This window comes from Cyprinodon tularosa, unplaced genomic scaffold (genome assembly GCF_016077235.1).
Source record: "Cyprinodon tularosa strain WSP-4 unplaced genomic scaffold, ASM1607723v1 ctg633, whole genome shotgun sequence".
NCBI lineage: Eukaryota > Metazoa > Chordata > Actinopteri > Cyprinodontiformes > Cyprinodontidae > Cyprinodon > Cyprinodon tularosa.
The window spans coordinates 619,096-725,000 of NW_024039378.1; the positions used below are offsets into that span (position 1 = coordinate 619,096).

General features: G+C 37.6%; 3 protein-coding genes across 3 annotated transcripts; 2 read left to right on the top strand and 1 right to left on the bottom strand.

Annotated features, from left to right (window-relative positions):
- Positions 1-11,953: 11,953 nt before the first annotated feature.
- LOC119798705 (endophilin-A1-like) lies at positions 11,954-67,159 on the top strand. The gene is made up of 9 exons (XM_038308271.1): positions 11,954-12,210; positions 58,403-58,471; positions 60,769-60,841; positions 60,924-61,067; positions 61,533-61,666; positions 61,771-61,929; positions 63,025-63,128; positions 63,206-63,336; positions 65,812-67,159. The coding sequence occupies exons 1-9, from the start codon at positions 12,166-12,168 to the stop codon at positions 66,006-66,008; spliced, it is 1,056 nt and encodes a 351-aa protein (XP_038164199.1). The 5' UTR covers positions 11,954-12,165; the 3' UTR covers positions 66,009-67,159.
- An 11,016-nt stretch (positions 67,160-78,175) lies between these two features.
- LOC119798704 (acidic leucine-rich nuclear phosphoprotein 32 family member B-like) lies at positions 78,176-90,041 on the top strand. Its single transcript, XM_038308270.1, has 7 exons — positions 78,176-78,332; positions 82,326-82,475; positions 82,746-82,868; positions 86,514-86,700; positions 86,778-86,872; positions 86,946-87,012; positions 88,932-90,041. Exons 1-7 carry the CDS (start codon positions 78,279-78,281, stop codon positions 89,003-89,005), a joined length of 750 nt encoding a protein of 249 aa, XP_038164198.1. The 5' UTR covers positions 78,176-78,278; the 3' UTR covers positions 89,006-90,041.
- Positions 90,042-90,445: 404 nt separating this feature from the next.
- LOC119798702 (coronin-2B-like) lies at positions 90,446-102,441 on the bottom strand. Its single transcript, XM_038308269.1, has 14 exons — positions 102,396-102,441; positions 99,418-99,618; positions 99,097-99,213; positions 98,631-98,780; positions 97,022-97,222; positions 96,348-96,464; positions 96,111-96,215; positions 95,708-95,804; positions 93,216-93,331; positions 93,040-93,130; positions 92,789-92,949; positions 91,941-92,117; positions 91,797-91,865; positions 90,446-90,675 (listed from the first exon to the last, which is right to left on the bottom strand). The coding sequence occupies exons 1-14, from the start codon at positions 102,396-102,398 to the stop codon at positions 90,613-90,615; spliced, it is 1,668 nt and encodes a 555-aa protein (XP_038164197.1). The 5' UTR covers positions 102,399-102,441; the 3' UTR covers positions 90,446-90,612.
- Positions 102,442-105,905: the final 3,464 nt, after the last annotated feature.

The window sequence follows — 105,905 nt, forward strand, 5'->3', positions numbered from 1 at the left end:
TGAATACACTGGATAAGGTGGTGATATGTCACAAATGTGAAATACTTAAGAAATTTGGTCTGGAAGAGGAAGCTTGAAGGAAACAGAAGCTTCCACCAACTCCTATGGTTATGAAATCTGGACCATGACCAAAAGAACAAGATCTCAGTTCACTTCAATTCAGTTTATTTCTATAGTGCCAAATAACAACACGGCATCTCAATGCACTTTACAGTTCACCAGATCCTTAATCTCATTTTTCTAAGTTCGCCAGTGCCGCTCCAGCATTACACCTGGAAGGTTCTTCAGTTTCTAATTGTTCGCAGTGATTCATGTCAACTCCTCTCTCTTTGTTACGTCGATACATTAAACTGTGGTGCAACTGACCCTGGAGGTTATCAGGAGGAGGAATGGTGATGATTAAGAAACCTTTAAATATGTACAGACTTTCATTTTGAAGTTAAACTTGTAGGGAAGTCATATTTAAATGTCAAATCATTCTGGGTTAAACATGTATATAAATGTACTCTTTATCAGCCCATATCGTCTCAAAATTTAGAAAAATATTCTATAAAAAAAAAAAATCTTGTCTTAAAATCCCTGGTGGGGGGTTCGTTATCTTATGCAGGCCAGTTAGTTATACGTCAGCTTGAACACCTAAATTCAGCCAATCATATATCAAGGGTCATCTGTCAATCAAATTGTTTCAGTCATAGCATCTTGATTCATATGTCGCAGCTAATATACGCAACGGTTGAAATGGGTAATAAGAATCCTTTCCTTTCCCATTGAGTTCCGTCCCAGTGTTCACGGGGATGGACGTCTGTGTCTTCAGCAGGCGTAGAGCTAACAGAACTGGCAGCGTTGCGAGGCAAGGGCTCAAACATGTACGGCTGGAAGCCTTCTACACCAAACCAAGCTTCTGCCGCCCTGGCGTCCTCTTCCACAACATCTTCGTCCCCGCTTTCCTCCTCTAAATAAAAAATATATGAAGGAGGAGACTCATCCACGACCTCCGACACTAAACTCTCCTCCTCTTGCATGTTTCCTCTGTCCATAGCGTTCCTTGACAGTGTCGTTTCTAAGTGTTTCTTGGTCCCAATGTCATTTCCCATTGGGAACCTACTAGTACCAAGTTGCTAACTGGTTAGCAAAATGCTTGTGCCATAACAATCCCGCTCCCTTGATAATGGACCAATAACATTCACTTTATTCACTGGTGTAAAGTCGTGCACCACTCGGGAGAATTCAGAAATGCAACGTTTGGAACAGCCGTTTCCCTACGACTTTGACAGAAGTGTTTTGTTGTTTTTTGACAGAACAACATAGATCACACTGCAGTTTCAGATCTAGTTAAAATCTATTCCCAGCTAAAGTTTCATATGAAGTAAAATTAAATGTCCGAAAAAGATAATCGGCTTCAGTTCTGCCTGTTTCCCATCACTTTAACACATGCTTCCCCTACAGAGGTGTCAAACTAGGCCTAAGGGGGCCGCACAGTTTCACATCAAGGTTCTTTTTATAAATGCGACCCTTTCAGAGGAAGTGGGCGCACGCAGGCTTTATTTACGAGACCTCTGATCTGCTGTAGAGCGCATCAATCCATTTTCCTCACTAATCTTTGCAGTGAAATGAGATCCAAGGCCAACAAAGAAACAAAAACCCTCATTTATAGTTAGTTACATCATGATCCAGGAAGTTTTGATGAATCCTTTTGATGATGAAACACATTTCTCGTTACACTTATTTCCACATACTGTAGTAGCCATTCAAAACGGCCCTTCCTAGTCAAACACCAGCCAAGTGTCAGCCCACTTCCCTGCAACTCCCAGTTAAAATCCCCTCCATGAACCTAACATATCTTTTTCCTCTGACTCCACCCTTACACTGAATTACAGGGTCTGACCAGGAGATAGCGCTTCTCTTTAGATCTTAATGTCCACAAATCATAACAGAATATTTTAGTACAAATATTGATGTTTAAAAAGGAATTGTAGAGGACCAGCTAAGGAAAGGCCCACCAAGGAAAGTGGGGAAATTTTGAATGGCTACTACTGTACCATTAATAACACTATTGTCTCCTTTTATTTTAAGCTTCTGTTCAGTTTTTAACAGATGAATCCATATGAAGCTGGAGTACCCAGAGAGATACCCATGCATGCTAAGGGAGAACATGAAATTCCACGCAGAAATACCCAAAACCAGGAATCAAACAGAACCGTCTTGCTGCAAGGCAGCCGTGCTACCCACTGCTCCACCATGCAGCCTGTTATAACTTGTTTTATGACATTGTTTCTGCCTGTCCTGATAATACTCCTCGTCCTGCTACGCTAACGGCTAAGCTACATGTCATCTAAAGTGGCGAGAATTTCTTTAAAAGTCTCTGGTGTTTATTTCCAATCGTTTGTTCTCTTTCAGGTTATTCGTCTTGCGGATCTCGGCAGGAAGAACCAGACTTTCAGAGCAATGCAAGAAGAGAAGAGAAACCTTCAGTTTAACTTTCCAATCCGAACAAGAAGCAAAACTGCACCTAAAGTATTATTATTATATTTTTTATTATTATTATGAACCCAAGTTGCCTCCTGAGGCCTAATTGAGCATCCTCAGTTCACCTCTAATGTAGCACTGTATCCTTGAACGGCTCAGATCATATTTGGACTGTTATATGAAGAAGTTTGATGTTTTCTCTCTTTATCTCTAATACCAGCAGATGTTTCCAGATGTTTACCAACTTTAGTTTAGATTCAACTTATTCTTCTTTATATGAATGGATCTTTGCAGAAGCAGCTTTTTGAATCACTGTGATCAGCTTCAAGTCTCTTTGTTCTAGTTGGACATGTTTACATATTTCATTGATTTTTGCACAGACGCTCTTAAATAAAGCAAAGCATTATTGGTAGGATTCCTTTAAAATTTCACTAATTTGCATTTACGCTTTTTGTTTTTTGGATTGTGGAAGTAAGTTAACTTTATTTGAAGGACTTGGCAGAATTAATCTAAATATTAGGAAAGGTTTATAAAACCTTTCCTAATATTAACACGTTATTGATTTTATTTATTTTTTATTTCTTTATTATTTTCTTTTTTTCTGCCATGTAACCAAAGCCTGATGCTCAGCCTGTGTAACAACTGTTTATCAGTCGGCAGCTGCTGTGTCAGAGGATCCACAAATGTTGATCTATCTCCCTGTAATTGAGGCTGTGGTCAGAAACGCCCTAAAGAACGTTAAACAAAATGTAATGTCGGCACGCCTTCAATGTTCCTTTATATTGCTGTCTTTCTGTTACCCTAGAACTGCTGCACTTTTATTGTTTTAAAGTTTTTCTGCTGAAAGTTGACTGCAAATATTTCTAAGATAAAACAGAAAATTCTTAAACATTATTTTTTATTAAATTGTTTTTGCAGCAGATTAAGTTTCGATAAAAAAAAAGGTTGAAATCCAATGCATTCTGAGCTTTTTTATTCGCCTGATGCAGGTTTCTCACAGCGGCGATCCTTTCTGATGTTTTAGCTCCATAGCAGCAATAATTATCACCAAAAATATTCCAGTGAAGGTTGTTCTCTTGTGTGGATGGATTCCCCCAGGGAGCAGTGGGATGCCTGAGAGCAGCAGCAGCCACAAAGTATTCTGGGGCCGAATGTTATCCTCAGTAACCCAGAGAAGCATGCAGGGAGTGCGAATTATATAGCACCACTCCAACAGATGAATCCCAAACCGCTCCCTAACCTCAACTATGAAGTGTCACTCACAGTGAAGTCACACTCAGCTGTGGAAGGCGCCTGAGTTGTACTTGAGGGGTTTAAATAAGAATAGGACGGGCTCTTCCCTGCAGGAAAGGGAAAACAGTTGTTCCTACAGCAACACAGTGATGCCACATGGCACAGGTTAACATATTATGAAACATTTGCTTTTTTCTTTAAAAAAAATTATCCATTCATTACTATTCTAATTTATGGATCATATTTTTATTTTATTTTTTCCTTGTTATTTTCTGTCAACGTTATGAAGATGTAGCAAACCAGTGGAGCTTCCATTTGAATGTAGGTGTTTCCTCCTCTCCTAGTTCACCGTTACACCCACAGTAAAATCCCTGTAAGCCTGCACTGATGCAAACTCGCTATGTAAGATCTGAATGGTCCGCTCACCCTATGGCCATACCCACTACGGGGTTTGGTTTGTCATTTAATGTGGCGGACCCTCTGCAGGACGGCGTCCAGTTTGGGATTCAGTCGTCCTGTGGATTAATCTGTTTTAGATCCACTGGGACCTCAGCTGACCTCAGTCTGGTGGAGATGTAGACGTGAATATAAATATACCCTGCAGTGACCGCTGTTGCCTATTGGCGATGTGCAGACATGGTGCAGCCATCTTGGGGCGGTCGCTGCTCTACTTGATGTAATGAAGAATCAGCAGATTAAATAAATTTTAACTCCCTGAATACCAGATATTTCAGATATTTTTGCTTCTATATTATAAATACGGCTATTATAACATAGTTCAGTTCATTTCAATTGAAGATGGCCAATACTGATAACTTTGGTATCAATCTGATACTAAGAAACTTCAAGGCCCACATCAGACCGGGAATCAAACAGAACCGTCTTGCTCACCGATGATCGGTGATACTGATACTAATATTTTTCTATATTTAAGCTGGATATATCATGAAAGTCCACCTTTTGGTGCTTTTGTGATTTTTTACTTTATTAGAATTAATACAATAGAATAGCAACAACACAACGATTCAAAAATAAAAAACCTTTAGACAATAAAGCAAAAATCTCACACCTTATACATAGCTGTATTTAATTTTTTGCAGATTTAAATAAAGTAAAAAAAAAAGAATAAAATAAACATTTTGCATTGCTATCATTAACTGGCTTTCAGTCGGTGGATATGAGTAAAGTGATGTTCTCACAAAATACAATCACATGTCTATTAGTCATAAAGTTATGCCCTGACCTCAATAGTCATCGATTACAACACTAATATGCAGGAGGAGCAGGAATTGTTACGTCTATGGGAGTAGGTTGACCAATCCAAGATGGCGGCCATATTTTATAAAGTGATCTCTATTTATTCACTGGATAGCTGATGGAGGGAAGCCACTGGCCGCCATATTGGTACTCCCTAGTTAGACGTAATGTCGCAATGTAAACAATATGTGCTTTTCAGGGAGGTTTAAGACTTTTAAAATAAAGATAAATTCCTCACTTTGACACACTCGCTGTTCAATATCATTAGTAGATTACTTTAATGTATGATTTTAAGAAAAGGAATAGGCACATCATATTGCATGTTCAGTATGAAGTCTATAAATCATGTAATATAATATATTATAAAATTCCATCACAACAAAGTTAATGTGTTAATGGAGCATAATAATATAAATGTATTGATGACATTATTACATATTGCATATAAATTCAGTATTTCACATTAAGAATTACAAGTACATGTCTGTTAATGCTATAGTAATTTTCTATTTGTAGGTTGTGCATGCATGATGCCATATACTTCTATGCAGTGTCTGTGCATTAGCTTTAAAAAATGCTTGAGTTGCTTTTTTTTCTTCATCAATAGAACATGCAATATATTTCTATATCTTGTTTTTGCAGCCAAATACTAGACATATGGGCATTTTTATGTCCCGGCTCCATGGGAGTGGGGAGTACCAATATGGCGGCAGGTGGCTTCAATTTTTTCAGGCCATAAATAAAGAGAGATCAGTGATTTTGTAATATTATACTCCATAACAGAACCTGCAGAAATCTATCCATCTTGCCTGCTTGCATGGCTCCCTCTAGTGATGGGGATATCAATTAAATTCCAAAATACTTCATTAATCTCAAAGTAAAAATACATGTTGCAGGAAATCAGAGGTTGTTTTTCTTTTAGCAGGTGCTGTTGGTGTTAATAGCTGTAGGGCGGAAGGATCTTCCAGAGGGGTTGGTCTGGAACCTGGTCTGGAGAGTTTTTAGACCCTGTTGTTGTTTAACAATCTTCTGAGGGAGGGTGCTCACTGCTCTCCATGATGTTCTTTAGTTTATGAAGAATTCTTCTTTGTGAAAAAGTCTTCAGAGTTCCTAGAACAGAGCTGACCTTCTTTATCAGCTTGTTGAGCTTCTTTAAGTGATTAGCTCTAATACTGTTACCCCTGCAGAGGATGGAAGAAGAGATCACGCTCTCCTTACCAGACTTATAGAAGAGATGTAGCATCTTGCTTTAAACACTTTAGGGCCTAAACTTCCTTAGAAATTACAATCTGCTCTGTCCTTTCTTGTAGACGGCTTCACAATTGTGTCTCCAGTCGTGTTTTTTGTCCAGGTGGTATTTAACCAAGGTTTTAAATCTCCTCCACCACCTCCACTTCTTCTCCCTTGATATTAATAGGTTTCAACTTGTTCTCGTATTTTCTGAAACCTACAACCATCACTTGTTTTGTTGACATTCAGGATCAGATGATTGTTTCCCCACCATGCAACAAAGCAGTTCACCAGCTCTCTGTACTCAGCTTATTGTCCATCTCTGATGCACCCAGTGACTGCAGAGACAGAGTATTGCAGATGACAGAACTGAAAGAAAAAAATACAGAAATGTAAAATATTGTACTGATTTATTAAAAAATAAAGAAAACATTAAATATCATGATAATCCTTGAGATGGTTCTACCCCCTGTGGCAAAGCAAAGCAATTTCTGCATCACTCAAGGTTCCTAAGAACCCAGAGGTCTTCATGATCCTTCAATGAAAGAAGCTTGTGATGAACAGAACTTTTCATAGACCGTCGATGAGAAAAGATCCCTAAAATCCCTGTGGCTGAGTTTCAGAGATGCAGCAGGGAGATGGGAGAAAGTTCCATAAAGAGTTTCCCAAAAACGTCCCTTCGACTTCAGGATCACGAGTTTCCTAAAAATACCCATGGAGCATGACTGAGAGATAGGACGATCTGTTCTGATGAGACCAAGACTGAACCTTTTTTTGGAGCTAAATCTAAGCAGTATGTGAGGAGAAACCCAGCCAACACTCATCATCTGCCCAATACAATCACAGTAGTGAAACATGGTGGCGGCAGCATCATGCAATGGGGATTTTTGAGCTGATAGGACAGGGTAGCTGGTTGCAGCTGAAGGAAAGAGTAAAAAAACCTCTGGTGGAAAACCTGTTCCAGATGTTCAGGACCTTAGATTTGGCCAAAGGTTCACCTTCCAACCAGACGGCGCCAAGCACACAGCTCACATAACAAAGGAGTGGCTAATAAAACAACTCTGAGTCCCGTCCTGACCAGGCCAGCCAGAACCCTGACCTAAACCCAGCTGAGCACCTCTGGAAGACCTGAAAACAGCTGCTAACCAACGTTCACCATCCAACCTGACAGAACTGGAGACAGTCTGGAAGAATAGCAGAGGATTCCTAAATCCAGGTTTGGAAAACTTGTTGCATCATTCCTATGAAGACTTGTTGCTATTCTAGTGCAAATGGGAGGATCTTCTCAATACTGAGAGAAGAGTCTGAATACTAATAACCACGTGGTATTTAGTTCTTCTTTAATAAATTTGCAAAACTTCTACATTATTTTTTTCTTTCTGTCGAGATGGGATGCTGAGTGTACATTAATGATAAGATCAGCTTTTGATTTTAGCAATTGGCCGCAATGAAACAGAGTGAAAAATGTAAAGGGGAGTCTGAATATTTTCTGTACATAAACAATATAAGTCAGGCTGAACTGTGTTAAATGCACCGTAGAAATCAAAGAATGTGATCCTCACAGTGCTGTCTGTCTAAATGACAGTGGGTTTGTCGAAGCAGGTGAATGATGACATCATCAACTCCAACGCCACGGCATTAGCTGCTTGTTTGCTGCCTGAGACGAACCAACAGAAGTCTCTCTAGGATCTTCATCAGTGGCGGCTGGTGAAAAATATTTTTGGTGGGGCTGATATAGCCTAGTGTATGTCTCCAACTAGTCCAGAATAAGAATTCAAATAAACAATTGGACAATAAATACAATTTAACAGAAATTATTTAATTTACTATATAATAACAGTAACAGTGATGATTTTGGTCACATTAACCATGACATAAAATTTTCCTACCCTACAACAGGGATGTTCTTCTGGCAAACGGGTAGATAAATAAGGATCTCACCGAGCTGCACCTCGTTCGTTACGTTCGCCATCGTCCCTCTAATTGTCTGCACCTGTGCATTGGGTGCAGAAGCCTGTTAAAGCGCAGTATTTTCAGAGCCCCAAGACCATAAAATTCTGAGACGCTGATTGGCCATTAAATTATTAAATTCACCTAGCAATAGTACATGATTGGCAGATTCTCTGCACATGTGGGGCAGTCTGATCACAGCCCCAAGACAGAGACGGTAGGAGTCTGTCTGTGGAAATCCACAAATGAATGACAGTAGATAGGGAAATGTAGTTTATATAATTTGTTTTGCTTATAGGTACACACTCTAGAGAGTAAAACTGACATTTATGAGTTAAATTGTAAAAATATATTTTACGTTTATCTCTTCTTATCAGGGAGGGCGGTGCCCCAGCGCCCCCTATGGGCCGGCCGCCACTGATCTTCATGATGTGGGATGTCAGAGCAGCAGAGTTCTTTGGTACCAGAACAAGGCAGGAGGTCTTCCACATCACCGGATCTGTTATTTGGGTCAGCCTAATGTTGAGGAGGTTTTTGCTGCAGATAAAGAAGCAGCAGACTCCATTGCAGAAATGGAAGATGGAACATTTGAGGTGTGAAGTTTGGAGTCAAAGGAGGAGAGGATGCCCATTTACTGCGGACAAGAGAGCAGGATGCTGAGCTTGTTCCTGAACTATATCTGACGAATGTATTCAGTTCCATAAGATCATCTTTCTGCCTTCTGTGATCTTCTTCATCCCTGACCACACATCTCTGATATTGCTGGATTTTGCTTTCCAGTCTCTTCCTCTATGTCTCCTTACTTCTCTTATATTGGCTTTAAGTTGCTTCTGTATACATCTAATTAATTCCCTGTCTTCCTTCCTAAAAGATCCTTGTTTCTTGTTAAGCAGCTGTAGCCTCAAAACAAACTTACAGGGCTTTTTCAGCTTCCTATGACCATCTTTTTACAGTTCTTTTTAATGCAGATTGTCTTTTAAAAAGTGGATTATACTCTGAGAAGAAAAAAACACGATTATGATCTGATTTCCCAAGAAAAAGTTTTACTTTACATTTTTAAATAATGTTTCACTTGATTAAAACCAGTGCTTAGCAATGTCTTGCATAAAATCCGGCATAGATCATAACTAAATTGAAATAAAATTAGGAGTTAATTGCAAGTTCTGCAGAGATTTTTCGAAATTTCTCCTGATATAGCTGTAAAAATAATCAAAATTTACATTTGTAAATAGACTAAATGACAATAAACATTTAATAATTTCTTCTGAAAGAATGCTGTCAATTCTGTCTAAATAAATATCCTAAAATAATTATAATTTGAACAAATCAAAGCAGCAAATCATATATAAATTCCTTCCTCCTTACTGCTGAGTCCATTGCAGACAGGGCTTTATACAAACAATAAATAATGATGTCCATGACTTTTTTCCCTTTAATATTTAACCACATTTTATATAATTGTATTTGTATTGCATGTTGAATAAAAAAAAATGAAGTTTTGATCTCTAACCTAATTGGTTTGTGGTTTGTTTTCTTTATCTTAATATGCTTAACACTAAGAATCGTGCCCACACTTTCACTGATGTAAAATCTGTTGTGATATTGGAATGCACCACAAGAGGGCAGCAAAGACCCACAGTCTGCTTTCAGGTCGGATTCTTCTTGAGAAAAATAAATTCAGATTCTGCTCCCTAAAAGGCTTTTTTTTTGCATTGACAAAAACGGAAAACGCAACGCAATAGAATATTTTTTTAAAACACAGAAAGTATAAAATGGTTGCATGATTGTAATTAGTGTTAGAAATTGTTCTGTCAGTGCGAGTTTGACTGTTATCTTGTAAACAATCTTTATTTATTCTTATAGACTCTCTAATTTCCCGGGGGTAAGTAAATGCGCCACGAGACCTCCTGTTGAGCTATCCATGGTGCTGAAACACCGAACCCCACTAACCTCAGCTCTTATTCTTCTTCTCTCCGTCTTTTAACCCTTTTAACCCAGTTTAAAGACGACACCTTTGATCATTAAAATGACGCCACGATTTCAAACTTCTAAAAGCCGCTAATCTAAGGAAACATCTCGTGCTCTGCAGGGCGGCGCGTGGATGCTGGAGGGCGGCGTGTTCACGTGACAGAAAAAACGGTACAGCTTGCTCTCTGCCAAAGATCGTCTATTTATGCACGATGGACCCTTCAGAGGATAAGGGAGGAGAAATTTCAAGTTGTTAAAAAAAAAAAGATGACTTCATGATTTAGATTTGGTTTATAAAGAAAACCCCAAAACTCTTTAATTTAAGCAACCAAGTAGCATTAAAAACAGTTTTAAAATGAACTTTTAAAATGAATCGGAGACCTCAATGACAATTCTATAGTTTGTCCACCTTCATAAATAAAACAAACTGATCAGAGATGGAGCAAAACTATAAAAAACATTTATACTAATGATTGTTTTCAATCCATCCATTCATCCGTTTTCTAGGGGTCATGAGGGGTGCTGGTTCCTATCTCCAGCTGTCTACGGGCGAGAGGCGGGGTCCACCCTGGACAGGTCGCCAGTCCATCGCAGGGCAACACAGAGACAAACATGACAAACAACCAATCACACACTCACACCTAAGGAGAATTTAGAGAAGCCAATCAACCTAACAGCCATGTTTTTGGACTGTGGGAGGAAGCCAGAGTACCCAGAGAGAACCCACGCATGCTCAGGGAGAACATGCAAACTCCATGCAGAAAGACCTCGGGTTGGGAATCAAACCCAGAACCTTCTTGCAACATTAAGGTTTTTCTTTTCTATCTTTATCAGTACACCACTGTGTGGGCCAGAGTTTCTACACAATAGGACTCGAGCTTTAAAAATATGACCTTATATTAATTACTAGTGGACGATACTGTTTTGCTTTCTTATACAGCTGGATCTGGTGCTTGCAGAACAGAAATTTTGTTCAGCTCAGAGCTTTAAGAGGAATATTTTTGAGCAAACTGTAACTGGTTCAATCTACACATAACCACTGTTATCTGCTGAACACACGTGAATGCTAAACTTTATTACTGAATCCAAAACTGGATGATAAAATATAAAAATGTTTGAAAAGTTGACCAACTAATACACACAAATGGTTTCTGGGACTATTTGATAGAGCCTGTTTTAAAGGCTTGTTAATAAAAGCTGTTCTTTCACCAGATGCGAGATAGAGGGGTATCTTCAGCCTAAATGTGATTAGATCCTGAGCTCCACCGTAAAATATAATGTAAATCCCTTTGTTGACCCATAATGGCGAAATTGGCTCTCTGTATTTTAACCCTCCCCCTTAGGGAGCAGTGGGCTGCCATTGTAATCTGAATATACTTTAAATAACGTTAAGCAATTTATTGCCCTAAAATGATGATGAGACAAACTGTAATCAACACATCATGCCTGAACTTTAAACCTACAAAAATCTGTCTGATTCTATTATAATCAAATAAAAAATGTTTAAGTAAGAGATATTAAACAAATGATTCAAGAGATTTAACAGGTTTATAGAATTTGCTATAAAAGATTCATTTAGTAAGAAAAACAGTATTATTGGAAAACTGAAACAATTCTGAAAGGAGGCATGGATTTAAGGAAACATTCTTTCATGGTTATTTTTTTTTTGTCTTAAAATTTACATCCCAAAGAAGTCATAACAAGCATTAGAATGAATACATATATAATTTAAATCCAGGTCTGATCTAATCAGAGTTGACTGATTAGATCTAAATGATGCCAAAGATTGCCACAGGTTTCCAGGTCGGGTGGCTCATCTGTTCATTAGACGATCTCCGTCAGCCTGAAAATAGATCCAGCTGGGTTTGGTCTAACCATCATCATCCTCGTTGGCTCCTCTTTCCTCCAGTTTTCTCGGATAAAACGGACCGAATTCGCGGCTCTTTAAGGATTTATCGATCATTTCTCCTTTAAACGTGATTTAAATTCTCCAATTAGCGGAAAAAAATTCTCTCAGATCCAGTTTCTGCTCTTTATTCCTGCCTGTGAACCCGAACAGAGATGTCCGTCGCGGGGTTGAAAAAGCAATTCCATAAAGCCACCCAGGTAAGAGAAATACCCCCAATTTATTTTTATATTTTATTTATTTTAAATGCTTTGGATTATTCTCCTACAATAATTGTTTTAATTTTAATAGAAGTGAGCATCTTTACTTAAATCAGTCCTCTTTGCCTTATTAACATTAAAATCAAATCCTCCCCAAATATTGTTTTTAATATCTTTTATTTTAACCTTTTAAAGCTCTAATGTGTTATTTTCTAAACCTTTCTCTTGACATGTGTGTTTATAAATATTTATTTGGTCTTTTTGTTTTTGTTTTTCATTCCAATGAAATTATTGAATGCATAGTTTTTTTTTTGACATTTTAATTGTTCTCGCGATATCTGATTTTTTTCCCTTTTTTTCCCTGTTAAAATGAGGGTGAACCCCTTCTGTAACATTATGTAACAGTTTCTGTGCTGGAAGTCTACAGAGCTGATTGGCTGTTGCTTCAAGCAACAGGGAATTCCCTCCATCCTCCTCCACATTCTTCCATCGTCATCCCTCCATCTTCCCTTTCACGTTTTACACACATCTTTTCCTTTATTACTTTATTTATCTGCTGTTCTGAAGCTTTTCTTTTAATCCTGTCTATCTTTAAAACTCCAATATACTGTATTTCCTATTCATTTGGCTTTTGCATCCCTTCATCGCACATATTTTCCTCTTTTTTTCCCCTTCTAATTTAACTTAAACCCATACACCCTTCCTTCCATCATTCCTAGATTTTTAATTTTTTATTTATTTGTATTAAACATTTAGCTACATGTAGTTTAGCAAATGTTTCTAACAGTGTTGCACCGATGCCATTTTTTGGCCCCGATACCTGGCTGTGCAGTATCGTCCGGTATCGGTGCAACACTAGTTTCTAAGGAAGGGGCCTAATCAGCCAATCAGATGAGGATTTTATCAAATATCTGATCACATCAAGTCAAATGGAGCAGATTGTTTTATATGTTCATTTTTTCCTTTTCCGCTGGTCACAGTTACTTCCTTTAATGTAGCTGAAACCATTTGTCTTGTGGCATTTGGATCAAATCAGTCTGAGGAAGGAAAATATCAGATCCTTTAGCAAAGATAACATTGGTCACCAGATAAAAGCCAGCATTGTTGTCAGATAAGTCATTTTCAGAGGGTTGTTAGCAGGAGAAGGATTGGTTTCTATGGCAGTTGTTTATTTACTTTTCTGTTAAGGTGTTATTTTCAGATGTGGCTCATGTTTTAGCGATGGTCTGTTCTTCTTTTGTCCTCCACCTGTTAGATTTCAGCTTTTAAACAGATGGAGAGGTCAGATGTTACCTGAAAAGTAGGGAAAGATTTGCCAAAGTCCTAATAAAATGAATGAAAGCCTCTATAACTGTCAGGCTGTTTTCATTTTCTGTCATCATCGCCTTCGTGTTCCTGTTGAGCATCATTAGATCCAAAGTGGATTCATTCCAGTTGTTATCGTCATCCTCTTATTTAACAATCCTGTCTCTCCTGTGAGGTTCTTATTTTGTGCCAACCTGCGTCCTTTTTCCCACTGTTATCTCCTATCCTGATCATCCTGTTTTCAGGCTGTTTGATGCTCCTCTTCTCCACATATTTCCATGTTTGTTTGCAGAATTTTAAAAAGCCTGATTCTTATTTGTATCAATCCACCGGCCTTTAATCATCTGGCCCTTTTCTGCCTGTTTTTTTCCCTTTCTTTATGAGGAAGACTTGTTATTATTCTAAACATGACCCTTTAAGATGAATCTTTCTCCGGATACGTGCCTCCACTGTCTTCTCTCTAAAGCCTCCATCCTTTCCATCTGTTCTCTAATGTTTCCTGTGTTAAAGCTCCTCATTCATTAATGCATCCTTCTGTATTTCCATCTTTCCCTTTTTTTTCCGTCTTCTTTCATTTTCCTTTTTTTGCCCTGAGCATCCTTTCATCGTCGTTTCATCTAAGATGCAGCTGTTTGTGTCGCGTCGATCAGGCATAAGCCAGATGTTTACTTTGTGTGTTCTGGGCTTGGAGCCGAGCGAGTCGACATAGGAACGGTTACCTCAGACCCGTTGGGCTGCTTGTTGGTTCTGTTTTGAATCGGATGTCGTTTCCACTCAGCCTCTCTGTCTCATCAGTCCTCCTGTTTCTTCCTCTTCGTGTCACTGCTGTTGTTTCTGGAAACCTGTCAGAGGAATGTCCTCCTTCTGACTCGGATGCTTACGCAGAAGTCGGCCTCCATAAACTCCAGCTTTCCTCATGAATATTCCAGTTATTGATCTGCGTGTGCACCACAGACCGGTCACTTTAAAGCTGTTGCTCTGACCTTCTGAGCTCTGCAAACATTTCATTGAGGAAGTCATGGCTAATGGCCTTTAGTTAGAAGCTGCTGGTGTTTGGAGTTTGATGCAAAGCTTCTTATAGGAAGAATGAATGTAAAATTATATATAAAGTAACAAAAATGGTACGGAAATAATTATTTCAGTCTAGGAGCAAACATTTCTGCAGAAGGGCTCATCAGCTCTAAATCAGCATCACAATTTGAACTGATCAGGTTAAAAGACAAAACATTCAGTCATTTATATTCGTCAAGGTAAAGAAAAAAGGAGCATCAGATGCGATTGCTTCAAATTCATTTGTTAAAACAAGCAGCATAAAGCTTTGCTGCAGTTTGCAGCTTCAGAGTCAGAAATGCTTTATTTCCAAGTGTTCGACGCGTCTAAATATTGTTTAGCAGTTCTACACATAGACAAGTAAACACGGTGTAGTGGAGGTTGTTCTTTTTCTGGGTGGATCATCTGAATAAGTGGTCCTCCAAATTGTCAATCTTTCTGGTGATATGTTTACGTAAGGCTGTCTTACGTGCTCGACCCATTTGAAAAAAAGTCATTAAAATTATAATTTTTTAAAGGTACACTATGCAACCGGTGTTGATTTTCCAGCGAGGCTCCCCCCAGAGGACGAAAGTAAAAGTGCACTGTCGTAAATATGCACAGCTGTTCTCCTGGTTTCTCCGTCAAGTCAGGCGCAGTTGTTTTGAGCTTAGCAGACAGGCGAACGCAATGAATGACTAATGCTGCGTTCACACCGCAGCTGGCGCGACAGAAGCAGCGAGTTTACATGCAAAGTCAATGGTTGACGCGCGTCAAGGCGCAGCAAAAGGTCCCGCAGCGCGTTTTGAGCAGCAGGCGCAGCGCGTCTGAGCAGCTGAAGCAGCGCGTCGGGCGCATTTAAGCATCTGACGCAGGGAGAGAGACACAGCGCTGATGATCACTCCTCTTAAACAGTTTATTGACGCCTGTATTAACTTAAAATGCAGAAATATGCCGGCAGAATATGCAGTTTGGATTATTTAGATGAAAAACACCTACCAGCTGCCGCGGTGAACCGCGAGGAGGCGACCCGGCCAGAGGCTGCTGTTGAAGGGATTCCTACTGTCGGCGCACCGCTGGTATGTGGGGGTCTGAGCGGCTCCGACAGAAAAAATATTGTAAGGCAGGATAATAATCTGAATGAACTGACGGCACTGATTACGTTTTCAGGTGTATTTTCTCACTTAAACACATATTAAAACTACTTTATTCCCACTGATCACAGCAAATATAGCTGCAAGGCAGAGAAAGGATAGTGAAGCTCCGCCCAACGCGCGTCAGACACACTTTTGCACCGCGCAGCCAGAGCAGCAAAGCTGCTTCAGCCGCGCGTCAGAACTAACTGGTACAAGCAGTAAAAATGAAGCAGCACACGCGATTTTGCTGCTTTTGCTGCGTGAACGTAGCATAACTGCACAAAGATCGCCACTGTGCTAGCAACGAGAATGCTTTTAACTGGGGGCATGTAGCAGTTTAGGAAAGAAGGGTACCTTGTTTGTTGTTTTTCTCTCCAATGTTTTTAAACATTGTTTTATTTTTTTTATTTTTTTTTTCTCTTGCATGTTCGAAATAAAAAATAAATAAAAATAATTAAACCCACGAGTTATTAGAAAAATTACATCTAATAACTCAGGATGCAAGAAAATTACACCGGTAAATTGTTTACCAATATAGACATGTACGACATCATTGGAAAGCTTAGATTCTCCACAATTCAACCACCAAGATCATTTTATGATCACAGTGAGCACCAAAACACAATTCACACAGATATAGCAGCATGTCAAAATGTAAACATGACAAAGCAGCCACTCAAACAAGCATGTTAAAAAATATATATTTATTATTTTCGAGGATAAAGAAACAACTTTGAGTCATGTTTGAACTGATGCAGCTTGGGCCGTGTTCTACTCACCCAATTTTAGAAACTAGAAGGTATTAGCTTTAAAATAATGAATCACACGTGTAATTTGGGGTTACAGTTACTAAGTTATTTTCTTTTTCATTTGGGTATGAAAAATGGCCGAGAATTTCCCAAAATGTGGATGTTAAGAGGTTAATTGGCATTAAAATTCATTAAAAGTGATTTTATTATGTGGCATTTAAAATGCTTTATTTAAAAAAAATAAGTTTATAAAAACAATTTGATATTTTTGCATGGAAGTGCTTCCGATTGATCGTAAAGCCGTATGTTTGGAAAAGAAACTTGAGGCGGAGTAAAGTGAAAAATGCAAGTTGGAACAAAAGTGGCTGCAGCCTGTCGACGGTAAAGATGATGAAGGATTTTTCTGTGTTTTCTGAGTCATTGGTACCTGTTGATGGCATTAAAATGATTTCTTATAGCATTAAATGAGTTACTCATTCCTGTATCAACCCTGAGATGCAGCCTGATAAAAAAAGGCCTGTAGCATCATAGATGGAGTTCTTGGGTTTTTATCATCTCTCTGAGCGCTTCTAGTGAGATCAACCATCTTAAATGGTTTCCACTTCAAAATAACATTTTTACTTTACAATCATGGGCTTTAAAAGCTTTTATATCAGTTCCAGACTGATGGGCAGCAATGATTGCTTCTCTAAGGTCAGCACTGATGCTTTCCCACCTTGACTTTATGTTAAAATACGGCTTTATGTTTTAGACATAAACAAAAAATATCCATCTGATGCAGGAGCTGCTTTATTAAATGTTATAAATAGTCTATATCAAAACAAATGTCATCTGTTAGAGATCTTTGTGCGGTGAGCTGAGACGGAGGCCTTCGCAGCATCAGTGAAAACTTTCAATGTTTCCTGATCGACATACAAGCCTGAGACGAAACGCCAACAAGGAGGAAAATAGAAAGAATCCACCACCTTCTCCGTCTGTTTTCTGTCATCTTGACAAATTCCTGCACAGCTTTGTTTGTTTGTCAGGCGGCATTGGGCCGATAAAGAGAGGAGATGATGTTTATTGATTCGTGGGGGCAAAAACTGGGTCACTGCAGCAGAGCAGGAAGTATAAAATAAAAATAAAAAGCGCAGCAGCAGCAGGCTGAGACTGACTCAGAGGACAGCGTGGATTGTCCTCCACTGCTTCCTCTGAAGGAGAACAACTTTTTTTCTTCCAGTGTTTCGTTCAATTATTCATACCTGTTGAACTTGTCTTACTTTGTTACCTTCACACCACAACCAGTGTCTCTTATTGGGATTTATTCCAGTTTTAAATATAAAAATCTAAAAAAGTTTTGAGATCCTTTTATGTAGAAAGTACCTGTGTTATAAATAAGAGCAAAATCCAACTCTCCAGTCCGTGTGGGATAGAAAGTATCACTGCAGATCAGGCTGATGATACCATCCACTCAGTGAAGCATGGTGGCGGCAGCATCATGCTGTGGGGATTTTTTAGAGGCAGGTTTATTAAAGATGGAGGGAGCTTTAAAAAAGCAACAGATTGGAGATTTAAGCCGAGGTTCACCTTCTGCCAGGACACTGACCGACAGCTGGGAGGAGGAACCAATGCTGGGGGCCGAGAGCCTCTTCTAAAGGGGGTACAACCATGATGGCTTTCTGTTTTGTAAAGGAAAGCTCTGTGTTTACATCTTTAAGCTGTCCTGAGAAGAGAACACTTCACAATGTATATGTACTAATAACCACACTGCAAAAAAAGTTAATCTCAATAAGTATTTTTTTCTTAAAATAAGTGCATTTTTTCTTGAATTAAGGAGGTAAGTGAGACACTTTGCCAATGGAACAAGAAAATGTGTTTTATGAGTAAAAATACTCATTCTATTGGCAAATCGTCTTATTTACCTACTCAAATTAAGGGTAAATACACATAATTTAAGACATTTTTTACTCATTTTAAGATTGCTTTTGCAGTGCATGAGACAGGACAACAGATTTTGACAGAAATTGTAATCTTACTCAGATCAGGGAATTTGCTTTGAATTACGGAAGGCAGCTGCTTACCAACCGGGCGCACATCTCTTTCAATTCGGCCCCTAATCCCAATTAAAAAAGCATTTTATACAACTGCAGTAGGCCACATCTTCACATCATTACATCATAAATGTTTGTAGATGAGGAGACATCCATAGCTCCAGCCTTTTAAAAATATTACAATATGTTCTTAGCTGAAGGACACCGCTCTCATTCCATTCCCAAATCTTTGCTACAGATATAATGAAGATGATAACTGTATATCTGGACAGAGGAACTGTTCTAATTCAATAAACTACTGGGGAAAACATTAGTTCTGACATGTAACAGGGATTAGTAGGGTTTAACACCTTTGTTTATAGATGTTAGAGATTGGCCTGTTTTTCAGTGTAGTCCTGTTTCTCTGAATGTGACTGACTGGATGTGCTCTCTTCATCCTCTGCCTGGCTGTGTGTTTAGTGGACTGGCCGCCTTTTACAGTTGTCTGCTTCTGTCTCCTTGAACCCCAGTCAGCCTCAGCAAATGGCCGCTCACACTGAGCCTGGTTCTGCTGGAGGTTTCTTCCTGTTAAAAGGGAGTTTTTCCTCTCCACTGTCACTACAAGCATGCTTAGTGTGAGAGTCAATGAGTCGATGCAATCAACTGGTTTTCCTTAGATAGAAAACTTTGAATCGATTTGACTGAATGATCTGGTTGAACTGTAAAGTGCCTTGAGATGATGTGTTGTGAATTGGCGCTATAGAAATAAACTGAATTGAATTGAACACATCATCAATGATAATAATCCCAACATTTTCTCCTGAAAAAGTGACATGTTTGCCGTCACCTTTAAACAAACGCTGGGATGAGTATGTCTGAAAACCCATCCATGTCTGTTCATGAGCAGGATATTAAAATAAAGGGAAAGTCTTTTCCCTCAACATCAGAGAACAACAGTCCCCCTGATGATGTAACATTAAGCAGGGATCAAAAGTCTCACTGGTGAGTCAAACCAGGGGTCTTCATCGTTTTCCAGACCAAGGACCCCCAAACTGATGGAGAGATGCAGCGGGGACACCCTAATTATATATATATATATATTAAGTGAACTAGTGTTCTATCAAGCTGCTCCTATAGTGAGTCTATTAGAGATAAAGTAATGTAAGGAAAGTAATTTCTCCCTGGGATTATGAAAGTATTTCTGATTCTGATTCCTGGTTGATGGGACAGGTGTTGTGAATGAAACGGTGCCCAGCTTGAAAAAGCTCCTGTGTGTCACTAAATGTGTGCATTGATGACTGAAAGACATCTTCTGCCTCCATTTATCTGTTTACTACAGTGTGTTGAATTCATGTTAATGTGGATTTAAAGACATTTCAATTAGTGGAAAAAAAAATGCAGACGGGAATACAAAAAAAAGCTTTTATGACCCCCATGCAGCACCTCCATGGAACCTCTAGGGGTCGCGGACCCCTGTTGAAGACCTCCGAGTTATACCATCATTCTCACTTTCATTTATAGAGATTTAAAAATGAGAATATTCTGAAAGGAATGTTAGAAATATGTTAATTATGCATAAAGTTTATGTGAATGCAGATTCTTCCTGTTAATTGATTGATTGATTGACTTTATTGATCTCACATTGGAGAAATTTACTTGTTACATAAACTCAAATAGTCGAAGAAGAAGAAGAAAGTGCCAAAGGAAGAAAAAGGTGAATTGAATATATACAGTATACACACTGAGTCCACATATGACAGATTTTTTTTTTTAAAAGTAGGATCACTATACAGGGTTATTGCACAGGGTGTTTACATGGGTATTTGTATAGATGGATATTTATATATATAATTAATGCACTGGGTGTCAAATATAGAGAAACAGGTTATTGCACAGAGTGTCGAATAGTAATTCCACGTTATACATTGCACAAGTTATTGCTGTTGTAGTGTCGCATTGTAGATGTTAATAGGTCAGTATTGGTAGCTCTTCCTATGACTCAGTACTCATGAACTCAGAAATATTGTTGACCTCTGACCTACTGCATGCAGCAGGTTTAGGAAACAGAACATCGTAAACAGCTTTGAAACAAGCTGAGTTACAACAGTTAATTTCCCTTTGAGATTAATAATTATTGAACTGAACTGAACTGAACTGGATGAAGGTTATATTCATGTAGAAGGGTGGCCCAGTCAAAGTCCAGAGACGCATCTGCTTCAAGGTTTAAAAATCTTTAATGTTTCCAGATGCTTCCCCCAGTTTAAGTTAAAGCTGTTTGGCAAAGATTGTTCAGATCTAAAACCTCTGGATGTTTTAAGACCTTTCTTTGAAATGTGGTACTATAGATCAATGCCTCGTTGAGGCGTCTGATTCAGATTTTTAGTTAGAAATGTTCAAATCATTGCCTTTCTTCACCCTTATTTCCATCTGGATATCAAAGGACGGAGTGATAATAAACATCTCTTATGATTTTACTAGTGTGGGACACTAAAGCCTTTATATTCCTGTCTGTGATAAAAATTATAATGTTTGGTTGTAGGAAATGAAAGTAAAATGGAACCAAAAGCTGAAACAAATTATATTTGAAAGAAAAACCATTTAACTTTGAATCCTGATGGAAGAACTTTTAACATTTGACTCATTTATTCCTCTGATCAGTGCATGAATCAGGGATCCGCTGCTTTTTGATTTCCCTCGGAGACGTTTGAATCGCACACTAAAAAAGAAAAAACAGCACGAGTCAGATGTTTGAAGTGAGGTGAGATGTCGACAGAGTGAGGGCGAGCGGGAGGGGGAGCGACACCCGAAATAGATCTGTGAATCCACAGCAGACGTTATCGGGAGGAGCGTGGGCGGCTGGTGGCACGAGATGTCACAGACTGGTGACTCTGGAAGCCCAGTTCTAGTCTCTCTCTTTGTCTGCGGCTCATTCGCCGGCTCCCTCTCTCTTTCTACTCATCCCTGCAGACGCCGGCCGCTGCGATCTGATTCGACGATGCTTCGCTGGTGTTTGTCCAAACGGTGGCCTGCAGCAAGCGAAGGGAGCAGCAGGGTGGATATTGAGTTTCAGGGGACCTGATAATTATCCGACATTAAACACAGCACCGCCACATTACCATTTCAACCTTTTATAAAGTAATTACAGGTTAAAAAATCCACTTATTCGCATTCAAAGCACCGTTCTAAAGTAAAAGAGCCAGAGCTGCAGGATGTCTGAATATGAAGGGTTTGATTATGAGTGTCTGACTCACCTTAGTGATGCCAGCAGCGTTTGTTGGACAGAACCTTGCGTTTCTTTCTCTGTAGTTGGCTGGTTTTAATCGACTCGTTGGCTTTTAGGTACCTCAGTGATAATAAAGATAGTTTTCACTATCGCGGAAATGAGGCTTAAAAAACACTTTACCTGAAATTGATGAAATGTAATTAAAAGAAGAACAGAGTTGGTCAACAAAGCTGAAACCTTTTGAATGGAAAACAGCAGTAAAAACATGACTGATGTCTCAGATTTTATTCATTTAACAGCTTTGAAAACCTTTTACTGTCGACTCATTAATTACTCCTAAATGTCTTCTTATTAATGCTTTTCTAACATAAAGCGTGTTCAGATCTGCATGTACTGACATGCTGATATACAGAGCAAAGACTCTGAACATGAATTAGTTTATAAAGAGAGAGCGCGTTACAATCAGGTGCACTAAATATGATTAACTACTAGGGAACTAATCAGAACCTAATGGGTTGTTAATCAGTACTTAATAGGGAACAATCAGCCCAGCCTTATTATGGGATGAATGCTTAGTTACCGGGGGAACGCAGACTAACTAATCAGGGACTGATGGGTAGTTACCGAGGAAACCAAAGAGGAACTGATAAGGAACTAAAGAGTTCAGCATGTTTTAATGGACCACCACAGAATTAGAGTAGAGATTCTCCATGTTGCTTCTGAATAAATGGTAAAGCTGTGAGGTCACAGGTCACTAAAACCTGTTTCCTGTCGATAACTGACAGTTTGTCATTGATTCTCTCTTAGTTGTAAACTTATTGATAACTGATTGATTTAGTTTATTGATCTAACAGTGGAGAAATGTCAGGTTTATTCAATGATGATTATAAAGTTAATGTATGTGCAAATGGAACTTTGAAGAAATGAGATGCTTAACTCTGTTTACGGCAAACTGTCATGCAACGGTGGTAGAAAATTGCTGATGTTTGTGCAAGGATAATCCCAGTTATCAGGAGACCACTCTATTCTGTGATTCAGTCAGGAGGAGCATTTTGTCCTATGACCTGATCCATTGCCTTGTCAGAAGAACACTGTTCTGTAACCCACCCCATGTGTTATGATCTGCTAATAAAAAGGCTTCTGCTGAGGAAACCCACCAGAGAGTAGATGTAGCTGAACGTGGCTCTCTTCTCCTGCAGAAGCCAAAAATCCCTATTCTGTGCGGACTCAGTTTCTCTTTTATGAACCTACATTTTTGAACGTAACAAGAAACCTTATCCATCTTATGTGTTTGACCTGCTCTCATCTAAATGATGTCTGTCACGTCCTGAGTCCCAAATTAGTGCCAAGCTCTTATTTTATTGACTTATTGGATTCAACCATCATATGAAGTATTACTAAGGACCTGATCATTACCCAGACATGATCTGACCTTCAGCTAATGATTTTATGTACCCCCAACTAAAGGGAAACTACCCATTAGTATCGATTGGTTACTGTTTTGCCGGTAACTCGGCAGCCATCCTATAATAAGGCTTCGTTTGGTGTTCCTCATTATGTGCTGGTTAACGTCCCATCAGGTTCTAAATAGTTTTCTACATGTTATCTATGTAGTAGTGAGTTAGATTTTCTGTAAATTAATGTAGAGTGTTACACATAAAGGTTCACTTATCCCAATATGCATTTAATGCTCAGACATGAGGTTTGTTTTCTTTCTCTAAAATAACAAAATCTCTAAAATTATAATAGTTTTTTTAACAGCCTGGCATCTAGTTTATTGTAGATATTTATTAAAGCTGGTAAATCTAAGAAAACGTGTTGTTTTTCTAAATATTGGACTTAAAAATCAGACTTAACTTTTAATGCCTGTGGTTGTTTAGGATTACCCAAATTAGTTTATTTTGCTATATGCAAGAATAATAAGAGAGAGAAAACATTTTGGGGAAAAGTAATCCTGACATCTTTTGTCCTGATTGAGAAATATTAGCTTTCTAAATCTTTTAATCGATTAAAAAAAGGAGCCCTGCACGCATCAGCAAATATATCAGGAAGGGAACTATTGACCTCCAGAAGTCTAGCTCATCCTTGGGTCTAACTTTTCAGATATTTCAAGGTGCATCATTCATCTCTCTAACTGGTTATATATAAATATAAACAGATGGGAAATGGTGAGAGCCATCGCACCGTTCAGGAAAGAGATTCCTCTGCCTCTTAGAGGATCATAAACATTAAGGTACGGAGGTGGCAGTGTCATGCTGGGCACTGTGTCCCTGCAGGAAGGACCGATGCACTTGATCATTGATTATGCACTGATGCCATAATCAGTAAAGAACAACATGTGGAATAATGGAGGCACATATACAGCATGACCTTACGCATATTACCAGATGGTCTAGTCATCGCCACAGCACAATTAAGTCAACTGCTGGAGCTGCCATTACAGTCCTGATCCCTTAAACTTGTTGCAGGAGTCGAAAAGGTGTGTGTGTGAAGTGGTGACCCAGTTACACCAGTTCTGTCAGGAGGATTGGGCCAAAACTGCAACAAAGTGCCGTATGACGCCTGCGGCAGAAAACAAAGCATGTTCAACACATGTGATTCAATTTTAAATAGTTAGTTTATCAAATATCAGAGTAAAAAGGTTGAGTATCTTTCTTTTAACATGTTTTTTTATCTGTTCACGATATGCAAACTGAGATTTGCTTCCTTTTCCTTCTATCTGCACTATAGTTTACGATTAATCACAGAGCTTTTATAAAGTTAATCAAACTGTAAAAATGTATGTTTTAGAGAATTTTAACTGTATCAGAGATAATTACAGGTTTTCTGTGTAGAATCAAAGCATTTCAATCATATCTTCAATTAAAAATAAAACTCTTAGCCTCCTTGGTTTTGTCATTAATGGACGTGTTTTTGCTGGCAGTCGAACACACTGCAGGAATCTGAAAAAGTAAAAGTTGCTGAGATGGAAATCTAGGCCATGTCCCAGCAGGAAGGTGATTTCTCATTCAGTGGAGATGATAGTTAGAGCGGCGGCAGCATGAAACCGACGGCCTGACGGCGGCGTCAGCGACTGAGACGGAAACCAGACACCAGCGATCTGAATGAAACCTGAGAAAACCAGAGGGTGAGACCAGATCAATGTCCAGGTGTGGAAACGGAGAAGAAAAGAGTAAAGAGGAAAGAAATGAGGTCAAGTTTAGAAATTTGATTTGATCAAAGTCAACAAACAAGCCTTTATATCCCAGCTTTATTTTGATGTCTGATGATATTATAGCAAGAGATCATCTCATTTATTCTCTTTCTGATTTGTTTAGGGCAAATATATACATTTAGTTTGTTTACTTTGGATCTTTATAATGCAGTGCTTACCAAAAAGTCTGTGTGATTGCAAGGGGGCATAATGGAAGTAAACTGAATTATTTTTTTTTTAGTTTGAAAGTGAAAAACACATGGAAAACACTTGCAGAAAGAAAAAAACAATTTTTTGTTACAATGCAACCTTCAGAACAGTAATACGGATCTAGAAACTTAACATTTTTACTTTTTAAATTGGCTCATTATCAGCTGTTTTTTACTAAGCTTAAGTTTTTGACTTTTTTAATTACATTTTTACAGTAGGTAACATTTGATTACTGGTAGTACTCTGTGAAGCAGTTACACTCAGCCATAAGTCAGAGGTGGACCCTGCAGACCTCATGATTTTACCTCGTTTGCTGCCAAAAATGCTAACTTGGACGTTTAAGGGTTCACCTGTACGTTCGCTTTTCATGTTTTTTTTGTTTTTGTTTTTTACAAAAAGGAAACTCTGAGCTTAACACCTGTTGATAAAAACACAGGTGGAAACATTTGGTCTGTTCATAGGTCGGATTTGTCCGACACGGGAGAACAAAATCCAAATCCAGGAAGTATTTGGTTCCGTATTCTGAGCTCATAGATGAAAAATGATTTAATCATATTTTTTTGAGAAGAAATGACCCGAGAAATTTACCAAATACCTTTAAGGAGACATTTGAAGCTTGCATGGGGGTTTATGCTTTCAGAAAAAGACACATCCCAGAATGCAGAGCAACCTTTACCATGAGAAGCTGCTGGATCCAAGCTTGCAGTGAAAACCTGGTAGCTGTGTGTATGTAGAGAGTGAGAGCAGTGTTGCATCTATGCCATTTCTTGGCCCCAATACCGATACCTGGCTGTGCAGTATTGGCTGATACCATATCAATACCATCTGTTTGAAATTGATGTGTGTGTATATATGAAGAACTGCATAATACTTGGATGTAAAATAATTGCCATCATGGATTTATCAAGCGGCTGCCTACCTTTGTGAAGCAGGAAAAAGACTAATACAAAGAGAATCCAGTAGAACTTTTTATTGCCTACCTGGAATGGGTGACAATAGTTGAATAAACTTTTGGCTCTCAAAATGGTATCGGTGCCCTATTTGTTGGTACTCACCGATACCGATAATTCAATTTCAATTTAATTGTTTATTTCTATAGCGCCAATTCCCAACACATGTCATCTCAAGGCACTTTACAGTTCACCAGATCATCCAGTCAAATTGATTCAAAGTTTTCTATACAAAGAAAACCAGTTGATTGCATCGACTCATTGACTCAAATGCAATCCCTCACACTAAGCATGCTTGTAGCGACAGAGGAGAGGAAAAACTCCCTTTTAACAGGAAGAAACCTCCAGCAGAACCAGGCTCAGTGTGAGCGGCCATCTGCTGAGGCCCACTGGGGTTCAAGGAGACAGAAGCAGAAATACAAAAAGCAGCTGGAAACACATAGCCAGGCAGACGAGCTCCGAGCCAAATCCCATGTCAGAGGATGCAGAGAGCACATCCAGCCAGTAACAGTCAGAGAAACAGGACCACACTGGAAAACAGGCAGATCTCCTACATCTATAAACAAGGGTGTTGATGGAAGCAGGACAGCTGATATTTCTCTCCAGAATGGAGTCACAGCCAAACAGGAACAGACAAGGCAAAGCTACTAATACCACCATTTTAGTGCTGGAACGGGGCCCCGTCTGATACTGGTATCGGTGCAACACTGTGAGATCGCCTCCTAAACCAACAGTTGCTGCTCTGTTCACATCACAGGCAGGTAGTAACTAGTTACATTCACTTGATTAATATATTTAAAAAACAACTTTCAGGAGCAATTTTACAGCATTGTACTTTTTACTCGTACTTGAGTAAAATGTCTGTGTACTCTTTCTATTGTGAGTAATGTCACTGAATGAAAACAAGCTTGCTTTAAACAAATATGCTTGATTGAGAAACACTTTTTAGTTTTATTCACTGGAGGCTCATTGGTTGAATATTATTTTCCATCTGCCATCATTACGGTGGGTTGAATACAGTAAGCAGTATACTAATTTACCCTTATTCAAACACACTGTAACTGTTTTATAACTCAAATTATTTTCAAGAGTGCTCATTCCACCTTACGTTTTGTCGTGTAAATACTGCACATTATATGCTTAGTTTTTATCTTCTCTATAAAACACTAGAATGTGCATATCGCTTTATATTTTGTTCAATTTTACATAATTAAAAAAAAATATTGAATCATTTCTAATCATGGGTGGTAAGAAGATTCTTTCGTATTTTTTGCCAACTTCTTTTTATGTCTTACGTCCGTCATTTTTTGAGAGGCTTTCTTATTATTTTTACTTCAGTAAAAATATGATAATGTAATGATACTTTTACTAAAGTACAATATTTAGGTACTCCACCCACTCTGGCTCACATCTGCACAAACAAAAAGCCCATAGGCAAGTCATAGGTTGGTTTTAAAGGCTGATTAATAGATGAATTTTCTGTGGTTTTAAAATCTTAATCTAAAAACATTTGATAGGAAAACACACATAAAATGTTAGAAATGTGGATAAAGACTTTAGATGGTAAATTCAGCTGATATGTTTTGATTCTGGGAGCAATTTTGATAATCATTAAATGCTTATTCCTTCACCAATTATGTCAGATTTCAAGTCTACTTACTTTTTGTTTCATCATAATTTAGTCACATCCTTGTCCATAGTTTTCATGTTTGTTTATAAGCCTGATTGGATGTTGTTATTCAGAGGTTGGTTTTTCACAGTGGAGGATGTGAATGTGAAGCTTTTCTTTTAGAAAAATGGAGACGTGTAGATGGGCCAGAATCAGAGGAGAGGAGGACAATTTAATACAGATAAGAATCATAAATTAGAAACTCTGTGATCTTTAGAGTGAAAAATAGTCGTCCAGTAATCAGGATTAAATGTGATGTTTGGGATTAAAAACACAGAATTAAACAGAGTCTAATTTTCCTATGATTTCCCCAACAAATGCGACCCTGCCGGTTTGAGAGACGGTGTTGTCGTAGCAACAGAAAGCAGGCGTGACGCCAGAACACACACACAGCGTAGACTGTTCTGGCTCGTTCTGTAACTCAATAATTAATCATCCTGCAGGGCATCGCACGTGGCCGAGAGGCAGAGGAGGATCGCCTGCTTGTTCCTGACTCCTATTTCAGCTGAACGGAGACCTTTGACCTCCACTCTGTTAATCTGATGAAAGAAATTCAGATTATACGTGATACAAACCTAAGTTTTAGATGAAATGTCACTCAGCTCATAAGGCTCATTTCTCTTAATTTGTTGAATCGATAAATTAATCTGTTTTTAACAGTTAAGACGCTTCACAGCTTGAAGGCTTCTGCTACAGACAGTCTTCCTGTGGTTTTCCACTGAAATGCTCAGATATACTCTGCAGTGTACTCTGTGTTTTTAAAGCATTACTCACAAACACTAACTGTTGGACATAGAGGAGTAACATGAATTTCCGGCCATGAGACGAGGCTGGGTTTAAAATAACATTGGGAGATTTTTAGCCTCTATTTTAGGGGGTTTGTAAAGAAATTGCTTTGAAAAAATGCAGCAGTTCTTGATCATGATGCATGTTTGAACCAAGGCAGCTATACCATAACAAATACAGCATGGACCCGAACATGATTTATTATAACACATTAGTCTATGCAGATGCTTCACTGCTAAAACTGTTAGCATCACCTGCTCTGTCTGATTAATTCTCCTGATTTCCTTTTCCAGGTTTTTAGGGCTGAAACAATTAATTAGATTAATCGATTATTGAAATAATCGTCACCTAATTCAGTAATCGGTTAATCGTTAAATGGAGTGTTAAGACTCTAAAATATGCCTTTATCTGAGAGAGAAGCCAACGTATAGCAGGAATTATATCAAAATTGTACAAAAATACAAAAACCTTTGGCATGTAAGATTTAAAAAGAAATGGTTTGTTTGTCAATATGCTCTATCCAGAACTACTCAAGTGGAAACATTTTAATTTCACCTGGTTTAATTTAAAAAAAAATCTTCCCCAAGGAACCTTTTGCTATCCCATTATTAATTTAAAAAATACTCAACAGATTCATTAATTTGCAAAATAATCGTTAGTTGCAGCCCTACAGGTTTTACAGATTTGGTCTTGGCAAAAATATTTGTTTCTATTGAATTATTCTCTTAATTTTACACCTTTAATAGTTTCACGGAAATAAAAAAACTTGAGTTCAGGACAAGGTTCTGTGCTGCAACGTTGTCTGCCCAGGTTCTATGTTGGTCTGATTTATTTTTATACTTCTTAAAGCCTAAAACCTTACTTACTTTGTATACTCTTTATCAAGGATTATTATTTTTTTTTTTATTGTTAATGTTCCTGATCGTTCAAACTCTAAATGGACGCGAAAATCTATTAAACTACTAGCTGGTAAAGTGAGGCTAAATAAATAATCATGTCACCATTTAGGGGAAGCTATTATAGAACTAAAATTTAATTTGCAAATGGTCAGCTTTCTCTAATATGAAAAAAAAGGACCTTAAGTTGTAGGGAAGTCATATTTATATTTCAAATCATTCTGGCTTAAACATGTATATAAATGTACTCTTTATCAGATTATATTGTCTCAAAAGTTAGAAAATTTCTATTTATAAAAAATCCTGTCTTAAAATCTGTGTTGTTGTTTTTTTTTGTTGTTTTATGGAGGCCAGTTAGTTATACATCAGCTTTTACACCTAAATTCGGCCAATCATATATCAATGGTCATCTATCAATCAAGTTTTTTGAGTCATAGCATCTTGATAATTGCTAATATACACAACGGTTGAAATAAGAAATCAGAATCCTTTCCTTTCCCATTGAGTTCCGTCCCAGTGTTCACAGGGATGGACGTCAGTGTCTTCAGCAGGCGTAAAGCTAACAGAACTGGCAGCGTTGCGAGGCAAGGGCTCAAACATGTACGGCTGGAAGCCTTCTACACCAAACCAACCTCTAAATAGAAAATGTATGAAGGAGGAGACTCATCCACGACCTCCGACACTAAACTCTCCTCCTCTTGCATGTTTCCTCTGTCCATAGCGTTCCTTGACAGTGTCGTTTCTAAGTCACCAATTTAGTGCCGCTTGGTCCCAATGGAATTTCCCATTGGGAACCTACTAACACTAAGATGCTAACTGGTTAGCAAGATGCTTTCAAGAAAACGGCCACAATCAAACATGCTTGCAGATCTTCCGACACAACAATCCCACCCCCTTTATAAACGACCAATCACATTCACTTTATTCACTAGTGTAAAGTCGGGCACCACTCAGGAGAATTCGTAACTGCAACGGTTGAAACAGCTGCTTCCCTACGACTTTAATGAGCAGAAGGTATCATTAAACAGAACAATATTCAGTCAGAATGCAGCAGAGTACTGCAGTCCACACCACTGGTCCCAGTATACATGCACTATTCAGAATGGGAGGACATTAAAAGGGACATAGATGTGACAGGATTTAGGGTTAAAGCAACTTCTTCAGGAAGTTACGTAAAGAAGTACAATTTCTGTCAGTCAATGCATCTAATCAACTTTATTAATATTTACTCATACAGTCATGGAACAAACTGAATACAATGGTAATAACACTGATATAATGAACTAATTCAACCTTAATTCTGTGGATTTTGTTGAGCCGCTAAACTAGCATGTTGGTCCAACGCTGCCGACTGGCTTCTGAACCCTCAGCCTGGAGTTTATGCTGAAGTGTGGCTCCTAATAGACCATTATTCATCATCTAGGATACGATCATTGATCCACTCCTGAGGAGTTAAAGCCTCTCTGATTTATCGTTCTCCTACCTCTGATAAGCACTTATGATGCTCTCAGAGCAAGTGTTTTACGAGCAGATAAGTTTATCAGCTTCCTTTAGCTTTGACAACAGACATTGTAGATTGTAGACATTAAAAGATTTTCCTTTAAAAAGCGCTGATATAGCTCATGTTTCTGTGCTTCTGCTGAGAGCGATAACATGTCAGAGCAGACACTGATCAGTTGGTCCATTTTTACATCCTGTTCAGCTTTACTGACTAATGGTGTAGATTTGACATTTGATGCGTCTTTATCAGGTTTTAAAGCTGCTATTATGAATAAAGTAACGACTTAAAGCTTTCAAATCTTTTTTCTAAAGATTTGAAAGACCTTAGATCAAATTTACTCAAACAGAAAAATAACAGTCCCTCCGTTACTCTGATTGGACTTTAGGGTTGAGTTTTGTTTCGTATCTGATCGTTCAGGTCATGATTCATCCTCTACATCTTCTCTTCTTTTTTATTTTTTTTTTATATTAAAACCCGGTCCAGATTCCCCGTCTGTATGACGTCTGATTCCAGGCTGATTGCCGAATCAATCCCCTCCAAACTGCTGCGCTGCCAAGGAGAGCTCTTTAAACTCAGACAGAAATCTGGTTACAGCAATCTGCTGAATGGATCGCTGTTCCTGTCCTGGAGACACAGAAATCATCCCTGAACTTTACCTCGACTCTAAGATTTGAGTTGGTCCCAGGAGAAAATACATGAATCAAATATGATGTTAAAAGTGGGAAAACAAGGAATTAAAAATATCAATATAAACTGAGTTTCTGCTAGAATTTTGTAAAACTTTTTCATCCTCTTAGCTTTAACTTTTTTATATTTAGCTTCCAGGGACATTTCTACATCATGCATTAAAAAAAAAAGGGATTAGTAGAATAATATAAAAGAAAAATAATGAAAAATCTGTTTTTATTTTTCTTTGTTTGATTTTTTTTCCTTATTTTAACAGAAAAGATGAAGTTAAACTATTTTCTCTCTTTTTTTTTCAGTTCCATATCATTAAATTGTGACGATTTGTCTTTTTTTCTGCTAAAGTATAATCCAAGGTTATTCAAACTTGGCATCCAAGTTGATTCAGTTCATTTTTTTTTTCTTTATGCAGAAGTTGCTCTGCTTGTGTTTGACAGAAAAACAATATATATATCCTTTTATTCTATTCCAACACTGGTTATAAATTCAGTTTTCATGCATGTAAACAATGATGGATTTCATAGACCTGTTTAAACCATATAAATCTCTCTTTTATGAGGAAATAAGAAAATAAATCCTTTATTAAATACAATTTAAAAAATGATCAAATAGAGGCAGGATATGGAAGATCCCAAAAGGGTAAAAAAAACAATAGAAAACAAGTTGAAAATGATTCATCTTAGTCTGAAAATGAATCGTCAGCGAAGCTGCTCTGCATATTTTTGTGTTCTCTTCTAAACAATCAAGCATCTTTCCTCCCATCTCCGTCCTGGGACACTGAGCAATCTTCATATCAGAGGCCTCCTCCTCTGTTTCTGTCATTAGAGGTAAACGGCTTCATTAACTCTCCTCTCTAACCAGCTATCTTCTCTCTCCAAAAAGCAAACATTTTGCTCCCCAAGCGTGTCTCTTGTCAGAATGATTTAGAGCCGTTTGGATAAGAGATCCATAAATTAATTATTCCTATTCTTTATAATAAAAACATTATTCTTTCATAAATATATGTAGTTTTAGAGGATTTTTAACTGATACAGACACCTGTAAGTATCTTCAGAAAAAAAAAAAAATTATGCTTCACAATATAATAAGTAGGGCTGTCAAACGATTAAAATGTTTAATCTAATTAATCACAAGGTTTCTTGAATTAATTTTGATTAATCACTAGCCTAAATACTATTGAAAAATACACACTTTCTGTGGCAACTTAGCCATTGCTTTTCTTTTTTTTTAGCAAATACAGGATGGTTTAATGGAACGTTTTTCGTTTAAAACGAACAAGTTGACTTTTAAACAATTACATGAGGTCATTTTACCTATTATTTATTCATCTTTTAGCCAGTTGTTAAAGCAAACTAACTGGTTGACATTTTTTGAAGGTAAAGTGGACCGTTACTTAATGCCCTGCGTTCGGTGAGGGTGGTTCTGACGCATAACACCTGAAGTTGAAGCCCCAACAAAGGAATGCTTGGCATTAAGATGATATTTAAGGTGCTTCGGTGAAACGAAAAGTCCTTCTTGCAGTGTGAGCAAACCACAACATGTTTATTTATTGTCCCGTCTTTGTTTTTTTTATTCACGAACTGTCCATCCAGCCAGCCAACAGGTTCTTCTAATTCCTCCATCTTGCTCATGTCGGACAATTTAATTGTGGGTAAAACAGGGCGGTACTGCGTTAATGCGTTTAAAAAAATATCGTGTTAATTCCAGAAATTAATCATCTTGCGTTAACGCGTTAATTTTGACAGCCCTAATAATAAGTAAAAATAATAGCATTTTATTTTTCAAATATAAACTTGGTTCCATTGGTTTATCAGAGCTTTAGTGATTTTTGTGCTCTTATTTGTTTTGTAGTTTAGTTTTTTTGTCGTGCAGCATCTCCTGGAGGTCACCATGATTCCTCCACTTGGTCCTTAGCCTCCAGGCGTCGGTTCCTACTTCTCTTGCATCGGATGTGATTTTCATTTTTACCACCTGTGAGTCGTGACTCCAGCATCCGGATGGGGAGAAGTAGCTGCAATGTGCTTCATGTAGGACTTCATGATGGGAATACAAATGAAGAGAGGAACAGATCCACAGAGGATAGAGCAGACCTGTTGGAGTTTGATTCTTTTCTCATCTTTTCCACCTAAACGTCTCTGTTGACTGCTCTCATTTCCTTATTTTTTCTTTTATGCTAATTAAGCTGGTAACAGGGTATCAGCTGCTGATAGCCAGTAGACTTCTTAATAGTAAGTAAGTAGTAATGTAGTAAGTAGTAATGTTTTTTTTTATATAGCACCTTTCAGACATAGATTTTCTGACTTTGCCCCTCCTGGCCACCTTTGCTCTTGGGATCCCTTTGGGTGTCTGGGGTTTTGGGTCCCCCAGTCTTGCCTCAGTGCTCTGGTGGGGGCGGGTCTTTGGCTCTTCACAACCACTATTGAGCATTTTTCCTTTGGATAAACTTTACATGCACAAGTGCCTCTCACAAACAACTACAGGTGCTTGGTTCCAGGTACTCAAGTGATCAATTTCCATACAGAAAGCACATATTCTTATCTTCAGCTACATCAGTAAACCTGTCAGATTAAATAATACTACTTATACTTCAGCAATAGTACCAAGGTGCTACTTTTTTGTATCTTTTATACTATATCTGTTGGTTGTGCTGTTCTTTTTACATCTCTTTCCAGTTGATGAAGGAGACTGAAGACATTTTATCGTTGTCTTCCTTTTATCTCCTCTTTCTTTCATCTTTTCTCCTTTTTTCTTTCCTGTTCTACTTACATTGCAGTGTCCATATAATCTGTAAAACTCCCAGCATGAATTATAATAAAGCTATTTATATAAATCAAGCCGAACAGTATGGCGATAGCTGTACTGCTCAACTCGTGATAGAAAAAGGTCCATTTTTGGCATCAAGACATTTATTCTTATTGAAACACTGCCAGACAGGACACTGTAAAAAAGGAAAAAAATGCTTTCTTAAACAAATAGGTTTTCAATTCATTCTTAAAAAGAATGAAGGACCACCTGAAAGGAGCGATCTCCCCAGGTCCTGTAATGAGTACGAGGGACCATATGCAAGTTCTGGTCCTGAGGCCTCAGCCTCGGAGAGGGGCTATAAGGACACGACAAGTCTCTAATGTAGGAGGGAGCCTGACCGTGGAACGCTTTAAAGGTCAGCACCAAGATTTTACACTGGAACCGAAACGAGACTGAGTGTCAGAATCAGCGTAATATGAGCCCTGCTGCTTGTACGAGTCAGTAACCCTGCCGCAGAGTTCTGAACCTGCTAAAGACAAGAGAGCTCCTTTGGTTTAGACAAGAGAATAGACTGTTACAATGTGGTTAAAATTTAATTTGGGCGTGCACAGCCCATGTATGGAGGCCTTAGTCCTGGACGCGGATGACCCGGGTTCAAATCTGACCTGTGCACTGGAAAAACAATCTAGAAATAAGTAAAAATTTCTTAAATTGAGGGTATTTACCCTTAATTTGAGTAGGTAAACGAGATAGTTTGCCAATGAAATTTGTATTTTTACTCTTACAATAAGATGATTAGATAATATGCACTGGAAATAAGACAATGCAATTGTGTTTTCTTATTCTCAGTGTATATTTTCTTGTTCCATTGGCAAAATGTCTCCTTTACTTACTTCCTCAATCCAAGAACAAATGCACTTATTTTAAGAGAAAATTACTTATATAGATTGCAATTTTTTTCTAGTGTGGTCCTTTGCCGCATGTCTCTCCCCCCTCTCATACCCCCTTTTCTGTACCCACTTCCTGTAGCCTACTGCCACTAATGCCGTAGAAAAAAAAAAGAAATTATCAATGTATTTCAAATAATTTTACATTAAATTCCTGAAGGTGTAAACTGATAATTTTTTTTACAAAGAATAACAATCCTCCTGCTCAGCTTGTCACTGCTAAATTCTCCTTAATATTAACTTAGAAAAGACATAATGTTTGTAGATGGATTGCCTGAAGTGAAAACGCAGCCTCTGTTTGGATCCTCAAAGTATGAACCATCGTCTATTTTTACATAAGTGTTTAAAAAGAAATGACCCGGGTAATGCTGGTTCTGCTGCAGACATAGACAGCTTTGTCTGAGCTCCCTGTGGGGCAGATGAAGGCAGAGTTCCACCGTCACGGTGCAGAGAGGGATAGGATGCCTTTTAGCTCCTAAATCACTGCAGTTTTCCAGGTAATTTACTGAGCTGATGGTCTGACTGCTTTCTAAACCAACAGCAACTTATTATGTTTTATGTATTTGTTAGAGATTATTATAATATTCTAACCACGGTATTATTTTTATTATACTGTTATATTTTGTGTTTTTCATGGGGCTTTAAAGGGAGCAGAGCATCACTGCTGAGCTGAAACAAATGATCCAGGAAGCATCATTTGCTCAAATGAGCTCATTCAGCTGAATGCGTCATAACTATGAACACCAGAAATGACCTTCTTGACATACTCTCTGTTTTACTTAGGTCTGGACTTTGACTAGGCCATTCTAAAGGCAGCTTTATGCTTGATGAGTTAACTTTCCATGCTGGAATGAGACATAAGAAACTTTACTAGTAGACTCTACCAATCTGCTGCCCATCTACTAACCATTAACTATGAAGTCACACTCGGAGCTGTGGAAGGTGCTTTGATTGAAGACGGGAGGGTATAAATGAGAATGGGCCTGACAAGTAAGGCTGTCGTTGCTATGGCAACACTAGACGCCTCATCTGCATGGCTGTAGCAGTTTGCAAGGAGCAAAGATCGCTGTAGCAACTCTCACCAAAAATTACAGACTAACTAATTTCCGCCTTCTACAGCTTTGTGGTGTGTAGGGGACAGGTTAGGGTTTATTTACTATATTTAATATAAATCTTGTTATTCTAATAAAATAAGAAACTGATAGACATGTAAAAATTGTTTCTACTGTTCCCACTCTTCTCTATCTGAAATGGAATGTTTGAGTGATTCCACAAATAATTTAGCTCCATTATTTTCCAAACAAACACATGATAAAGCTGTTTAGTGGGCCGACATGAAATCAAAAATTTCTTGAAGATACTTTTATACGTTCAGATAGAACTTTTTAAAATAACAACAGCCAAAAAAAATCCCTCAGATTTTAAGAGAGGATTTTCTTTTTTTTTTAAATAGAAACTTTCTAACTTTGGGGACAATATCGTCTGATAAAGAGTACATTTATACACATGTGTAAGCCAGAATGATTTGACATGTAAATGTGACTTCCCTACGACTTTGTTCTACCCACTATGTGGTTTGGGACGGCCCTTAATAAGGCGGCCCCTCCATAGGAATGGGCACACTGCAAAAAACATCTAGAAAAAAATAAAAAATGTCTTAAATTAAGTGTATTTACCCTTAATTTGAGCAGGTAAATAAGATGATCTGCCAATGGAATGAGTATTTTTACTCTTAAAATAAGATAATTAGATAATATACACTTGAAATAAGACAAAGCAATTGTTTTTTTCTTATTTTAAATGTAAATTGTCTTGTTCCATTGGCAGAGTGTCTCACTTACCTCCTCAATTCAAGGAAAAAATGCACTTAATTTGAGCAAAAACGACTTATTTAGATTTCCATTTTTTGCAGTGCAAACGGAGGGTTAGTGCTTAGGGGAGGTGTTTAGGGGCCGGTTTGGGATTGGGTCTGCTTCCAACATTATCAATGCCTTTGGAAGTTTTAAAGCACAGCGAAGCAGCACAAACATAATGCAGTCAGTATAAACAAAACAGTTAACATGCATTTAAAAACACCTCATAAAAACAAATAGATAAGGACCCACCCTGCTGTTTAATGGTGGACAGAAGTTGGTTTCTAGCAGGCATTCTAGTCTGGTCTGACCGGCACATATATTGTGTGATTGTTGTTCTGTGGGCAGATTGTCGGACCTGAGCTGTGGATCATTGTAGCTCCTCTAGAGACTCATTGATCTTCTTTTTGCCCTCCTTATTGATGCTTTCCTTGTCCAGCCAGTCGGTTGAAGTGGACGTCCACATCCTGGTGGGTCTGCAGGTGGTTTAGATTATGGATTGAGCAGATCTTTAAAACTTAAAACACTTCAAAAACTTTAAAAAACTTTAAAACACTTTTCACTGGAAAAAATCGCAATCTATATAAGTAATTTTCTCTTAAAATAAGTGCATCTGGCCAATGGAACAAGAAAATATACACTGAGAATAAGAAAATACAATTGGATTGTCTTATTTCCAGTGCATATTATCTAATCATTTTATTGTAAGAGTAAAAATACTCATTCCATTGGCAAACTATCTCGTTTATCTACTCAAATTAAGGGTAAATACCCTCAATTTAAGACATTTTTACTTATTTAGACCTCCTCCCTGACTTTTCTGCTGGCTGTCTTGATGTTTGTTCTAAAATGTTATCTAAAAAAAATCCTCTGGGGCCAAATACAGAACAGCTGGATTTAAAAAGAGATTAAATCCCAAACAACACGACTCAATTTACAATTAGGTGGCTACTGCAGAAAGTTGGTTCAACTGAACTTTATTTTGGTAAAGCAGGCTGTATACACAGCAGTTACGACCCCTTGGGTTCTCAAACTGCCCCATTCTTAGTCGACAATAGTACCATAAATGATTATTGTTGCACCGGTGAAACATCATGATTCCCAGCAGCCATCTTTAGTCCTTTTATTGAGTCACTCTGGGCTAAAAATGTTCATTATCTCAGTTTATTCTGCAGGACTTTCTGCTACCGGAGACTCCTCTAACTTCATTTGTTCCTTTGACTTCAAGCTTATTAACTTAGGTTGACTGAAATGTAATTAATGCCTTGCTCTAATGTCTTCACCACAGCAATAAAACCTGCAACCTTCCTGGTATTAATGAGACCTGTTATCGATTAAAAGATAAAAAACAGAAATGCCGCTGAACGATTGCTGCAAAGGTCTTCTTCACACGTGTCGTATTTTATCAGTCAGCTGACAAAGAATCTATTGTAGATCATTGCACGCTGAGCTTTAGTGGCTTATTTCATGGCGTATTCAGAAAGTTTTTTAATCACAAAAACATTTGTGTTCTGTAAATTATCAGATGTTTGTTTAGTGAATCTGTTCAGTTTGTTTGAAGACAGAACAGGAGGCTTTATGGATCTGCTTGAGCAGCTATTGATCACATATTAAGGTGCATTTCCTTCACTCCCAGAGGAGCGTCTCAGCGAGGGTAGAGGAATGAAAAGCTCTCTAAGGTTATTGCTGTAAATCTGACAGGTTATGTTTTTTATTTTAACTGTAGAGATTTATTGTTTTCAAGGTAAGGATCCTATTTATTGTAAAAAAGAGCAGAGCTGAAGCCAAGGTTTTTTTTATCTGCCTGTTGAAATGAATTTACTGATGTTTGGTTTCTACAGTGGGTTGAGAAAAATCAGGGTCAGAGGTTTATTTTTTTATGTGTTTATATTTGTGCGCTTTTCAGCCGCATCTGGTCCATTTGGGACTAAAAACATGTTCAAGTGGTTTCTTGGTATTTACTTCTTCGGAAAACAAAACATCTGAATGACTTTTCGTTCCCTTAAAGGCACTTTCTTCATTTTTTCCCCCATGATTTTTATTTAATGCTGAAGCAGAGTTAGCCTGTAGTGATGGTAAATGACTAATGTGCAGGTTAAAGTTTTTTTGTTGTTTTCTTTTTACAGGAAAAGACACTTTAAAATGTTATGTTTAATCACTTGATTTCAGCACTTGGATTGGCTGGATGACTAGAATAGAATAGAAACATCCTGTATTGTTTTAAGGGAAAGAACTCCGGATGAACCAGCAGACAATTTGAAGCATGCAGATTCACATAAAGGTTAAAAACATTAAAAAAAGAAAAAAACAACAAGTGATTGTACAATAGGGGCGAATCTTAGAGCATAAGAAAAAAATAATAAATGCCTGTGCAAATTCTCTGTCATCTTGTTCATGTCTACAGTTGTGCGAAGGTCTGGTTGCCTCTAATTTAAAACTGTTTGTGGAGAAAATGCTACCATTTCTGGAATATATAACTATAAAAAAAATATAACTATATAAAAACTATTAAAAATGGATTTTAAAAACAACACAAAAGGTACATGCATAGTTTTGCATAAAAACGACAGACTGAATAATAATATAAAACTGCAAAAGCAGCAGAGATGTAGACAGTTATTGCTCTTTTCAGGAGCAGTGATGGTCGAACAGCTGCTGTGAGGAAGGATCTAAGATAGCAATCCTCTGTGCAACTGAGATTCATGCATCGTTATACATGTTATAGTGCTTATCTAAAAAAATAAAAAAGATATTATAAGTACTCCATCCATCAATGCATCCATGCATTTATCCAGAAATCACTGATAAGTAATTTGAAAGGATCCTTCCATCTTTCCTTCCTTAAATTTTGCAGCAAATGAAATCTTTAGAGTAATGCTTTAAAACTTCAGGGTTCTGCACTGAACTGTACTGAAAGTAGCAGATGAAAAACAAAAACATACCTTCACTGTCAAAGTTAAACTTTGACAACATATTAAGAACATTTATGCTATTTTGATTTACAAAATCTTCAATAGGTAAGCAGCCTCTTACGGAGCCCCTAAAGGGACATGGAGGGGAAAAAAAGAACTTTTGCGAGATCCCGCAAAAGTTTATTTTTTTTTTAGATCTCTCAATACTTTTGCAAGTTCTCGCAATAATTTTGCAAGATCCCGCAATAGTTTTACAACATCTCGCAAAAGTTTATTATTTGCAAGATCTCGCAAACGTTTTGCGGACTCTCGCAAAAGTATTGCGGGATCTCGCAAAAGTTTATTTTTTCGAGATCTTGCAATACTTTTGCAAGTTCTCGCAATACTTTTGCAAGATCCCGCAATAGTTTTGCAAGATCTCGCAATACTTTTGCAAGATCCCGCAATAGTTTTGCGACATCTCGCAAAAGTTTATTTTTTGCAAGATCTCGCAAAAGTTTTGCGGACTCTCGCAAAAGTATTCCGGGATCTAGCAAAAGTTTATTTTTTGCAAGATCCCGCAATAGTTTAGTGAGATCCCGCAATAGCTTAGCGAGATCTCGCAATAGTTTAGCGAGATCTCGCAATAGTTTAGCGAGATCTCGCAATAGTTTAGCGAGATCCCGCAATAGTTTAGCGAGATCCCGCAATAGTTTAGCGAGATCCCGCAATAGTTTAGCGAGATCTCGAAAAAGTATTGAAGGATCTCGCAATACTTTGGCAAGTTCTCGCAATACTTTTGCAAGATCCTGCAAGTTTATTTTTTGCAAGATCTCGCAAAAGTTTTGCGGGATCTCGCAAAAAGTTTATTTTTTGCAAGATCCCGCAATAGTTTAGCGAGATCCCACAATACTTTTGCGAGATCTCGCAAACGTTTTGCGGACTCTCGCAAAAGTATTGCGGGATCTCGCAAAAGTTTATGTTTTGCAAGATCTCGCAAAAGTTTTGCAAGATCCCGCAATAGTTTAGCGAGATCCCGCAAGAGTTTTGCGAGATCTCGAAAAAGTGTTGTAGGATCTCGCAAAAGTTTATTTTTTCCCTCCATGTCCCTTTAGGGGCTCCGTACCCTCTCTATTACAAGGATTTGATAAAATAAAAATCTCAAATATATCAAGAAGAGCTCTGTCCAGAGGTGACTGTAAAGTTCCTTTTAGGAAAAGTGTCTTTGGTTAAGCATCTTTCTCTTTTGCATTCAAGATTAAAAATAAAAAAAGCAGTTTCTCCTGTTAATATGCTCTATCCTTGAGTAGAAAAACCATAGTTTCACCTAGAGATGTCCCGATCCAGGTTTTTGCACTTCCGATCCGATACCGATATTGTTTTTGGACTTCCGATCCGATACCGATACTGGCCGATACCAGCCTATCCGAGCATGTATTTAAGTTTAAGTTAAAGTATTTAGCCTTAGTTGTAAGACTCATGTTGAAAAGGGTTTTAGTACTCTTGATAACATCTAGCCAGCTAAATTAGGTGAGATTGAATAAAACACAATGCTTGGTAACAACAAACTTATCTGTTTATTAAGAGATAAACACAAACTGGACAAAATTATGAATAGCAATCTGAAATTGCACAGTGAGCAGTAAAACCGTTAACAGTTAAAGGTGCAAGTATTACTGTAAGTTTTAATAAAAATGCAAAACAGGGGAACACTGGTGCAAAATAGATGAATGGATCGTTTCAATCGGCGAAACTGGAAAATACGGACCGGATTTTTTTTTAAAAACTGGATCGGCAGTCTGGATCGGCATTTTACATGCTTTGCCGATACACATTTTTTTGCCAATATCGGCGTCCCGATCCGATACGTGGATCGGATCGGGACAAGCCTAGTTTCACCTGCTTTAATTTAGTAAAACTTCTTCTTGAAGGAACTTTTTGCTAATCAATTATTAATCAATTAATCATACAATAATCAACAGATTAATCGCGTTTCAAAATAATCATTAGCTGCAGACCTAATCTAAGTATATATGGTTCCCTGACACCCTGTATCTGTTATGATCCTCTATGTTTTTTTATTGTTATGCTTTTACTTTTATTTTTTGACCCTTTATGTTTCTATGAGATTAAACCATCTGTTTCTACTGTGATAGTTTACTGTTTTTATTGTTTTACTGATCTTATTACTTAACCTTCTAAAGGAACTAAAGCTGGAAATTAGCCATGGGCTATTATAATCTGGCATATTTATATGTAATTTATGTAAGAGCTGTTTGAAATACCAGAGTAATGCAACAGTAAAGAGTAGAATCTGTCAAACATCCCTCTAGTCGCTGTTTGCTGTGGGTTTTAGTCTAAACACCCTCCTGTAATAAAAGCTGTAATCTGTGATGTACACTGATGCGCTGTAGTTGTTCCTCTGCTGTGTTGATAATCCAGCTGATTTAGAGAGGTGTTGGAGATGTTCTCAGGCTGCTGCTGCACTGCAGCTGGTCAGAATCCTTCTGCAGGAATCCCACTGTGGTCTCTGGGGGAGTAAATACGTAGCTGCAGAGCAGCGAAGCTTGCAGGAAAACTGTGATGCAACAGATGAGGCTGTTTACAAACAGCAGGTTTCACCATTCCTGTCGTCTCTATATCTTTCTGTCTCCTGCTTTGATTCTCACCCATCCCTCATTTTCTCCCCTTATCTTTCTTGCCTTTCTTCTCCAGCTTTTGCTTGTTCTCTTAAACCTTTTCTTGCAGCTTCTAATCCAATCTTTTCCTGTCATGTCTGGATTAAAGCCGCTTCCAGATCAATCCCTCCTGTCTGATTGATGCAGACATCCACTGCTCAGGTTCTGATTGCAGTTGGAGGTTTTAGGATGAGGTTAGTTGCAGATAACAAAAGCACAGAATCAATAGGAGGCAACTCTGCAAACCTAAAACGTTCCCACAGTATCATCTCAAATCTTTCAGTGAGAGGGTGGTTTTTCAGTCCTGCCTCACGCCTCCTCTCTGTAAAACAGCAGCTGGACGATCAGTTTAAGTGCTTGTATATTAATACACAGGCTGCAGAAGATTAAATGTACTGGAGAGAAATAATCCTCCGCATCGAAACCTCTCACACAGATCATATGTATTTGCATTTAATCTTGTTTAGGTTACTCCAGTATGCACATATAATCCAAACCATGAGGATTATTGCAAGATAATCTGACTGGAAAAGGTCTTGACTTTGACTTTCAGATCAAATATATCAAGCTGTCAACGTTAAACATCTTTTCTACTTTAATCAATATTCATAGTCTTCCATTAGCTCATGATTTTCTTGTTTGTTTTTTTTTTATAACCGCTGCCTTTTTGCTACTATCCCTGGTGAAGAACCTATATATCTATAAGAACAGCTGATATGGGCTTTAACTTGTATCACCTTATTTGCTTTGTTGTGGGTTTTTTTGTGATTTTGAGAGAAAAGTATTTAAAATCCATCTGTTTTCCTGCATGGAGTGCACATGTTCTCTGTTTGCATGGGTAGTTTTCCTCCATTCACACTCTGTGTTGTAAATATTCAGCTCATTGCTCTGTCCTGTAGGGATGAGTCGCTACATCGTCAACAGTCCATCATAGAAACACAAGGAACAGACACCCAGTGACACTCCAGTCAGACACCACCTCCTACCAGCTAAGCAAACACTGCAAAATGATCTTAAAATGAGTAAAATGAGTTTATTTATCCTTAATTTTAGCAGGTAAATAAGAAAAGATGCCAAATGGAATTAGTATGTTTAAGCTTAAAATAAGATAATATGCACTTAAAATGAGACGGTGCAATTTTTTTTATTATTTCAAATGTAATTGTCTTGTCCCTTTGGCAAAGTGTTTCACTTACCTCAGCAATTCTAGAAAAATGCACTTATTTTAAGGAAAAAATAACTTAGTTAGATTACATTTTTTGCAGTGTATCTAAAGACCAGCAGTGGTTAGTTACTAGTTACATTTAATCAGTTAGCTTTAACCTTGAGTAACTTAAATATTACTTCAGCAAACGATGTACTTTTTACTAAAGTAATATATTTGTGAAAGGATTGCTACTCTTACTTAGAGATCAGCAAACCTGACTTTCGTGACATATAATCATTACCAAATGTAAAGATTTACAAGTTTATGTTGAAAAAATCCCCTCCAAAAAATTAAAAACAATCCACTGGACTTTGTTTCCAAGTTTGAAGATGTTTCGCTTTGTTAAAGTGAGAAGGATTTGTCCCCTTCAAAGTAAAGGCTGTAACGCCCCGGGGCCTCCTCACACGGTTCTTTTCCTGGGAGCAAGTTATTTACTACTCTTAACTCAAACTCATTAAAACCATATAAAAAAGGACTATAAAAACAGGAGTAAAAAAGTAACAGAGTTTATTCTAGATCAGGTCGTTACAGGACAGAGAAAAATGCTTCGAGCTATGCACAGCTGTGGTCTCAAAAATCACGTCCGCAAGCGTCCGGCAAAGTTTGAGCCCCGAACAACGTCATCACCTGCTTCTTATACCTTCTGAGTCTGTGTCACATCATGTGGATGCTTAGCTGTCCGTATCAGAAACTGACACGCCATCCATGTCTTGAACTCCATGCAGGTTGCCTCTCTGTCTCAGGGTTACAGATACAGCAGCTCTCCTATCAGACCGGCTCCAAGATGTGCCCATATCCTTTGTGCTCTTAGAGACACAAAGGCTGTCTTGATTAGATGACCTCCGTACACACCGTGATATCCACAATGTGAAGGAAGGCCTTCTGCTCTGTCTAATCTGACAAATTAACAGTGCACATGATGTATAAATAATAAACCCTAACAGCTTCCCATCCAAGTCTTTTGTTTAAACAAGGCCTTGTTGGGCTACTGTAATAAACCTCTAAATCAACTCTATTCCTGATATTTTTAATTGAAAAAGCTTCCTGGATGGGAAGAAAAACTTTTTTTTGAATGACTATGACCTGGATGACAAAGAATCTTAATCAGTTATGTTGGAAAACAGTCTTACATTTGTTACACTGAAAAAAATAATGCAACCGCTTTTGGCATTTACTTAATCATTAGGGATGTACGATATAATCGGCCCCCTTTCGGTATCGGCCTTAAAACTGAATATCGGACATCGGCCACCCCACTGATATTTAACCCGATATTTGATCAGCTTCTGAGTTTCTAAAGTCTAAAAAAAATAAAAATAAAAAAAATACTACTTGTTTTTCTTTCTCAAAAACTTTTTTTAACAGACTTAAAAACTTCTAAAGACGAGGGAAAAAATATTGATCCATTAAAATATCACAATATCTTCATATGCTGATATATTGCCATTTAAAAACACCATATCAATCTCTTTTACTAATGCAATATTGCTATATGTCATCGTTATGCTATGAAATCCCCCGAAAATTCACGAAATTTTGCCATATTTTTATATGTTGATATATTGACGCGGTATCGATCTATTTTACTAACAAAATCTCACAAGAATTTGCAAAATATCACGAGAGTTTGTAACAGAACGATGAAATTTCACGAGATTTTGAAAGTAAAGTAGCTCGATACTGCGTTTTTATCGTTCGCGTTTGATATCAGCATATGAAAATATATTTGAGTATATTATTTTTCATAGTGTCAGAAATGGATAACAAAACTGCTATTTTCAATGACTACTTATTTTTGTCCAGCTTTAACATCGTTATCGATATCGGTTATCGGCTACATGAGTTTTAAAATATCGACATATCGGATATCGGCCAAAATCCAAATATCGTGCTTCCCTACTTATTTTTAGGAAAAAAATACTTACTTACTAGTTACATTTAATCAGTTACCTTTAACTTGAGTAACTTAAATATTACTTCAGCAAACTATGTACTTTTTACTAAAGTAAGGTATTTATGAAATGATTGCTACTCTTACTTAGAGATCAGGTGGAAATACAGCAAACAGGTGATATTATAGCTGGAAGTCTTTTCCTGACATACAAAATGTAATGATTCACAAGTTTATGTTGGGAAATTCCAAAAAAAAAAAAATTAAAAACAATCTACTGGACTTTGTTTCCAAGTTTGAAGACGTTTCGCTTCCCATCCAAGTTTTTTGTTTAAAAAAGGCCTTTTTGGGCTACTGCAAAACCTTGAACTCAACTCTATTCCTGATATTTTGAGTTGAAAAAGCTTCCTGGATGGGAAGAAAAACGTCTTTAAAGTTGGAAACAAAGTCCAGTAGATTGTTTTTAATTTTCTTTTTTTTTTTTTTATGACTATGACCTGGATGACTACGAATTTTAACCAGCGTATGTAGGAAAACTGTCTAAAATTTGTTATTTTAGAATCATGTTTATATATTCAGATTCATTTATTTTGTTTTTGACTTTAACATGAATAATTTTTACTTCATCGTACCCCTTTTCAGACAATTTACATTAATCAATGTTAGTTTTCTGGCTGTCTTTACCAACAGGTTTATCAGGTGGAGGGTTTGTTTCTGTTTATGTTCAGGTGAATTTAGTAAGTTTGGAAATAAGTGTTTGGTTGATGTTAACTAGTCTTTTTGTGTGTATTTGGTTAATTTATTGTTGTTTGCCAAATGGTCTGTCTGAAATTGTCCAAAATAAATTCCTATTCATTCATTCAACATACCAGAATGTGCACATCACTCTATGTCTGATTACATCAGAAATCTACCAGTCAACAATTTTAAGGTCCCCGAAAAGCTATTTTATGCAGTATGTTTTTCCTCTTGAGTAATTTCTCAGATTACTACTTCCTACTTTTACTTTGGTAAAACAAGATGTAAGCTAGTGCTACTGTCAGGGTTTGGTTGCGGTTTTGAGGACCCAGAGGCAGGGAGGCAGAGGTGAGTTCTTGTAGTTTTAATGGAGTTCTTACAGGAAATCCAAAAATCCAACATAAAAATGCTAAACAAACCAGAACCATGGAGACATCAGGGAAAACATGCAAAGAACTGCAGAGGGAGAGTATTTATGGGAGACTGAACAAAGACAGGACTAATGAGCTGATTGGGAGCACGTGTGAACAGAGGCATCTAGAAGGAGCTAGGGAAAAGGAGACCAACACCAGAGGGGAACACCTAAGAACTCAAATATATATATATATATATATAAAACAAATAAAGCTAGAAAACAAAGAAAACCAAGGATCAACATGAAACTGAAAACACAGACAACTTAACAGAACCAAGACCACGACAGCTACTCGTACTTGAGTAAATATTTCAGATACTCTACCCATCTAAGCTAGAGGCTGAGATCTGACTGGGCTTTTCTAAGGGATGAACTAGGGATGCACGATATTGGGATTTTGGCCGATATCCGATATGCCGATATTTTAAAACTCATGTAGCCGATAACCGATATTGATACTGATGTTAAAGCTGGACAAAAATAAGTAGTCATTGAAAATAGCAGTTTTGTTCTCCATTTCTGACACTTTGAAAAATAATATACTCAAATATATTTTCATACGCTGATATCAAATAGATTTTTAAAAACACGGTATCGATCTATTTTACTATCAAAATCTCGTGAAATTTCATCGTTCTGTTACAAACTCTCGTGATATTTTGCAAATTCTTGTGAGATTTTGTTAGTAAAATAGATTGATACCGCGTCAATATATCAACATATAAAAATATGGCAAAATCTCGTGAATTTTCGGGGAATTTCGTAGCATAACGATGACATATAGCAATATTTCATTAGTAAAAGAGATTGATATGGTGTTTTTAAAAGGCAATATATCAGCATATGAAGATATTGGGATATTTTAATGTATCAATATTTTTTCCCTCGTCTTTAGAAGTTTTTAAGTCTGTAAAAAATAAGTTTTTGAGGAAGAAGAAGAAGTAGTATTTTATTTATTTTTTTTAGACTTTAGAAACTCAGAAGCTGATCAAATATCAGGTTAAATATCAGTGGGGTGGCCGATGTCCGATATTCAGTTTTAAGGCCGATACAGGCCGATACCGATGGGGGGACGATTATATCGTGCATCCCTAGGATGAATAAATACTTTGATAGTAAATCTCATCCGAACCTGTGATTTCAAGTTGCGACTTTTTGTCTACCCTGTTGAAGAACATAACCCCACAGCATGATGCTGTCATCACCATGTTTCATAGTAAGGAGGGTGTTTTTTCAGGACCATGTCCAGAGCTGTGTGAAACTTAAGCACCATGTCTTGTGTCAAAATCTAGCTAATATTTTTGGTATTTTTTTCTCAAATATATATTTTACAGAACATCTTTTTCACATTTTCTCCCTGTAAAACCTGCAGGACGTCACTTTCTTCCAGCAATCTCCACCTACTACCTTTAAAAATAAAATGCTAACCATTAATCATGACAGCTTATAATCATCCAGAATGTGACACATTCCTGTCAGTTTCAGGCTCTGCCTATGAAAATGCTGGTTGAACAACGTAAAAAGGTTCATATATTTATTTCCCTCTCTGTCTCTTGAGTTAGTTTATCCCTTTTCCATAGATTTTTTTTTTTTTACCCAAAATGTCATAAAATCAAAACCTCCACCCCTCCCTGGCTAAAATCTTTCAGTCTGATTTACTGGCCGGTCCATCAGCCGAGCCGGCGCTCCGTTCTCTCTCAGCCGGGTAATTGAGTGACTGCTGGCCCTCACGTTTTCCCTCTGAGGAGCAGCTATCCACAAGACAAATCATATTTTCTCGGCTAATTAAAGCTGCAGTTGTTCAGGTTTTTGGTTGTGCATCTAACCGAGAACGAGTGCAGGTTTTTTCCTGAATAAAAGATGATGCAACCGTCCCTCCTGCTGTTGAAATAAATGGAGCAGACTATGAAACCTGGCTGTAACACAAAGGAATTGGCATTACGGGCAATAAAATCATTCCAGATGGGAAGAAAGAGACGACTGGAAACGATGGAGCTGTAACTTGTTATCTGAAAGTGCAGCTGTTTAATAGTGAATGGCAGGCTGTAGATATTCCCCTGTTCTAATAAACTATAATTGACTTTACAGCAGGACATTTATTGGATGACTGAAGTGTTCTGGCTGCTTTTTACCTCACATTTGGGATGTTTTAATGATGCTTTTGTTTCTTAACTGCTTCTTCCAATAGCCTGTCTGTGATATTTAAAAGAACTTTTCTTTATAGACAAGTATGACAAATAAGGAAATTACTTGTTTTTATTTTTTTGTTGTTTTTATTTTACTTTTGCTTTCTGCTTTACCTCTTAAAGCTCTGAGGGGCCTCAGTCCACCTAGAATATTTTTAAATCAGTATATTTCATCTTAAACTCACATGCCAGGTACCAAAATGTAATTACAAGTGTCTATTTTGGTGGCTTTGAGACCTGTGCATACTCCACAGGAACAGAGTAATTTGTTCTTTTCTCCAAGGTGGCAGGAAGTTCTTTCTGGTCAAGACATTTCCTACTTCGTCTTCGGAAGAGAGAAGTAATTCCTCTTGTGTTGCAGAATGTTTATAGGCCTTTTAAAAAAAAAAAGTCAGAACTGTATACAGTCATATGCTTATATTACTTTTTTATGTATTTATTGCTGTTTTCAAGGCTGCACTTCAAAAGAATTAAATTGTCTAGTGCTGTTTTAAACGAAATTTCAAAATAAAGTCTTTAGACTTAAGCAGCGCAAAAACTCATGACTTGACTGCGTCTGCACTGCATCCTCTGTACTTGCTTTGCTGTTAGAGCTATAGTTGGTAATCCTGTTCAGAAAAACTTTTTGTATATTGAGTGAAGTCAGCTTGTATGAGTGATGCAAGCAACTTTTAAACAGAGCGTGCACGTGGAGAAATGGACTCGTGGACGCTTTCACACGCGTTTAACAGACGTTCCCTCGGGTGCGGATACAGGGTTGTGCATGTGCATCTTTTCTTGTTAAGTGGAGAAGGCCGGTCTCTTAAAAAGTTTGCGAAGAACTTAGGGTTGTCACGAATCCTAAACTTTTCAACTCGATACCGATACTAAGGAAAATATTCAATACTCGATACCATTTTCGATACCACAAGGATAAAAACAAAGACTCTACAGAAATATTTTCATTAATAAATAAAATACAATAAATAAATACAATAAAAAATAAGAACAATATTTTGAGGTTGTATGCTGTGCACAATATTAAGCAAGCTTGATAAAAAACTTATAAAATTAAAATGAAGTGTTCCTTCCTTGGCTATGCTTTGCACACATAACAATGACACTAGCCAAACCGGTTAAGAAATAAAAATAATTCAAAGCAGCTGCACCTGTTACAGAAAAAAGTGTGAAACTGAAAAGTGCGTAGAATTATTCAATCACACAGTGTTCAGAAAGTGCATTGTCCTCTATTCTGCACTTTAGATGAATGACTGCTTAGGTGCCACTGGTGGTGGCACTGTATCGATACTTTCAAAAAGGAGTATTGTATCCGGATACAACGTTTCAGTATCGATACTTTTTTGAGTATAGTGACGTCAGTCACTATTTGGCCTACTTTACTTTGTATTTTTTTTCATAATCATTTTTCATTTTCTCCCATTCTAATCCGTCACGGCGGGGCGGTGCTGATCCCCGCAATATTAACCCTTCATTTTGTATAGATGATTAAAATTATTACTTATTTATTTATAACTATATTATTTTACAGTAGGCCTACAGTACAGTAGTTATTTGTAAAAAAAAAATAAAAATAAAAAAAATAATAATAAAAAAAAAAGACAACAACGTCTATACCGTACTTTTATTTGTTAAACAAATGCTTGGGCCTGTAAGAAGTTTTTGTTCCTTGATTTCAATGTTGTATTGAGTATTTCATTGTATAATAACTGTAAAAAAAAATAAAGGTTTCTACTTCACGGATTTCACCTATCGCGGGTTCTTTTTGGAACGTAACCCCCGCGATAAACGAGGGTTCACTGTATACCTGTCCTTGTAGAAATCTCAGTCTAACTCTTATCTAAACCAAGTTACACAGTCCTAGGTGTAGTCTCTCTGATGTTGAGCTAATGCCACGCATTTCCACCCGTGATCATAGGACAGACTAGGCTTTTTCACTGCATGACTCACAAACAGCTTGTTAGCATGTCTAGTGGTTAGTATGGCTAAATGGCCGCAGTTCTGCAGCTTTAAAGATTTATTAACGTACCTTACAGCTTCCTCTGGGTGTTTCACAGTTGATTTTGGTCCTTTTCTGGTCTTCTTTGTCTCAGATACACAACTTTTATTTGCTCTAACTGCAGATTTGGATAAATAGGTTAAAAAATGTTTTCTAACTCAAGAAATCTGCCTTAACTGAAAAGCAGAATCTTTTTCACTATTGATTTCTTTCTTTTAAGAGTTCATAAGTAACAATCCTCAGATTAAAAGTGCCTAGACCGGCAGGGGCCAACCTTTTTAAGGCCTATTTATGAGTCATAGGAAGACCTACTGACCTATGAACATGAGGAGTCAGTGTTTGCCTAAACTTCAAACGTAATAAACATATTTTTCTTTTAGATATTGTCCTTTTGAAATCTCTATAGATGTTCTACATCAGCGGTCACCAACCTTTCTACAGCTGAGGGCTAATTCAGGGGCACTGAGTCACAGGAAGGGCTACCAATACTGACCTATGAATTGCAAGGGTCAACGTTCACCTAAACTTCATACATCATAAACATATCTTTATCGTTTCTTTAAATTTATATTTATTTTTCATTATTATTTTTATTATACATTTTCATTTTGAAATCTCTATAAATTCTTAAATGCCATATATGATTAAACAATGAAATATTCTATAACCCTATTAAAAAAAGAAGAGTACCAGAATAAACGGAAATTTCAAACGTAGCTCACTGTTGAGTTGTTCTATTTTCAGAAGACTCTAAGGGCACCCCTTGTTGTCCTTGAGGGCCCCTTGGTGCCTGCGGGCACCATGCAGGTGACCCCTGATCTACATGATCAATTTTTTTTATAAATGACTGCAAAAGAAGAGCAGCAGAATAAAATGAACTGTCATACTTAGCCCACTGGTGAGTTATTCTGTTTTCAGGGGACGCTGAAGTCACTACATGGGGTGCCTGCAGGCCCCTTGGTGCCTGCAGGCGACCCCTGGCCTAGACATTGTGATTAAATTAAATAGATATAGTTATTTTAGATGTTTTCTGTGATAACATCAAGTGTCAGTCCAGTGATTCGATTAAAAACTATATTTCTTACTGAATAAAGGTGAGAGTGTGCAGCTTAAAGGCAGAAACCCTGACCTGCACCGCTGTTCAAACACTGTAACAACCTAAACATATCAGTCTATGGATAAACGGCCTAAACTGCCCATCAAATCCAGCCCTTTCTCTACTTCAAGATAACGTCTGGGTGCTTTTGGCTGCCGCTCAAGCTGATAGATGAAGCGTCTCCAGCTGCCAAGCTCTGCTCTTGATAGCCTAATTCTACTCTGAAGATGAATGTCTGCTGGAGAGCAGGGGGCCATCTCCTCCATCTGTTGTCAGGATGCCACGACCTCTGACATTTGGCTTCCCCGCTGCCAGCTCTTTGCGGCGACAGTGTTGTAATTAAACTAATATTCCTACAGGCCTCAGTGGAAGTGACTCAGCAAAGAGTGTGGACGTAAGATGAGAACTAAAAGGACAAGTGAGCGAGAGAGGAAAGATAGAAGAGTAAATACTCCAGAGGCAGTGAGTCCTATAAGAGCGAGAAACCGTGGAGCAGGAGAGATGAGGTCCTTATTGCTTCTTTTAAAAGATGGTTGGTTTACTTTTTCCATCTTTATTGAGCTTTTTCTATACTTCATCTCACTGCAGCCACAGACTTTAATGTATGAAGTTGAGGTTTAATATGAACCAACTTAAAGTAGAGCCTTCTTAGATCATTTTTCACTGATTTAAGTTAAACTGTGCAAGTTGTATTTAAGATGGTGTGAACTTTTACCTGGTGCAAATTACCGTCTCCCCTTCCCTCACCTGTTGCTACAAGATGTCAGCCAGTTGTGTGCTTTCTTGAATAACAGGAACTTCCACCGTGTGGAAAGTAGGATGATGAGGTTTGCTGCTTTCTAAAGCAAACTCCAATTATTTGGCCAACAGAGAAAACACAATGCATAAGATTAGATTAGATAAGATAAGATAGATAAGAGGTTTTGGCCATTAAAATAAGCCAACCAACAGCACAATTATTGGAAAAATCAACATGGAAATACCTTTATATACACAATACTCTAATTTACCTGGGAACTAGCAAAAAGATATACTAAAAATTTGATGTAATTGAAAAAAATGATACTAAAACTGACAGCAATCAGAGATGAGCATAAAACTCTAGTTAGCCGTAATCTCACTCTGATTGTTTCTGGTTTCAGATTAGCCATGAACATGACTGTTTGATAAGGATTAAACAGCATATTTACCCTGATAGATACCTTTAGCTTGATTTGGGACTCCAAATAGCAGAAAGGTTTACTTTCTGTTTTCTTGTTTGACAGTGGTTAATTTCATGGTCATAAGTGTTTGACTATAATTAGCCTTCAGTCTAATTATTTTTAGGTTTTTGCTTGACTTTGGGCAATAAAGAACCAATTGGAACAAGTCCATTAGCTTTTAACTTTACTTTGGATTTAACTCAGATTAGCCGGTTTATGCACAGAGTTTCTTCAATCTTTACAGAAGTTTAAATCCAAGTTACTTTAAATCAGCACTACGTTATAAGTTTGCTGTAATATTAATCATAATCGTTCTAAATTTCCACCTGGGATGGACGTAACAAACAAACAACAAAGTCATAGTCAAGTTTTTATTCTATTTAACCCAGAGGTTCGGTGTGAAACTACTCAGCTTGAATTTACTTCCATTTACTACAATCATATGGGAGTCCCCAGTGTTGCTAAAACAGAGGGCACCATTTGGTACTTTGTGATGGCAAAAAGAGTATACAGGGTTTATACAGGAATGATTTACTCTAATTTAATGCTTTTTAAAGCTCTAATAGATAATATTAATGCCATCAACAAGCAAGGGTGTAGGTTTAATCTCAACTTTGGCAGGGACACTACTGGTCTTAAGTTGAATTGGTCTGATGTCATTGGTCCTATGCATTTTTTTTATGCTTGACGTGAGCATCAGGGCGCATTTCATTTTAAAAAGAATTTCATTTTTTTTAAAAAAGTATTTTTTGCTACATTTATGCAAATTTTATAAGCACTACACACATAAGATGCTGTTTATCAATGTTTGAAGCATCAGTGGCTCGAAATAATGTAAAATTGAGAGAACCTTACACTTTGAAAAGGGTTACATTTGAACTTACCAGTGACTAAGTCTGAAGGTAAATACGTGCCTTTTTAACCAAATATACGGTAGTCTAAATATGTCTGTATGTGGATTTATCCTGCGTTTTCTTTTGAAGAAATAGTATTGTGCAGAGTTAAACAGAGGTAAAACCTACTCTTATTTTTTTTATTTGATATGCTGATATTCTCTGTATTGTAAAAAAAAAAAGCAAAATAACATATTCAAGGGATTGCAAATAGATTTATTGTATTTACATGGGCGCGGGAACTATAAGAGACACTGAGCATTTAAAATATTAACTACAAGTGGTGAGAAAAGAAGTGACTGCTGCAACAACGCTGTAAACTATTAACATGTTATTCACATTTATTGGTAGGGACAAAAAAAGTCGGGCCAAGATTTTGGTAGGGACATGTCCCTATGGTCCCTATGCAAACCTACGCCCATGTCAACAAGTGTGTTACTCTCCTATGTATATATTTAAAATTACATATTATTATATCGTTTTCCAGACACTTTTGTTGAAATGAGCATTTTCCTATTCTCTCTCCAGCTTCTTTTCCGGGCATACAGCTTTACGATCGAACCAAAGCAGTTCTGCGCAAACATATTGCGATATAATATAATATAATAATATCTGATGAAATTGTTTTTATAAACGATTTTAATGCCAATTAGGGCCTTAATTAAAAAAAATAATAATTTAATGACTTGTTTTTAATCACCCCCTGAAACCCTGGTCTAAGAAGCCTCAATCCTTCACAAGGGTTTCCAGAACATCTAAATTGTCTCATCCTACAGCACTCTTTAAATGTGAGAGCTTTTTTTTTGTGTTGTTCTGACTGGAAACACTGTGTTTCAGTACTACTTATTGCTCCTTAAAACTTCTTCATGATTTCTTCCTTTTTGTTTGAGCTAAAATGCTTTGCCTGCTGTCTTTTGGCTACTTCCTGCTGCCTGTAACTTCTCCGTATGGTTTATCTTTCAAACATCTGAACCGCCTGTTTTATATATTATCTGCAGTAAAAACCAGACAAACCCACTTTAGATAGCCGTCTAACCAAAGGGAGGTAAATGAAGAAAACTGCTGAGAGACTGAGTTATGTAAGGCTTTAACACACACACACCTCCCAGGACTCAGGCTGAGGAAGATACTTTTATAGGTCTGTCTCAGTGTTTGTTTCCTGGAAACATTAGAGAGATCTTTTACATCCTTGTCTCCATGGTAACTGCATCCCCATCTGTTGGTCCCTCACACGTTTGCTTCCTGCCTTGATTTCATATCGTTTTAAATTTCCTAATTGGACTGTTTTTTTTCTAAAAAATCCTAGAAACAGTATCGTCTGTGTTTATCCGTTATATTTTGTCCATCGGAGCAGCTTTAAACAAAGCCTGTGGTCAGGAACTCCTAGGTTAAGGTGTGCCAGTGTTTGGGTAGATGTTCATTCAATAGAAGCAGCTGCCTTAAATCCCAGACATGAACATTTAAACACGTTTCACATCAGTTGTTTTTGGTTTTAGGGGCTGTATGAACTGTCTATTTTAATTTATTTCTCTCCTTATAATTAACCAGTCTTTGCAATCATTAAACTTCAGTAACGGTAATGGAAGAACATTACCTGCGTTATTGTATTTGACTTTATTAGACTGATAAAACTGATTCAACCTGAATGGTTACGATTCAGGTAGATCCAAATCGGACAAACGGACCATAAAAGGTTTTCTGAGACGCTGCAGGAAATATGACTCGGTTTGCATTTCCTGCCGAAATTCTTGGGATATTAAAGATGGATGACTCTTAAAATCCTCTAATATCCTACAGGTTTCACATCCATCTGGTTACACTTCCTCCATTGATCTATAAACCTTGATTTTTCCAGTAGTACTATAAATTCTTGCTCAGGTCACAGTGCCTCTGGTATATATTGAGTCCAGCTGTCTCCAGCCGGCATCATGTGTAGCCTTCATGCTCCTGTTTACTGCTGTAGTTTGTATGAATGAAGCGTGGGCGACCGATGGCTCGCTCTCCTTTCACTGCAACCTGAAGCCATTGCAAATCGAATGTTGTCACTGCAGCACTTCCTGCTCCCACAGTGACCAACTGAGCTGAATGAAAGGAGTGATGAACCAGCAGCATCATTGGTGTAAATGCTCTGCAGCAAAGGGAAGTGTAAATTCTATGATCCTAACCCATGAAGCTCGCCCTGTTCGGATAGCAACAGATTTTATTTATACCAATATTTTACCTATGCATGGAAATCTTAATTTGAATTAAATATTTTAGTCAGAGTCAAACTGGTTTATTTACCTGAATCAAAAACCAAAATAGAGATGTTCTGTGAGGAAAAGAATTATCCAAATGCTTTAAATCAACATTTAGCAGCTTTAAATCCCATTTTTTCCTACTTTATTATAATCTCACAGTGTTATAGAGTAATTTTAATCCTCTCTTCCTTTCAATATTGCTTTAGTTCTCAGAGGTTTTCAGAGATTTATTTCAGAAAAGCTCTCTTCATCTCCCAGCATTTCAATTAAGTTGATGTCTGTACTTTGACTAGGCCATTCAAACACAATCCCTCTATTCTGTGTTCTATTCTACTGTATGTTTGCTGTTGTGTTCAGGATCATTGCTCAGTAAATTATCCAGTTGGGTCTTAGTTTAGATCTTAGACCATTGGTCTCAGATTTGATTCTCGAGAACTTCAACGTTGACACAATAACTGTGCCTATAAAACCAGCCCACATCATCAACCCTCCATCGTCTTGCTTAATCAGTATTCATACTGATATTTTGTTTGGTTTTATGCTGTGCTTTATGCCCAAATATCTCTACCTTGATCCCATCTGACCGAAGGAGATTGTTCCAAATTTGATAAATAAAGATAGAATGAAGCAGAATGATGAAAAGTGGTCCCTATGTCCTCCAGCAGTCTAAGCCTATAGCAGCATAACTATAGAGATAGCTCAGGATATTTAAAATCAGTTTTGCAGTGAAGGTTATGACCTCTCACAACATTCTGTGTAAACAACTAAAACGAACATGGCAGCCGTTTCAAACCTTGCAGATTTTAAGTGTGCAGAATATTAAAATTTTATACAAAAATCACTTTATTTCTAATACCGTTACATGAGGGTTTAATCTGGATTCAGAATCATCAATGTAAGGTTACATGTTGATGCTGATCTATAAACAGGAAATATAAACTCAGCGAAAAAGGATTAAACTTTTTTCTTTTTTTTAATGAATCTTCTACTTGGGAGAGATTTTTGGGAAACGGGAGAGCTTAACCTTTAAAACACAGTTGAAAACAGCGTTCAGAAATGTTCCAGTTTAAGGAAAGTTTAGCTTAAAATAAATATCTGACTCTCTTTGCTTCTGTTGGGTGGAAAAGAAAACCCCATTTAAATTCTGGAATATATTTATCTGTCCATCCGAAGCTGTTAGAATGAGGGATGATCGCTCACTGCTGCTGTTCATTGAGGCATTTAATCCATGAATGATTCTTCTGTTTAAAATTGATTTTCTTTGAAACATGAGATGAAAAGAGGATAAGGCTGAAATTCAGCAGCCTGGCCTTCAATGACGGAGGATGAAGATAAATATAAACTGCTCATTTTATGATTTCAAAACGGATAAAAACAAGATAAGAATGATCCTGTAATGATTTTATATTCAGAGTAACAGAGAAATTAGAGAGAAATAATGGTGATGTTACCGTCATAGGGAGTATATTAGTGGTTTTGGGTGATTATAAAGATTTAGGATAGCAGAGATAGAATTTGGATGATTTTAATCGAATATATTAAGGTTTTCTGCCCTGTTATTATTACATCTTTTAGAACATATTACAGAAGCTATTATTACCAAACTCCATTATTAAAGACTAGAAGCCTTATAATAAACACAAATCTCTTTGATGTATGTTGGAAGCCTATTTTTTGCTGTTTTTGTCTTTTCTCTGCATAAGTAGTCTCATCACCTCCTTTATTTCCATTTTCCTCTTCAGCAGCAGCTCCTCTCCTCTGTGCTTTAATCCTGCTGCAGCTCTCGCTGGTTTTCATCCATAAGCACTCAGAACATGGATGGTTTGAAGGAGGATATTTACTAGTTCTCTCTATCTGTCTGCTTTTAAACACAGAAAGTCAGCGAGAAAGTTGGAGGAGCAGAAGGAACCAAACTAGACGATGACTTCAAAGAAATGGAAAAGGTAGCTGAAGAATACACTGTTTGTCTTATAGTGCGATAAAAAAACAAAGTGCATGGAAATACTTCAAAAGACAGAAACACCTGCTGCTTTACTTCAGTTAGTAAGAAATGAACTTCTTTTTTTAAGTTCTCTCCAAGGTTATAATATTTTCAACCTTTTTTTGTAGTTTAGTTTATTGTTTTTTTATTCAGTTCTAATTTATATATATATATATATATATATATATATATATATATATATATATATATATATATATATATATATATACACTATATTGCCAAAAGTATTTGCTCACCTGCCTTGACTCACATATGAGCTTAAGTGACATCCCGTTCCTAATCCATAGGGTTCAATATGACGTCGGTCCACCCTTTGCAGCTAGAACAGCTTCAACTCTTCTGGGAAGGCTGTCCACAAGGTTTAGGAGTGTGTTTATGGGAATTTTTGACCATTCTTCCAGAAGCGCATTTGTGAGGTCGCACACTGATGTTGGACGAGAAGGCCTGGCTCTCAGTCTCCGCTCTAATTCATCCCAAAGGTGTTCTATCGGGTTGAGGTCAGGACTCTGTGCAGGCCAGTCAAGTTCATCCACACCAGACTCTGTCATCCATGTCTTTATGGACCTTGCTTTGTGCACTGGTGCACAGTCATGTTGGAAGAGGAAGGGGCCAGCTCCAAACTGTTCCCACAAAGTTGGGAGCATGGAATTGTCCAAAATGTCTTGGGATGCTGAAGCATTCAGAGTTCCTTTCACTGGAACTAAGGGGCCAAGCCCAGCTCCTGAAAAACAACCCCACACCATAATCCCCCCTCCACCAAACTTTACACTTGGCACAATGCAGTCAGACAAGTACCGTTGTCCTGGCAACCGCCAAACCCAGACCCGTCCATCAGATTGCCAGATGGAGAAGCGCGATTCGTCACTCCAGAGAACGCGTCTCCACTGCTCTAGAGTCCAGTGGCGGCGTGCTTTACACCACCGCATCCGACGCTTTGCATTGCACTTGGTGATGTATGGCTTGGATGCAGCTGCTCGACCATGGAAACCCATTCCATGAAGCTCTCTGCGCACTGTTCTTGAGCTAATCTGAAGGCCACATGAAGTTTGGAGGTCTGTAGTGATTGACTCTGCAGAAAGTTGGCGACCTCTTCGCACTATGCGCGTCAGCATCCGCTGACCCCGCTCCGTCAGTTTACGTGGCCTACCACTTCGTGGCTGAGTTGCTGTCGTTCCCAAACACTTCCATTTTCTTATAATACAGCTGACAGTTGACTGTGGAATATTTAGGAGCGAGGAAATTTCACGACTGGATTTGTTGCACAGGTGGCATCCTATCACAGTTCCACGCTGGAATTCACTGAGCTCCTGAGAGCGACCCATTCTTTCACAAATGTTTGTAAAAACAGTCTGCATGCCTAGGTGCTTGAATTTATACACCTGTGGCCATGGAAGTGATTGGAACACCTGATTCCAATAATTTGGATGGGTGAGCAAATACTTTTGGCAATATAGTGTATATTATTTGTATGGAGGGGGGTTACTGTTATTCAATAAAGTTCTGATTTGTATGTTTTTTTATTAGTTTTAGTGATAGTTTTTTATTATTATTTTTTGTTCCATTTCATTTTTCCACACACTATTTAAAACATTTATTTTTGAACTTTTCTGCATAATTGATTATAGAAACTCAACAAAATATGCTCTTTGGCTTCAGCTGGCTCTAACGGTAGGACTACTCTAACCAAAGGACTACTCTAACGGTAGTCCTTTGGTAGAAAACAATTAGTGAACATTGAAATGAAAAATGCATCACTGAAAAAAATATTAAATCTGGATAAGTAATTTGTTCTTAAAATAAGTGCATCTGTTCTTGGATTGAGGAGGTAAAAGAGACATTACGCCAATGGAACAGACTATTTACACCTAAAGTAAGAAAACACAGTTGCATTGTCTTCTTTTAAGTGCATATTATCTAATTATCTTATTTTAAGAGTAAAAATACTCATTCCATTGGCAAACTATCTCATTTATCTACTCAAATGAAGGATAAATACACTTAATTTAAGATATTTTTACTTACTTCTAGAACATTTTTCCAGTGTACACAACAGGGACACAATATGTTCCCCCTGGCTAATAATATATGAATAGACTGAAATAAAAGAAAGTGTTTTTGCTGTTCTGATTAAGATTCACTCTTTTTTTAATTCTGTGAAGGTTTTATCTCAGCAGTGTTATTGCTCTTTGTTCTAACCTATGATGCGTTTACCTGTTTCTGATTCTTTGGCTCATGCAGAAGGTGGACATCACCAGCAGAGCGGTGCTGGACATCATGACCAAAACTACAGAGTACCTCCAGCCAAACCCAGGTATAATTAACACTCCTATAGCTGCTGCAGGATAAAAACATGGCTGTCTGTGCTGATGACCATACGCTCTGCTCGCTTTCAGCATCCAGAGCCAAGCTGAGTATGATCAACACCATGTCAAAGATCCGCGGGCAGGAAAAGGGCCCCGGTTACCCGCAGGCTGAGAGCATTCTGGGAGACGCCATGCTGAGGTTCGGGCGGGACTTGGGCGAAGAGTCATGCTTTGGTAAGTTGGAACTTCCTGTTGATGCAAAGCTGAGGTGTTTTTTACTTTAGGCGTGAGAAGCACAGCTTGTTCTATTAAAGGCCTTAAAAAGTGTCAAATGAGGATAAGTTTCCATCCTAATGTCTTTTTAAGCTTGGGAACTTTTTATTAGAAAGATCAGCGGTTGAATAGAAACATATTTACTTCAGTTCTCTCCAGTACTCCTTCAAAATAAAAGCTTTCTTGTCTGTACTAGCAGGAACTAAATGTTGCACTAAGAGATTATAGACTAAACATGATGCATTAAAGCATTAAAGCTCTTTTATTTAGATTTCCATGTTTAGATTTCCATGAGACATTCAGTGATGAGAGCTCTGTGTCGCCCCCTACAGGCCTTTTATGGTCAATGAACCAAAAGACTTCAAGAAGAACATCCCTGTTAACTGAGGAGTCCAACTGTAATCGTACATTTTCTGTTTCCTTCAGGACTTGCGCTGATCGACGCCGGCGAGGCCATGAAGGAGCTCGGGGAGGTGAAAGATGCTCTGGACATGGAGGTCAAACAGAACTTCATCGACCCGCTGCAGAACCTCCACGACAAAGATCTGAAGGAGATCCAGGTGAGTCGACGTCTGCAAAGAGGCTCCATTACCGAAGAAGAAGGATCTTCCCAGTTCCTGGTATCATCTTAGACTTATATCTGAAATCTGCTCCGCCCTCGCAGCATCATCTGAAGAAGATGGAGGGCCGTCGCCTGGACTTCGACTACAAGAAGAAACGTCAGGGGAAAGTCCAGGATGACGAGATCAAACAGGCGCTGGAGAAGTTTGACGAGAGCAAAGAGATCGCTGAGCAGAGCATGTTCAACCTGCTGGAGAGCGATGTAAGAGAAATGGCAGCTACTCATGGGACCTACTGAGATCTCTGCTCAAATTGATTAAATCCTCATTTATAGGAAGATTCAAATAAATTTAAAGGTTTAGGATACGATATAAATTAGTTTTAAGGAGACTCCCCCTATAAATAAAGGTTCAACTCTATTTGAATGAATAAAAGTCTAATAAAATGGGGGGAAATGTACTTATTTAGACCTATTTTCAGAATATTTTCACTTTCTTTTACTAATATTGTTTAAACATTTTAAACATTTTTCTTATGTGTTCTATTTAACTTTTATTGTTGCCTGAGTTTTTGTTTTTGTTTGGTCAAATAATTAGTTACATAATTAGTAACATAACAAAATCATGTGTTTTTGTTTTATTTCCATTTTCCATTTACTTCAATAATTTCAAATTATTTGTACCTTATTAAATTTCACATTGTTTAAGTATCTTTACTTATTTGTACAGATTTTTCAACGATTATATTTATTTAAAGTATTACAGTAACTTTTTATATTTTTAGTTTATATTTATGTTTTTTATCATTCTTCTTTTTTTATATATATATTTTACTTTCTTTTTTCATCACTTCCTGCTGCATTTTAATAATTTCTGGTCATTTTTAATCACACTGAGATCAACAGATGAGATATTTTTAAGAATTTAAGTACAATTGCTGTTGGAGATGTTTGAAAATTTAATGGAAACTTGCCTTTTTATGCCAAATTATTTTTAATTAAGCAGGAATGAATGATGTGTCACCCTAAAAGACCTCCTTTTTTTAAGAGAACTACCTTTTAGATGATTCCTCTCGGCACAGTTTTCCATTAAAAGTACAGAAAGTGTTTTGATAAATAAGAATAATAACCTTGAATCTGAAAGAAAACTCAAAATCCTCAACAACTAAAACCATTTTAGACATTTTAAATGTGTTTATTTGTCAGAGGTCTCATTTTCTGTCGGCTCCACATTTCTATCCAGATTTGTATTTTTTTACTGGAGCAGTGAGGAAACAAAAGCCTGTTTGCTCTGTGCTACCAAACCAGACTCAGGCCCAGCTTGAGAGCAATAACAGCCTGTGTGTGTGTGTGCTGCAGATAGAGCAGGTGAGCCAGCTGGCAGCACTGGTCCAGGCCCAGTTGGAATACCACAGCCGCTCTTCAGAAATCCTCCAACAGCTCTCCAGCAAGATGGAGGACAGGTATCGATCCGTCCTCCTACCTCAGAACAGAAATAAGCCAGGAAGGATACATCAACTTAACTGTTTTTGTTCTTCAGGATAAAAGAGGTGTCCAGTAAACCCAGGAAGGAGTACACCCCAAAGCCCAAAATGACCCTGGAGCTTCTGCCCCCCAGCGAGAGCCACAATGGCGGGATCCTCTCAGCCAAGTCTCCAGGAAAATCACCAGGTAGGAGAGGGAAATATATCCATCTGCTGTGGTATTATGCAGCTTTAGGCCAACCCCAAATCAGTCGCAGAAAAGTTCAACAAGGAACATGTGGTAAACAGTGGTGAAGAAGGGATGTTTTATAGTAAACACCAGAGGTACCTGCTATGGTACCTCTGTGGATTCACAGGGTTAAATTACAATTTAAACATAAAATCACAACATTTATACATTTTCATTGATTTTTTTATCACTTTTAACAAAATAGTGAATTTGCCACCGAGTGGCCATCTTTTACTTAGGGGAGGGTTGCCTAGTGGTTAGGGCATAAATCATGGAATCCTGAGGTTGGTAGTTTGAGCTCCACTCCCACAGACTGCCACTCTAGCTCTCTGAGCAAGACCCTTCAACCCCACACTGCTCCCTGGGTGCCGCACAATGGCAGCCCACTGCTCCCCAATGGGATGGGTTAAATTCAGAGGTAAATCTCTCTAATCTGAGATCACTAATGTTCAATTTTATTATTAATTATAGTTAAAATTGACCAAAATTGGAAAAGACGCTGCAGGTACTAGTTTCTGACAGCAGGGGGCAGACTGAAACTGTTTCATTTAATTAAACCTGAGCTGCTTATTAATATTTTTGGCAATAGCAAAAAATATGTATTTTACTAAAGATATTTCCATCCATTTTGCAATATTACCTTAAAATGCGGCCGTATTTATTTCCCTATTTATCTCATGGTGAGAGCTCAAGTTTATTTCCAATACATTTTAATATATGTAATCTCTTTTATAGATATAATCTGACAAGGCAGACTTCAAAACAAAATAATCCAATTTGACTTGTAATAACTAAGAAGAAAAATGAAAAACAAAGATAAATACAAAAATACCAAATCACAAGCTCAAGTGTAGAAACAAATAGAAGAAAAATTATTATAAGACAACTTTCTGTTATTAAAGTAAATTATTTATATATCTGTATGATTGGCTTTTTGAATTATTGGAGTGAACTAGAGCTCCCTTAGAATGATTTCACTTCAAAACATTGAAAAAGATGATCTGTAAGATTTATTCAAAGCCCAACAGGCTTCATCTCCTGTGAAAAATTCGGAAGTTTTTTTCTTTCTAAGATCTAGTTTTTATAACACTTTCACATAAAAAATATCATTGCAACCAAAGATATGTTCTTTTACTTTCCGGACCTTCAAAATAAAAGAATCTCTCTGAAAATACAAGCAGAGAGGAATGTAAGGGTGTAAAACAGGCGTCTGCAACCCTGGTCTTTTTTTAACTTCAACAATGGCTCTTCATGCAATTCAATTCAGTTTATTTATATAGTGCAAATTCACAACACATGTCATCTCAAGGCACTTTACAGTGCATCACATATAAAAATGAACCAGGTAATAGTTTTGAATATGGTATAATGACATGTGGCAGTTTAAGATCCATTAGCAGTTTTTGAAACAATAATTGCATTGAATTTCCACAGCAAAGTGATATTTAAATAAAAAACAATAATATGTTTAAACATATTTTTTTTTACTCATTACAGGTTTGGAAACAGTTTTGTTTTACACAGCTTTGCACATTTCCTAAAAGCTGTTTGTTCTTCCTGAATTGTAAAACCTAAAAATATAAATAAGATGTTTGTTTTTTTAAAGAACAAATGCATTTCCTATAGCAGATGTTTAACAATAAAGTGTCTTTTATCAGGAAGCATTGTTATATTTGGTGATCTAATCGCCTTTATATTAGCTGGACTCAGGGGAAAATGCTTATTTTGAAGGTTGCAGACCCCTGGTGTGCACAGAATAGCAAGAAGCATTAGAGGTGACTGCTGTGGCCTCTACCTGACACTGATGATTGGTTTTCTCCTTTGTTTGCTGAAATTGTTCCTACATTAATTAAAGTTCAAGGCTGAAATTTTGACTGTAGAAACAGGAGTTTTTAAACCTTTAAGCAGCTTTTTTCTACGTCAAAATGATCCAAACAACATCTAATCAAACAGATATTTATAAAATTTCCTTTATGAATGAAGGAGTAAGAATTGAACTTAAAGATTTTAAGATTTTTGTCAATTAGACAATATAACTAAATTTTAAAAACTTTGTAATCTTTTTTACCGCTATTACATTTTTGAGATTAACTAAGCAGTAAAGAGTTAAAATGAAAACAAGAGAAATAAAAATACTTTTCCAAACTTGGCCTTTGTACCATAACTTGCATAAATAGAGCTAATTTAGCTAGCTAGATATAAACTTTAATAAGGTGCATTTCTATTACCTAAAGTTTTCATCATTTAAACTTTGTGTCTTTCCTTTTTGTTATCCCAGTCGCCCCAAAACCTAATAAGAAAGACATAATTTGTTCTAGATTTTGATAAAATTATATGTGAAAGCTGGATTTTGTAACATCTATGTGTTGTTCTCTGTCTGATTGGTCTGATTGATCAGCGGCTCATTAATCAGCCCCTATTTTTTGACCTTAGCACCGATGGACCAGCCCTGCTGTCGAGCACTCTACGACTTCGAGCCAGAGAACGAGGGCGAGCTGGGCTTCAAGGAGGGCGACATCATCACTCTGACCAATCAGATCGACGAGAATTGGTACGAGGGCATGATCAACGGCCAGTCGGGCTTCTTCCCCATCAACTACGTGGATATCCTGGTCCCGCTGCCCCACTAGTTTCCAGTCAGCAGCCCGTTCCGTCCCTCTCGACCGATCCAGACACCCGTGAAACAGCCTGTACTTGCAGAAAAACGACAAACCACGCCCTCCTTCTACTTCTTCTGTGCTTCTGTGCAATTCTGCTTTCACTAAACGGACTGCAACGAGAGAGGCGCTGGACAACACGAGACTTTTGGAAAAAAAAAAAGAGAGATGGGGAGGATTATAGCGTGAGCGGGGCATTGGAGGAAGACAGGAAGAGACGAGACGACGAAGAGCTGTTGGTCTGTTAAAGCGTGGTGCTTAGCCTGGCAGCAACGGACACCAACAAGGCTTTTTGAGACTTGCAGTGAAGTCACAGTGTAATATGTACGTGCATGTCTGAATGTGTGTTCTTACCTGTTAGTACTCCGCTATGATGAAGCCAGCACAAATTCCTGCTCATCAGTTTTACCTTTTAACTAGTTTCTCCTCTCCGCTTGGTTTCTCTTGAGGTTTCCCTGCATTTTCTACCTTTGCTTACCTTCTTGTGCTTTTCTACAGCAACCACCACAGTTGTTCCTCTGTCTGTCTTTCTGTGTTTCTCTCCGTCCTACTGGCACTGCTATAGAGATGAGTCAGAGCTGTACATCCTCTTGGTTCTAGCTCCTCTTGTAACTACAGTAACTCTGCCTTACTTGCGTAGATTTTCAGTACAGTGGTTGCATGCATGGATCAGCCACGTCAAAGGTTTAGGCGATTAGACATCGTGCTTTGAGGAGTATGTAGCAGGGATAAAGCTGCATTAGATCCAGGATGAATACGACCTTGAAATCTCTCATTTTGAGCTTTTCTGTCTTCAGGCGGTAACTTTAGCAGAGGTTTAAAATGACAAGAGAAATATGCTGGAGCAGTTAAAGAGAGGAAAATCCTGGGGTTTACTCCAAAGTAATGATATTCAACAGCTTTGGAGAAGGATATGCACTAAGGTAAAGATAGGTTTGGTTTTCGTGTCCTCTTGGGTTCACATTTGTGGGTGTGTCATATGTGGAGGTGCTTGCAGCTTTGTCTTGTTCCTTGCTTTTTGCATGCAAGACTAATTCACTGAAACTTCTAACAATGTTTGCTGTTACAAAGCTTACGTTACGCTGTTCCGACATGCATTCAGTTTAAACACAACTTTAAAGTAGGAAACTAAGGAAGAAGGAAAGTTTTATCATCTGCAGAAATTATTTTTTATCAGTAATCCCACCAAAAGCTTGTTTTTAGAAAGTAATTTTTTTCCATTCATACTATTTTTTGGAAATACACTGAGTAGCATGAACACACCTTTACCGCGTAATAAATCGACTTCTTGTCACAAATTGACTCTAGCTTGGATTCAATTTTGGAGTCCCGGATTAGAAGGATTTATGTGAATGAGCGAATCTAAATAATGCAACTAGCTGCAATTCTATTACAAATGTGCGCAAAAATATGTCGATATTCGACCAATTTGAAAATGCAAAGTATCGCGATTGCGATATTAAAATTTAATAACAAATGCAGTTAAAATTTTGCAGGAATATGTTTGTTTACGTCATAAGTCTAAACAGCATGGCATTATCCTGGCAGTAAAGTCCAGCTGCAGATTACATGACTCGCATATTTAAAAACTGTTTGCATCGCAGTTTTGCAAAAGATAAGAATTTCGATGCAACTAAAAAATCCACCTTAATGAAGTGTATTAACTTTTTTTTGTCGAAAAAGTGTTTCAAAATTAACGTGCTTTCCAATTATAATTTGTGCAAGTTGTTGGTAAATAGACACAGCTACTCATAATTCTGGCTGAGTTTGACAAAAAAAAAATGTAATTAAAGCCATATTTCAGTACAGTTTGATACAGTGACCAGTTTCCCTACTAGAGCCATTATTGCCATTCTTTTATACATCTGCTGAGACATTTCCAATGGTGGAGATTAATGAAGTTAGTTTACAAGAACCAGACTTTGCTTGAACTATGCTCTGTTTATGGTTATTGATGGTATGGGTTAAAGAATTTAATCTGTATTTGGGCCAAAAAACAAAGTCTCCTATTATAAGGCGTCTCTTGGTTTCTTATAATATAGAATATATTTTACAGAAACTTTCTAGATCCACCAGATTTCTTCAAAGGTGATGTAAATTGTAGAACCTCTATGGTGCTGTTAGAAATTTGCGTTGGTTCTACAATTACGAAATTATACCTATAGTCCATGCTTGTTCTAGTTGGAGTACACAACAAACAAAACATTAGGACTGGTACAGTACAACCATTACTGGTTTTGTTTTAGTTTATTACTATAGATATGTGTAATTTTAACACACACAACTGTAGGAAAAATATTTTATAGTACCAGTTGAATATAGCTTTTCAGTAATGCGGTAGTTTATGAAGAACTTATTAATACAGTGAAAGATGAATATTTTAAGAAAAAAAAATTAGCCCCATATATTGGCATTATTGAAAAAGTTAGCTCTATGGATTTTGACATTAATCTAGCTTGTTTTTTAAAACGCATCTGGAAATTTAAAGTTGGTATGCTTTCCAGGAGCCTATTAAATTCCTATACTGATGAGGAACAAACTATAGATTGAAAGTCTGGGTTCGACAACAATAAAGACATTTTTACATTTCTAGGGGTTTTGCTAGCAAAAACGAAACCAGTGCGCTAATTCTTTCGCTTCTTCTTGTATCAATGTACTGGACTTAAAACAGCTTCAATTTTACATTAAACATGATTTTATGAGTATAATACTTAAAACTGCCTTACTTTCAAGTAAAATATTCTATTTTGATAACAATTTCTTTCAAAGAAAAACACTAGCAGGAATCTGTGCTGGTAAAGCTATTGCTAACTGTATAAAGAGCGGCTAATCACACTACTGTTAGCATCATGCTCGTATATTTGTGCTTTAATGACGCAGTGTTGAGCAGAGTACTCATCAGTATAAAATAGCTAAATACTAAATACCTCACATTAAATATAACATTAAACAAAGAAAAAAGAAATTGCTTGGGTTAGACTGTCGAATGGAAAGGCTTAATTTTCAAGCACTGCTTGCTTTTGTCGCACATTTTCTAGCTAAATCCATTTAAGTAGCTATTCTAAAAATCTGTATAAAATCAAATTACAAAATTTGGATTTCTTATTGGAAACTATAGACTTAGAATAGATCATGTTATAAAATCTTATTTTGTTGAGTTTTTAAGCAGTCAGATTTAACAAATCGTCTCTACATTAAAAAATTTCCTTAAGTATTTGTTTGTAATTTCCATTAGTTTCTACAAACATAAAGAGTAATACTGATAACTGTTTCTTTGTTTTCATGATATTTGCATTGTTTGACAGCTTTGTAATATATCACAGAATCAACAATCACAAAAGAGTTATTTACTAGAAGCCATTAGAATTGGACAAATTATGTGAGGGGAAAAAAAATTGTATAATATTTGTTAGAATGATAGTGAAATTTGAGGCAGTTGAAAAATAACGGATTTTAGCTAGAAATGCTAATAGTGCGAAAGTGAAGCTAACTGACCACGGTCAAAGAAACAATAAACACCATGGCAATAAATTATGATGCAACAATAAAATGTAATGTTTCAATATGAACGTCAGAAGTTATCTATCGCCTAGCTAGCTAGCTATCTCTAATCTCTGACTAGCTTGTCTAGCTAGCCATCTAAGCACATGCTACACCAAAATAACGCTAATAATCGTTTCCGCCATATTCTAGTTTCTCCTTTTAACTGTTTCTAGGATGTTTGAAGATTAGGGTCTGGAGCACAATGTATGTTCAGTGTTTGCATTGTTTTTTTATTCTATTTATTTTGTGAACTTATGTGTCTAAGAATCAGATTTTTTGGGTCTGTCTTTGGAAAGTTTGAGCTGCATGTACCTGAATTGTTTAATGTGTTCTGTCCAGGATGACTTCCCAAAAGCAACTACTAATGGGATATGTGTCACACCAAATTTTATCGTAAATTTGCTCAGAAACATTTTTTTTTTTCATCGCTCGCTGATGGTTTATTTTTTTTAGTATTTAAGCCCATTTGTGCTTCTTTCAAAAACATTCCGGTTTATTCAATGAAGTGCTTTGACTTTAATGTCTTTGTGTAACGTCTACTTTAATTTCTCCCTGTGTTTGTCCGTTTCTGTTTTTCCATCCTTGCTGATTTGCCCTCTCAGGCGACATGTATTCTAACCTCAATGAGGGACTTGTACAGTGTTATTCTCCGTGTCCACTATTCACCAAGTGTCAGACCTCGGCGACTTTAGTTGCCTCTGCTCAGTTTAAGCAGTCTGTGGGCTGAAGGATCAAAGGTAGCACTAAAAACCAAACCTACAAGCAGAGCTTTTATCTAAAATTTTCTTCAGTTGTAAGCAGAAATGAGAGTTAAAACACTCGTTTGTGATGAACATCAAAATTTTATAACCAAGGAGAAAAGCTCAGCGATCTTAAACGACAAAACTTTAGATGGTGAGGTCAGTTTTGAAGAAGTCTTACTCTGCTTTATTGTATTAGCTTTTGTTGAAGTTAGCCTTTTCTTGGAGATAATCAGTACCAGCCTTTCTTTCTTATGAATAAAGACATCGCCTGTGTCCAAACATTCCCCCTAATCACTAAATTCCTCAATTACTATGTATGATTAACTTTATAATGAACTCAGTTAATTGACCGTTCGGACAGATGATCACTACTTTTCGTTCCCGGTTAGTCACGAACTCCGCCTCCCCGCATGATGCCTGCACCATCTTTATTTGTCGCTGCGACAACAAATCCCATGAAGCATCATGGGACATACCTGCGTGTATAGTGACCATCGATGGCTATCACTTTTCAAGGTGCATTGTAGGAAATTTCAAATCCACGACTTTTTCATCTACTAGACATATGGTCACTCATCTAAAATGGTTTAACCGTTATATATACCCCATTTACACTTCCCTTGAAAAACCGATCCATGCCGAGCCCGATCTGAGCTCGGATCAGTTAACCAGGCGGAGCTTGGTTCTGACGACCGTTTACACGTCACGCTATCTCGGTTCCTCGCCTCCTAGTGACGAACTGTGGTATTACTGCCAGTATTGAAGGAGGCAATCAAGCAGTTGGTGGCGGTAATGCACCAAAAGTTGTTTGCCAACCGCCATAAAACACATGAAGAAGAAGGAGGGAATCAAGCAAATCAAAATGGCGGCGCCCGTCACATTCAGGAAGTTATGCTTGATTATTATTGCTGTACTTCGGTTTTTGCGGAGGGTCAGGTGAAGGCGGCAACCTTTCGGGGATGTTTATAGTTGTTGATGTTCTTCTTCTGTTTTGTGTTGGTTGGCAAGCAACTTCCGGAGGAGCATTAGCGCCAACTACTGGAATGGAGTGTGAATCGGGCTGTGCAGCCAGACGGAGATGACGCGTTCTGCTCATGCGCTCTTGTTATCAGAGAACCGAGCCAGGGAAAAACCGAGCCGAGCCCACCTCTGGAACTGGTCTGCAGTTATCTCGGTTTGGTTGTGTCTAGCTCGGTTCAGTTCAGTTTGCTTTCCATTTACACACGATAAGTTATCTCAGTTACTGAGCTCGGACCAGTCTCGGCACGGTTTACCAAGGGTAGTGTAAATGGGGTAATAGTGCCCTTTATAGTGATTATGGCGGGTGTTCAGACACAGCCATCGTTATGACACAAATCTACTTTGGCTTTGAAAGTCTGAGCCCTATAAGAGCCACAGGAGGAAAAAACAAGGAAGAAGGCATACTTTGACAAGATCCTGACTTGTTTTTGTGAGACCCACAGAGGTTCTGCAAAACCCAAATTTGTCTTGTTATATCAAAATGCTTTTCAAATTAAGAGTTTTGTCAAACTTCACAGATTTTTCATAAAATCTAGAACAAGTAAAACGGGATTTATTAGCTGATAATCTTTTCCACAGAACACAACACATAGAGTTGTACGGTTATCCCTAATGGGTTCTTTGTCCACATCGATTCATTTTGTAATTAAACTCAAATGAATAACTATTTGTCTTATCTCTGTCAAACAAACTGTGGAACTGGATCATTGGTGCTACTGCAACTCATGCTATATGGATGTTACCATTAAGTTGCAATGTTCTTTGTTTTGTATGTTTTTGTACATGTGCCCATCATTTTGAGAGCAGGTGATGATCCATGACACAGAGAAGACAGTATGTGCATGCAGTCCCGTTGATGGGCATTGTATTGTTGGTAGTGGGGAAAACTTTGGAGATTCTATGAAAAGTTCTGGGAACCCTGTCAATACTTTTTTAGATGTAACAAAACACAATCTTAATGAATTCAGGAATTGATGCAGGACCTGCCAGATTTGCAGGAGATCTTGTAAAAACATTTTAGGATCTTGTTGAATCTATTTTCAGGATATTAAAAACATATTTGAGTTTTTTTTTTGTTTTTTTAAGCCAGTTGTTTAGGTTTTTAATTTAATGTCTCTGAAAGGGTTTAGTTTAAAAACATAATTACTTCAAAATAAACTGGGTTTTACTCATAGTTGCCATCATGGATTAAGCTGAATGTTTGTTGTGATGTAACCCAACACCAATGTATTTCTCCTTTTTTTTAATTGTTTTGAGAACAAAACTTTTCCTGCTTTATGAGTTTTTTTTTTTTAAGATTTTAAACCTTCATGAGTCCAATTGGACTGTTGGATCTCTCACCACATGTTTCAGCCATATTAGAGTTTTTTTAACCTGATTGGTTATAAATATTGCCTTCTCTATAAGCCAACTTTTTCTCCTTAGGGTATGTTTGGTTGTTTTTTTCTGAATGAACTTTGAAATAACACTTTAAACCACCAATGGGAGACAGCAGAATTAGCCTTGTCCCTTTTATTTTGAAGGGAGGACCCACATATAAACAAACTCAAATGCGTAATTCCGGTTCAGTAGTTGAATCTGCAGCATTGGGTTTAAGAAAGAATAAACATTTTTGTGTAAAATTAAGAATACAACAATAAAACAACACTGTTGGAATATTTTTCTACCTACTTTTACATGAATAACCTAAGCTTTACCATTATTGGCCTGTTGATCCAAATAGGCCTAAAAACCACTGAAGTTGATCAATCTGCTTCACAAAAATGTTTGCACTCTGACATCCGAGGCATAATAATGTGGCCTTGGTCTGACCTGTGGCTGTGTTGCATTAAAAAGCTCTACGCCTTGGAGCTGCATTAAAAAGGAAATAAAAACTAGCTCTATGCTTGTGGAACCTGCTGTCCTTTGGTCAGCTACTTGTGTGTATGTAGATGTATATACACTCATTACTATTTATTTAGTACTGTATATATTATTTTGGTTATTTATTGATTTATTTATTCCAGAGTCCTGTTCATTTGTCAGGCACCTGTGGCATATTTTGATAGTTGTAATCACATTGGTTTGTGATGTAGAGGAGAGGAGGTGGTTCTATTCAGGGGCCTGTGGGTGGGGGTAGGTATGTGGTGGTAAAAACCATAGCTGTGATTCTAACTGTTGCTCTCCTCGTATTGGACAATGATATACTCTAAGACCACTGTATGTATTACTGCTTGTTGTGAAGATGATCTACAGTGATATGACAATAAAGATCTAAAACCGCAATAGTGTGTAATGTGTCTCCATTGATTCAACGGATAAGGTTCAAACCTACTACCTGGTGGTGAGCTGGCTCTGATGGTGGGGCGGGCACGCCGGTCTCACCTGGTAGGCCCAAACGTATTGTGAGGTTTTATTTGTTACCTCTATTTGAGGGACCAAAATAAGTGAATATAAGGTGGCAAAATAATCAGTGTTGCGACAATGCCATTTTTTTGGTCCCAATACCGATACCTGGCTATGCAGTATCGGCCGATACCGATACCATGTGTTTGAAATTGATGTGTGTGTGTATATTTGAAGAACTGCATACTACTTGGATGTAAAATAATTGCCATCATTGGCTTTGTCAAGCTGCTGCCTACCTTTGTGAAGCAGGAAAAAGACAACGAAAACTGAATCCAGTAGAACTTTTTATTGCCTACCCGGAATTGGTGACAATAGCTGAATAAACTTTTGGCTCTCAAAATGGTATTAGTGCCCTATTTGCAGAGATGGGAAGTAATGAAGTACAAATACTTCGTTACTGTACTCAAGTAGATTTTTCTGATATTTTTACTTTACTTTACTACTTATTTTTATGGCGACTTTTTACTTCTACTCCTTACATTTTTACACAAATATCTGTACTTTCTACTCCTTACATTTAAAAAAATTGGCTCGTTACTTTAGTTTTGAATCATTTCAATGGAGTTACCGTTATTATTTTTCACGTCATCAATACGAAATTCAATCTAATTGGATGGGAATCTACGTTGCATTTGACGCACCACTACAAGATGAATCGACAGATTCGGCGGTATTCATTGGCGGCAAATCATTGCAGCTTGGTGGCGGTGGCGTTAGCATAGTAGCATGGTAGCATGGACGACGAGATGATTGAAAATGAACACAACGGAGATCTAGTCCTATTGGCAGACATCCATTTAAAATGTAGGCAACGGCATGAAAAAAGTGGTTTCTACTTTTACTTTTATACTTTAAGTAAATATACAAGCCTGTACTTTGTTACTTTTACTTGAGTAAAGAAGTTTAATCAGTACTTCCACTTTTACCAGAGTATTTTTGAACACAAGTATCTGTACTTTTACTCAAGTACGGAAAGTGAGTACTTTTGCCATCTCTGCCTATTTGTTGGTACTTGCCGATACCGATACCAAAATTTTAGTGCCCAGATTTTCTTGTAGAGTCTAAGGGGCAGTGTAAGGTTCAGATCAGGAGTGAACAACAGCAAGCTATGTCTAGAAATTAAATCTTTTTTGAAAATTTTCAATGCCTCTTTGTGTCACACAATAATAGAGATAGCAATTCATTTACAAGACTCTTCAATGAGATGATTACTGTAGTGGTACAATATTTATGGGCCAAATCATAAGATTTATATAGATTTGTGAACTCTGGCTAGGAGGCATTGGTGCTCGTTTGCTATGTTTTTCGTGTAGAACTTTGAATATAGGAAAAAATAATCCTAGGTGGGCAGTGCGAAACATTTTGGCTACATGGAAAAACAATGATGCTAAAATGATATAATCTGGCCATGCGACACCATGTGGTCTTAGTGGACGACTTAAGAATGAACCCAATGACAGGCATGAAAAATTCAATGTTCATTTGAATTCAATTTAATATATATATATATATATATATATATATATATATATATATATATATATATATATATATATATATATATATATATATATATATATATATATATATGTATATATATATATATATATATATATATATATATATATATATATATATATGTGTGTGTGTGTGTGTGTGTGTGTGTGTTTCATCAAGTCATTGTAGGTGTTTTAAATTTTAACATTTTTTGAAGCCTTAATCTTTGTGAAATCATCTCCAATTGGTTTCCCTTTTTGTAGACGGCATCACAGGTGAGTTTCCAGTCAGGTTTGTTGTCCAGGGGAACATCATGGTATTCATACTATTTATATGGTATTTAGCCTCTCCCTGGTTTAAAAAACCTGTTGCTATGGTTACAAATTAAATAGATTTCCAAATAAATGTCCAAAAATGAAAACCATACTGGCAACCATTCTTTCAGTTTCAAAGCAGACCTGAGATTAAGAAAATGTGAAAAGCAAGAAAAAAGAATATTTGATCCTTCAAATCGAGGAAAAAATGTTATTTTAAAAGAGAATATTAAAACCAAGGTGGCACAGGTACTCGAATGTATAGCCCCTTTAGGAAGTGCAATTCTAGTTCTCTACATTAATGAGAACATTTATTCTATAAAACAGCCAGTAAGCGTATACTATATGCCCGGATATTTTTGTGCTTTAATTTTGACAAATAACGGGACATGTCAAGAAATGGTGCTTAGAAGTAAATGATAATGTTATAAATCAATTAAAATGCCCTAAAACAATTCCAGCAGAATTGTAAACTGTTCATTAACTAGTCCAGAAGCACTACAGTATTGCCTGAAGTTTGCTTCTAGCCACCAATTGTTTTGCACCAAAGAAAACCTTCCTAAAGAGGTTATGCATATCACCAGGCCATCATTGGATCCAAGTAGTTACAGTTAGAACAAGGCGCCATCTAGTGGCAGAAGTGTTTAAACATTTTACAGCCTGTTAATTTTGTATTTTATTAATGGCTTAGACTATTCAGTTTTATTCAATTTAAATAAAAGATCCTTAATTGATTCTAAAAGAAAATTTAATATAAATTAAAGAAATTTTACTGCCTCCAATATTTTATTTTACAATCTGGTGATACAAAAAATATTTTTTAAAGAGTATTCTCTAATTTTTTGTCTAATACCTGACATCATGAAAACATGTTTTTAAGCTAAGATCAAGATCAAAACAGGTGAGTTTTAATTGTTTTGTCGTACGTTCGGTCACGGTACTTGCAAAATGCATAATTTCTGTTCAACATTCTCTGTATAAACAAATCTTTAAAAGAAATGGGATATTTGTTAATAACATGGAATAAGTTATTCATTATCTCTAAAACCTTTACACAGATGCAGTTATAAAAAACTGTATATTAAGATTAAAATCTTCCTAAAATAATGGAAGTTGTTGTGTGTTTCTTCTAAATTGGTCTTGAGGTCCTTGCAGAGACACTTAAACATCTAACTCACATTAATCTTCGCAGCAACAGCTTTAAAGACACTGCCTTGCTGGAGCAGTTTGCAATCATGAGAAGAGGAAAAATCTTTATAAGAAAAATGCTTCACTGAATGAGGTGAGCTGTTATAATTCTGGATAAAAATTGCTTAAAGATTGGCTCTGCAGCTGGAGATTTGATGTGCCAGAGAAATGTGATCATTCCAGTATTACTTCATTTTGATCATCAAAATCTGTGCGGTTTTTTGTTGTTGTTTTTTTAAATGGAAAAACAAAAAGTAGAAAGCCATTTTTAAAGGTAAAGCAGACATGACAAAGCTGCTCTGGTCTTATAAAAGAAAGCGCATTCCTTCTAAAACTCTGATGTGAAGTAGAAAATGAACGCTGCATAAAGCCTGAACATAACAATGGCAGAGTGATAACCTGGTGGCTGCATCATGCTGTGGGAATGCCTGTGCCTTAGTGCTTTGATTCAAATGTCCACAAGTCCAGATCAAAACTTCAGCTGAGGAATTGTAGCAATAACTATTACAAAAATAATAAAGACTCGGAAAAAATTTCAGTCTATTTGATAAAGCTGGTAGAGATACACCCCAGCTATGACTGTAATAAAAGCAGTGACTCTGGGAGGGTGAATTAAAAAGCAAACCTGGATTTTTGGGATTTAAAGAGAAATAAATTGAAAATATGTCATTGTTTACTGCCACTTTACATCTGTATACTACATTGTGTTGATTGATCATACAAAAAAAAAAAATCTGATTAAAAATACTAAACTTTAAAATGTTGATGACAAAATGTTTAAAAGTTTAAGGGTATTAATATTTTTGTGGAAATATTAGAGAGCATTATCCCCACTTACAATTATTCAAATACACAAGCAGCCTCTAGAGGCGCTTTAAGAGCAAAGCTTTCATTTTTTTTTATTTGCCGTTGTTGTTTCCCTCGTTTTATATCTGTGATACGTTTAAGTGCTCCCTGATGATCTCAACGAAATCATACAAAACTCGTTATTTTGATTAAAAATAAACAAAATAACTGCTGTTTACTTTCTACAGAAATTCTACCAACTAATTTACCTACTCCTTAAAAAAGAGTGACATGTATTTGCGTTGCTGTTTGCTATTTTCCTTTTCTAATAGTCTGTTTTCTGTTGGCACTTGAACGCCACAAATGCGTTGACCCACTTTTATACACGCTATGTAAACGTTGTTTTTCTGCGTCCACTACAAGAGGAAAGTAGTTAACTTCCGGTAATCTGAGTGGCTTCTTTCAAAATAAAAGTAAAATCTTAAATATATGTAGTTGGTTATCCTATTAATAAGGTGGTTATATTTTTCCCGTACATAAAATAAACCAATATAAAATTGTATTATGTGTTGAGAGTTTTAAATAAGTCGAGCTAATAGGTAGCGCCTTCACTGCGTCACGTCAGAATTTTATTTGCGTATTTTCACCGGAAGTGCTCCATGCTAGCATAGCTAACTTCACTCTGTTTCCGCGTGTTGATGCTGAAGAGAGGATAGCGAACAAACAAACATTTCGCATCGCAGCGAGCGAGAAAAGAGAGGAAAATGGACATGAAGAAGAGGGTTTCTTTAGAGTTGAGGCACCGGTCTCCGGCAGAGGTGAGAGTCCTTAGTTTTTTATTTTTTTATCCGCAGGAGTGTGCCGTAAACTCCACCGGCAGCGGGAGGAGGAGGAGAGGCTGTGGAGCACATGGTAGCTGGACCTGCAGCCCCGCGAAACTAATAAGGCATTTATTTATGAGCTGAACCTAAAGTAGTCCTAAAGTAAAAGTTATCTGTGGAGCTAAATGGTTGACAGTGATATATGTGCTTCGCGGTGCCTTTTTTATTTTTTTTTTTTTTCCCCAGTAAGCGTGTAAACTTCGCTCGGGCCAGCGTCGCTGAAGTTAGCTTCCGCTTTGGATCCTCAGCGCGAACGTTGCGGTTATATTGACTTTTTTTTATATTTCCGTTCATCTCTTGATTAAATAAAACATTATACTCTTAAAAGTGCTTTTGTTAGTTTTTAAACGCACTCGTTTATTAGAAGTATGCATTATTTTAGACCAAAGCAATCAAATTATTTCTATTTGTAGGATTTTCTTTTTATTATTTGATTAAAGGAGACCCCTATATGTTAGAGTGCTGGATTGCATACCTCCGGATTAGTTAAAAGAAGGAAAAGTGTTAAAAATCGCAGTCTTTGAAGGTATCCACTGTAGTAAAATCAGCTGCCCAGTTCTAAATTAATAAATGTTAAATATTTTAATTAAACCTGATCAGATTTAGTCTTTAATTTCCAAAAAAAATGCGCTGAAATAATCGCTTTACTCCATTTTTCTTCTTTATCAAACCCGAAACCAACTTCAACCTCACATCCGCGTCTGTGTTCGGGACCCGTCTAATCTCTGAAACCACATAACCGCCAAGCTATATTTGACTGTAATGGAGAATGATCATTACTGCGTGTTGTCAAAGTACTTTCGGATTTTTTAAATAGTGTATAAGTTAAAATTTGCTTGCTATCATACAATTAATTTAACTTACTGCCGTCAGATTATCACGGACTATTGTTTTATATATATATTTTTTTATTTTAGCGATGCCAGGAAATGGGTTTTAAATCTAAGTTCTCACTCTAAAGCCTGATTGAAACACAGAAAACCAAACTCCAGATGCAAAGCTTTATACATTTGCTATAAAACCTCCTTCGCGTATTGCTACACAGAAACAGTGTTAGTAGTTTGTACCAGCGCTGCTTCAGAAAGTAGTCGCTGCTCGTGCCCGCACTGTGTCGCTGCGCGTGCGTAGGCGCTAGCTTAAAGCTACATTAGCCTCCACGGCAGCGGCGCTGCTCTGCTCTTCTGTTAGTAATGTTGAAGCTACCGGGTTTATCATTACATTTAATGTATGAAGAATAAAAGTATTGTTTTGAATTTGAAAAAATGTAATTTTCTGAAGAAGTAAATAATAATTTTGTATTTGAATAAATATATATATAAGATATCACACCCACGTGCTCGCGCGTGTCAGTAGTTTACAAACAGGGATGGGGATGGGTTATGATCAGAGCCTCCTTCCAGTGAAATGGGTCAAGGATCCGGTCCAATATGAAACAGGTCTGGGTCTGTTTAATTTAGAATCAATTGGAATATTTTAACAGTAAATACAGACACATTTTCATCTAGGACATAAGAAAAAACAGGCTGTAGATAAAGAAGGAAAAGGAAAGTTTATACTTCTATCCACTCCTTTGACCGGGTAAATAACTTCCCTTTAGGGGGAGAGTTTTGTGAAGGGGTAAAGATGGGGTAGGTATGTTAAGATTACTTGAATGTTTGTTCAATAATAAAATAAAATGTGAGGTAAGTTAATTCCCATTGTCCTCACTGTGTTTTACAAAGACACTGAGACGCATGGATTGTCTCATAGGACATTCAGTTAAATGCATCCTGCTTGATTCAGATGCAGGAAGAAAAGATTAGCATTTAAATGTGCAACCCACACCTTGCATGAATTACCACCCTGAGTCATCCGATTGGTTTGCATGCAAATAGAGACATCGTCGTGTCACAGAGAGAGGGCATTAAGAGGGTTGCTCTGCAGCATCCCATAGAAGTTCGGTCATTTTATCTGCATTGTTATTTAGACGACAATGTGATTGGGTTTGTCTCTGATTTTTCTGTGGAATACAAGGAGTCAAAAAAAAGGGAGACTAAAGGAAAGCAATATTTTAAAAGCTTACCCTTTGAACATTGCAGCAGGTAAACGGCTAATAGCTTCCCAGCATGCGGTCATTTTATAATTCATTTGGGATTGTTTATGGATATTAAATGTTGGAATATTAAAGTCATAGGGAAGTCAGATTTAAATGTCAAATCATTCTGGCTTAAACGTGTTTATAAATGTACTATTTATCAGATGATGTTTTCCCAAAAGTTAGAAAATTTAAAAAACATTTTGTTTTTCATTATTTTATGCAGGCCAGTTAGTTATACATCAGCCTGAACACCTAAATTTGGCCAATCATATATCAACGGTCATCTGTCAATCTAATTTTTTCATTTATAGCATCTTGATTCATATGTCGCAGCTAAAATATGCAACAGTTAAAATCAGAATCCTTTCCTTTCCCATTGAGTTCCGTCCCAGTGTTCACGGGGATAGACGTCTGTGTCTTCAGCAGGCGTAGAGCTAACAGAACTGGCAGCGTTGCGAGGCAAGGGCTCAAACATGTACGGCTGGAAGCCTTCTACACCAAACCAAGCTTCTACCGCCCTGGCGTCCTCTTCCACAACATCTTCGTCCCCGCTTTCCTCCTCTAAATAAAAAATGGATGACGGAGGAGACTCATCCACAACCTCCGACACTAAACTCTCCTCCTCTTGCATGTTTCCTCTGTCCATAGCGTTCCTTGACAGTGACGTTTCTAAGTCACCAATTTAGTGCTACTTGGTTCCAATGGAATTTCCCATTGGGAACCTACTAGCACTAAGATGCTAACTAGTTAGCAAGATGCTTCCGAGAAACCGGCCACAACTAAACTTGCAAACCTTACACCACAACAATCCCACCCCCTTGATAATTGACCAATCACATTCACTTTATTCACTCGTGCATTCGGAAATGTAACGGTTGGAACAGTCATTTCCCTACGACTTTAAGCTCTTTAAAGAAAAAATAATTTGTTAGTCTAAATGCAGCTATTTACTATGCTGTTATTAATAATAATCCATATTCTGATTTTGCACCTCTTTAAACATAATTGTATCAGATTTTTATTTCTCGTTTGTATTACTGAATTGTTGGAAGATGCTGCAACCAAAACCTTAAAGTCTTCAATATCGCCCTCTGGTGGCGGCTCTAAGCTAGTCTGTCTTCCCTCTTAATTTTCTGATTATTTGTCAATGACTGCAATACTGTGGATCCATACAGTAATCGGCCACAGAACAAAGCTACAAAGCATCAAGTTTGTAGACCTAAGGCGTAAATTGATCAAAGCAGTTAGAACCAAGGTTATGAATATCAATAATTATGCCTTTAGGACATTTACATAATATTTATTTTGATAGTTTATTTTGTTCTTTAAAGGGATTTTATATTGAACTACAGTGAGGTCCCTAAAAGTTAAAGCACATATTTAAATGTAAAGTTTGGTTTATCAGCTGTTTTTTTTTTTATCAACTAAAATGTTAATTTGTGCATCGGTGCTTTCAATAACAATGCCCCGAGATCAAGTGATGCTTTGCTGCTCCTCCATTGTTAATGTTTAGTTAAATCCATAATGTTTTTGATGCTAAAATTGAGGCTGGAGTAACATTTGTTATTGTATGATTTTAATCAGGTAAATGGAGGAGAGAAAAAAAAAATTACAGCTTTAAAAAAAAATAAAAAACCCGATGAGTATCAGCCTCTGGAAATCCCAGTTTAGTCAATATCTGGTTCTGAGTGCATCATAAATAACTTAGTCATAACAACACAAAGTAGTGATTTATAGACAGAGTTCAGCCGTAGCTCTTAGTCATCTCTAAACTGTAGCATAAAAGATCGGGGGGTGGGTTTGTGCGACTCATCGTTGGAGGAAATCACCTCATACTGATGGTTTTTGCTCAGGTCCAGGAGCTGGTTCTGGATAACTGCCGCTCCAGTGACGGAAAGATCGAAGGAATCACAGAGGAGTTCTCCAACCTGGAGCTGCTCAGCCTCATCAACGTCGGCCTGACCAGCGTAGCAGACATCCCCAAACTGGACAAGCTGAAGAAGGTGGGAGGGAGCCTGATTCCAGCAGTCTGGGTTCATTCCTTAACTAATTATTACAGTTAATAAACGTGGACTGATCGGAGGTTTCTGTGTTAAATCTGCTGGGAATCTTTGCTTTATGGTTTGATGTTGTGGATGATCTCATTCTTTATGTTCTTGAATATAAAAAGCTGCTGCAGAACATCTTAGAAACTAAGTAAAACAAATCTTTTTAGTTTTACAACCTTACAGCGTGTGTTTGACCCTCAGACTTCTCCCCCTCTCTCCCTGCAGTTGGAGTTGAGTGATAACAGGATATCGGGGGGTCTGGAAGTTCTGGCAGAGCGGCTGGTAAATCTAACGCACCTCAACCTGAGCGGCAACAAGTTCAAAGACCTCAGCACGCTGGAGCCGCTGGTAAGTCTGAGACCAGGAGGTGAAACCTGCTGGGGGGGTTAATGAAGCAGAGCTCTGGTGTTTGTTAATCCAAGTGAACGCTGAAGCTCCTCTGAGAGGAAACATTGAAGCTGTAGAGAGTAGCAGCTGGGAAGCAAAGAGACAGAGCTGACGGGTTCAAATAACAGGATAGTTAGCTCTAAAATTAAAAACTTTTTGTTTTTTCTTTTGTCAGAAAATCTCCAATCCTTGAATCCATCATGTTTAAAATAACCTGAAAACCTGTAATCTCTGAATTGATAACCAGCTGTATAAACAAACGTATAGTTTGTGTTTTCTCTGTAAATCATGTGTTTGGTTTAATAGAATCTGATCATTTTAACATGGCGGATATAATTGGTATGAAGCTAATTAGCGACGCTAGGTATCTAGGAAACAACACAGCTATTTTCAATATATTAACTATTAATGATGTTTTACTAAGATTATATCTACTATTTAGAAAAACGGGCATTGTTTTTTTAGCCCCGCCCGCCTGCGGCCAAAATAATCTGGTCTCGCCTCGATCAATGCCCCCAGGCCCTAGAACTGGCGGGCCAATCACAATGCAGAGATGTGATTTGAATTCCTGGATGCAATCCAGTGTGATGACAAATCTGCGCGACATGTGCACAAATGCATTAGAAAATTAAACAGATCGTAAGGTCGGAATTATATACTGATAATGTCAACTTACCTCGGCTATATTCTGCAGAAGACCAACAGATATCCTTGGGGTGTCTGTGTTGTGATGGAGCTTCTTCAAGTCTCTCTGGGATTTTGAGGGAGTAGACTCCCGAGCTCTAGCCTGATGTAGTCCGACTCAATTCTAGTCAGAATATGAGTCTGATACTGCTCCATAGAGCTGTGATTATGGGGCGTGTTTTGAACGAACCGGGAAAAAAATGCCTCTGCACTCAATTGGATAGACCTACAACCAATAAGAGCAACGGAGTGTGAAGCGACCAAGGGAGCCAGCTGATAAATTAAACTTTTGCTGAATCCCGTAGGAAGGACGCCAAAAACATCTTTCTTTTCAACAAATGCCTTGCTCGCGTTTCTCTGTTCCTCTTTTAAATTAATTTGCTGTCGATATCTTCTGGAACAGACCTAATAGCAGAATCTACTCACCTAAACTCTCCAGGAGCAGCCATTGTTGTTGTCACCCAAGCGCGCTTTGGTCACGTGGTTGATTACGTTACTGTTGATCATCTGTCCATCATCGTATAAAGCCCGCCCTGACAATTTGATAGGCCCGACCAGATATTGGGCCAGCATACTCGCGCTACTATTAAGCAATGCCAGACCGAACTTCCAGACCTCAAACGTTGTTGGCGGGACTAAGTTCGGAATGGCACCCAGTAGGGCTGCAACAACGAATCGATAAAATCGATAAAAATCGACTTTTAAAAGCGTTGGCAACGAATTTAATCATCGATTAGTTGTGTCGCGCGATTAATGCGTCATCCGCCGCCGCCGTCATCCCGGGGAAGAAAAAAAAATATGGCGGAGCGAGTCAGCGCCGCAGTTGCAGTGTTGCCAACTCAGCGACTTTTCAGACCCCTCCAGCGACTATTTTTTTAAAAAGCGACTAGCGACAAATCTGGCGACTTTTTACGGTGTCACTGGCGGCTTTTGGAGACTGTTACGTGAAAGCATGTATCTTTCCTACTCTTGTCCTCCAGCGGCAGCTGCTGCCGTGGGGCGCCTCCCCCATCCCAACCCCTTTCTCCCTCTCCCACAAGAATCCCTCTCAGCGGTGCAGTCCGAGCCGCAGGATTTTAGTGAGGAGTTTACCCTCAGCGTCCAGACTGCAAATGAAGCGCGCATGCCCCGGGATTGACTGCGCTTTGTAAAGTGAAAAAAGTCGTAACATGCGACTTTTGTAAAAACAAATAAACATGGCACGGAAGCACCACTGTTATGACGCAGCACCTGAAAAGAAAACATGTTGGAGCCTTCAATGGCAGTGAAGAGAGGTGATCAGCAGGATGAGTAACCATGTTTGTTTCATTTTAAAGTGGGGAAACGTAAGTTAGTTTCTCAGGTAGCTCATCTGATGCTTTCCTTACCGTGTTAGTAGGTTACAGACTGTGATAAGGTTGGCTACTTATTTTACTTTTAATTTCATTTGAATTAGCTTAAGCAGCGTTTATATTTTCTTTATAAATAAATTAACTTGCAAATTATGAGGGAAAGGCTTTTAAAGTTTAAATCTGCTGGCAAAAATAAAGTAAAGAAGATCCTGCAATTTATGGAAGTAAAGCAGAATAAAATCCAGCAAGATCAGTAATATGTCAATTAATTATCTGCCACATTCCCATGTAAATATCTGTCTGTGGAGGATGTGTTTTTTAGCACCCCTAGTTCTCTCATTTTTATTCCAAATACAATTTATAATTTGAATCACAGGGCTATTTTTATCTCTATGGTTCAGTATTTTCTCAAGTAGCAACTTTAACTGTTATACTTTTCTGTCTTAAAAGGCAGAACTCTTCTAGTCTAAAAAAAAATGAATTTGTTAAAATGGGGGGGCCTATTGTTTGAACCCCTTAGGGGCTTTAAAAAAACAAAAATGCCTGTCTCTTTTTGCGCTTTATGAAACAAAGTACCCTATATTTTGTGGATGTACAGCTACATTTCTCATGTAAGTTTGCGTAGTTTTAAAACAAACATTTATTTTTCATATTGCACCAGTACAGTTAATGAGAAACCTGTACTTGTGTGCTTGTTTGTTCTGTCTAAAATGTTTATTTTGGAATAAAGAGGTTAATATAAAAAAAATATTTTGTGTCCGATTCATCGATTAATCGAAAAAATAATCGGCCGATTCATCGATTTTCAAAATAATCGTTAGTTGCAGCCCTAGCACCCAGGCTACCCGAGCTCTGGTTCTGCGGGGGAACCTGCTTCCTCGTTTTCAATCCACCTCCAATAAATCGGCAGATCCCTTTCCAGTCTATTCAACGCCGTTGTACAAGCTCGACAGACTCGATTGGATTTCCCAGATGTAATCGAAATGTTCGCAACTTTCTGTAATCTTTCTGCCACTGACAACGGTTGATTTGAACTTCAGAAAAGTTGCGTACAGAGGTGCCGTACGGCTACTCGCATGTCTTTTTTTTGGACAAACGTCAACAATAGTCCAACTCCTTGATCTCAACAAGTTATCCACCGCTCACATCACATTCAAAATGAAAATTCTAAATAGTTTTAGGAACTTTAGGTCCATGGCTTCCTCAATTATCAGTTGTAACATTGATAAATCTGTATTTATTTTCATTGTAAAACTTTATTCAGATTTGGGCGTTTTACTGTTTTCTATCAGCTACATGTTATATAGTCTCACAGTGCATCCTTGCTCTTACATGGATCATGTTAACAACTTAATGATCTAAAAATCAGATGTTACTGTTTCCTTCGTACCAGAGGCAGATTTATAAATTAACATTTTTATTATATATCAACCATTGCTGGAACTGCTGTGATGCTAACTAGCTTCACCCGTCTATAAGGGGTTGGAGGTCCTGAAATGAGTCTGACCTTCGTGACGGTGCTGATGTCCAGTAGGTCAGAACCTGGTCGTCCTCCATGTTTAGACGGATGAACCTTTTGTTGCCTTTCCAGAAAAAGTTGCCTCAGCTGAAGAGCCTGGACCTGTTCAACTGCGAGGTGACCAACCTGGGCGACTACAGGGACTCCATCTTCACGCTCCTCCCTCAGCTCACCTACCTGGACGGCTACGACGTGGAAGACTGCGAGGCGTCCGACTCCGACGGCGAGGGCGACGGCCTCGACGACGAAGACGAGGAAGGTAGGAGTCCGGCGGCTAAACGTCTGATCATTTATAATGTGTGGCGATGCGTTAAACTGAGCGTTTCTGGATCTCAGAGGGAGAGTCGGAGGAATTATCGGATGACGAAGATGAGGAAGACGTAGTGGCAGAAGAGGACGACGATGATGAGGACGACAGCGGTGATGATGAGGTCAGTTTCTAACCGGGAGAAACGCCGTGGAGGAGTCTGCTGCTGTTCCTCATCCCGCTCTTCTTTCCCGCAGGACGGAGGCGTCAATGGAGAGGTAGACAGCGAGGAAGACGACGAAGAGGAGGATGAGGAAGATGACGGTGAGCTCAATCGTCATCCTTTACCTTTTTATTGTCATAAACACGCCTGACTGAAGCCGCCAGAGGTTAAATGATTTAGAGTGGAGAGCAACCAGCTTCAGGGGAGGCGGAGTCCTGCACCGGGTCGGCTACTCGGCGGGTACCTGTATAAAACTTTCATCTACGGGTAGAAAAGAAACAACGTATGTATTCTTTCATAGGTGCGGCACACAGGGATAAATGAACAAAATGAGGATAACATAGAGTCAACTTGTATATGTTTTCTTATTTATTAACTCTACACCTTAGAAATTGAATCTTCTTTTCTGCCTCTTTTTATAAACAGCTGTGTGTACACTTTGTGCACTTTATCATTAACCCGTTTTGCGGTCCCAGGTTGGTTTTAAATTTGGATAATTGTGCGTCTCGGTTCTTAACTCTACAGGTTCAGGTATAACTGAACCTGTAACCTATAACTAGTTTGGATAAATCAGACCCATGCAGGACTCTGCAGTGAGGCGTTTAAAGCAGCGGTAGCTTCTAGAGCAACAGTTATTGAACGCCTCCTACAGGTCTGGTACATTCATCATATGAACATGGAGACCAGAACAACACTGCAAAAACAACAAATCTAAAAATAAGTAGAAATTTCTTAAAATGAGTGTTTTTGAGCTTTAATTTGATTTGTAAATTGTCTTATTCCATTGGCAAAGTATGGAAGAGGATTAGGGCCACTGAAAAAAAAAAGTTAACTGATATTTAAATTTTATTTCAGTTTAGTATATGACTTTTTCTCTCAAAATTCTGACTTTTTTTCTCAAAATTCTGACTTTTTTTCTCAAAATTCTGACTTTTTCTCTCAAAATTCTGACTTTTTCTCTCAAAATTCTGACTTTTTCTCTCAAAATTCTGACTTTTTCTCTCAAAATTCTGACTTTTTCTCTCAAAATTCTGACTTTTTCTCTCAAAATTCTGACTTTTTCTCTCAAAATTCTGACTTTTTCTCTCAAAATTCTGACTTTTTCTCTCAAAATTCTGACTTTTTTTCTCAAAATTCTGACTTTTTTTCTCAAAATTCTGACTTTTTTTCTCAAAATTCTGACTTTTTTTTCTCAAAATTCTGACTTTTTTTTCTCAAAATTCTGACTTTTTTTTCTCAAAATTCTGACTTTTTTTTCTCAAAATTCTGACTTTTTTTTCTCAAAATTCTGACTTTTTTTTCTCAAAATTCTGACTTTTTTTCTCAAAATTCTGACTTTTTTTCTCAAAATTCTCACTTTTTTTCTCAAAATTCTCACTTTTTTTCTCAATATTCTCACTTTTTTCTCAAAATTCTCACTTTTTTTCTCAGAATTCTCACTTTTTTTTCTCAGAATTCTCACTTTTTTTCTCAGAATTCTCACTTTTTTTCTCAGAATTCTCACTTTTTTTCTCAGAATTCTCACTTTTTTTCTCAGAATTCTCACTTTTTTTCTCAGAATTCTCACTTTTTTTTCTCAGAATTCTCACTTTTTTTTCTCAGAATTCTCACTTTTTTTCTCAGAATTCTCACTTTTTTTTCTCAGAATTCTCACTTTTTTTTCTCAGAATTCTCACTTTTTTTCTCAGAATTCTCACTTTTTTTTCTCAGAATTCTCACTTTTTTTTCCTCAGAATTCTCACTTTTTTTTCTCAGAATTCTCACTTTTTTTTCTCAGAATTCTCACTTTTTTTTCTCAGAATTCTCACTTTTTTTTCTCAGAATTCTCACTTTTTTTTCTCAGAATTCTCACTTTTTTTTCTCAGAATTCTCACTTTTTTTTCTCAGAATTCTCACTTTTTTTCTCAGAATTCTCACTTTTTGATGATGATGATGATGAAGCTCAGTCTGTTGGTGCAGAAATCAGCTTTCTGCTGCTCTTCATCTGACCCGTTCTCCTAATCTGTGCTTTTCTTCTCAGAGGAGGATTCATCTCCGGTCAAAGGACAGAAAAGGAAGAGAGACCCTGAAGACGAAGACGAGGATGATGAGTGATCCCTCCTCCCCCACCTATTGTCCCTTATAAACAGACACCAGCTCTGCTTCCATTTTCACCCAATCACGAATCCTCTCCAAAGCCGCCATAACTTCAGTTTTTCTTGTTTCTCCAAATGAAAATCCTCTGAACGCCTCATTCTTCAAGATGTTTTTGTTTAGTTTTTTTGTACATTTCTTATAAACTCAGGAATGCAATGTTAAATCTTCAGACTTATAGGTTAGTAAATGAAAATCCCTTAAGAAAACATTGGTAGATATTTTTCTTCCTAAACCAATCCAACAGATTTCTTTGTTCTTTTTTATACAAAGGCTCGCCACCTTTAATCAGCAGATTGAATCTTTGTTTATAAACAAGAAACTTGGACCAGATTTGTAATTTTTGTTAATCCACCTCTAAAAATCCGCCCCGTATTTTTAGCAGAAGCAACCTGAAGGTTGCATGATCAGCTTCCTCTGATATTCTGGGGAATAAAATAAACCTGCAGCCATAAAATGCTGCGTTTAGGAACAAAGTGTCGGTGAAGTCGTTAATTATCTTTCTACGGTCTGTCGTATCCATCAGAAGCTATTTATGTGATGCTGAATGGATGAGCTGTGAAATGATGACATTCAGGTCAGTGGATGCAGATTTTTGTACTTTGATGTTTGAATCGAGTCCTTTACTCCCCGTTTCTCGTCCTCTTTCCTTTTTGTCCGTAATCTTCTGCCAACCTGCCCCCCCGTCTCCCCGCAGCATCCTGTGCGCTCAGGGCAAACTGTCGTTTTGTTTTTTTTTTTTTTGCCAGCAGAGCTTTTTAAAAGATCTATTTTTTCAGAGAAAGTTTTGTTTATTGTGTGGCTCTCAGGACGCCGTCTCAGACTCTTTCTCTCTCTATGGCTTCGTGTTCCAGAGAGATCCAGCTGTTCCTTCACTCTGACAGCCGCAGTGAGGTGGTTTGCTTTCTTTTGGGGTTTTTTTTGTTTATTTTTTTACTTTCTGTAAGTTAAATGAGAATTCATGCAAAAGGACTGTAAATAAAATCTTAACATTTTCCTTCTGGTGTCTTTCTGTCTTTGTTTTAGTTTAAACTACCATGTTTTTGTCCGAATATTATTTAGTAAAGTGCTGCATATTTAGCCTAGTAAACTACCTCCACCCTCCAGCAGCCAAAATAATTTTTGCCTGCAAGTGATCTAGCCTCGATCAATGCCTGAGGCCCTAGAACTGGCAGGCCAATCACAACGCAGAGATTTTGGATGCAAAGCGGGCGGGGTTTTAACAACAAAGCTGCATTCTAGGTTTTTGAAAGCTGAGTCCACCCCCTCTGTTTAAGGTTGGTTTTTCTTTAACATAGATGGCTTCCTTCATGCCCCTCTCTAACCACCTTTTTTTATCCAAAATGTGAACATTCTGGTCGCCAAAAGAATGTCCTGTGTTGGGCCATGCGTCTGTGAAGAGGTTGTTTGGTTTGTCCAATACAATGATCAGAGCAATCCTCACTGCATTGAACTGCATACATCACCCTGCTCATATTTGGTCTGAGGATTTTAATCCACCCCGATGCCACATACAAACCAAAAGTCTAACATCTCTAATATATACAATATCAATAGATGTGACTGGATCAGAAGGTGGCCCTCATGTTGTTCTTGTTCTTTAACTCCAGCTCCAGCTGAGCAATCCTCACCTGTGGGATGGAAACAACCGCAATCAAAAAGGATTAAGTTAATCCAGCAAAAATAAAGGAAGTGTCATTTTATCCCTAAACTATATAAATATATATGCATTTACTGTTGCAGACTTTTCATTGTTCCTGCTGTCTGATTGATTGGAGGGGAAGCTAGAAACTTCTTAATCAAAGAGGCCACCAAGAACACTTTTAGGACCCTTAAGTTTAACCTAGTAAGTTAGCTAAAATTAGGGCTTTGTTTTAGTTTTACGGCACTCGTGGCTCGTTTTTTCGACAGGAAATTGGGTATGAGAGAGCCAAGGTCGCCAGCGTCAAGGACTAAGGCCTCTGTACGTTTGTTGTGCACCACCTTCACGCCCAAATTAGGACATTTTTAAGGAAGTGGATTAATCTACAGAGTCATATTATTGTAATAGCAATGAAGAATTTTTTTGTCCTTATTTATTTAGAATAAGACATTAGCCACAAAAAATAGATAAATAAAGTAGCTACTTTGGCTAACTGGTTAGCACTAGCCCATTTTGATAGATAAAGCCTATTTTTTGTTGGTCCTCTGTTAATATTGCTGCTGAAACATTTCCCTTTTGAAATGTAGGATTCAGTTTGTATATTAGCAGTGTTTTCCAGGTCAGAAATATCGAAACTTTTAAATTGAAATGTTAGCTTCAAGAAAAGTTCACAAATGTTTTTTCTAAATCCAATATGACTTCATAGGTATTAAACATAATCTTTTATTTTTATATTCATAGCAGTTGGTTTTATTTTTGTATTTATTTGGATTTTTGCCAAGCGGACTTTACATTTCCCCCAAAACATCTCCTGAATATTTCAGCAAACTGATTAATCTGATGTGGAAATCATACAAAATGTCTTTTTGGAGTTTTCTAAATAAAATTTGAGCCCCAGCACAACATAAATTGCATTACTACGTTTTAAGCAGATAAACATTTCTCTAAGCAGGTATTTTGCATATGTACACTGAGACTAGAATAATTAGTCCACCAGCAGAAATTGGCTTTAATACCTTGACACAAAGCAAGCAAACTGTCAGTAAATGTAAAGTCAGTTTTGCATCTTTTCTTGGAAATCAAAATGCAATTCTTTGCTTGCATACTGACATCTTTCTGGTGCAGATCCTCCTTCAGGCTTCTGATCTCATCCTGTTGTTTGTAAAATGTCTGCAGGAGCTGAAACATAAGCTGTAGGTGAGTTTATTTAGGGTTTAAGTACATCATCTGATTATCTGACAGGTTCTGCCAGACCTCCTTCTCGGTCATAGGAGGTGGTTTCTCTGCAGGTTCGCAGCAGTGTGGGGTGCAGCCGTACCACCACAGCGGACACCCCGTCTCATCCGGCTGCCAACTGGACAGGTCACCCAGATACCCCAGATCTCTGGGGTATTTGGCATCCTGATAGGCCAGCTGCTCCTCCAAGAAAGCCTGAAAACATCAAAACAAAAGTGTACAAGGGAGTTCACAATCAGAATTGACCTTTCAGGTTTAATAATTGCATTGTTTTTATCCGAACTCATTTGAAAGGGAAAGTAAACTGGTCCAACCTTGTCCATTTCTGGTCAATAGAGGTTTAAAAGCAACTGATTCAAATCCAGCTACATATCCAATTCCAGCCAGTTAAGTCCAATTAGTACAGTTTAGTAAAATTAAATCTAGAAATCTTATGTTTTAGACTAAATAATCCCTATCATTCTTGAACCCCTGTAAAAAGTATCATTATCTGTTGACCTTCATATTGTTTTCCACACAGCCACAAACTCAAGTGTCTCTTTAATTAATTAACTAATTGGAAAGACCAACACTATCTTTATAATCATGAATTGGAAGGAAAATGACAAATTATTGACCCCTGTTACTCTGAAACCCCTAAATATAATCCATTGTAACCATTTCCATTGATTTTTTTAGGCTGTTATGTGACATAATGTAAAAGGATGGATGCAAGTGATAATTTATTCAGTTGTAAAAGATGAAGACTTTTAAAAAATCTCCCTTGACAACATTTAAAGAAGATTTTAGTCAACAGGTTTGCCTTTAAGCTTTTTTTTAACTCCAGTTTTAAAGTCCAGGTTGTCCTGAGCAATATATCAGCCTACCTTTTCCACAAAGTAAAGGTTTGTGTTTGTCACAGCCCCATCAGCTGGTCCCATCTGGAACCTGAGGGAGCTCAGCTTCCTTATCTGGCCTTTGTCAGCAGGAATTTCAGCATAAGGGTTTTCTACGTGAGCATCGGGCCTCAAGGACATCAGCACTGGGCCTGATGACGAGATCAAAACGCTACCAATAGCTGAATGCATGAACCAGTTTCATGTTTTTCACCAGTTTGGCGCCCCTGCAGGTTACTTACCCCGGTTGATTCCCATCAGCCACTCGTGAGCCGTTAAGGCTGCCCTGTTTCCGGCTGTCATTGGGTACAGATCCTCATGGAAAACGCCTGACTGGAGGAGAACAAAATATCAGACTCCATGTTTTTCTGCACCTTTAAACACCTGCAGTAATGAGACAGGGGGAGACTATCGCTACCTGTTTGCGTGGTATGATCATCGACAGAGGCTCCACCAGGTCCTTAATGGCAATCAGACGATAAAACCTGAAAATTTCACAAGCGTTTACATCCAGGCCACGTTTTGGCATCACCCCTGAAATTATGACGAAAATTTGAAATTAGACCAACTGTTGCAACTCTTGCAGATGTAGTTTTACGTCTTTCAGCTGTTAATCACTTTTCTAAGATTGCTGTCTTATGTGCGATTTCTCACAAATTCACTCTGCGTAAAATCAACAACACTTGGGCGAGACATTTTTGTACAGCAGCCTAGTTTCTGTTGGCAAGCCCAAGTGTAGCTGTGGCTACAATGTAGCTTGCCACCACCAGTGTGTGACTAAAAACTTGTGTTGTAAAGCACTATAGAAGTAAAGGCCATTTAGGAACATAGGAAAGGATAATTTTATATTTAATGGAAGTATTATGTTTCATATTCATGCCAGAATCATAAAGCTGAAAGTGAGCTCCCTAAACAGTTACACTAGTAAGCTAAAAGCTAATATATTATTTCATTAGCTTGTTAGCAAGGTCGAATTAGAAAAAGCTCTTAACTAATGCAGCTGTTTAAATGACAAGGACACGTCCGCACAAGAAAACCTATTAGATCTACTAGTAATTCGCTCTCCGTTTTCAGCATAATGCTAACTAGCTTTAGTCTACCAGTTAGCATTAGATGCTAGTAGAGATAATGCTTAATTTAGCCAGGATTAGACCCCTTTATTGAATAGATTGTGACTATTTTAGTTTATTTGATACTATTTAGTATTTGATCAAGCCAAATTATTTTCCAATATGGAAAAAAATTGAAGTTGAACTAGCTTTAAGTTGGAAAAATCAATTCTGTTGGTAGTCAGTTTCTCTCTTCAAAAGTTGGAGATTACAGAGCAGTTATAGTTCTAACAATTTACAGATTCATGTTAGGTATTCGAATAACTAAAATGGAATATAAAAAATATTTATTGACTTGTAATGCTACAATGAGACCCCGCTAGTTAGGGTTTTGAACAAAGTATAGGGTTTTATTGGCAATGTAATGTGTGCCAGATCTAACTAACTGTTTTCAGTACTAACACAACCTAAAACCCTCCCACCTAAATAAAATAAACATGGCAAAGTCTTAACCTCTCTTAATCTATCTGTTAAAAGTGTGCTCCTATCAAATCCACAGTAAAAAACAAGGCATCCATTTACTTTTAAAAAATTTCTGATTTAAATTCTTTAAATAAGCGTTGGATCATCATTTTAGCTCCAGATCAGCCTGAATACCGTATGTTTTTAGTTCCCACTCTGACATAATGCAACAGTAACAGTAAAGGTTCAAACACCAATGTAGTTTAGTTGAACTCTTGACTCTTGATAATCTAATATCCACATTTCAAAATAAACAAACTGATGCTATAAGTTTAAGTACCGGTACTTTTTTTTGTTTTTCACTTTTCCCCCACACATTTGAAACACTTTTATTAATGTATCAATTCAATTCAGTTTATTTCTGTAGCACCAATTCACAACATATGTCATCTCAAAGCACTTTACAGTTCACCAGATCATCCAGTCAGATTGATTTAAAGTTTTCTATCTAAGGAAAACCAGGTGATTGCATCGACTCATTGACTCAGACACTATCCCTTACACTAAGCATGCTTGTAGCGAAAAACTCCCTTGTCAATTGTTGTGTTTCTATTGTTATTCTGTAAAACCGTAAATATTCTATAAAAAGTATCACAAAGCTAATATATAAAACTTTATTAGTTCAAAAGAAGCCCAACCTAGTGACATCAGTTCAATCTGGCAACACTAATTGTAGTTCCAATGAATATAGAGAGTCTATATACCAAGGATCTTCAACGTTTCCAGGCCAAGGACCCCCAAACTGATGGCGAGATGGAGCGGGGACCCCCTAATTATATATATTGTATGAAATTGTGTTTTATCAAACTGGTCCTATAGTCACTCTATTACATATGGAGTAATGTTACGAAAGTAATTTCTCCCTGGGATTATTAAAGTATTTCTGATTCGGATTCCTGGTTGATGGGACAGGTGTTGTGAATGAAACGGTGTCCAGCTTGAAAGAGCTCCTGTGTGTCGCTGAATGTGTGCATCGATGACTGAAAGACATCTTCTGCCTCAATTTATCTGTTTACTAAAGTATGTTGAAGTCATGTTAATGTGGAATCAAAGACATTTCAATTAGTGTAAAAAAATTGCAGAGGGGAATATAATAAAAAGTTATCAACCAAAACTTTCTCGACCCCAATGCAGTACCTCTGTGAACCCCCTTTGGGGTCCCGGACCCCTGTTGAAGACCTTCACTATATACTATATAGTATCAAGAAATTTTATTACAACTTATAGTGTTTTTATTTCTTAACTATTTTCATGATTTTTCAAATAGTAGAAGTAGTATAAAATTAGCCAACACACTTTTGTTTTATTTTATCTGTTGTTTTGAGTTTGATAATCTGACCTAGTCCTTTCTGTGGCAGCAGCGATCGGTACTCCATCAGAAAGTTGATGTAGGGTTTTTCAGAGCTCAGCTCATACGATCTGATGTTCCCATCCCCCTATAAGCACAGGTACAAAACATCCAAATCAGTTATACCTCAATAATGTTGAATTTGATTTTAGAGACACACACACATAAAAACAAAACATCTAAAGCCAATAATGAGTTGTTCTAATTTACTAAAGAAGAATTTTTTCAGGTTTCCTGTATGGACCTGCAAAGGGCCTGCAAATATAAAAATTGCTTAGAGCCAAACATTGGCAGAATCTAAATGAATCTTGTGAAATATTTTATTGTGCACATGTGTGATCAGATCCAACCAGCTACAAGAATGACAAAGAATATATTTAATATTTGGAAAAACCTTTCCAGCCAGGTAGAGCATCTGAGTATCGGAGTCATAGAACGGGAAGAGAACGCCTGCAGATCCATCCAAATCTTCTTCATAAAGAGGCTCTGATAAATCATCCTGCACAAAAAAAATAAAAATGGAGGCAGAACTTACAAACTGTCCTGCCAATTCACAAGGAAGTTTGGTATTATCATTTCATGAACTGTTTGGGAGGGCATGATTCATGCTGCTTCTATAGGACTGTCTTACTGGGTCCCAGAGGACGACCTGTCTGTGGTTCCAGGGCGAGCTACCAGTGGACAGAAGCATCTTCAACCCTCTGATGTATAACACCTTGTTAGCCCGGTGGGTTTTACTGCTGGAAACCTGTAAAACCAAACGGAACCATCTGAACATTAAACTCCTTGTTAGGATAATTATCATTGATGATGTGTGAGTTTATTACACCTGTCTGTTGTGTGTCAGAACTGATGTTTTCCCAATAGTTTATCTAATTAAGACATTTCCTCTGTCTAGATATAGTTATAATCTTCATTCTGTATGTGGCAACTATTTGGGAATGAATATAGACCAGTGTTCTTCAGCTAAGAACAAAATGTAATACTTTGATAAGGCTGGAGCCATGGATGTCTAATCATCTGCTGACACTTATGATGTAAAATGTGATGATGTGGCATACTGGAGATGTATAAAATGCCTTTTAAACTGTTAATCAGATGCCTTCTGTAATTCTAAGCAACTTCTCTGTTCTGAGTAAGATTACAATTTCTATCAGAATCAATTGTCATGTCTCCTGGTTATTTAATACATGTAAGTTATAAAGTGTTATTTAAAGATTTTTGATCTCTATTCAAGAAAAAGAACCGGAGAGATAGAGCTTCAATTACACAGACAGCCTATCTTTAATATGCTGAACAGAAAACCTGCAGGATCTTTCCACTCCTTGGCTCCAGGACCCGAATCCTCCTGTCTTTTGAGGTGACAGCCAACCTGCTGCCATCGCTGTTGAAGCTGACGGATAACAGCAGAGCCTCAGATGGATAGCGGTGATGAACGGGCATCAGGACCACACGGACCGGATGTCTGATAACTGTACCGGCCTGGGACACGTCCCAGAGTAGAACCTGGAGAAGGAATCAAGAAGAAGTTATAAATGATAAATGTTTTATAATTAACCTCTCTAATTCATTTTAACCTCATCAGTAGCTACTGCTAACTTTAATGGGTAGCATTGCTGCCTTGCAGCAATAAGGTTCCGGGTTTGATTTGTTCAGGGTCTTTCTGCATGGAGTTTGCATGTTCTTCCTATGCATGTGTGGGTTCTCTCCGGGTACTCCAGTTTCCTCCCACCGTCCAAAAACATGACTTTTAGATTAATTGGTTTTTCTAAAAATTCTCCTTAGGTGTGTGTCTGTGTTTTCCTGCAATAGACTGGCGACCCATCCAGGGTGTACCCCGCCTCTCACCCATTGACAGCTAGAGATAGGCACCAGCACCCCTCGCCACCCCAGCAGAAATACGCTTGACGGATAATGGATGGATGAATCAAAAGTACAAAATTAGTTTGTTGTGCAATCTGCTGCAAAAGAGGAGAATCAAAACAATTTAGTCCAATACTCCAAAACTTTTTACACTACTTTACACTGTATCGTAAAGTAGGTGAAAATGAACATCCAAATAAAGATAAAGACACTTAGAAAATTGACTAACGGGTAAGCTAATCGAAGCAACCCTTCTTTGGCACTTATGATGTGAATCTTGGCAAAAAATAGAGGCTAATATCACCAATTGTCAGCTCATGATAGAAACTCATTTCAGAACGCATTAATTAGTAGCAGTCCCTACTTCTTTATCAGAATAAACTTTATTTGCCAAATCTGTGCACAAAAAAGGAATTTCAATTTCTTTTCCAGTGCTCACATCATATTTATCTTGACTACATATATGAACCTTAAAGCCTTCTTTATTTAGGGATGCTGTTTTTAGGAATCATCCTGATCCCTGTAGACGTATGTATAATTAAAACTAATAGTAGATGGTATTAGCTGGTCGATAAGAATAGCTTTTCTAGTCTCAACATACCTAATTGGTGCAAATTAATAAGTTATTTTTGGAACGGGGTTTTCCCAGCAGTTTAATATTTTGCAAAACCTGTACTTATATAGCGCATTTTTAAGTCAGGAGACTTCAAAGCCCTTTACACTACATTCAGTCATTCACACACTGATGGTGGCAAGCTACATTGTAGCCACATCTGCCCTGGGGCTCACTGACAGAAGCGATTCTGCCGTACACTGGCGCCACTGGGCCCTCTGACCACCATCAGTAGACAATGCAGGTGAAGTGTCTTGCCCAAGGACACAACGACACTAAAAGCCAGAGTTGGGGCTTGAACCATCACCCCTTCAATTTCAGGGAAAACTCCTACACCCGACGCAACTGTTGCCCTTTAATTTGTGGCTTATAACAGAAAGACAGAAACTGTTTTAATATATTTGACCAACTGTGTTACTGTTAAAATATCCATGTGACCTTGTAGTCGTAGCCAGAGCTAAGCAGCAGATTCTCAGCAGTTGGATGCCACTCAATGATAGCCACCCTCCTGGAATGACCCATCAGAGTCTTTCTGGCCTTGGTGATGTCCCGTTGGACTCCGCAAACTGGAATATCCCAAATCTTTACCTGGAAACATCCAGAAATCATAGTTTTCGTGTACTGCATTGTCATTTCTACTGACTGGACAATTGTTGTAGGTTTATTGATGAAAGAAGTCTGAATCAAATTCAACCTTTAGAGCAGGGATGTAAAAAGTGGTTCCAGAACTAATCAAGTGAGTCCAATCTGAACATGATGACTACGTAGATGAGATGACTGGAGTCTGGTGTGCCATTGCTTGGCTGGAAAGAAAAACCTGCAGCCACATGGCCCTTTCTGGAACCACTTTGAAGCCCCTGCTTTAGAGGAAGAGGTCCAAACTACCAATAGAAAACCATCTTACAGTGCTGTCTTCTGAACATGAGGCAATGCAGTAATCATCGAATGGGTTCCACTTGACATCGAGAACTCTGCCGCTGTGACCACAAACCCTTGGATACTGAGGGTCCACTCTGCCCGTCTGAAATAAAACATTTAAAAAATCGCAATAAATGACATTTGATCAAATAAATCATTTAAAATTATCTTGGCTTTGTTCAAGCTCCTTTTCTTTGGGCATTAGACAGTAGGAAGTTCGGACTTGTCGTATGCAAACTTAGCAGTAAATAGCAGTAATACTGGTTAGAGATATCCTCATGAAGTAGAACGATTTGAACCTACATACGCAATGAATAGGCAGGACTAGAAACGCCCCGCCCCCTGCACACTCTGTCACCACGGCGATGAAGCAGGGATTGGCCGAACAGTAGTGGTTATCATGGACGCTTCTGCTGATTGGCACTCCGTCATAGCTGTGTTCCTTGGTGGCTGATTTTCCAAAGACGTGACGAAACTTTGAGCATGGGAAAGATGGCGGCCACGACATCTGGAAGACAGGAAGGGACGTAGGAGACATTTTAGAGAGCTTTTGTCTCCTTGGTTTCACTCCAACAAAAGCAGATCTTTTACTTATATCAGATGTGTCTATTGTCATTTCAATGAAGAGCTAATAGTATTTTTTAGGATTTTAGTTTTAGAAATAGTCAGACAAATAAAACTTAATTAGACGGACAACATCAAGTATTATAAGCACACTTACACAAGACCATTGTAGGGTCTTGAGAGCCTTTAAAGAAATTAAATTAATCACTTAAAATTATGAATTGTGATTATGTGTTTAAGATATAGATTAAATCATCAACAAATGGATAGAACCAAATACGTTGGCTGCTGATGCTGTTTTTATTACTAATTGCCCAAAGATTAAAAGATGTTTTAGAAATAATCATATTCTATCTGTCATGAGGCAATGTTTGTTGGGAGGACCAAAATGCAGAGACCAGTAGGCAGAGGTGAATTAAAGTCGGTTTATTTAAGTTCACAGATCCAGGGGCAGGAATCAAAGTCCAACAGAAAACTATAAACGCACCTGAACCAAGGAGACATCAGGGGTAAACCAAAACTAGGAGCCAGGGAGAGACGAGGTACACAGACAGAAGTTAAACGAGGATCCAGAAAACAGGAACTGAAGAGGGAGGGCTTTTAAAGGGGACAGAGACAAAGAGAGAGCTGACGAGGGAATTGAAAACAGGTGCAGGCAGAACAGAAAAACAGAGCAAGGGAGGACACAAGAGGGCAGCAGAGGACAGCAAATGGAAAACCAAGAAAAACAGGAACAAACAGACCAAGACTCTGACATTAACCAAATAGTTTGAGTCATGGACTGCTTAGTGGATTAGTGGTTAGCACTGCTGTGTTGCATCAAGAAGGTTCTGGGTTCTATTCCCAGCCAGGGTCTTTCTGCATGGAGTTTGCATGTTGTCCCTGAGCATGCGTGGGTTCTCTCAGGGTACTCCAGCTTTCTCCGATATTCCAATAACATGACTGTTTGGTAAATTGGCCTCTCTAAATTCCCTGTAGGTATGAATGGTTGTTTAGACAGCTAGAGATAGGCACCAGTCTGCATTCCAGTGCTATTTACTAGGTCATAAGCGGAGCCTCTTCTCTAACCAGATGTTTAGTATTTTAACACCATGAGGCTTTGAAATGGTCTGTTTTGGGACTTTCAAACTAATTCTTTTTTATATATTAGTCCAATTTAGCATTGTAAAGTCTTTAAAAGCGTCGACTTAAGGTGTACAAATGTTAGTCTGAAGTTTAACGCATATCATCTGGTTGCTCTACTTTCAATGTGACGATACCTTCTAGTTCTAAAAGGAGAACAAAGAAGGTACAGTGTGTATTTATCTGATTATGTTCAGTGCCTGGTTCCTCTACAGGGTCAGACACAGATTGGGACACTCCTTTACAGGTCCCCTCACTATCCTCTGCAGGACTGTAACAAAATCTACAAAAGTTCTGTTGTACTATTGTACTATAATGTATGTTGACACCTGATATTACTTTGTGTTACTTCTTATAAATACTTTATAATCTAGCAGTGGCAATTTCTCATTGAATATTAGGGAAGCTAGATGTCACAAAAGTTTGTGTAAATTTCACATAATCATTGGTAAAATATATGTCAAACTTCATAAATGAGGTAATTAAACTGCAATAAATGTGAGCTAAAATGTGCTTGATTTTATGAGTATGTTGTGCATTAATCAGCCGTTTATTCCGCTGTTGGACAGAATCTGGTGCTCAACTCTCGTATCACAGCAGCTATTTTCACCCGTTATAATGACGTGTTTTAATGTGTTTCAACATTTGTTAATGCAATATGTGATGTTTAGATTTAACACTTTATTTAACAGATTTAACTCTTCTAAGCCTCCCCTGTTTCAGAGTGCAGCAGATTTATATAGAGTGTTTATCGATACAATTAAGAATACATTTTTTTTCTTGCTATATTCAATAGGACTTGGTCTTATTTAATATGCAATCTGTATTTAGATTGCATTGTTTACAGGAATTACAACACCCATATTATGTTAAGCATTAACCGCCTAAGAGTGTACAATCTTGAATCTTGTTATTTAGCAGTATTTTCTACATTTCTGTTATTAGATTCTCGGCTTAACGCTATACATTCAGTTTGTTCTTAAAATAAAAAAGCTAGACTTTTAAATGTTATTATTCCCATTTATCGTGTCCGCTTGTATTCTCACCCTCAACACAATCCCAAAACCTTACCGTGCAAATTATGGAAGCTTATTGTCTGGCCTGATCAATAATGTAGTCAGCCATAGTTATTGGCTTTCATAATCCTATCAATAATAAATCAGGTTCTTTCATACTTTACTATTTTAATCATACTGTCCACAAGGGCTTGCAAATTGAAAACCTCTCATATAAAATGCATTTTAAATATTTATGTTACATCCTGTATTCTTGCAGTGACAATTCATTCCTGACCTTTGACTTTTAGTGCCTCTGCTATAGATCACCTGAGTTGGGCTTTCAGACATAGAGGGAAAATAAATAAGAAATTATCGAAGAATATTTTGTATGCAACTATTAAATGTATGGATTAAACCTTCAAGACAACTCTGAACTCTTTGTTAAACATGTAACAAGAAAAACTTTATAAAACTATAAAGTGTAATATATTTTCAGGCTTTTTCTGCTTATTACATTTTCTTCATAGTAAGATAAACATCAATATATCAGGCTATATCGACGATATTTTACATCATAGACAGAAGAAGAATAAGGTCTTACCATGAGCTTGTTAAAGGTTCTTGCAGCTCGTCTTCAAACGTGTCTCTATGTTGGTGAAACACCTTTTTTCTGGAGCTCTACATAAACCGACCTGAGCTTTTACTGGCCACCTGAAGGCTACTCTCTGCTTCTTCCAATCCAAGACGTCTGCCCTCTGCTTCCTCATTAGCCGGGCCGTTTATGCACGGCTGCTCAGCCACAAATGCGTGGCTACAATCTGATACTACTACAGCCACACACACACACGCATTAAACACAAAGATAGACCTAATAATGACAGTCAACGCCAATCTGTTGGACATCAATAACATTTTGTAGAAATATCTTACGTTAAAGTTAGATTTGGGCTTTCTTTCTAGGCAATGAGGACTTTCAGTTGTTTCTTATGTTTCTTTTCTGCATTTGGAGGCATGAATTTAGACTGAGCTGTTCAAGCACAGACTTTATGTAAGCTAATGGCTATACACGGTGAGGACGATAAGTATTTGAACACCCTGCCATTTTTCAATTTTGCAATTGTCATCGTAGGTGCATGTCCACTGTGAAATACATAATCTAAAAATAAATCCAGGAATCTCAATGAATGATTTTTTAACTATTTTTTTGTATATTATAAGTATTTGAACACCTGAGAAAATCAATGTCAATATTTAGTACAGTAGCGTTTGTTTGTAAGTACAGAGGTCAAACATTCCCTCTAGATTATCACCATGTTTGCACACACTACAGGGGGGATTTTGGCCCACTCCTCCACACAGATCTTCTCTAGATCAGTCAGGTTTATGGCTGCTGCTGAGAAACACGAAGTTTGAGCTCCCTCCAAAGATTCTGTATTGGGTTTAGATCTAGACAACTGACTACAATATTCCAGAGCTTTGAAATGCTTCTTCCAGAGCCACTCCTTGGTTATCCTGGCTGTGTTCTTTGGGTTATTGTCATGTTCTAACTGAGGGAAGGAGGTTTTTCCCCCAAATCTTGCACTAATGGACCATGTCACCCTCTCCTTAATACAGTGCAGCCGCTCTGTCCCATAAGCATGATGCTACCACCCCCATGCTTCACAGTAGAAATGGTGTTCTTGGGACGGTATTCATAATTCTTTTTCCTCCGATCACAGTTAGTGGATGACCAAAAAGTTTTATTTTGGTCTAATCTGACCCGTGGTTTTCTCCCATGACTCCTCTGGATCATCCAAATGGTGAATGGCAAACTTAAGACGGGCCTTGACATATGCTGGTTTAAGCAGGGAATTCTCTTATTAATATGTTTCAATACTATTTAATGTTACTATCAATTATGTTTATCAGTTATTTTTATCGATTATTTTACATCCAACAAAAAGAAGGTTTCATTCTAAAAACAAGAAACAAACTAGGAACGCAGCCAGAGAGCGCAGGCCTCCACAAAAGCAGCACATCAACAAGTTATAATAATTTCTTGGTATGAGCCGCACCTCTGGTAAAAATGTCATTCAAATCTGTTCTAAATTTTTCAAGTAATCCTCCTAACAAGCCAACAAACAAACCAGCCAACAAAAGAGCGAAAACATAACCTGATTGGTGGAGCTAAAATCTGCTTCTGGAAGTTAATTTGATTGGTAGGGTAGATTACTGTAATGCTGTCTATAGAGATCGGTCTACCAATTTATCATCCAAACACTGCTGCCAATGAGCTAAGCAACAGCAGCAAAATTAATCACATCTAAACAGCAATAATAACATAATTTGTATCTGTTTGACAGTCTATAATGCTCTATATACAGGTGCTGGTCATAAAATTAGGATTTCAGTAATTTATCATTAATATATTTTAATACTTAATAGTTTTAGAGCACTTCATGCTTCCTGCAGCTGACCAACTTTTTGGAGATGCAGATTTCATTTTCCAACAGGACTTGGCACCTGCACACAGTGCCAAAGCTACCAGTACCTGGTTGAAGGACCATGGTATCCCTGTTCTTAATTGGCCAGCAAACTCTCCTGACCTTAACCCCATAGAAAATCTATGGGGTATTGTGAAGAAGAAGATGCAATACACCAGACCCAACAATTCAGAAGAGCTAAAAGCCACTATTAGAGCAACCTGGGCTATCATAACACCTGAGCAGTGCCACAGACTGATCGACTCCATGCCACGCCGCATTGCTGCAGTAATACAGGCCAAAGGAGGCCCAACTAAATACTGAGTGCTGTACATGCTCATACTTTTCATGTTCATACTTTTCAGTTGGCCAACATTTCTATAAATCCTTTGTTTTTATTGGTCTTCAGTAATATTCTAATTTTCTGATATGATGAATTTGAGATTTTCATTTGTAATCATCAAAATTAAACAAAATAAACATCTGAAATATATGAGTTTGTATGTAATGTATGAATATAATATACAAGTTTCACTTTTTAAATGGAATTACTGAAATCAATCTACTTTTTCATGATATTCTAATTTTATGACCAGCACCTGTAGTCTTAGGCCTCAATGTATTCAGAGCTTATTGTTCAGGATGAACAGAAGCTTCTTACTGTTTAGCAGAGCCAGATCTAAACAGGTTCAGTTCTAGTTTTCTGCTGCCCACCTTTGATATGTGAAATCTGATGGCTCATTTAAATAAAAAAATAATTTTTACTGTCAAATATTGCTTTATGAGTTTATTTGTACTTTTTAAAAATGCATTTCTGTTGGTTTTAACTTTTCTTTTTTTGATACTTACTTTTGAGAGCAGTTGTTTTTGAATTATTTCACCTTAACTACAGAATTTAAATTGAATCAAAACAATTTGAGCTTTGTTTTTCATTAGATTCTTCAGAAAACTGTGATATCTTTCTGACGTCGCAGTAGGGTGGCCAGCTGTTCTGGGTCTGCAGCTTTGAGAGAGAGTTTGCTGAGATATTCTGGTCGTCTCACTTTACTGAAATCAGGTAGGAAAACCGGATTTATCAGAAAACTCTTAGAAATGAAACCTGCACGCTGATAACTGTGTTTGCCAACTGAAAACTCTGTCCATAAGGTATCTGAGTTTAATGTAGAAAAGATGAGAGAAAGATAGATACTATTTAATCAAATGTTTACAAAGAAACCAATTAGTCTTCTCTGTGTTTAGTGTTGGTTGTTTAAAAATGTTAAAATTTCCAACGAGGTATTCGTTTCTAGTCGACGACTGACCGACAGAGATGACTAAATTACATGTTTTACATTTTACATTAATGAAGGAAAAGCAAATTTTATTTTCTATTGATGGTTTTAATTTCAGGATGTTTGCTTAAAAGGTCACAGACACATGCTCTTAAATATTGGGTCATTTATCTAACTGGTTTCTACTTCCTGTTTAACCTTTTTGTGAGTTTGCTCATTTTGAGAAATTATAACTGAGTTCACCCACTGCCGTTGAAATAAATGAAATAAGTATACAGTACTGATATGATGTATGGCAGGATGAGGTAAAGAAAAAAACAATATTGTATCAAACTTTCTAAAATATAAGCAAGCTTTTAGAAGGAAAAAGGCTGGAAC

Coding starts and splice junctions, on each gene's coding strand:
- LOC119798702 (XM_038308269.1), bottom strand. Junction 95,805..96,110: donor TGCTCTACCTGGCTGGAAAG/GTTTTTCCAAAT, acceptor CTGTGCTTATAG/GGGGATGGGAACATCAGATC. Junction 90,676..91,796: donor AGGATCTGCACCAGAAAGAT/GTCAGTATGCAA, acceptor TCCATCCCACAG/GTGAGGATTGCTCAGCTGGA.
- LOC119798705 (XM_038308271.1), top strand. CDS start 12,166: ATGTCCGTCGCGGGGTTGAAAAAGCAATTCCATAAAGCCACCCAG. Junction 61,667..61,770: donor AAGATCTGAAGGAGATCCAG/GTGAGTCGACGT, acceptor CCGCCCTCGCAG/CATCATCTGAAGAAGATGGA. Junction 63,129..63,205: donor TCCAGCAAGATGGAGGACAG/GTATCGATCCGT, acceptor TTTGTTCTTCAG/GATAAAAGAGGTGTCCAGTA.
- LOC119798704 (XM_038308270.1), top strand. CDS start 78,279: ATGGACATGAAGAAGAGGGTTTCTTTAGAGTTGAGGCACCGGTCTCCG. Junction 78,333..82,325: donor GGCACCGGTCTCCGGCAGAG/GTGAGAGTCCTT, acceptor GTTTTTGCTCAG/GTCCAGGAGCTGGTTCTGGA. Junction 87,013..88,931: donor GGAGGATGAGGAAGATGACG/GTGAGCTCAATC, acceptor TTTTCTTCTCAG/AGGAGGATTCATCTCCGGTC.